At 43.6% G+C, this 144,179-nt stretch overlaps 3 protein-coding genes across 5 annotated transcripts; 2 read left to right on the top strand and 1 right to left on the bottom strand.

Moving 5' to 3' along the window:
* Positions 1-7,174: 7,174 nt before the first annotated feature.
* LOC141272680 (glucose-6-phosphatase catalytic subunit 1-like) lies at positions 7,175-19,330 on the top strand. Its single transcript, XM_073683638.1, has 5 exons — positions 7,175-7,476; positions 12,176-12,285; positions 13,846-13,945; positions 14,947-15,062; positions 15,311-19,330. Exons 1-5 carry the CDS (start codon positions 7,247-7,249, stop codon positions 15,820-15,822), a joined length of 1,068 nt encoding a protein of 355 aa, XP_073539739.1. The 5' UTR covers positions 7,175-7,246; the 3' UTR covers positions 15,823-19,330.
* A 27,124-nt stretch (positions 19,331-46,454) lies between these two features.
* On the top strand, positions 46,455-54,378 carry G6PC1 (glucose-6-phosphatase catalytic subunit 1). Its single transcript, XM_073683637.1, has 5 exons — positions 46,455-46,816; positions 47,793-47,902; positions 49,981-50,089; positions 50,215-50,330; positions 50,573-54,378. Exons 1-5 carry the CDS (start codon positions 46,587-46,589, stop codon positions 51,079-51,081), a joined length of 1,074 nt encoding a protein of 357 aa, XP_073539738.1. The 5' UTR covers positions 46,455-46,586; the 3' UTR covers positions 51,082-54,378.
* Positions 54,379-64,313: 9,935 nt separating this feature from the next.
* LOC141272677 (alanyl-tRNA editing protein Aarsd1-B-like) lies at positions 64,314-129,496 on the bottom strand. 3 transcript variants are annotated; one of them, XM_073683636.1, is made up of 17 exons: positions 129,395-129,496; positions 126,594-126,707; positions 124,049-124,115; positions 123,134-123,232; positions 122,779-122,868; positions 122,441-122,507; positions 85,221-85,336; positions 84,370-84,529; positions 83,160-83,217; positions 81,431-81,587; positions 81,179-81,295; positions 78,855-78,985; positions 77,593-77,659; positions 76,696-76,787; positions 73,484-73,538; positions 68,576-68,670; positions 64,314-65,382 (listed from the first exon to the last, which is right to left on the bottom strand). In XM_073683636.1, the coding sequence occupies exons 1-17, from the start codon at positions 129,397-129,399 to the stop codon at positions 65,244-65,246; spliced, it is 1,629 nt and encodes a 542-aa protein (XP_073539737.1). In that variant the 5' UTR covers positions 129,400-129,496; the 3' UTR covers positions 64,314-65,243. The 3 variants fall into 3 exon arrangements, with proteins under 3 accessions (XP_073539737.1, XP_073539735.1, XP_073539736.1); XM_073683634.1 differs by lacking the exons at positions 122,441-122,507; positions 122,779-122,868; positions 123,134-123,232; ... (1 more) ...; positions 126,594-126,707; positions 129,395-129,496 and adding exons at positions 88,344-88,446; positions 90,678-90,904 and having other exon boundaries at positions 85,221-85,349; XM_073683635.1 differs by lacking the exons at positions 64,314-65,382; positions 68,576-68,670; positions 73,484-73,538; ... (6 more) ...; positions 84,370-84,529; positions 85,221-85,336 and adding exons at positions 113,309-113,398; positions 114,898-114,939 and having other exon boundaries at positions 122,445-122,507.
* Between the last annotated feature and the right edge of the window lie 14,683 nt (positions 129,497-144,179).

Raw genomic sequence — 144,179 nt, 5'->3', positions numbered from 1 at the left:
GTTGCATTTCGTTGGTTAAACTCACAACATATTTGCATATTATTGTCATTGTGTTTCTTGCTGCCGATTTCCAGCTGCAAAAAGCAGCAGACAATAACTATAACTCCTGCGTACGTACCCTTAGTGTCTTACAAAAGCAGCAAGATACCCTTCCTGCACAATACTCCATGTTTGAGATTGCTAACCACACAAGCTCAGGCCAGCAGTAGGAAACAGCAATGTTTTTATTACTTTAGCATATTGTCTAGGATAGCAACTACTCACAGCAGATTTTGGTAACCTTTCCTGACACATTATACAGGGCGGACTTCCTTATGTATTATATATGACACTGGACCTTTTAGATATGCATGCTACACATGTGCCCCAGTAATTTAAAGGATGAAGGTCAATCATGGACACATAAAGCAATATCGTTTACAAATCGCCAATGACAGCAGATCACGCAGCTGCTATGCGGCCCATAAGATGAAGGCCCCAGTGACAAGCATCCACACCGCCTGCCTGATGTCTGCCCACTTCTCCCGACACACGCCGTATAGGTATGACAGGAGTTGTCTGCAACAGACTCACACACTGAGGCTGATCTATATCCTGTGGATGCCGGTTATTTTACATAACAAACCCTCACCGGTAACTGCGATTGGAGCTAGCTCTGATCACATCATCTAAGTGGTTACAGTGGTGTGAAAAAGAGTTTGCCCCCTTCCTGATTTCTTATTCTTTTGCATTTTTGTCACACATGTTTCAGATCACAAAACAAATGTAAATATTAGACAAAGATAACACAAGTAAACACAAGATGCAGTTTTTTAAATTAAGGTCTTCATTATTAAGGGAAAAAGAAATCCAAACCTACAGAGCCCTGTGTGAAAAAGTGATTGCCCCCTAAACCAAATAACTGGTTGGGCCATCTTTAGCAGCAACAACAGCAATCAAGTATTTGCGATAATCGGCAATGAGTATTTTACAACCCTCTGGAAAAATTTTGGCCCACACCTCTTTGCAAAATTGTTGTAATTCAGCCACACTGGAGGGTTTCCGAGCATGAACCGCCTTTTTAAGGTCGTGCCACTGCATCTCAATCGGATTAAGGTCAGGATTTGACTAGGCCACTCCAAAGTCTAAATTTTTCACACCACTGTATATGGCAAGAGTCTTCAGTTATCTCAATTAGGCCTCACGATGCAATTTTGGGAACCAGGAGTCTATGGGTGGCCCATTTCTGGCCTTAGCTATGAGGCCCTAGGACTTCAAGATATGCCCCTGAGCAACTGCATTGTAACACAGAGTTAACTGGAGAATGACATTTGTTAGTAGCTATAACCTAATATATTTCACCAAAATAGTTTTTCCAAAATGAGCACTCTTCAACCAGCCTCTTATCTATAGCAGCACAGTGACAACATACTCTAGTACATTAAGTACATGGGACACTGTGTTCTACAACCCGTACAAACAACTAACAACTAATCTAAACCTTAGTTTTAAGAACTACACCCAGCATTAAAATTAAAGATTTTGTCAATGAGATATACATTTTAATATATTATAATTAAATACAATTATTTGACTATTATTTGGCATGTTAGTACTATTTAGCCATTGTAACGGTAGTTTTAAGCAGCACTATAAATGTTTTATATAGCCAGTGTATCATAACATTATCCAGTTATAGTACGGAGGTATTATTTAGTCATTGTATAGTGTGTTACGGATCCGGGTGGTGGAACCTCTGTGCTGCGGTGCAAGGAGGGACCAGAGGGGCGTGACTAAGTAACTACTCGGCCTGACCAAGGTCGCACGGCGGCTCAGTCGACTCCGTGAACCAGGGAGGGACCGAGCAGAGGGACCAGGTGCCACTCTGGGACTGACGTTGTATGAGAGCAGGTGACTCCCACGGGTCAGAAGGCAGGAACTGACCGGTATAGCGGAAGAGCACGGCAGGCAGGCTGACGGGTGGTCCGGGTAGACAGGCAGGTTGATTCGGCTGATAGCCAGACAGGTGCTCCAGGTAGGCAAGCTGGAGGGCACAACAGGTAACAGGCAGGTGCTTCCAGGTAAACAGATAAGCGGGCACGGCAGGTAAAAGGCAGGTGCTTCCAGGTAAGCAGGCAAGCAGGCACGGCAGGTAACAGGCAGGTGCTTCCAGGTAAGCAGGAGGGCGGGCACGGCAGGTGACAGGCAGGTGCTTCCAGGTAAGCAGGCTGGCGGGCACGGCAGATAACAGGCAGGTGCTTCCAGGTAAGCAGGCGGGCAGAGCCCATAGACAGACTGGGGGACAGGACTGTAGGCAGACTGTCGAGCTGGAAAGTAGTCAGACTGGCGGACTGGACTGAAGAACAGACTGGAGGACAGGACTGACTTGCAGAGGACCTGAGGGCTGAAGCAAAGTAAGTATAACAGAGCAACAACCTTGCACGGGCACCTCATATTGGAAGAGGTGCCTTTTATAGAGAAAGTCCTCCGGCCATTGGCCGGGGACTTTTTAGGACGGCGCGCACGGCCCTTCTAAGAGGGAGAGACGCCGATGCTACATAGTGGTAATATTAGGTGCTACAGGGAGTGCTATTCGGTCACAGTATGGTGGTATTATTTGGTTACTGTATGACAGCATTTGTCTGTGATTCAGGTTTCTTTGACATAGGTAAAATCATTTTTAGTTGAGCTCAAGATAAGGTCTCATTCACTAGTACATTTTTCTCGTACGTGTGCTATCTGGACACATTACAGCTAATAGCTGTTTTTACATTCATAGATCAAACATTTTAATGAAATGGGTAAATGATGTGAATGGACAGTATACAGATGCCATCTATGTTGCATCCGTGTGCTGTCCGTTTTGAACACGGATATATGAATTTACCTGTGTAAAGTCTGTCTGAGGCCGTCAGCTCAGAAAAGGATAAAATTGACAGACTTGGTGCTAGCCATTCCTTCTAGAAGATCATAAAGAAATCCTGGCCTTCACCCTTTAATCTCTGTACAGGGATTTGGACTTAAATTGGGGTCTCCTAGGTTGCACCCACAATGTAGTTGCTGGATGTATGAGCGAATTTGACGCAAGGATAGGCAAACTCGTCGGGTCAGTAACCAAAGCGATAGAACCAGGGACAGAATCAGAAAGCAATACCATAGTCATAGGAATAGCCATAGTCATATCAGGAGGTCAGTGAAAAGTAGTCAGACAAGAAAGGTCATATCAGGAGAAAATAGAGCATAGGGAGTACCCAACCCAATAACTGGCATCTCCCAGCAGTGTGCTGGGAATTTAAGTAGGGTGTGGTACTGCCCCACAGACTAAAGCAGGCAGCTGATTAGTTCTGCTGAGCCATTGAACAGCAGACACATCCATTTTGACTGTCAGTAAGGCATCACAGGTCCAAGAAACCCAGCAACATTGGCCCAATGATGTCTTCTCCATTAATAGCTTCACCCACACAGTGAATTTAATTGTTCTTGGTGACAGAATCAGACGTTAACAGAGAACATTCATGTAGGGATGTAACAGATCTAAGCATGATACTTAAAGGGAATCTGTCACCACATTTGACCTATCTAAACTATTAATATGGGCATACAGGTTATAGACAGCAGAGGAGAGTCCTTATTATATGCCTTATACCAGATGCCTTGTTGTTGAGGCGGGCCGGCACTAGGTTTTTCTGGGCCCTGGATGAAAGAGTCTCAGTGGGCCCCTTTAACACACACCACGATTCATGATGCACAGATACGGCAGAGAAATATAGGTATAGTACAATGCCAAAGATTTCACTTAGTTCTTCCATTACATGAGTGATATCTATTGTAAATTCTACAATAGCTCAGAAACCGGCGAATCCTAGCTGCGCACAGTGCGTGCCCTGACGGATTCAAAATATTTAATTTTAGACCTGACAGTATAGTCCTGCTGTCAGGATTTCTGTTGCCCTTCTACAGTTTGACCACTAGTGGCCGCTATTGTTCATTTTAATGATTGTGCTGCAGTTTCCCTCCTTACCACTGGAGGCTGCTGTTGTGTTCTGCAATTGCCCTTTACTAAGATAATGGATTCTAAATCTATGGAATCCATCTTGTTTCCTGTTTGGGCCTATTTAAAGCCACATGGAACTCTCACTCATTGCTTGAATATTGTGTCTAGCTATTAGCCTAGTTTCAGTCTCCAGCTCCTGAACATTCTTACCCAGTCTGTTCTAAGTCATTTGCGGATTGTTTCCTACAACTTCTTGCTAACTTCAAGAACTTCTACTACCGCTTGCTGTTCCTGCTTGTGCAGTACTACGCCAGTATTGCAACATACTCCATGCAGTATTATGGGCACTACATGGTCCTCCATACAGTATTATGGGCAACACATAGTCCTCCCTACAGTATTATGGGCACCACATAGTCCTCCATATAGTATTATGGACACCACATAGTCCTCCATGCAGAATACTGGGCACTACATAATGCTCCATACAGAATACTGAACCCCATATAATGCTCCATACAGAATACTGGACCCTATATAATGCTCCATACAGAATAATGGGCCTCATATAATGCTCCATACAGAATACTGGACTCCATATAATGCTCCATACAGAATAATGGGTCTCATATAATGCTCCATACAGAATACTGGACCCCATATAATGCTCCATACAGAATACTGGACCCCATATAATGCTCCATACAGAATACTGGACCCCATATAATGATCCATACAGAATACTGGATCCCATATACTGCTCCATACAGAATACTGGACCCCATATACTGCTCCATACAGAATACTGGGCCCCATATAATGCTTCATACAGTATAATAGGCCCCATATAATGCTCCATACAGAATACTGGGCCCCATATAATGCTCTCTACAGAATACTGGGCCCCATATAATGCTCCATACAGAATACTGGGCCCCATATAATGCTCCATACAAAATACTGGGCCCCATATAATGTTCCATACAGAATACTGGGCCCCATATAATGCTCCATGAAGTATGGGCCCCACATAATGCTCCATGCAGTATGGGCCCCATATAATGCTCCATGCAGTATATGCCCCATATAATGCTCCATGCAGTATAGGCCCCATATAATGCTCCATGCAGTATAGGCCCCATATAATGCTCCATGCAGTATGGGCCCCATATAATGCTCCATACATAAAAAAATAAAAATATTGAATATTCACCTCTCCTCGTTGGCTGCTGCTCTGGACTCCTCAGCATCACAGTCTTCCGGCTCTCTGCACTGTGACGCTCAGAGCAGAGGGCGCGTTGTAATGATGTCATTGCGCCCTCTGGCCTGTGATGTCAGAGTGTCAGAAGACGCCACAGCTGCAGAGGAACAGGGAGAGGTACGTATTGCAATATGTAGTAGGTGTAATAATAATAATAATATTAGCAAATACCTCCATTTAGAAATGTAACATAGTATTTTTGATTCGCTATCTCTTACCTCATGTGCAGGCATCGCAGGACCTTAGGTATCCACGGTTACGACCACTAGCAACTAGCTAACTAACTGTGACTTGATCAGTGGATGTAACCTTGGATACCTAAGGTCCTGCGATGCTGGCACATGAGGAAAGAGAAATAACGAATCAAAAATACTATAGTACATTTTTAATTGGAGGGATTTGCTAATATTATTATTATTACACCTACTACATATTGGGATAGGATCTTGGAGATGGGAATACCCCTTTAAACAACCTGATCCTTTTAAACTCCAGCTAGATAAGTGCTGCCACAGATGTCTGGCAGTGGATTTCTCCACTCTTCCCATAGTGAACACATGAACACGTAACAGAACTGAGCAATAACGTATGTGGGGGGAGTAAGGAATACAGTGACATGTAAAAGTTTGGGCACCCCTGGTCAAAATTACTGTTATTGTGAACAGTTAGGCTGTGTGCCCACTATGCATTTTTTAAGCGTTTCCGCAGCGGCAATTTGGCTGCAGAAACGCTTAAAAAACGCTTGGTAGAAGGCCTGCCATGTTCCCCAATGATAATCTGCATGTGCTGTGCAAATGCTGCGGAAATTTCCGCTGCGGATTATCATTGCAGAAAAAAACGCAGCACTACCAATTATTTTGCGGAAGCGCGGCATTTTGCTGCCATTGACTTGCATTGGAACGCATGAAATCCGCATCACTGGATCTGCAGATGCGGATACCATGCGGTTCAATGTGCGGATGGTACCCGGGTTTGGAGAAGAGGAGACTCTCCTCCGGACACGGGTACCATAGTACCTGTAAAAAAAAGAATAAAATAAATGACGTTATGGCAGGTCTTTTTAGTCCACTACGAGCTGCCGGCAAGCCAAGACGGATTGCTAAGGACACCGGGGGCCATCAGAAGGTAAGTATAATATTTATTTTTTACCATTCTTTTACCGTCACACTATATAAATCCATGCCGGTTGCATGGATTTATATAGTGTGACCAAGTTGTCAAGCACTTTCCAAATGATGCTAAAGTCGCTTGGAAAGCGCTTGACAACCCGCATGCGGAAATGCATGTGAAGAACGCTTCACTTCTGCTTGTCCCTGGCAGGAAAAACGCATGTACAATCCGCATGTACAATCCGCATGTACAATCCGCATGCGTTTTTTCTGCCAGGGAGATGCAGAAACGCTCAGGAAAAAATCCGGAGCATTTCTGCATCGTGGGCACATAGCCTTAAAGCAAGTTGAAGATGAAATGATCTCGAAAGGGCCTAATCTCATCGATATGGACTATATAGCAAAACACAAGAGGTGATCCACCAGACACCCTCTTTTACATAGAGCCAGCAAAAGTGAATATGCTTTGAAATCTAAGGACATAGTATAATAGCAATAGCAGTATCAGAAATTTAGGTGTCAGCAAACAAGTGGGAAGATTACAGGTAGTAATTTCCTTCGAGAAGCAATTGTTTGCTATATAATCTCAAAGTCTCATCCTCTGAATGCTTCACCTCATAAAGACTAAGGATGCCCTAGCACATAAGCAGGTTTAGAACAACAGGGCCATATCTAAGCAGAGAGGAACAGCATGCTAATCATTGATTAGGAAAAAGGCAGTGAATGGCCAAAATGAGAAGATATGTTGGAAAATGGAGTGATGAAATATTTGTTTGAGGTCTCTTGTTTGAAGAGTTGGTTGGGAGGGAGGCATTGGGAACAGGCTATATAAGCCTGGTGACAAAGATGTACTTTGGTTTGTCCCAGATGAAAAACTCTGTCTGCTAGGGAGAAGTTTGGAGGATGGAGGTGAGCATGGACTTAGTTCATGCTACAGGAATCTCCATAGTTAGGTATCTGCAGAAGAATTTCATGACTTTCCAAGAGTGGTTTGTATTTGTCTCACATGCAGCTGATCTTAGAAATACCTTCCATATCTTCTTTCCTATATGGTTCCATCTGTGTGAGTCTGTGGGTATCAAACTTGTATGGGTGGCTGTAGTTGGCGACTGGCTCAACCTTGTCTTCAAATGGTGAGTACTCAACTGCAACAACACTTGCATTCTAGAATATCCCCAGCATACAATAAACTATATTTGTTATTAGTTTGTTAGCTTTATCTTAGCACTGTCATTATGGGTTAGATCAATAGCTTTATATGTGATAGATATTGTGCATAATAAAGGGGGTCTGCGGGGCCACTAATGACACACCTCTGGTGCTCCACATCCTCTTCATAAATTACTTTGAAATCCTGCTTAACCTTATGACATCTGCCATTGACAATGAACTTGATCATATTTGGACCTGTCCAGGTGTTCCCTGCAGAGAACATGTGGTGACTTCCCACGTTCGTGTGCTTAGGGAATACGCTAAGCACGCTCCCAGAGACTGCTGATGAAGGGGATCCATAAATAGTTACTAAACAGAATTAATGGGGCAAACATAATATTGTTATTAAGTCCCAAGAATAGAAATGAACACCCTCACTTTCCACATCATCATCAAAATCTCTTGGTGCAAGCAAACAGTATTTCACATATACTGTAAATAAATATATATACACTAGATGGTGGCCCGATTCTAACGCATTGGGTATTCTAGAATAGGTATGCGGCCGACCGGGCGCAATCAGCAGAGCGGTATTTAAATTTGGTGCCAAAATCGCTGATTGGTCGAGGCCGGCAACCGCGACCAATTAGCAAAGCAGTGTTAAAATTTGGCGCCTATATCGCAGATTGGTCACGGCCGGCAGTCGCGACTAATCAGCAGAGCGGGGTTTAAATTTGGCGCCAATAATGCTGATTGGTCGCGGCCAGCGAACGCGACCAATCAGCAGAGCGGGGTTTAAATTTGGCGGCAATAATGCTGATTGTTTGCGGCCGGCGGTCGCGACCAATCAGCAGAGCGTTATTTAAATTTGGCACCAATAATGGTGATAGGTCACGGCCGCGACTAATCAGCAGAGCGGTGTTTAAATTTGTCGCCAATAATGCTGGTTATTCGTGACCGGTAACCGCGACCAATGAGCAGAGCGGTGTTTAAATATGGTGCCAATATCGCTGATTGGTCGCGGCCGGCCACCACGACCAATCAGCGAAGCAGTGTTTAAATTTGGCACCAATATCGCTGATTGGTCACGGCCGGTGGTTGCGACTAATCAGCAGAGCGAGGTTTAAATTTGGCGCCAATACTGCTGATTGGTTGCGGCCGGCGACCGCGACCAATCAGCAGAGCGGTGTTTAAATTTGGCGCCAATACTGCTGATTGGTTGCGACCGGCGACCGCGAGCAATCAGCAGAGCGTTGTTTAAATTTGTCACCAAAATTGCTGATTGGTCGCGGCCGGCCACCGCGACCAATCAGCAGAGCGTTGTTTAAATTTGGCACCAAAATCGCTGATTGGTCGCGGCCGGTGGTCGCGACCAATCAGCAGAGCGGGGGTTAAAATTTGGCGCCAATACTGCTCATTGGTCGCGGCCGGCGACCGCAACCAATCAGCAGAGCGTTGTTTAAATTTGGCGCCAATCTCGATGATTGGCCGTGGCTGGCGGCCGCGACCAATCAGCAGAGCGGTGTTTAAATTTGGCGCCAATCTCGCTGATTGGTAGCGGTCGCCGGCGGCCGCGACCAATCAGCACAGCGGTGTTTAAATTTAGCGCCAATCTCGCTGATTGGTCGCGGCCGGCCACCGCGACCAATGAGCAGAGCGGCGTTTAAATTTGCAGGCTATATCGCTGATTGGTCGCGGCCGGCGACCGCGACCAATCAGCAGAGCGCCGTTTAAATTTTCCGCCGATATCGCTGATTGGTCGCGGTGGCCGGCCGAGACCAATCAGCAGAGCGGCGTTTAAATTTGCCGCCCATCTCGCCGATTGGTCGCGGCCGGCCACCGCGACCAATCAGCAGAACGGCATTTAAATTTGCCGCCCATCTCGCTCATTGGTCGCGGCCGGCCACCGCGACCAATCAGCAGAGCGGCGTTTAAATTTGCCGCCCATCTCGCTGATTGGTAGCGGCCAGCCACCGCGACCAATCAGCACAGCGGCGTTTAAATTTGCCGCCCATCTCGCTGATTGGTCGCGGCCGGCCACCGCGACCAATCAGCAGAGCGGCGTTTAAATTTGCCGCCCATCTCGCTGATTGGTCGCGGCCGGCCACCGCGACCAATCAGCGTCGCATTAGTGTGGGCCCGGGAGCGGCGCTGCTTGTGCGTCTCCATATTAGCGAGGACCGGGGAGCGGCGCTGCCTGTGCGGCTCCTTCTGCTGCGAGAAGCCGGGAGATGAGCGGCTACTCGCAGCAGAAGCATCCCGACCGGCGGCGCCGCTCCCCGGTCCTCCGTTCACACTTGCTGTTGGGAGATCAGCGGGCCAAGCCGCTGATCTTCCAACGTTAGCCGCATGGAGGTCAGCGGCGCCGGTCGGGGTAGTTGTGCAGCTAGCGCCGCTCATCTCCCCGCTGCATCGCCACTGACCTCCGTCCGGCAGATGAGCCGCTAACGGCCGCCATCTTTTTTCAGAAATCGCGCGGCGCTGATTGGCCGCTGCCGGACCAATGAGCGACGCGGGATTTCCTGGACAAACATACAGACAGACAGAAAGACAGACAGAAAGACAGACAGACAGATAGACAGACAGACAGACAGACGGGATAAGACAATTATATATATAGATATATATGTATATTTATACAGTACAGACCAAAAGTTTGGACACACCTTCACATTTAAAGATTGTTCTGTATTTTCATGATTATGAAAATTGTACATTCACACTGAAGGCATCAAAACTATGAATTAACACATGTGAAATTATATACTTAACCAAAAAGTGTGAAACAACTGAAAATATGTCTTATATTCTAGGTTCTTCAAAGTAGCCACCTTTTGCTTTGATGACTGCTTTGCACACTCTTGGCATTCTCTTGATGAGCTTCAAGAGGTAGTCACCGGAAATGGTTTTCACTTCACAGGTGTGCCCTGTTAGGTTTAATAAGTGGGATTTCTTGCCTTATAAATGGGGTTGGGACCATCAGTTGTGTTGTGCAGAAGTCAGGTGGATACACAGCTGATAGTCCTACTGAATAGACTGTTAGAATTTGTATTATGGCAAGAAAAAAACAGCTATGTAAAGAAAAACGAGTGGCCATCATTACTTTAAGAAATGAAGGTCAGTCAGTCTGAAAAATTGGGCAAACTTTGAAAGTGTCCCCAAGTGCAGTTGCAAAAACCATCAACCATCAAGCGCTACAAAGAAGCTGGCTCACATGAGGACCGCCCCAGGAAAGGAAGACCAAGAGTCACCTCTGCTTCTGAGGATAAGTTTATCCGAGTCACCAGCCTCAGAAATCGCAGGTTAACAGCAGCTCAGATTAGAGACCAGGTCAATGCCACACAGAGTTCTAGCAGCAAACACATCTCTACAACAACTGTTAAGAGGAGACTTTGTGCAGCAGGCCTTCATGGTAAAATAGCTGCTAGGAAACCACTGCTAAGGACAGGCAACAAGCAGAAGAGACCTGTTTGGGCTAAAGAACACAAGGAATGGACATTAGACCAGTGGAAATCTGTGCTTTGGTCTGATGAGTCCAAATTTGAGATCTTTGGTTCCAACCACCGTGTCTTTGTGCGACTCAGAAAAGGTGAACGGATGGACTCTACATGCCTGGTTCCCATCGTGAAGCATGGAGGAGGAGGTGTGATGGTGTGGGGGTGCTTTGCTGGTGACACTGTTGGGGATTTATTCAAAATTGAAGGCATACTGAACCAACATGGCTACCACAGAATCTTGCAGCGGCATGCTATTTCATCCGGTTTGCTTTAGTTGGACCATCATTTATTTTTCAACAGGACAATGACCCCAAACACACCTCCAGGCTGTGTAAGGGCTATTTGACCCAGAAGGAGAGTGATGGGGTGCTACGCCAGATGACCTGGCCTCCACAGTCACCAGACCTGAACCCAATCGAGATGGTTTGGGGTGAGCTGGACCGCAGAGTGAAGGCAAAAGGGCCAACAAGTGCTAAGCATCTCTGGGAACTCCTTCAAGATTGTTGGAGGACCATTTCCGGTGACTACCTCTTGAAGCTCATCAAGAGAATGTCAGGAGTGTGCAAAGCAGTCATCAAAGCAAAAGGTGGCTACTTTGAAGAACCTAGAATATAAGACCTATTTTCAGTTGTTTAACACTTTTTTGTTAACTATATAATTCCACATATGTTAATTCATAGTTTTGATGCCTTCAGTGTGAATGTACAATTTTTATCTTCATGAAAATACAGAAAAATCTTTAAATGAGAAGGTGTGTCCAAACTTTTGGTCTGTACTGTATATATATATTCATACATATATCATTCTAAATGTATTTCTATATAACTATATTAGATCAAAATTTTACTAGAATGTACCTGGAGTGTAAACTTTAGATTTACAGATTAAGATTTTCACTAATCTTTTCTGAGACTTATTTTCTCTTCCTTTCAGTATGTTCAATGCCTGGTAATGATGAATCCCTTACAGGTTCATAATTAGAAATACTAGCTATCAAGTGTCCAGAGTAGAATAGAAATAAGTTGCAATACTAGAAACAGCTAAAAAAATAATTTTTTTTACTATATCTATTAAGAAAAAAATGTAGCCATAGTCAATGCTGGCACACACTGGCATAATGTCCATCAGCTATAACTGAGGAAAGTAAAGTGATTAATAAAATATCCAAAATATTTCACTACAGGATCCTTTTCGGACAAAGGCCTTACTGGTGGGTACATGAGACATCCTATTATGGCAATGTCTCGTCTCCAGAAATTATGCAGTTCCCTGTAACCTGCGAAACTGGACCAGGTAAGAACTGTGTCTTGAAGTGATAGAAGCATTCCAGTTTTTATTGTGCCAGGTTTGCCCAGATGTATCCTAAGTCGGCATATGGATGGCTTGTCAACACTAGATATAGTCTGTTTAACAATTAAACCCTAATTCAGATCTTCCTCAAACAAGTGCCCTGAGCTCCTACTACTTAAAAATACTGGAACAATAGGCATCAAACTCAACGGTAGTAAAGACCCCCATACACTAGACTAATGTCGGCAGAACCCTGTGATATTGATGGCCAGTGGTCTAATGTGTATGTTGACGCCAGTGGACTAATGATTGGGAGAGATATCAATCGTGCATGTCTGATTTCGGACTGCTGATTGCATTGTTCTGTCAGATATAAGCTATCAGCCGAGATCTCAGCGGCTTTCTCATAGAGAACACAAGAGTACTCGGCCAAAAAAGCGCTCATGTGTATGCGAGAGTCGACTGAGATGGCAGCCAGGGGCCCAGGAGCTAAGGGGGCTAATACCACCTCCAAAGCAGGTGGAATTGTGAATTAGCCTGAGCTAGGTCTTCAAAGGGCCCATATATTGTTCTTGCACAGGGGCCCTATGTCCATCACTGGGCCAAACTATAGGCCAAAGTACTGTTCAGCCAACAGCCATCTTAGGTGTATGGCCGGCTTAACACTGTTATAGCAAATGCAAATTATCTCTCTTGTAGAATATAAAAAACTCACAAGTACCACCTAGGAGATAAAACAAGTCAAAGGCTTGTTAAAGTGAATCTGTAGAGTCAGGGGCCCTGATTCCAGTGATATATCACTTACTGGGCAGCTTACTATAGTTTTGATAAAATCACTGTTTTATTAGCAGGAGATTATCACTAGAGGACTAGTAAACCTGCTGCCATGTAGTCCTCCATATTTATAAGCTCTGTATAATACTTTCTCCACCACTGATTAGCTGCTTTCTGACTATATACAGTACATACACAGACTGCTGACAATTAGAGGTGTGGGCGGAGTTATACAGAGCTCAGCATTTAGAGAACTGCTAGATCTGCAGCACATAAAACAGTGATTTTGTCAAAACTGCAGCAAGCAGCCCAGTAAGTAACATATCACTGGAATCAAGGTCTCTGCCCTTTCATCATGCTGCTCTGAGATGGAGCAGCAAAACTTGATGAAATATTACCTTTAAAGAGTCTGACATTGAATTGTGCTTCCTCTCCCCCTAGGTGTTAATTAGTAAGATAGTTCCTTTGTTCTGTGAGAAAGCTAATTTGCATAAATTTATCCCATGGATTATTGACAATATGACTCCATACTCGTCTGGTCTTTTCAAGGAGAACCAGTGCTTCCACCAAGTATGTTATACCAAAGAAACTAACGCAAAATAATTGCAATATTTATCGACATTTGAAAACTTTTTGTTTCCTGTTTGCACACATCACCCTGTCCATAATGATGGTTCAGTATAGCTGACCACTGAAAAACTAGTAGAACCTCTACACAAAACATTCTTTGGGTTAGAATGGCATAAACCCTCCCATCCTAAGGATTTCCTGCTTTCTTTCTAATCTCAGGAAGTCCATCAGGGCACGCCATGGGCTCCTCATCAGTGTACTATGTAATGACATGTGCTGCGATCTCTCTTCTGCAAAGCCACACCACCTTCAAAAAACGGTGAGTGATGAGAAAACTTTGGCTGAACTTATCGCTTGTGAGATATAAACAGTCCTTCTACTCACCTAATAAATGTCTTCCTCACATTGGAAGTTTACAACATAAGTCTTACTTCAAACACTGTGGCAGGAAAGAACTTTGCAGAAGTAATATTAACATCATCATTAAATTATCACTGGTAAACAAAGCTATTTCATCAGAGCCAAACTTTAGGTTTGGTTTAGACCCACAATTATAAATATGGATCATTATGTTGATCGCAGAGTATCCTGCTGCGGGACCCTCAATGCTTAGCTTATCTTTGGGCAAGTGTTCTTTACTACAGGTGAATTGAAGTATTACTCAATTGGTGTGAATCGATTTGCACGACCCAGTCCATTGGCCACAACAGTAATCTCTGACCTCTAGACAGGAGCCATGACATGAGAACCACCTCTTACCTACCGACATAGTTCTTCTTTTGATTAGCCGGCATGGCACGACAGCGTGAAGAATACATGTGATGTCGGGCAATACTGGATAATCAAAAGAAGAGCTGCAGATGTTGTCAAGTAAGAGGTAGTACTCCTGGCTCCCATCCAACAGGCAGAGTTTGCTGTTGTGGCCGATGGACCAGACTGTGCAAATTGATTCGGAAAAACTCTACTCAACAAACACTCTTTGTAACTACCATCTACCCTGGCTAGTAGAGTCTAAAGACAGAAAGACCCTCTTACTCTTCACTATTTTAAAATAGTTTTCCTAAGTGAGATAACTTGTTAAATGGGTTGGACCATATTCTGAGTAGCAGATTGCGATATGCTTAAATTTTGGTCTGCTTTACCATTTACACTCAGAGGTATCTAGTTGCTTCCATGTTAAACAAGATAATGAATCTACTCTTTAGCCTCAACAATGTTGGCCAGATTTTGTGGTGGATCCAACATATGTCTAGTACTTTCAGATGTAATTGGTTTTGTGGTCTATAGGCATATACACTAATAATCTTGCTTGAACTCTAGGTGTCAACGTTGGGCCTTGTGGGCTTTCTTTTGGATAGTCCAAATCAATGTTTGCCTATCTAGAGTGTTTGTGGCTGCACATTTTCCCCATCAGGTCATTGCTGGTGTTATTTCAGGTATGTAAAGAATTTTATATTGGAAAACATGTTTTAAATTTATGCTTGAAAAAGATTACATTTTGGACCCTACATAAGGTATGTATGACTTAAATCAATGCGATGTATAACATTTACAATTCGATGATGGCGCAAGAGTATTTTTTCAATGTTTACTCACATACCAAGCATTTTTTGGATCATGTTAATGGTATTAAAGCTATTGACCCTATCCAATAATGATTATTACTTGTTGGTTTTGTTTCCAGGAATTGTGGTGGCCAAAGTGTTTAATCACCTACAAATTATATACAACATCAACTTGAAAAAGTACTGGTATACCACTCTTTTCCTCTTCTCCTTTGCACTGGGCTTCTACTTGTTGCTCAAGCTTTTTGATGTTGACCTTTTGTGGACCCTTGACAAAGCATCACATTGGTGTTCCAAGCCAGAGTGGATTCATATGGACTCTACACCATTTGCTGGCCTGATAAGGAATCTAGGTATTTTCCTCGGCTTGGGACTAGCCTTAGACTCTCAGATGTACAAGTACAGTTGCAAGGAGAAACAAGGAACTGACTTTATGTTCCGTCTCAGCTCCATCATGACTTCTCTAGTTGTTCTTCACGTCTTTGACTCCATTGAACTTCCATCTGATGTGGAGATGGTCTTCTATGTTCTTTCATTCTTCAAGAGCATAGCTGTTCCTTTAACCACTGTAGGAATTGTTCCTTACTGTGTCTCACTTGTAATAAGGGGACAAGATAAGAAGGTCTTGTGAAACAAAGTTTTAAGAACCTACTGGATAAAACATTTATTTTAAAATATGCCATCGCTTCACAATATTGCAATATTGAACAATGGATGATTTCATTATGTGTAAATGTTTTAGTATGTTTTTGACGTGTTTCCCAGGTTTTGAAGTTCTGTGTATCAATCACTCACTGTATGGAATGCATGATATGGATGAGGTCTGGCCGCAGCCTTCCAGCTCTTCATCTCTCTTCCTTAATGTTTAGACAATGCTGTTATACAAAAGTGTGATTCGTGTTTGGTTGATGAAAAGCATACGGACCTCCTCATCTTAATATCAACTGTTAAAGAGACATTATCTATTAGAATTGATGGATATAGCCAAGTACAACATACAACTCTCAGGTATCCTGGGCAGCATAGAGAGCAAATAGAGTGGCAGTGACCACAACTTTCGAGAACATCCTGTCCTTTTCATCTCTAGTGTTTTGACGCAATAGGAGCGCTTCATAGTGTAATAACAAATAGCAAGGTAAATAGAGAAGTGCTCATCAAAGGTGGTTGTGAATAATCCAGGCGCTACACTTTACAGAGCTTATTATTGTGGTTCCAGGTTTCACTGCAGACACAACCCTCGGGCCTTTTCAACTCCCAGACAAACTCCAAGATATGTGAATAAATAGCACAAGGACAAAAAACAGGTTTTAAAAAAAATAGGTGTTGCCATGTACCATAAAAAGTGTTAAAGTAAAAGTACATAAAAAATAACACTTTTTTATGGTGTATGAATGTGCCTATTACACTCCTCAATATTGAAAGTGCAAGAAAAAGTCATTATATTGAAATCAAAATATTGATAGATATGCTAATGATGAAAAAAGAAACAACATTTTCTAAACATTTTGATTTATTCAGCATTGAGTTTGAGCATGGTGTGCAGAAATATATGTGTTTACACGTTTTGTCATGCGATCAATGAGATTATTATTGGTTGTCTCAGGAACGTTCCATCACGCTGAATGCACTTGGGCAAGCAAATCATCAAGATCCGCTGCTGGCAGCATCCTTTGCAATTGCCAATTAATGACATCCCAGATGTGCTCGACGTGAGACAAGTCTGGAAGGCTGCAGGCCATGGTAGCATGTTTAGGCCATGCAGGCTGCTTACTGATTCTACTGGTTCCACAACAAAATCAATGTAACGTCGAGTTGTTAATGTACCTTGAAGGCATCTTCAAGGAGTTGCACATGTGATCTCACCAGATTTGAAGACTGTACCAATGATTCCATGACTGATTCATTCTGTACTGCAAGTGAAATTGGACATCACAAAGCAAGTCTAAAGCATCAGTGTCTACAGAAACCATCAGAAGGCATTTTTATGACTTTGGACTATGAGCCAGATGTCCAGTTACAGTTGTTCCATTGACCTTAAGTCACCGCTTTTAAAGGCTATAATGGTGAAGAGCAACATGGCAATAGAGGCGGGTATGCAGGTTTATTATCTTCAGTGATGAGTTTCGCTTTCGTTTTGAGGGAAATGATACTCAGGGATTGATCTGCACACATCATGGGTAATACCATGAAAGGGCCTTCCTGAGGGAACTTGACACTCGTCTTACTCCTGGAATTATGATGTAGGTCACATAATGTACAGTAGCCAGACCCCTCTAGTCTTCATTCCAGATATAATAACATCTCGAGTTACATTGATTTGGTTGTGGGACATTTTTCAATATGCCACTGCTAGGTTGCATGTTGCTGCTCATACCACTTTGCTATCATGGCCAACAGTGTCTCTGGACTTGTGATCTATCATGCACATCTGGGGTGTTGTTGGTCGGCAATTGCAAAGGAAGCTGCCAGCAGCAGGTCTTGATGATTTTCTTGCCCAAGTCTATTCAATGTGGAAGAACATTCCCCAACCATTGATAACCTCATTGATAGCAGCCAAGTTGTGTAAGAGCAGAGATTTCCACATGTGGCGCTCATACTCTATACTGAATATATTGTGATGTTTTGAAAATATTTTTTCCATTTTTTCATCATTTGCAAATTATTAACAATTGTCTATCAATCCTGTCATTTCTATAACTCCACTGTTTTTTCTTTTCGGTGATGCAATATCAATGTTGAGGAGTGAATTTTAGAACCTGCTTTTTATCTTTGTGCTATTTATTCACATAGGTGAGAGTTACTCTGGTGTTTGAATTTCTGAAAAAAATATTTTTATTGTATATCAATCAAGCTAGCAGGTTTTTGTTATGTAATCTAAGAGCAGCATGATGTAGGGTAAGAGAGCCTGATTCCAGCGATGTATTACTTACTGGACTAATTTTAGTAGTTTTGATAGAATCCCTGTTTTCTCTGTGGTAGATATAGCAGTGGTCAGAACACTGAGCTGTGTATAACCCCGCCCACGCCACTGATTGGAAGATTCCTGTGTACACTGTACATTATCCAGTGCTGCCAATCAGAGGTGGTGTCAGGGTTACACATTAGCTAGACTGGCTTGCACATGACACCTAGTCCTCTAGTGATAATCTCCTGTTGATAAAACACTGATGGTATTGAAACTACAGAGCACAGACTAGTAATGGCACATCCCTAGAATCAGGCTCTCTGCCACTACATTTTGCTGATCTCAGATTAAATAGCAAAAATTTGGCAACAGATTCCCTTTAATGCTGGTCTATTTAATTGGAAAGAGTCTTTAAATACACAACCACATCGCCACCAAAAAGAAGGAATAAGTCTCAAGATTTCAGGATATCCCAGCAATTTTACCTTCAATAGGCTGGTTTACATGTTATAAAAGTCATCAGAATATACCGTTATAGCCCATGCACGCTATCATATTATATATGTGTATTCCATAGATCAATAATGTAGCATCCATATTGTCCATATTATAGCTTGATTGCACCTAGATTCTCTCTAAGGTTCGCATTATTTAATGCCATAATAAGGTAGGTATTCCATCCTAAAAGGATCATTTCCATATGGTGGTACGTAGAATGCCTGTGGGTCCATAACACACAAGTATAGGGAGGAATATAGGGCCCTAGGTACATCCACCCAAAAGAACATGATGTCTCTTGACTTAACAACCTTCTCAGCGCTTATCCCATGCTCTGAAGAATCCCATTACACAAAATATTAGACATTTAAGACTAAAATTAGGCAAGGATTGGCCCATTCGTTCCAGAACTTCATAATTGTCCTGTTGCTAAACTTTTGGGTCAGTTGGTGGATTTAGCTCATGTATTAATAGCTACAAATAAAACATCCCTCTAATGATGAATGACCAGAGAATGATGTAATTACTGTATAATAAATGACTAGTGTGATATAATAGATTAACTGACATGTGATGTAACATGATGCTGATGTTACCGGTCATACCTAATGTTTACAGTTATTAGATAAGCAATGCTTACATTTTCCATAGCCATGAATCAGTCATGTATTACTCTTTTTTTTGTATGTTTTGTATATTTTCACCTGAAAACCACTAAATAAAAAGTGTTTGATAATTGATGTTTGTTGATTGGCAGTACAAGCAAGCCCATACAATTCCATACTACAGGGTATGATGACTTAAAGGGTTATTGTCATTCCCTTTGTTTAGGAGTGCACCTAGGGCCACCATCAGGGCATTACTGCCCTTACTGGTAAGTAAACATAAGAGCTTCTGCTCACTGGGCCCCAGCGTATAATAAAGTAGCATGCGCCGGCACGCTGCCATCGGCGGAGCACATCTCAGCGCTGTTGGCCTTCTTGGAGCTCCATGGTCATCAAAACTGAACGGCTGTGCAGCTTCAAGGGAGTCACTCCGCCTCTTCTGTGACGCGCTGGTGATGGCATGTACGTGATGACGTCATTGTGTACGCGCCGGCATGTACACGCGCTACTCGCCGGGATACCAGTCCAGAAGTGGAGCTGCAGGGGATCGTATGAGAGGTAAGTATGCAAAACTATTTTGTTTTCATAAAATGAATTGAATGGCCTTTGGGTGGAGCAAATGATGATGAATTGAGGGTGTGGGACGGGGGACAGTGAATGATGATGTATTGAGGTGGGGGAGCACAAATAATGATGAGTTGGGGGTGGGAGACAGCAAATGATGAATTGAGGGTGGGAGGTGGAGGACAGCAAATGATGAATTGAGGAGCGGGGGACTGCAAATGATGAATTGAGGAGCGGGGGACTGCAAATGATGAATTGAGGGTGAGGGGTGGGGAGAGCAAATGATGACTTGAGGGTGGGGGGTAGGGAGAGCAAATAATGATGAATTGAAGGTGGGGGTGGGGAGAGCAAATGATGAATTTAGACTGGGGAATGGAAGACAGCAAATGATAATGAATTGAGGGAGGGGGACAACAAATGATGATGAACTGGGGTGGGGGAGAGTAAATGATTAATTGAATGTGGGGGAGAGCAAATGATGAATTGAGGGTGAAGGTGGGAGAGAGAGAGGACATGACATAATGAATTGGGGTGGAGAGGTGCATGTAAATATAATGAATCGGTGGAGCGGGAGGTACAGAGTGGGGGGCGTTGAGGATGCAGGAGTGTGACTGATAATGAATTGGGGGAAAGTGTACAGGTGTTAATTAATTTATATATTTATTGGGTTTGGAAAGTGGCTATTTATAGTTAGTGGGGGGCACAGTGGTGGAATACAATTTATATTTGGAATGGTGGGTTGCATAATAACTACTTATATTAATGGTGGGTGCACTTCTGTATTCAGCTGCGTAGTGTAGAAGTTTGGGAATGTGCTCTGGAAGCGGTGCACTAGATAACTAGTGTGTTATTTTATGTAGAGACGAGTCCTGGCTGGAAGAAGTGATGGCGGTATGCACTGGATGAAGAAGAAAAGAGAAGACGAATGACTTCAGCTAGAGACGTCACCGTTGAGTCATTGTGTTACCTGTACATTTACACTATACACTGTAAATATATACACTATATACTATATATACACTATATACAGACCTTCTGTGTATAATGTCACTGGTGATCCCTGTGTTACCTGTACACTATACACTATATACAGAGCTACTATGTATAATTTCACTGGTGATTTCTGTATTACCTGTACACTGACACTATATACAGACCTACAGTGCTCTTATGTATAATGTCACCAGTGATAACTGTATTATATGTACACTTACACTATACACTGTATACTATGTACAGAGCTCCTGTGTATAACAGCACTTATGGTAATATTAGTATTGTGGTTTTTTTTATAAATGATCAGTATTGTAGTATTTGGTCACTATGTGGTCTGGTCATGGTGTGGTGGTATTTGCTCCTTGTATGTGGTATTATTTGGTCACTATGTGGTGGTAATATGAGGTCTGGTCCCAGTGTCGCAGTATTTCTTCCTTGTATATGGTATTATTCCGTCACTATGTGGTGGTAATATGTGGTCCGGCCATGGTGTTACTCTATTTGTCCCTTGTATGTGATATTATTGGTAATTTTAAAAAATGTATGTGACACATTCCCTTAAAGAAAAATATACCTAAAAATAGTATTGGATATTTTAAGAAATGTTTAATAGCTTAGAGTAGAGTAGGGCCCGGACAAAAGAGTCTACTTTGTTGTGGCAGGCTTAAAAAATCTTTTGGCCAAAACAAAAGCTGATGACTATGCATGTGATATGGTGTTTGATGGTAACTGTTAATGTATGACTGGTGAGGACATGGTGCAAAAGTGGAGTTATTCCAAGAGTGGCAGCGGGACTGTGGAAGGTTCGAGGGGTTGAAGCAGAGCTGGGGTGGAGCCTGGACAGAGTCTCAAGGGTCCCAAAAATGTTGCCAGTATGGTGCACTGAAACTCCTGGTGGCAGCCTTGAGTGCACCACTAGCCAGCCTCCCAACTTCCAGTATGCTATAGGGGGTTCAGCTCAGGGGGAGGTGGGGATGAAACTTCTGGATGACTCCCTAACCAGGTAACCATGTTTACAACTATGGTGGCACCCCCTCATTGTGGGTATAGGGGAACTTCAGCAGATGACCATGCTGTTACTGAGAATAAATCACTATACAGAGCCCAAAACCGATATTACCGTCATATGGTGACCATATAGAGGTAGATACTATCAATGAGCGAGCATGCTCGGATAAGGGGTTTTCCGAGCATGCTCAAGTGCTAAGCGAGTATCTTCAGTGTGATTGAAAAATAGGTTTGAGTCGCCTCAGCGGCATGTTGCGCATCTGTTCGACAGCCGCAACACATGCATAGATTGCCTGTTTGTCAGGCAATCTCTGCATGTATTGCGGCTGTCGAACAGATAATTGGCTGTCCTGTCAATAATCCATTGATGCCCATGTCTCCTGTGAAAGACAAAAAATAATAAATCACCATATTCCTCACCTGTCCGACAAGAAGATAATCCATACCTGTCCCACAACAATCTGGATGATTGGCAAAGCCACAATAATAAGAATTAAAAATTCCTCCAACATTCAAGAAAAAAACACAGCAAAAAAGGCAAGAGGTTTGCACCTGTGTTGCTGCCATCTTTATTATATGGGTTTGCTGCATCCTGAGTGCATTAGTTCAGAGATCTGGCAGGTAAACACTCTTGCCTTTTTTGCTGTGCTTTTTTCTTGAATCTTGGGGGAATTTTTAATTCTTCTTATTGTGGCTTTGCTTTGAGTTTAGCGTAAGGGACTCACAAGCAATGAGGACCCTAGACATGGACTGCGAGCTTGTGTATTTTGGCCAAAATATCAACAAATGGCTCATATATTATACATATATATATATAAATATAGGTATTTTTCCACTTTTTTATTCCAGGGTGCAGCCAGGCCCATTAGTGAAGGCATTGTAAACAAGGGTGTCTGTTCTCATTGGGTGCACTTAGATAGTACCGGGCAGCCCGCCTAATCTAATAGTATTAGCGTAACTAGTATGGGGTGCAATTTTAATACTAAGCAATCACCCCCTCCATGAAATGGTAGGTTGTGGGTGATTGTCTCATCAGTATTTTGCACCTGTGTTGCTGCCATGTTTATTATATGGGTTTGCTGCATTCTGAGTTCATTAGTTCTGAGATCTGGCAATTAAACACTCTTGCCTTTTTTGCTGTGTTTTTTTTTTTTTTTAGTGTGTAGAGCTGCAGTGCGAAAGGTCACCGGAGTTCATAGCTGATGAACCCCAGTCACCTCACTTATGGCACCGCTCGCTTCGTGAGAAAGTTCTCACGCAGCGAGCGGTGCTGTAAGTGAGGTGACCAGGGTTCATCAGCTATGAACTCCAGTGACCTTTCTCATGGCAGCTCAGCGCTACACACTGCAGGAGCATAATTACGCTCCTGTTTCAGTGTGAGCCGGCTGGCGTGGATAGCGGTCGCATCACTGATGTGATCTCTATCCAAATCATCCAGATTGTCATGGGACAGATACAGTGGTGGCCAAAAGTATTGGCACCCCTGCAATTCTGACAGATAATAGTTAGTTTCTTCCTGAAAATGATTGCAATCACAAATTCTTTGGTATTATTATCTTCATTTAATTTGTCTTCAATGAAAAAACACAAAAAGAATTGTCCTAAAGCCAAGTTGGATATAATTCCACACCAAACCTAAAAAAGGGGGTGGACAAAAGTATTGGCACTGTTTGAAAAATCATGTGATGCTTCTCTAATTCGTGTAATTAACAGCACCTGTAACTTACCTGTGGCACCTAACAGGTGTTGGCAATAACTAAATCACACTTGCAGCCAGTTAACATGGATTAAAGTTGATTCAACCTCTGTCCTGTGTCCTTGTGTGTACCACATTGAGCATGGAGAAAAGAAAGAAGACCAAAGAACTGTCTGAGGACTTGAGAAACCAAATTGTGAGGAAGCATGAGCAATCTCAAGGCTACAAGTCCATCTCCAAAGACCTGAATGTTCCTGTGTCTTCCGTGCGCAGTGTCATCAAGAAATTTAAAGCCCATGGCACTGTGGCTAACCTCCCTAGATGTGGACGGAAAAGAAAAATTGACGAGAGATTTCAACGCAAGATTGTGCGGATGGTGGATAAAGAACCTCGACTAACATCCAAACAAGTTCAAGCTGTCCTGCAGTCCGAGGGTACAACAGTGTCAACCCGTACTATCTGTCGGCGTCTGAATGAAAAGGGACTGTATGGTAGGATACCCAGGAAGACCCCACTTCTTACCCCGAGACATAAAAAAGCCAGGCTGGAGTTTGCCAAAACTTACCTGAGAAAGCCTAAAACGTTTTGGAAGAATGTTCTCTGGTCAGATGAGACAAAAGTAGACCTTTTTGGGAAAAAGCATCAACATAGAGTGTACAGGAAACAAAAGAGGCATTCAAAGAAAAGAACACGGTCCCTACAGTCAAACATGGCGGAGGTTCCCTGATGTTTTGGGGCTGCTTTGCTGCCTCTGGCACTGGACTGCTTGACCGTGTGCATGGCATTATCAAGTCTGAAGACTACCAATAAATTTTGCAGCATAATGTAGGGCCCAGTGTGAGAAAGCTGGGTCTCCCTCAGAGGTCATGGGTCTTCCAGTAGGACAATGACCCAAAACACACTTTCAAAAGCACTATAAAATGGTTTGAGAGAAAGCACTGGAGACTTCTAAGGTGGCCAGCAATTAGTCAAGACCAGAATCCCATAGAACACCTGTGGAGAGATCTCAAAATGGCAGTTTGGAGAAGGCACCCTTCAAATATCAGGGACCTGGAGCAGTTTGCCAAAGAAGAATGGTTCACAATTCCAGCAGAGCATTGTAAGAAACTCATTGATGGTTACCGGAAGCGGTTGTTCGCAGTTATTTTGGCTAAAGGTTGTGCAACCAAGTATTAGGCTGAGGGTGCCAATACTTTTGTCTGGCCCATTTTTGGAGTTTTGTGTGAAATGATCAATGATTTGATTTTTGCTTCATTCTCTTTTGTGTTTTTTCCTTGCAAGCAAATTAAATGAAGATAATAATACCAAAGAATTTGTGATTGCAATCATTTTCAGGAAGAAACTGAGTATTATCTGACAGAATTGCAGGGGTGCCAATACTTTTGGCCACCACTGTATGGATTTAAAATTGTAAAGTGCTGCGGAATATGTTGGCGCTATAAAAATAAAAAAATATTATTATCTTCTCATCGAACAGGTGAGGAATATGGTGGTTTATTATTTCTTGTCTTTTACAGGGGACATGGACTTCAGTGGATTATCTTCTAATCGGACAGGTGAACATCAGTTTGCTTTTATATTTTTATTTTTTGTGATTAAATGGGTAAAAGAGGGTGGGGAGTTTTATTTCTAATAAAGGTGTCAGTGTCTTTCTTTCAATTAAAGAACTTTATTCTTACTGTGTCTTTATTACAGTCTGACTATGGGGTTAGTAATGGGGGCGTCTTACAGATGCCTCTCCATTACTAACCAATGGGCTTTATTTGAGCTGACATTACAAGGTTGATATCAACCCCACAACTATTACCCCACTTGCCACCATACCAGGGCAAGTGGGAGGAGCAAGGCTAAGTGTCAGAATTGGAGCATCTAATGGATGCGCCATTTTTGGGGCTGCTCAGAGATTATATTTTTAGTCTGGGAGGTTGCCAATATTCATGGTCCTTTCTTAGGCTATTAATATCAGCCCACAGCTGTCTGTTTAGCCTTTGCTGGTTACTGATTATAGCGGCACCCCTGATATTAATATCCTGGGAACCTTTATGGCTATTGGCTCCTTCCCAGAATAGCAACATCAGCCCCCAGCCATCGGCTTTCTCTCTGCTGATTATGAAAATTACAGGGGACCCGACACATTTTTTTAAAATTATTTTTTTTATTTAATAACAAGAACAGTAGGGTTATCTGCGTTCATAGCAGTTTTTTTTCTGGCTTTGCAAGTGCCAGTGCCAGACTGATGAACGACACTCGCCACTCCAGCATTCAACAATCCAGCACTGGAGCTACCGTGAGACCCGGTGGCTTGACCTCAGGTAACCTTTCTCCACCGAGTCTCCCAGAAGCTGCAAGGCCCGGAAACCTCATGGGAAACTTTGAGGGCCATTTTTAGGTTACTGGAGTTTCCAGCTGCTGGAACACCTGGAGGCTGTGAACTAAGGCTACATTGGGTGTGTAGTTTACTGGACTGGACTGAAAGCAGCTAGCCTCAATCTCTGTGAGGGCACTGATAAAGTTTTTATGTTATTCATTTACTTACTATTTTACCATGATTGCTATGGTGACAGAACCCCTTTAAGTCATTTCCCTATTCACATTTTTTTTGTCCTGCTCTCACCACCATTTAGCTTCCTTTTGCAGCCCCCTAGCCCTGACTATGACCATTTTACAGCAATTTTAAACCACCGAACTTCGGGTCACCATTGACTTGTATTGGGTTTGCGTCCAGGGTCAAGTTTGAGGTCAAGTTCGGACACAAACCAAACTTTTTACTGTCCAACCCGACGAACCTGAACATCGCTCATCTCTACTCGTGGTAAAGGAACAACTAAAAAGTAAGGCGGTTGTTTGGAGCCGAATAATCTCTCCAGAACAAATATCCTGAATTCCCCTATTACAATAAGTGCCCACTTAACATTTAATAATGTCCCCTGAGTCCCTCTATGTACATCTCCCTATACACAGTATGATGGGCCCATAGCTTCCTTATGCACAGTATGAAGTCCCCACAGCACTCCTCTACACATTCTGATGGGCCCACAGCTCCCCCTTACACGATATGAAATTGCCACAGTTCCATTATACACAGTTTGATGTCCCCACAGCTCCCCTCTACACAGTATGATGTCCTCATAGCTCCTCTATACACAGTATAATGCCCATACAGCTCTCTATACACAGTATAATGGACCTCAGCTACCCTATAGACAATATGATGTCCCCACAGCTCCACTATATACAGTGTGATATCCCCACACCTCCATACTAAACACTACATATCATGTCCCAGCAGCACGGTGGCTCATTGCAGTGCTGGGGTCCTGGATTCAAATCCCACCAAGGACAACATCTGCAAGGAGTTTGTATGTTCTGCCCGTGTTTGCGTGGGTTTCCTCCAGGTTCTCCGGTTTCCTCCCACACTCCAAAGACATACTGATAGGGAATTTAGACTGTGAGCCCCACTGGGGACAGTGCCGATAATGTCTGTAAAGTGCTGTGGAATTACTGGCGCTATATAACTGAGCAAAATAAATAAATAAAATGACCCATATCTCCCCTATACTCAATATAATGCCCACAGAGCTTTTTATACACAGTATAATGGACTCACAGCTCCCTTACACACAACATAATGTCCCTAGAGCTCCCCTATATTCAGTATTTAGGCCCACAACTCCCCTCTATATGGTATGTTGTTCCCACAGCTCTGCTACACACAGTATGATGCCCCCACAGCTCCACACTACATAGTATAATTTACCCACAGATCACTATACACAGTATGATGTCCCAACAGCTCCCCTCTACAGAGTATGATGCCCCCACAGCTCTCTTATACACAGTAAAATGCCCCCCAAAACTGTATGATGTCCCCAAAGTAGTCCAACACTGTATGATGATTAACCCCCACACTGTATGATGGCCCCACAGTAGCCCCCACACTGTATAATCGCCCCTCAGTAACCACCACATTGGATAATGGCTCCCATTCTGTATAATGGCTCCTTAGTAGCCCCCACACTTTTTGATGGCCTCCACACTGTTTGATGAACCCCACACTGTACAATTGCCCCACTGTAGCCCCCACACTGTATGATGGCCTCCACAATAGTCCCCAAACTATATGATGGGCTCCACAATAGCCCCCACACTGTATCATGGCCCCTTTAGTAGCCCACACTCTGTATGATGGCTCCCTTAGTAGCCCCCACTCTGTATGAGAGCCCCCTTAGTAGCCCAAATGCACAAAGGCCACTTGAAGGAAGCATGATTTTTAATTTTTTTATAGTTTTATCTGTAGAGAAAAGGCTTCCTCTGTGCTGCCATGCTGTGGTATGTGAGCAGACCGGACTCAGTGGTCATGGAGGTGGGACTGGATGCCAAGGCTAATGTAGAAGACTGCCATGTTTCCCTGCTCCCCTTGGACCACACATCCAAAAACCATACGGCAATCTAATGCCACAAGGCAAAAATTTACTAAACTGAACATGAGATCCTTTCATTTAGCATTGATGCTGTGTTGCGGCCATTGTTGCACTGCAGACCATCTGGGATTTGGGCTTTTTTTACACAACCAAATTGGCACTCGAAAATAGGTCACATAAATGTTTTTGGTTGTGCAACTTCCTGAGACTTGCCGACACGCGATCAAAGTTCTAGTGTGACGTTGCATGATAAAAACTCAATTAAAAGAGTTGAAGCTCACAATCACTGGCGTGCTGCCATTTTTCTTTTTTTTTTTCGGAGTGTGACCTTTGATCTGTGTCTACATTCTTGAGTTACGTTGCTAATAAGGTTATGCTATTAGAAATGCTGCCATACGATCAATATGGTTGCCCTCTTAGCTTGCACAGGATTTTGCTAAAGATTTGAGTAATTTCCCTAATTATGCAAGAATCCACTTCTGCTACGATAACTGCATAGCAACATGAATAGTATCATTTTTCCATCCAGGAAAACTGGGTGATTGTGGTTCTATGGTGGCCATAATGGTTGGCAAATAATTTCAAAACTTCAATAATACAAAACTTTGCGGGTAACAGCTCACCAGCAGCGGATAACTCAAGGACTTACCATACATACTATATTTTCAGGAAGTTTGCTTTATAAAATAGTAAATTTGTTTTCTCATTGTCTACACCCGGACCCCCAATCTGAGACCTTTAGCAGTATAATAGTGTATCAGCCTTGTGCACAAGAAAGTATAAATCTAAATTTTGACATTGCCAAAAAAAAAACAGTTTGTAATTTTTATACGTTTTGGAGCCCATCTCTGAAATGTTCACATGAAATGCTAAAGCAATATTGGCCATACCATTAAAGTAGAGCACATGTTGATGGGATGCCTAGCACCAAAACACCCCATCTCCATGCACTTAATCTGGATTCTTTTGACTTTAGAGGCAAGAATTAAATGAATTACTTTGCTATTTAAGCTACAGACTATATAATGCCTCAGAATGCATCTCCTATGCACCTCATTATTGGAACTGCAATTAACACATTTTTATGTAGCCCGAGACCAAGCTCTGCGTATGCAAAATAAAATTATCAATCTGGCTTAAGACAAAGGCCTATATATATTTAAAATCTGAAGAAAAAAAAAATAAAGATGCAAATGGTTCCACAACAAAATCACCTTAATTTATTGCCCATTTACTAATAGCAAGAACATATTAGGAAGTACATAAGTATCATTTTAAAAGGAATCTGTCAGCTGGTTTTTGCCACCTAATTTGACTGCAGCATAATGTAGAGACAAAGACCCTGATTCCAGTGATGTGTTACTTACTCAGCTTGCTGTAGTTTTGATAAAATTACTGTTTTATAAGCAGGAGATTACCATTAGAGGACTGTCAAACCTGCTGCCATGTGCTCATCCATATTTATGATGTATATGTAGCACCCTGAGGATTCGGCTGCTACAGGGGTATTGCACCTCAACCCAGAGGTGTGATATTCCACTCCCGGGTAAGGAAGGAGTGTGGAACTGAGCTCAGATAGACTGCATGCACTACATACATCCCATTCCAGAGGAGCAGGCCGACGGTACTCCCACTTAGAAATGTGCAGGTACAACCGAGCCTGTTCCTGGCTGGAGTGGGAGGGGGGTGGTACATCCCATGTAGTGTAGGGGCAGATAGGGGGAGCAGTCTGGGTAGTGATAGGAGCTCATTGGGTGCTGGTCACCTGAGCTCACACATAGAGGGATATATAAGGAGGGCACCAACTTAGATCAGGGTCAGACGCTGAGAACAAGTCAGTTGGAGAGGAGAGAGAAGGAAACAGCAGCCCTGGAGAGAGAGAGAGTGGAGCAGAGAAAGACCCAGAGGGGGAAGACTGAAGGGACCCAAGAACCCAAATTAGAGCACCGGGTGAGGAGTCAGCAAGAGGGTACCGGAACCCAAGCTGGTGGGGGCAAAGACATTCCCCAGCCAGAGACCGGAGACCGTGGGCAGTGTCTGTCACGGTCACCCACCACATTCACCCCGAAGGCACACCACATGAAGGGTCAGGGAACCCAGGGCCAAGGGTGTCCCAAAAGAAGGCCCGAGGGAGCTGGACCTAGGTGAATCACTGGTGGGGACGGCTGAAGAAAGGACAGAGGGAGAGCTCAGGGCCACGCTCCGGACTTGTTTGGGGGTTGGCTGGATCCAGGACCTGGTGGACGCAGCACGGCTCGGGTGGTCACTAGCAGCTGGAGTGACCGAAACATCAGCAGTAAGTAAACTCCCTTAACTGCACAACCCGAGTCTGTCTTCATTGCCGGCTGCACCACACCACCACAACCCCCATCCTCTGCGCCTGTCCCCTCTGAGGCTATACCCCTCCCGTTGGGGGTTATCCCACCAAGCTGCACATCCACCATCAGCCTCAGCGGACCCTGCTGCAGCGGCGGCCACAGTGACCGCATCACAACGGGTGGCGTAGTCGACACAAAAGAACTTTAATAACATCTGTAGGACTGCCACATAACACTGAGCTTGACGCCCTGGGCACGGGACCGGGTCACAGCCGCTCGGAGACTACAAACCCCCATCTGATCCGGTGCCGGGTATTCCCCTCAAAAAGGAATATGTCCCAGGGGGCGCGTCATATAACCCTGCCCCCTGCACTGATTAGCATCTTTCTGCCTATGCACAGTTTACACAGAGAGCTGCCAATCAGTATTGTGGGCGGGGTTATACAGAGCTCAGCACTCAAAGTACTAGTGGATCTGCAGCAAAAGCAAATAAAACAGTGATTTTATCAAAACTGCAGCAAGCAGCCCAGTAAGTGATACATCACTGGTATCGTGGTCTTCACTCCTACATCATGCTGCTCTCAGATGCGGGTAGCAAAAAACAGGTAACAGATTCACTTTAAAGTGTTTTTCTAATACAGTATATACCTTTATGGGTAATACATTACCCTTGAGATCTGCTCAGACCAAGTTCCTAGATGATAGTAATTCTTGACCTTTGCCCCTTCCAAGACAATTGTTTCTTATAGCCTGAGGACCTTATTCAATATGACAACTTCACTAGTTCAAATGGCAAACAGGCATTGTGAATAATATTATGCACAGGTAAACATATTTTAATTTTGCTAATTTTTCTTGCTAGGCATGTTACATGATATGTTGTACAGCACAGTGTAACTTAGGACATATTTGTTGATATTTAGAAGGATCAGCCCTGTAGTCATATACTTTCAGAAAAAGGTGGGCTAGGACTACATGGGATATTGGAGTGTATCCAGTAACGTAGCTACCGGGGGGGCAGAGGGGGGCGGTTACCCTGGGCCACTGACCTGGAGGGGCTCACCCGGAGCTTCCGCTGCAGTTAAACGCTGAGGCAGAGCACTCAGAAATGGTCTCCCTACACTGCCGCTCTTCGTTCTGTCGGTCGCAAGTCGCATTAGTCCTGAGACCTACAGAACGGACATCATCGCGCCTTGCCACGTACCAGAGTCCCGACGCAATGACGTTACCACGTCAGAATGCCCTGGACCTGCCACTAAAGGGTGCCATAATAGTGTAGAGGCTACTATTAAGAGGGCCATAATAGTGTGGGGGCTACTACTAAGGGTGCCATAATAGTGTGAGGGGCTACTATATCATAAAGCGTGAGGGTTACTAAGAAAGCCATTATACAGTATAGGGGCTACTAAGGGGGATGTCACACATAGTGGGGGCTACTAAGGGGGCCATCATATAGCATGAGAACTACTAAGAAGACCCACACAGATAGTGGGAGCTACTAAGCGGTCCCACATACATAGGGTGGGTTAATAAGTGGGCCATGATACAGTGTGTGGGCTACTAAGGGGGACCATCATACAGCGTGGGGGCTACTAAAGGGACCATGGTAAAGTGTTGAGGGTACTAAGTGGTCCCACATATGGGGTGGGAGCTAATAAGGGGGCCTTCTACAGAGTGGTGACTACTAAATGGACTGTGATACAGTGTGCGGGCTACTAAGGGGGTCCTCTTTCAGAGCTGGGCCTTTTAGTGGGGCCATCAGATTGAGGGCTATTAATAGGGGGTCATCTTATAGAGTGGTGGCTACTAAGGGAACCAATATACTCTGTTGACTACTGTGAAGGCCATTATACAGTTTAGGGACTACAGTCATGGCCAAAAGTATTGAGAATGAGACAAATAGTAATTTTTCCAAAGTTTACTGCTTCATTTTTTGTAATGGCAATTTGCATATACTCCTGAATGTCAAAGAGTGATCAGCTTAACAGCAATTACTGTACTTGCAAAGTCAATATTTGCCCAGAAAATGAACTTTAACCCCCAAAACACATTTCAACATCATTGCAGTCCTGCCTTAAAAGGAGCAGCTAACATCGTTTTAGTGATTGATCCATTAACACAGGTGTGGGTGTTGATGAGGACAGGGCTGGCGATCAATCAGTCATGATTAAGTAAGAATGACATCACTGGACACTTTAAAATGAGGCTGGTTCTTGGTATCATTGTTTCTCTTCAGTTAACCATGGTTATCTCTAAAGAAACACGTGCAGCCATCATTGCACTGCACAAAAATGGCCTAACAGGGAAGAGTATCGCAGCTACAAAGATTGCACCTCAGTCAACAATCTATCGCATCATCAAGAACTTCAAGGAGAGAGCTTCCATTGTTGTCAAAAAGGCTCCAGGGCGCCCAAGAAAGACCAGCAAGCGCCAGGACTGTATCTTAAAACTGTTTCAGCTGCGGGATCGGACTACCAGCAGTGCCGAGCTTGCTCAGGAATGGCAGCAGGCTGGTGTGAGTGCTTCTGCACGCACTGTGAGGCGGAGACTCTTTGAGCAAGGGCTGGTTTCAAGGAGGGCAGCAAAGAAGCCACTTCTCTCCAGAAAACACATCAGGGACCGACTGATATTCTGCAAAAGGTACAGGGAGTGGACTGCTGAGGACTGGGGCAAAGTTATTTTCTCTGATGAATCCCCTTTTCGATTGTTTGGGACATCTGGAAAACAGCTTATTCGGAGAAGAAGAGGTGAGCGCTACCACCAGTCTTGTCTCATGCCAACTGTAAAGCATCCTGAAACCATTCATGTGTGGGGTTGCTTCTCAGCCAAGGGAATCAGCTCACTCACAGTCTTGCCTAAAAACACAGCCATGAATAAAGAATGGTACCAGAATGTCCTCCAAGAGCAACTTCTCCCAACTGTCCAAGAGCAGTTTGGCGCCCAACAATGCCTTTTCCAGCATGATGGAGCACCTTGCCATAAAGCAAAGGTGATAACTAAATGGCTGATGGAACAAAACATAGAGATTTTGGGTCCATGGCCTGGAAACTCCCCAGATCTTAATCCCATTGAGAACTTGTGGTCAATCATCAAGAGACGGATGGACAAACAAAAACCAACAAATTCTGGCAAAATGCAAGCATTGATTATGCAAGAATGGACTGCTATCAGTCAGGATTTGGTCCAAAAGTTGATTGAGAGCATGCCAGGGAGAATTACAGAGGTCTTGAAGAAGAAGGGGCAACACTGCCAATATTGACTTGCTGCATTAACTCATTCTAACTGTCAATATAACCTATTGGTACTCATAATATGATTGCAATTATATTTCTGTATGTGATATAAACATCAGACAAACACTAATAAAAACCAGAGGCCAGCAGATCATGTGAAAATATAATTTTGGTGTCATTCTCAAAACTTTTGGCCATGACTGTACTGTGGGGACCGTCATACAGTGAGGAAGCGATCATATAAGTTTGGGGGCTATAGTGGGGACATTCTACATTGTGGAAGCCATCAAACAGTGTGGGGGCTATTAAGGGGCCATTATACAGTGTTAAAGTTAATGTGGGGCCACAATACAGTGTGAGTACTACTGTGGAGGCATCATATAGTTTTGGGGCATTATACTTTCTATAGTGGAGCTGTAGGGACATCATACTATATAGTGGGAGCAGTGGGGACATCTCATCCTACTGTGTATAAGGGAGTTGTGGTGACATATTGTGCAGAGGGGAGCTGTCCAGGAGAAATCGCAGAGAACATTATTAATGTTAAGTGGACACTTATTGTTATCGGGGCACTTAGGGTATTGTGACTGTCAAAGTGGCACACAGGGGACATTATTACTTTCTAGGGGGAAAAATGTAGGCACTGTTTTCTAGGACACTGGTACAGAGCATTAATATATTCTAGAGGTCTGTTTTGCTATTTAGAGCTGGCCCACAGCATGAGTATATTTGGCCCGCGACGCCGAGCGGGACCTCCGAGTATATTTGGCCCACAACGCATCCGGCATTGCACTTTCAACTATATCAGCATCCTCAGCATCAGCTTACACACCTTCTCCCATCAGCCCCCCTCTGCGTCTGAGGTGTCAGCGCAGCGGGCGTGATGATGCAATTACAATGTGCCCGCTGTACCGAGATGTATGGAGCACTATGTCGGCCCATTATATAGTATGGAGCACTATGTAGGGACATTATACTGTATGGTGCACTATGTGGGACCATTATACTTTATGGAGCACTATATGGAGCCCATTATACTGTAGTATACCACAGAGTGCTCCATACAGTATAATAGCCCCAAAAAATGCTCCATATAGTATAATGGCCACAAAAAGTACTCCATACAGTATAAAGGCCCCACATAGCCCTCCATACAGTATAATAGGCTTTACATTAATAAAAAATAAAAAAAACTCACCCCTCTCAGTTCCCCCGTTGCTCCGGTCTCTTCTGATCCTCTGCACATCTTGGCACAGTGGGCGCGTTGTAATTGACATCATCATGCCCGCTGCGCTGAAATGCCAGATGCAGATGGGGAATGTATCCAGTATGCAGATACAGTTGAAAGTGCAATGCCGGGGACCCAACCGGCGTCGCGGGCCAAATATACTCACCTTGGGCCAGATTTGGTCCGCGGGCCAGAGTTTGACATAGGTGCCCTATGCCTATTATTAGGGGGCATCACCGTAGTTGTAATCAGGGTTACCTGATTAGGAGTCCACGCAGATGTTTCGCCTACCCCCAGCTGAACTCTTAGCTACGCTTCTGGGCATGATAAATTATTTCCTTGGCTATAGACAATATATTTTTTGGATAACTTGGTAGCAACTGAACTAATGTAAGAGATTATACATGGCCACTTTCTGAACTGTGAAGTTTATAATTTTGGAAGACAATGCTTAGTTTGCTTTGGGAAGAAGTGGCTCTTTTTTCTATGTCTCTCTATGAGATATGGCCTCTTATTCCTTGAATGTAAATATAATCAAGTTAGCCAACTGGGCGTGGTACTTAATATTCTCTTTGTGCATCTTAATGAGGACCACACCCAGTTGGCAAACAAAGCTTATATACAGGGAAGAGAAGACCATATCTCAGGAACATAGAGGTGCGGGAAGTAGCCGACCTTAAGTCATAATTGTACTTAGCTCTTGGAAAATGTTTAGGAACATAAATCAAGCTCAAAACCATTTACAGACAGATGTTTCAAGGTACTTGCACCTCAACATTGTATAGTAGGGTTTGTCTTGTGCAATAAAACACCATTGAGGCAGTTTTACGTGGTGAGGAGTGTCTGTCTTTAAGAAGACTATCTGCCGGGGTCATAACTAGAATTCATAGGGCTCCATAGCAAAATGCGATGGGATCCCCCAACATCTAAGAATAGGAACCTGAAACAGTAGTATAAACAGCTATAATCAGATATATAGATAATACTACCATATATCAGATAAACCACATGTAGTGCCAGATAAAAGAAAGCCATCATTATGTTGTTCTCTACAAAAAGAGAACCTGGTACCTGAGTGGGACCCCTCAACCCCTTGGCCTCATAGTAGCTGCTATAGCTGTTACAGCTATAGCTATGTCGATGCCAGCTGTGTATGGCGTTTAATTGCCAATGCTCCACAGGACAAATGATATAAATTAGCTGTTGCCTAGAAAGAAAGAAAACTATTTCACTATTGCCACATATTGAAGGTATCTACCCAAAGTCCAAATTTGCATACCTTTTTCTATGGAGAATTGACAGTAATTCCAGGAACAGAACAGAGACTAGACCCCTGCTATGTGAATTTAGTGCTAAAGCTATAGCCCCCTCAGAGGTTATAGCAAACATTAGTCATTGATTGCAATAGTAAAGGAGACTATTTGCAATATAGTGCAATAATCCGTCTGGATAGAAGGAAGATTAGATTAACAGTTCAGACCAGTGGCATGGTCCTGCTTCAGGTCTGTGCACTCTTCCAGGTTGCTAGCACAGGAAGTTTTTCCTCTGCAGCTATGGAGAAGTACGATTCGGTCAACTTCAGAGTGTCACAAGTTGTTTCTAAAGCTTTAAAGAGTTGTCCACTACTTTTATTATTGATCGCCTAGCCTTAGGATAGGTCATCAATGTATGATCGGCCGAGGTCCGACACCTGGCACCCCCGCCGATCAGCTGTTGCTTTGAATAGGAGGCAGATGTGCAGTACCAAGCCCCGGCCACTACAAGTAGACGGCCAAGCTCCGCAAATAAGTACTTCCAGCCGGTGGCCGCCGCCATCGTTAACAGTTGATTGGTGAGGGTGTCGGATCACGGCCGATCAGATATTGATGACCTATCCTAAGGATAGGGCATCAATGTAAAAGTAGTGGACAACCTCTTTAATGCTGCTCCTTTCCTAGGTAACGACCACTGTGACACCGCAGGTTGGTCAGTAAGCAGGACAACAAGCTGTAAACTATAACAAAAATTCCATACATTCTTGAGAATGGAGAGGATTTTTAATATCAGGGTAAATTGTTTTTAGAAGCACTTTGCAATTTTACCCATGTAAGAACTTGAGAAAACCCCTCTATATCATCATTTCAGGAGTTGTATTTGCCGCTGAGCAGAATAGATGCCCTGTATTGTTGTGTAACATGCTGCACACTGTGTTACCTGATAGAGTACTTTGCTAGTCAGAATCACCTGTTCTGTGAATGGGGACAGCTTGGTACTACAGGGAATAAAGTGCACGCAGAGCAAGCGTGATCTGTGCATCCTCTCCGCATGCTTCCTTCACACCTAGGGAATGTGACAATAGCTGGTGGCAGGCATGCTGTTGTTCTATCACTCCACCTTGACCTGATGTTTATCCTGCTCTACTAGGGAAGACGTCTATGAGGAAATGCTGACTGCGGACTGTAGCAGCCACTCTAGTATGTTATGTAGATTTATTCTTTACAAGATGGGTGCTTTTATTTATTTAGCACCCACTTATTCTTTAGGGCAAAATGTAATAGAAAATCCCACTAATATGCTTCTGGAATGAGGGAAAAAACGTAAGAAAAACTTTCCAATCATATGGCTAGATTACGTTCTTTGGCAAAAAAATAACTAATGTAAATTAGATAGATTGTCTCCCCACTCAGAACTGCCCTCTACGAGCCAGTGTCATGATTCCTCCACTAGTGTTTCTTGGACGCAGTGAGTGACCGGACAGCTCAGTCTTCCAATCTAATGTAGGGGCATGCTGAGCTGTCGGTATTTTGAAAGACAGTTCAGCCGTCCAATCTGAGACTGGAAGGTGCTGAGCTTCCTTCAATTGCTCCCTGTTCTAAGTGATTACGCAGCTACTTAGCTAAGCTGTCAGTCCCAGATCTCTCCCTGCCAGTCGCAGCATTTGCTCGGTGGTACATGCTTGCCTTGCATTCCCAGGGCCGCCATCAGGGCATTATTGCCCTTACTGGCGTATGGGGCCCAGTGAACAGATGGGCCCGGATCGGGCCCCCCCTCTTCTGCTTACCAGACCCCAGTGGTGGTATGCTGCCAGTTCAGTTACTGAACGTGTGTCATCGGATGCATGTTCAGTTGAAATCTATTGCTGTGCGGGAAGCACCGTTTGCCTAGCCCCTTTGCTCTTATATGCTATCTTCCTGGAATTCTGACCGCTGACCATGATCTGGCTTCGCCTTTGTCTTTCCCCTTTAATTTACGTGTTCTCTTAATATCTGACCCCAGAACGTTTGACTACACTACCTTATGGATTGTTTGTGAGAAGTGAACAGAGAGCAGCTCCCATTTTGGTGTATCTGGTGTAACCCTCTGTGTAATAAATGTAGTACATGTTTTGTTATGTCTTTTGAATGGCCAGCAAGTAATACCATGGTTCCCCCCATAGCAGTCACTCAAATATATATTATTAACACACTAAATATCCTACCTATATGGTATTCTAAGCCACACTACCCCACAAATACAACAACATAGCAACAAGGTACCAACAACAACTACATTTATTTTAAAAATTGTCTTTTCCATATGGTCTCAAGTAACAAGCTGAGAACAAATAGTCGGGCCCCTTTTTGCAGTCACTTGCCAATTTATAAACACCTACACCGTGTTCCAAATTATTATGCAAATAATATTTTCTCAGATTTTCCCAAATTACCTATATGAATTGCAGTTATTGTAATTTTCCAGTCAAATAACTATTAGAGTACAATTGAAAGGTTTTTGTACAAACTGCCTATGATAACAGTATATTTTAAAAAAAATAAAAAACTCAAACTGCACTCAAAATGCATGTTCCAAATTATTATGCACAGCAGAGTTTTCAACCTTTTCATTTTAATAAAGATCAAAAAAATGGTCATTTTTGAAATTATAAGCATTAGCAGGTTATTACAAACAGAAATCAAACAGTTTTCAACTGAAAACTTTATTCTAGGTGATGTTACATTTGCACATAGGACCCCTTGTTCGAAAGGAGCTTCTGAACTCTCTCGTCCATTGAATTTGTCAGGTTTTGGATGGTTTCTGCTTTAATTGTTTTGCATGAGGACAGAATACCCTCCCAGAGCTTTTGCTTAGATGTGAACTGCCTCCCGCCATCATAGACACTGCTTTTGATGATGCTCCAGAGGTTCTCAATGGGGTTGAGGTCAGGGGAGCATGGGTGCCACACCATAAATTTGTCCCCTTTTATGCCTATAGCAGCCAGAGATGCAGATGTGTTATGTGCAGCATGAGACGGGGCATTATCATGCATGAAAATGATCTTGCTGCGGAATGCACGGTTCTTCTTCTTGAACCATGGAAGGAAGTGCTGTTTGAGAAACTCAACATACATTATGAAGTTCATCTTTACCCCTTCAGGGATCCTTAAAGGGCCGACAATCTCTCTCCCCATGATTCCAGCCCAAAACATTACTCCACCTCCTCCTTGTTAGCGCCGTAGCCATGTTTGCATGGGGTGTCCATCAACCAGCCATCCTCCACTCCATCCATCTGGACCATCGAGATCATTTCATGCATGATAATGCCCCGTCTCATGCTGCACATAACACATCTGCATCTCTGGCTGCTATAGGCATAAAAGGGGACAAATTTATGGTGTGGCACCCATGCTCCCCTGACCTCAACCCCATTGAGAACCTCTGGAGCATCATCAAAAGCAGTGTCTATGATGGCGGGAGGCAGTTCACATCTAAGCAAAAGCTCTGGGAGGGTATTCTGTCCTCATGCAAAACAATTAAAGCAGAAACCATCCAAAACCTGACAAATTCAATGGACGAGAGTGTTCAGAAGCTCCTTACGAACAGGGGGTCCTATGTGCAAATGTAACATCACCTAGAATAAAGTTTTCAGTTGAAAACTGTTTGATTTCAGTTTGTAATAACCTGCTAATGCTTATAATTTCAAAAATGACCATTTTTTTGTTCTTTATTAAAATGAAAAGGTTGAAAACTCTGCTGTGCATAATAATTTGGAACATGCATTTTGAGTGCAGTTTGAGTTTTTTATTTTTTTAAAAATATACTGTTATCATAGGCAGTTTGTACAAAAACCTTTCAATTGTACTCTAATAGTTATTTGACGGGAAAATTACAATGATTGCAATTCATATAGGTCATTTGGGAAAATCTGAGTAGATATTATTTGCATAATAATTTGGAACACAGTGTAGTCCACATGGGTAAAATGCTGGCAACCAGACATAAAAAAAAATTACAAACTATTTAACTACATCATGAAAAAAAGTGGACACCACATCCAAATGTTGTACATTGATTTACTGCAGCTAAGCAAAATGTTGTAAACTGACCCCGAGGTCCTTAGTTGCTATTTTGATCAAAATGTATAAGTCCATAAGTCATGATGTCCTGTGTAGTGGGTTTCTACTCTATTAGGTGTAGCACTACACAGAAACCACAGCTACCGCAACACAGTACGTACTGGTAGAGGCAGTGACCAAGGTGACCAAGAGCCCCCATACTTCCATTGTTGCTGTTGTTTTGTGTCTCTGGCATGTTGTGACCCAGGCCTCTGGGGGCTTTGCCTTAGAGCATGGGCGCTGTCAGGCATTTGGTTTTTTCCCACTACAGTACAATGAACACACTAAAGAGTCCACCATGGCATGGCAGTGGGCTTATGCATGTTGATCAAAATGTTAACTAAAACCCTCATTTTTGCTTACAAATACTGATGAAACACTGAATAATGCCTTACATGGATCATATTTAGCTATATATGACTCTTTTTAAAGTTTTATCAAAAAACTTTATTAATTAAATCATAATTGTATTTTTATATGAAGTAAGAACTTTTATTACAGTAGATACGAGTTATGGGATAATAAAATAACTCTTCATGAACTGCAAATTATCCCTGTTTGTTAATATAATCATTTAGGGTCGAGGGCAATCAACTATTTTTGCTGCTACTGGACAATTATGAGAACCATGGACTGGATGTTACTTATTATCTTTCCTCTCAGGTGATCTATGTCTGCTGTTGACATCACTTCTCCACGTTCAGTGATCCATGTCCCAGAAAAAAAAACAGCCTTTTGAATCAGGCCATATTGACTTTACATCTGTTTTTCAGCAATACATAAAATAGTTTAAAAAATATTGTCTTTAAATGGTGCTCTCTGCTCTATTGCAGGGTATTGCAGGCTCACAGATAGACAATGGGACTATTAAATATCTCTTTAATAAAACTGGCTAGTTTTATGGGATCTCCATGTGGTGCTGAGTATCTTCTGCTCTCTTGATTGTACTTCCTCTCTGCTCAGCATAGGTTCGGTATTGTTGAAATCTCCATCTTTGTTTCAACCATATAATTTCAATGAGGAAGATGGGGCACCAACAAAAAGGAGAAACAAACAATTAGCCAAGTTGAAATCCAAAATGCCCAATCCTACCTTCCCTAACACCTGCAATTGTATTATCATGAAAATGTGATGCAAGGTGAGGGAAGGAATAAGTGTACAATGATGGGAAGAGGGGGAAGGTAGCCCAACAACTAGGGAAAGGGGGAGTGAAGACTCCTAGGCAGATCTAATATCACCCTGCCTACCCTATCGTCCCTATATTGGTTCTGCACCAATCGCCAAGCAGGAACCTAAGCCCTGAATGTCCATAGAGCTAGGCCCTGGATATGGAAGGGATGGGGTGAGCACTAGTCAGGCCCCACTACAAACTAAAGACAACAAGGTAAACAAACAAAGGGGATACACTTAGCTTGAGCAGACACCAGAGAGATAACACCAACTGTCCTCCAAGGGCATCAAAGACGAGACTAGCTGACTGCCAGTACTCCAAGTCTGCACAGAGGTACATAGAACTATCACCGGCGACTCTCTGGAGAAACTGAGAGTTTTTAACTACCAAGCAAGGGTGTGTCAATCAGCAGCAGAAGGTGGAGGTCGCTGCTGGGTCCTAAATGAAGAAGGATATAACTATACTAAAGAGATGAGAGGATCAAGAAGGCCTCTGCAATGCCAAGCGCTGTGACCTTCTACAGCTGGCTCCAGAGCGACTGTCTGTCACACCTGACACACCCATGACAGAAAAGGTCTACAAACACATCTGATCCTTCTGAAATCCACAGTCTGGAAGGGGTTGTCTGATGTACCATATTTTGATTATACAAAAGGTCCAGCCGATGAGCATCTTATCTCTAGAGGACTACTAGTAGGAAATTTTTACATACCACAAAGGCAGCAATTGTGGCTGGCATGGAACCCATGAAAACTTTAAAGGGATTGTCCACCAATTTAATATTAATATACACATTAGGTCATGCATGAAACAAAGTTGTTTACCCACAATTTTGGAAACATGCCAACAATTTTGTCCTGCCCATTTTTGGTGTTTCATGTGAAATTATGGTCGATTTGCCTTTTTATCTCTGTATTTTTGCATTGTTCCAATACACACAAAGGAAATAAACACGTGTATAACAAAATATGTGTAATTGCAATAATTGTCTGTGAGAAATACTTCATTTTCTGGAATAATTTCAAGGTTGCCAACACTTTCGGCCATGACCAACAGTAAAAATATTTTTTTCATTTGTGATCTAACAGTCAATTAATATTTATTATAGGGTCAACCCCTTTGTTGTGAACTGAAAACCTGGGCAGAAATCTCCTCTCCATGCAGTGTACATTGTTACAATTTGTGGAAAGAGCTTAAAAGGAAGAGACAGAAGACAAGCAAGCATCAATTATTCCATTCTAAGGTGTCTAAAGCCCCGGCTGACAGCTATCACTCCCATACACAGGAACGTTTGGCTCATCTCTACGAGGGAGCTACTATCAGACTCTGACAGCGACTTAACTTCACACTGAATAAAAAGATACGCCAGTGGAAATCCAACTAACCATATAATTCTATCCAACTGACATCATCTGTTGGGGAAGAGGTCCCCATTCATATTAGAGTGTTTAACCGCTTTTAGTCTAATGTGTGTAGTGAATGTCAATAAAGTACCAGTTGGACACCATGTTTTTGGAATTGAATAAAAGCATTGCTCATCCTTCACTTCTTAAGGGAGATAAGAGCAGTAAGACCCCTTCCCGATGATCAACTGCTAGAAAGCATGAACGCAATATGGCACGATCTTATCCAATGGGACAATCACTTTGGAAGCTGCAATCGAGTCTTGGCCTTATTATTGCAGCAATTCCTGGAAAAACTTGTTGCTGCTTTTATATCCCAGATGATCCTTGGTTCTGTTTAGTTTCATTTAGCCATGGAAAATACAATATATTATTATTTTAGTATATCTGCAGATTGTTTATGTGAGATGATTATTGCTTATTTACAAGGAAGACATTGAACTGGCAGCACCGATGTATGTTCAGGACAGGCCCCCAGGCTTTCTGTCTTTCATAAAAAAAAGACCCTGTTAAAATGAAAAAACACACATTTATTTTCCGAGTTTCTTCTAAACCTCAAACACAATGAACAATCCTGTTCAAACTGGAATTTTTCCCTTTTAGCAAAGTGAACATAACAAATCCCAGGTGCCAAAAGAAGACAAATAGCAGAGAATAGTCTCTTAATGTCTGAGCCATGAATAAGAGGGGGGGGGGGGGAAACTTTGGATAGGACATATGGACAATGGAAGATGTAACGCCTAGGAAAATCTTGGAATCTCAGCTGGGGGCTGTTGTGCGAAATGGACACATGATCCTGTCTGACATAAGTCTACCAAAGGACATGGATCCCTGCCTAGAGAGAACACAATGCGTTCGACATTCTAAAAAAATCAAATTCATTTAAAGTTGCAAATTAATAAAAGCTGAGTCCATACTACAGTGTAGACAGGGATCTTGCGCTATAAGACTTTATATATATATATATTATATTTACATTAGAGGGGATTATGCATATATTATGTAAATGAAAGCAAAATGAGATGTCAAGGAGAATGTGAGGAATGGAGATCATGATAAAATTATTATGGGGCCCCTTTTCTGGACAACAACCCTGGCCTTCTATTCTTCTATTTGCCTGGTCCAACCAAAAGAGCATAAAACAGATTCAGAGTCAGAAAATTGGGATTAGGAAAGGGGTGATTTAATAAGACAAACATCCTGTGGGAAGAATAACATTCCCATGCTCTGTAGGTTGCCATTTACTCTTTTTGAGTAGGCATCTACTCTTCTTCAGGATTCTAACAGCACTACAGATGCAGGAACTTATTTTCCCTCACTTCCCGGCATGCATCGCCTGCCATTGTCTAATTGCTTGCCTGTCCTGAACTGAAAGCCCATCTCTCTGTTTTGCATGTTTGTAGATTGTCTCTTTATTCCTGTTCTCCTGTCAATCACAAGCCCCAACCTCCTGTAATCCATTACAGCAACAAGAGACAGATTACACTTGACAACAGGCAGTAAACAGCAAGTTGGACAGCAGGGAAACACCTAGCAGTCAGAACTCTGGAAGAATTTTTTCATGGGTGAGATGATATTTTTTAATAAAGTCATTTGCAGATTTCTTATTTATCACAATACCTATCAAATTGGATTAAATTGGTTGAGCATTCAATGTCTATATGGTAAGTATGCCACATGGGTAGTTTATGTGAATCAATAAGTCATTCATCATAGGCACAAATAAGACATCTTTGAGCCTATAATGTTATCAGTCACCTATATCGCCTGCAGAATTATTGGTGATCTCGGAAACCTGCCTGTTCAGTTGCAGTCAGTTATAACAGCCAACAGTTGTTTGCTGCAAAAGAATGATGAGGTTGTAGTCTACCACTACATTTCACAAAAAAATGACTCTTAAAAGTTATATCTTTAGTTAATTTATATAAAAAATATTTTACCACTGCAAATGTGAAAAAAATGAAAAAATGTGAATTAAAAAAAAGTAGTGTAGCACTAGAAACATTGCGAATGTATGGTGACAGCCCATTGTGTGGCCAAATAAAAGGGTATCCCATGAAAATAAATGTAAAATTAGAAGTCTTTAACCCGTGACTTTCTAACTGTGTTGAGTATTATACAGAGAATGACAGGAGTTGTAGCATTAGAAAAGCTGAGGAGCCATCATTTTTAGATCTCTGCTTTAAAGAATTAGGCCAAAAAAAGTTCAAGCAAACTTATCAGCGTGTAAATGCTCAAGAAGGAACTGAGGGTTTATAAAGCAAAACAACAAGCCCTCTTATCTTTATAGTCTGGCTTTAAAAAGGTGATAAACATTGAAAGAACATACAAACTCCATGAAAACTTGTTTTCCTAGTTGATTAGTACACAGGTCTCTAATCCTGCAAGTGCAATGCTAACCATTAAGTACCCATGACTGTCCAGCCATATAATACATGAACTGTCGGAGTCTGCAAGAGTTAGAGCCGCACCTTTTAGATCACCGATTCTCTGTACACAGTATATTACAAGAAGATTCTGCTAGAAAGTATGGGATCCACAAAATAGAGTTCCATGTGAGGCGTTTGGTAATTTTGGTTGCCATGAATGGCTGAGATGAGAATGCTTCTTTCATGGCTGTACTTAATATATCTAATATAGATGCCAGAGTGTTACCGACACATACCAGAATGTGGATTCCCTTACCTGAAATCCATTTGGCTCCACATAAACGGGGATATTAAATCTAATGGATCTCTTGGTAGTTGAATAAGCTGCAGGATAAATCTCAACTTCAGGAATACTCACAGGTCAGTGAATATAGCACCATGACATGCATGGTCAGGAACAAAGTCAAAGGTAATCACCAAGAAGTAAATTAAAATAAAATATCAGTCTAGTGGCTAAGACAGAGAAGTATTCATGAAACAACTTGATGTTAGACTCAGGACTAGAACCACAAACACCAGAGAACAGAAGTGTATACCAAGAATAAGGCCTAGGTTAGGTTCAGAGTGAGAAACAGGAGCCAGTGGCAAAAAGCAACCATACAATAACAAAAGCCAGGAAAGGATTGTGTATAAATTACCTGGCCCTGTACTGAAGCTTTATTGGTCAACTGGAGACGGAGATAGCCAAGAGAACAACTGCAGCCATGAACCAAAAATCTATGGTCAACACTAGAATAGAGGAGAGGTTGAGGAGAGCTTTATAATTGGACCCAACAGACGGCACAACCAGTGGAGACCTGGCCCTGGTGAACACAATGAAGACCTGGGGCCAACAGAATAGGGAGGCTCTAAATAGAAAGAAAAAGGGGAAAGTATGGGCTAGGTTTGCTCTTTCTTTGGGTGACTCAAAGCCAGGTTTGCTACAAAACCTGAAAAATATACACAGAGCAATATTAGCAAAAAACTACTGCTGGACCGAGTCTTAAGTCAAGCTTTATCACAGAGGTTAATAAAATGCTCAATGTACAAGGATAAGCAACATATGCAATGCAATCTACAAATTAATACATACAAAAGAAGTAGTATTTTTGACAGTTAGAGACACAGTCAATGACTTAGGTTTTAGTTGAATATTTAATTCAATTAATTCCACTCCATTTGTAACACATATCTATTATTGAAAGGTACACAACCTTCTAACTTTACGAACAAACAGACCAGAACACCGGCATAACCTAGAGACCTTAGCTAAGCATATTTAGTAGTATCTGCATTCTGACGACCATACATAGGACTCTGCCCTGTGCATTGTCAACAAGGATATTTTCACCATTTCTTCATCATTTCGCTGTAATAGGACACTGGTTAACAGTTTTTTTTCCCTCTACCCCTACCTGCGTCAACCATGTAATTTTGTCAACAATGTGTTGCTACAGGGATGTTCATGGGGGTCAAAGATCACAGTGACTCGCTTGAGCTGAAGACCATATAATAGGCAGCTGCAGGGAGCCAGACATCAGATCAAGAGACTCAAAGCAAGTAAACAAGCTTCCAAGAGCTCGAAATAGAGATGGAGAATGGAATGGATGCTCTCCACCACTCTGGAGTCCAAATGGTCCAATACCTCCAGATGAACTACAAGAGTTCTCAAGACTGGTTCATGTTTGTCTCCTTTGCTGCTGATCTAAGAAATACTTTCTTCATTTTCTTCCCCATCTGGTTTCATCTTTGTGAGTCAGTTGGCATCAAACTCATCTGGGTGGCAGTGATCGGGGACTGGCTCAACCTTGTCTTTAAGTGGTGAGTATATCGCAGAAGTCTTGTATGTTATTAAGTTCTTGGTCATTCAGTAATGTTAGGCTTGACTTATTGAGAATTAAATTGTGGTTCATATTATTGGTCACTGGTTTACACTTACATGTGTCATGTGTAGCTCGTAATGTCTCCCAGCATGCCACTGCCTTAAGGTCTACCTTTATTTTAGATGTTCTTTTACTAAAATATCACATTAATATCAATATGAGCAATTTCCTAATGCATTAGAATTAGTCAAATATGTCTCTCTGTAAGTTTGTGGTAGACCTTAAGGTGCATGCAGGAAAGTGAAAATCACTATGGCTTTGTCTATAGAATGTGGAATGTAGTAAACAATCCAACCTTTTGATGGGCTGCAGGAAAGGGAATAGGAAATGGGAATTTTATGTCTTCCTTGAAACTTGCTTGATTCGCAATTCCTTAATTGTTTAGTGAAAATAGAAAAATCAAGCATTCTAATCTAATCTATCTAAAAGAAAAAAAAGCAGCACTAGCTATGTATTAAAAAAAGAAAATGAGGTGCAAAGATTCCCAGGTATTAGCCCAATCTGAATAATAAATGCAAAAAAATGAAGCAGCACTCCAAAAATAGTGCAAATTATAGGACTTTAATGGCCCATTGGCTAAAAGTTCACACCATGAGCCAAAATGTCGCCACATGGGCCATTAAAGTGCTATAATTTGCAGTATTTTTGGGTGATCCATACATTTTGCTGCAAAATATTTTGGTGCTGTAATTATGTAGATTTAGCCTCTATCCATTCATCTATCTAATAGCATTTTAATATCCTTTCAACAATTAATCAGTTTATACTGGGAAAACACATCTAACAATCAGTGGATTTCATGTTTTAAAGTCTAGGAGTTACAGCTTCCTATTCTGTGCATTGTTTTAACAGTCCCTTGTAGGATTCTGTTGTTTATTCCCCATGGTTCATGAGCTATTTTTCTTCACTTTCAGGATTCTGTTTGGTCAGAGGCCATACTGGTGGGTACATGACACCAATTATTACACCAATATGACTGCCCCCATTATCCAGCAGTTTCCTGTTACCTGTGAGACGGGTCCAGGTGAGAAAATCTCCTACCTTAGATGCAATGTCTTATGTTCAGTGTCACATTGTTTCCTTTAGCAAATAGATAATACATGGATCATTTAACAACAATTCCAGAGGCCCATCACTATACATTTACTACAGCGGGTACGGAAAGTATTCAGACCCCTTTAAATTTTTCACTCTTTGTTTCATTGCAGCCATTCGGTCAATTCTAAAAAGTTCATTTTTTTTCTCATTAAAGTACACTCTGCACCCCATCTTGACTGAAAAAAACAGAAATGTAGAAATTTTTGCAAATTTATTAAAAAAGAAAAACTGAAATATCACATGGTCATAAGTATTCAGACCCTTTGCTCAGTATTGAGTAGAAGCACCCTTTTGAGCTACTACAGCCATGAGTCTTCTTGGGAATGATGCAACAAGTTTTTCACACCTGGATTTGGGGATCCTCTGCCATCCTTCCTTGCAGATCCTCTCCAGTTCCGTCAGGCTAGATGGTGAACGTTGGTGGACAGCCATTTTCAGGTCTCTCCAGAGATGCTCAATTGGATTTAGGTCAGGGCTCTGGCTGGGCCAGTCAAGAATGGTCACAGAGTTGTTCTGAAGCCACTCCTTTGCTATTTAAGCTGTGTGCTTAGGGTCACTGTCTTGTTGGAATTTGAACCTTCGGCCAAGTCTGAGGTCCAGAGCACTCTGGAAGAGGTTTTCATCCAGGATATCTGTGTACTTGGCCGTATTCATGTTTCCTTCAATTGCAACCAGTCGTCCTGTCCCTGCAGCTGAAAAACACCCCCATAGCATGATGCTGCCACCACCATGTTTCACTGTTGGGATTGTATTGGGCAGGTGATGAGCAGTGCCTGGTTTTCTTCACACAAACTACTTATAATTATCACCAAAAAGTTTTATCTTTGTCTCATCAGACCAGAGAATTTTATTTCTCATAGTCTGGGAGTCCTTCATGTGTTTTTGAGCAAACTCTATGTGGACTTTCATGTGTTGCATTGAGGAGAGGTTTCCGTCGGGCCACTCTGCCATAAAGGAACGACTGGTGGAGGGCTGCAGTGATAGTTGACTTTGTGGAACTTTCTCCCATCTTCCTACTGCATCTCTGGAGCTCAGCCACAGTGATCTTGGGGTTCTTCTGTACCTCTCTCATCAAGGCTCGTCTCCCACGATTGCTCAGTGTGGCTGGATGGCCAGGTCTAGGAAGACTTCTGGTGGTCCCAAATTTCTTCCATTCAAGAATTATGGAGGCCACTGTGCTCTTAGGAACCTTGAGTAATGCAGAAATTCTTGTGTAACCTTGGCCAGATCTGTGCCTTGCCACAATTCTGTCTCTGAGCTCCTTGGACAGTTCCTTTGAGCTCGTGATTCTCATTTGGTCTGACATGCACTGTGAGTTGTGAGGTCTTCTATAGACAGGTGTGTGTCTTTCCAAACCAAGTCCTATCAGTTTAATTAAACACAGCTGGACTCCAATGAAGGAGTAAAACCATATCAAGGAGGATCACAAGGAAATGGAAAGCATGTGACTTAAATAGGAGTGCCTGAGCAAAGGGTCTGAATACTTATGACCATGTGATATTTCAGTTTTTCTTTTTTAATAAATTTGCAAAAATTTCTACATTTCTGGGGTTTTTTTCAGTCAAGATGGGGTGCAGAGTGTACTTTAATGAGAAAAAAAAAATGAACTTTTTAGAATTGACCAAATGGCTGCAATGAAACAAAGAGTGAAAAATTGAAAGGGGTCTGAATACTTTCCGTACCCACTGTATGTCCATTTACATCACTCTATACAAAAAGTGTACTATACAGTCGTTTTTAAATAGATATTATGGGCCCCTAAGCAAATTCTCTATCAGGACCGCCAACTATCACAGGTTCAACAATAGTATTGGTTTTCTCATATGGGCCAAAGGGGCTGAGGCTAGAAGGCCGGGTGAGACTGCGAGTTCTGCACCACCTATAATTGCGCATCTCTGTTACTACATTTACTACAAGTCATACAAGTAAACTTAGTCATTATCTGAATGTTGCAAAATGAAAGATTTTCTTTAAAATAGTATTCCAAAAATTGTGTTCTCACAGGGAGTCCCTCAGGTCATGCGATGGGTTCAGCGGGAGTCTACTATGTCATGGTGACTTCACTACTTACTATCATGCTGAATAGGAGGCATTCAACCTCTTTTAAAAGCAGGTAAATAATATAATAATCTTCATCTTGATGATAATATGGAATAGATATGAGATCGAGAGAATCATGTTTCCATGATCGACTTCATTGTTATTTTAGTTCATTGGCACCATCTCTTTCTTTTCTAGATGTCTTCAGGCTGCCCTGTGGGCTGGATTCTGGGTCGTCCAAATTTGTGTCTGCCTATCACGAATTTTCCTTGCTGCTCACTTTCCACATCAAGTTGTGTGTGGTGTCATATCAGGTCAGTGCACAATGCTTCCAATACCAACGTAGGAAAGCTCAAACTATTAGAATCACTGGATATACAGTGGCTTTTCCTATCTGACCATATTTCCCGAAGTGGTGCCAAACGTCTGGTAGCTCCTCCATCTTCACCCTCAAAGATCTAACATACATGTTAAAGAGGGCATTGACCATCTTGATTGGCAGCCAAAAGTTACCTGAGAAGTTGACCACTTATTGTACTGTTTATTGTTATTATAGGAATGCTGGTAGCTGAAGTTTTTGGGAATGTTCGATCCATCTACAAGGCCAGTTTAAAGAGATATCTGTATACTACTATGTTCCTGTTCTCCTTTGCTTTGGGCTTTTACTTGATCTTGAAAGCCGTGGGAGTGGATCTTCTTTGGACTCTGGAAAAGGCTAAAAGATGGTGCGACCGACCTGAATGGATCCACATTGACACCAATCCTTTTGCTGGACTCTTGAGGAACCTTGGAATCCTCTTTGGATTAGGCCTAGCGCTCAACTCCCAGATGTATAAGGAAAGCTGCCAAGGAAAGCTTTCGAACCAGTTCACATTCCGTCTCTGCTGTATAGCAACATCCCTGTTTGTTCTTCATATTTTTGACAGTTTCAAACCACCTACAAAAGTTGAGATGACCTTTTACCTCCTTTCATTTTGCAAAAGTGCTGCCGTTCCTCTAGCTTGTGTAGGTATTGTTCCGTACTGTATATCCCAAATTATGAACAAGAAAGAGAAGGTTCTATAAAAGTTGGTTGCCAATGGTCAACTATTGGTTTAAAACATTTGCAGGACATTATTCCAAGATGGTTGACATCTAGCATACATGTCTGATAAGAAGACTACAGTGAAAAACCATTCCACTGACTTTGAGTCATGAAGTCACAGAAATTCAGGGAAGGAGAATGGTCACACCAAGGAGATGACAAAGAAACACAGTAAACGAGATTCAAATAAGATTTGACACATGGGTCAAAGCTTTTATATGTGATAAAGTGGACGGCAAGCAGAAAAATACTGCTTTTGTACAGCTCAGGTTCAGTGTTGGGATCAGCCAAGGTGGTGGCATGTTACGTACATGTTGTATTAAAACAATGGAGGCACAAAGGTTTGTTCAGGGTTAAAGATATATAATTGTTTTCTTCCAAAACTTCTGCCACACTTGTCCACTGAAGCTCATCCCTTTTGACTTCAACCAGCCACAACCAATGAACAGGTGCGGTGCTGTTTCTGGAAGAAGTCATAAATGTTTCTCTAATCCTATGTAGAAATTTAAGGCCATGTTCAAATGTGCAGTAATGCTGTTTTTGTTTCTGCTACATTTTTTTTTCTGCTGGTGTCCACACCAAAATGCACAATAGCAATTGGCTCTGATTATTGTGATTTTGTTTGTATTTTTCAATGCATTTTTGCAGTGTTTTTAAGGCTATGTGCCCACGTTGCATTTATGAAGCAGAAAATTTCTGCTGCATAAATGCAAGTCCTCTCCCGGAAAAACGCATGCGGAATTCCGCACGCGTTTATCGCGCATTTTTCGCGCGTTTATCACGCGTTTTCCACATGCGGAATTGCCTTGCGCTTTTTATGCATTGGACAAAGGCAATTCCGCTTGCGGAAACGCAAAATTAAATGACATGCTGCGGATTTTTGAACGCGGCATAAACGCTGCGGAAAAATCCGCAGCATGTGCATAGAACTTGCGGAATCCCATTGGGGACCATGGGGTGCGGATATACATGCGTTTTTCAAGCGTTTACGCTGCGGAAATTCCGCAGCATATACGCTTGAAAAATGCTACGTGGGCACACAGCCTAACACATTTTTTATTTAGTTCAGAAATGCTGGGATTCTGCACTTAAAACTTCAACTGCATTTTTCATATGAATTTTTCATGCTCCCCATAGAAGCCTACAGGAAAAAAAAATAAACCATAGAGAGCATAGTTCCACAGCAAAACACAGTGGGCATGAGTTCACATCCACTTTGCTTGAACTGTTTAACACAGCAGATTTTCTGCGCAGAGAAAGCAGCATAAAAAACAGTCTACTCTACGTGGAAACATGGCATTAAACTTTTTGTACATCAAGAATGCTTAAAGAAGATGTCCAGTATTTTTTATTATCCCCCCAATGTATTCCCCCAGGGCCCATAAGGGTTTTTGTAAATACCTTGCGTTGCAATTACTGCCTGTGAGCGGCGCTACCACGGGCCGCTCACAGGCATCACGTGACCCGCCATTGATGTCACATCAAGTGAGGCATGACATCAGTGATGCAGTCCCCGCGGTGGATGCTGGGCTGTGGGCGGGGTTACCCCATGCGTCACACCCAGCATCCACCGTGTGCTTTCTCAATGAATGAGGAGAGGGAGAGTGCACGGTGGATGCTGGGTGTGACGCACGGGGTAACCCAGCCCACAACCCATCACTCACCGTGGAACGCAGCGAGTCACCCCCGGCTGCAGCCGAAACTTGAGATGACATCAGCGGATGTCAGAGCCGGCTGTAGCCGGGGGTCACATGGTGCCTCTGAGCGGCCAGTGATAGCGCCGCTCACAGACAGTAACTGCAACGCAAGGGATTTACAAAAACCCTTATGGGCCCCGGGGGAATACATTAGCGGGATAATAAAAAGTAATGGACAACTCCTTTAATTTAGTTGTCACAACACAAATGGCTAAGAGAAGCTACTGCCTCCTAAAAAAGGTGCTAAATACCCATCCAGTATTAACGGGCCATGCCTATTCCATGTAGTTTCTTGTTTGTTAGCCAGTCCAATTCTTCTTGTCTCATTAAAGGGGTTGTCCACTACTAGGACAACCCCTCCTCATTCTGAATGCTTGCCCCCGTTAAAATAAAAACACTTATACTCACCTCCTGTGCCGGCGCCATTCCAGAGGTGCTGGCACTCGCGTCACATGGGCTCACGTGAGGCTGTTATCTCACATGTCATAATAACCGCATGAGAGCCCCGGGACAACGAGTGCCTCCACCGCTGGAATGGCGCCCGGCACAGGAGGTAAATAGAAGTGTTTTTATTTTAACGGGGGAAAACATTCAGATTGAGAAGGGGTTGTCCTAGTAGTGGACAACTCTTTAAGTTTGCGCCTTAATATTTCTATAGACATTAAAGCTGTTCAGTCACCAGATTTCACAATACAAACTGTATACATCACTTAGACTCTGATAAAAGCAGGCGTACTTACTTTGAAAACTGATGTCAGAACGGTTGTATGATGCTTTTTTTTTTAAGGTTTCCACCCAATATTAAAATAAGCATTTTATTATTGGGCATGAACACTTTCATGTAAGGATTATATAGCCATTCTGAGATGAGTTTGCAATTGGCCACCAAGTCAAAAGTAGACAGTTTTTACCTTGTATTATTCCTAATGCTCCAAAGTAATCCATTTTTTATTTATTTTTTTATATTCTCCATATGCTTCCAGAGATAAGGGTCTAGTGCTAATTTTTATGGTGTTTAGTAAGGGGACATTGCTCACAAAATCTTTTGGGGCGTGTCTTTAGGTTGCTCTGCATAACACCCTATGAACAATGCCCACTTGGTAAAGATCATAAAAATTTATTCCAAAATTAAAAAAGGCCCACATCTCTGGTGCCATATGGCAGATTTAAGAAAAAACAAAATAAATAAATTAAAAACTGAATACTCAGAGGAGCTGCGGAAATCAAATTAGAGCTTTAATAATGTATGCAGTTTGTATTGTAAAATCTGAATACAGATCCACGGACATTGGTGGACACAGACAGAAAGGGTCCCTATACAAGAACAGTATATGGGCCCTTGGTAATCAAAGAGTTCTGCCTATGACAGAAGGTGCTTTGGAGGTGGAAGTGGCCCCGTTACCTCTTGGGCCTTTCTGCAACTGCACAGGTTGCAAAAATGATATGTCCGCCCTTGCACATTGAAGATAATTATCACTTTCTTGTTGTCATATTCAAAAGATCAAAAGTAGTAACATCTCATTTTTATTGTGTTACATATTGTGAAACTTATAATAAATATTGTTGGTTTTGTAAAAAAAATCTATATATTTATTTTATTACTTTGTTTTAGATGAATTGAATCAACTTTATGATTGCAGTATAAGAATGATAATCTTCAAAACTATTGTTCTTACATGGACACAATTGTAACTATAAGCAGTTGATATGAGTGGGTTCGGTCAATGACAGCAATTTAGGGAAGTCAATTATTAAATTATAAGCACTCCTAATGGAGTATCTCTTAAGAGGTCCATGCAAATTCGATATGATTAAACCAAACCCACTGGTCTTGGCAGGATCCTACATTTCTCCCTTGATAGTAGATCTAAGGAGAAAAACAATCAGGGAATGTTAGATTTAATAATATCTTCTTCCAAGAGATCTGGCAGCAGCTAGCTCCACTCCTCCGATTGAAAAACTAAGTTTTAGTGTATGTTTATTGTGAAGTCAGGAAAGATCATTTCCAGCTGAGCAAGATTCTATGATACTGAAAAATTATGTTGTGTATTACACTACACTCCATATTACAAAGGCATTCTCACCTTAAAGCATTGTTTGTGAACATATGGTGCCACGCTGAACAACCATAGGGTGGCTTATGGAGTGTTTCAGTCTGTCATATATAACCGTCTCGCTCTGTGTGCTGCCACATGGTAATGCTAGTGCAGTATGTAGACCTTAACACAAGTTGATTGACAAGGATTTCCAATGAGAGCAGTGAGATATGGTACAGGTGTAGGAATGTTGATCCTTTTTTGAGGGATAAAACAAGATGGTGTTTGTTTTTCTGGCGCTATTGACCAAGAGTGGGTGACCAAAAGAGACTACTCCAAGAGCAAGGAGTATAATAGTTTGGAAGGTCACAAACTACTCAAGAGAACTTCTAAGCAACTAAAGGCCATGCTCACATTAGCTAATATTACTGTTCATGAACAATAATGGTGTGCATGGCAATATTCCATGGAGAAAGCCCTTGTGCTCTGAAAAAAAAACCATTCCTACCCAGTTGCAGAAATTTGTTACAGCTGCAGTTTGTTAAAGGTCACCTGGACAAGCTAGAAGACTGTTGGAACAATGTTTAGTGGAGAGATGAGAGTAAAATAGAGATTTTTTGTTTAAATGAGATGCATAATGTTTGGAGAAAGAAAAAATCTGCATTACAGTATAGAAACTTCATACCATCTGTGAAACACGGTGGTGGTAGTATTATGGTTTGGGCCTGTATAGTGGCATCTGAGCGAGGATCACTTGTCTTCATTGATGGAACAATGAATTCTGAATTTTACCAGCAAATTCAAAAGGAAATTGCGAGAACATCTGTCAACAAGCAGAATTTTTCAGAAACCTAGCAACAAGATTACGACCTAAAGCAGGGTTCCCCAACTCCAGTCCTCAAGAGCCACTAACAGGTCATGTTTTCAGGATATCCTTAGTATTGCCCAGGCAATAATTCTATCACCTGTGCAATAGTAAGGAAATCCTGAAAACACGGTGTGTTGGTGGATCTTGAGGACTGGAGTTGGGGAACTCTGACCTAAAGAATAAAAGTCATTCTACAATACAAAGGTTAGAGATGAATAAAGTTAAGATTTTCGAATGGCAAAGTAAAAGTTCTGACTTTAACCTATACAAATTTTGTGGAAGGATGATGCGAGCATTTCATGGGAGAAAACCCACCAATACAAGGCCAAGTTCACACACTCAGTATTTGATCAGTATTTTACATAAGTGGTGCATGTGTTTCTATTATACTTTTCCTCTGACTGTTCCACTCCTGATTTTGGCTTACAAATATGGATATAAAATACTGAACGTGGCCTAACAGAGTTCAAGCTGTTTTGTAGGGAGGAATGGTCTAAAATTCCTCCAAGTCAATGTTCAGGACTAATTAACAATTACCAGAAACAGACTGCAGTTATTACTGCACAAGGAGGTCACACCAGATACTGAAAGCAAAGGTTCACATACTTTTAATACCCACAGACAAGTGATATTGGGTCATTTTGTTTAAGAAAAAAGTAACAAAGTTTAATGTTTTTGACTCTTCTGTTTGATTTGGTTCTCTTTATCTACTTTTAGGACTTATGTAAAATTCTGTAGTTTTTGACCAAATTTATGCAGAAATATGGAAAATTCTGAAGGGCTCACAAACTTTCAAGCACCACAGTAGACTCAACAATCTTAAAGTTAGACAGATTTAGCACTGTAGCCTTGCAGCGCTGGGGTCCTGGGTTCAAATCCCACCAAGGACAACATCTGCAAGGAGTTTGCATGTTCTCCCCGTGTTTGCGTGGGTTTCCTCCGGGTTCTCCGGTTTCCTCCCACACTCCAAAGACATACTGATAGGGAATGTAGATTGTGAGCCCCAATGGGGACAGTGATGATAATGTCTGTGAAGCGCAGTGGAATTAATGACGCTATATATGTGAGCAAAATAAATTAAAAAATACAATAATTTATCAAGCAGCATGAGCCACTTTGATAAATTTGGTGCATTTTAAGACTGTCTAGTCTAAAGCTCCCCATACATATTAGACTCATGCCAGTCAAACCCACCAATATCGATGAGCTCGGACGACAGTCTAATGTCTATGGAAGCCCTGGATAATTTATTGTCGGGGGGAAATATCGATCTGATTTTGGACTCCTGATCGTATTTTCTCCCGAATATAAGCGGCTACCAGATGTGTGGTGCTGGCTCTCTTATAGAGAACACAGGAGCGCTCAGGCGAATGAGATCTCCTCTGTATGGGGGAGCAGCCCAACGATGTGTATGGCGGGCGTAAGTTTTGGACTGTCTAAAAATTAGCCCATTTTGATAAATATGCCCTTATTTATTTCTATGAATGGCGCATAAGAAAACTCCCTTCTCCCTATGCCAGGCATATTGTCAAGATTATTCTTCTGAGACTATATAAAAAATAGACTCATTTTATGTAGCAATCATGGATTCATCAAACCATACATAGAGGTTACCGGCTGCGTCCTAGTGTGCATTTGTCTTGAACCCTTGGCTGGTGAGTACCATTGCCTTTTTGCTGTTTTGTTTTCTAATTTGACTTTGGAATTTTTTAAAAATTCTGTTTATTGCTCTGTTTATGCTGTTTGTTTTTAATGATAGAGTAGGGACTCGCAAAATCGTGAGGACCCTTGACGTTTGGGTTGCGAGCTTACGTATTTTGGCCAAAATATCAACTAATACCTCATATGATATTTTTGCAGTTTTTTATCTGCCAGGGCGCAGCCAGGCCCACTAATGGTGACCTTGTGAATGGGGGCTTTGCACCTCCGCGATGCACGGATAGGGTGCCGGGCATCCCGCCTAATCGAATAGGAAGGGCGTTTAATAGGATGTTAGCCAGGCACGGTTGCCGCGAGTGTGTGAATTGCGCCCTATTTGCAAGTTTCATCTTGCGCAGTTTCAGTGCTGAGCGGTCGCTCCTCCAGTGAGAGTGGTTGAGGGTGATTGCTCGCAGCATTCTGCACCTGTGTCATGTCCTTCTTACAAAAGGCTGCCGGCTGTGTCCTGGTGCGCATTTGTCTTGAACCCTTGGCTGGTGAGTACCATTGCCTTTTTGCTGTTCTCTCTTACAGAGAACACAGGAGCGCTCGGGCGAATGAGATCTCCTGTGTATGGGGGAGCAGCCCAACGATGTGTATGGCGGGCAAAGTTTGGTCTGTCTAAAAATTAGCCCATTTTGATAAATATGCCCTTATCTATTTCTATGAATGGCGCATAAGAAAACTACCTTCTCCCTATGCCAGGCATATTGTCAAGATTATTCTTCTGAGACTATATAAAAATAGACTCAATTTATGTAGCAATCATGGATTCATCAAACTATACATAGAGGTTACTGTAGAGGTTAGAACAGCCAGATGCACACATACATTGAACAGATTTTTTTTCTTTTCTTTGTTTTGTACAGGGCGATTCTCCAGCTCTTCCCAGAAGAAGTCCTCAATACTAGTCAATGATTTCTTTATTAACTAAACAGCTGGGACACGTTTTGTTTGAATGTACTGTCCTCCAGTTTCTTGGAGCTAGCATTTGGCAGTTTTACACCGGTGGTGAAAGTTACTGGAGTGAAAACATGTTTATACTTAGAAGCACAAGAAATAGATTTCTGCCTTGTGTCATGTACATTTTGTTTTCTTTGAATTTTCCCGAAAACATCCTCACCTAGCGTGCACTCCGAGATATTTCACCTGTCACCTACTTTCTTACAACGTAGATAAGTCATTCACTGTCGTTAAAAAACAATTGTCCTGGCACGTATGCAACAGAAAAACAACTGGACATGCACAAAATTCTTGTACAAAGGGAACCACACTTAACAGCTTACACCTCGCAGAAAGGTTTCAGTACATTGTCGTGATATTTGTGACCACATTACAACAGAAGATGGACAAATTACTAGCAATCAGCTGTAATCAGCACATGGCGCTAAAAGGCCGATTCATTAAGACTGATGAAGGACACGCTCCAAAAGCCTCGATAAAGTACAAGGCGCCAAATTAATTAAGAGGCGCACTCCTCTTAATGAATTCGGCATAGTTTATAAGTGATGTGCGCCACACCAGAAACACTACTGCAGTCAGGGACAGGAATAGCATTTTTGGGGTACAAAACGCCATCACTTTTAATGAATTGGACTGGCGGGTGGGGCCATGCCCCGTCCCAGCACCTCCTTAGCTTTGCTCAACTGGCAGAAAAAAGGCAATAATTGCAAAATTGTTGCGCAACTCTCTGTTGAACAATTTCTTTGCAACTTTTCAAAGCTTTTACTCTGCTTTTCTGGCATAAAAGCTTTGATGAATCAGCACCTACAGTGGGTACGGAAAGTATTCAGATCCCTTTAAATGGTTCACTCTTTGTTTCATTGCAGCCATTTGGTCAATTCTAAAAAGTTCATTTTTTTCTCATTAAAGTACATTCTGCAGTGTCAACACCCATCTTGACTGAAAAAAACAGAAATGTAGAAATTTTTGCAAATGTATTAAAAAAGAAAAACTGAAATATCACATGGTCATAAGTATTCAGACCCTTTGCTCAGTATTGAGTAGAAGCACCCTTTTGAGCTAGTACAGCCATGAGTCTTCTTGGGAATGATGCAACAAGTTTTTCACACCTAGATTTGGGGATCCTCTGCCATTCTTCCTTGCATATCCTCTCCAGTTCCGTCAGGTTGGATGGTGAACGTTGGTGGACAGCCATTTTCAGGTCTCTCCAGAGATGCTCAATTGGGTTTAGGACAGAGCTCTGGATGGGCCAGTCAAGAATAGTCACAGAGTTGTTCTGAAGCCACTCCTTTGTTATTTTAGCTGTGTGCTTAGGGTCATTGTCTTGTTGGAAGGTGAACCTTCGGCCAAGTCTGAGGTCCAGAGCACTCTGGAAGAGGTTTTCATCCAGGATATCTCTGTACTTGGCCGCATTCATGTTTCCTTCAATTGCAACCAGTCGACCTGTCCCTGCAGCTGAAAAACACCCCCATGATGCTGCCACCACCATGTTGCACTGTTGGGATTGTATTGGGCAGGCGATGAGCAGTGCCAGGTTTTCTCCACACATACCGCTTAGAATTATCACCAAAAAGTTCTATCTTCGTCTCATCAGACCAGAGAAGGCTATTTCTCATAGTCTGGGAGTCCTTCATTTGTTTTTGAGCAAACTCTAAGCGGGCTTTCATATGTCTTGCACTGAAGAGAAGCTTCTGTCGGGCCACTCTGCCATAAAGGCACGACTGGTGGAGGGCTGTAGTGATAGTTGACTTTGTGGAACTTTCTCCCATATCCCTACTGCATCTCTGGAGCTCAGCCACAGTGATCTTGGGGTTCTTCTTTACCTCTCTTACCAAGGCTCTTCTCCCACAATTGCTCAGTTTGGCTGGACGGCCAGGTCTAGGAAGACTTCTGGTGGTCCCAAACTTCTTCCATTTAAGGATTATGGAGGCCACTGTGCTCTTAGGAACCTTGAGTAATGCAGAAATTCTTTTGTAACCTTGGCCAGATCTGTGCCTTGCACCAATTCTGTGTCTGAGCTCCTTGGGCTGTTCCTTTGACCTCATGATTCTCATTTGGTCTGACATGCACTGTGAGCTGTGAGGTCTTATATAGACAGGTGTGTGCCTTTCCAAATCAAGTCCTATCAGTTTAATTAAACACAGCTGGACTCCAATGAAGGAGTAGAACCATCTCAAGGAGGATAACAAGGAAATGGACAGCATGTGACTTAAATATGAGTGTCTGAGCAAAGGGTCTGAATACTTATGACCATGTGATATTTCAGTTTTTCTTTTTTAATACATTTGCAAAAATTTCTACATTTCTGTTTTTTTTCAGTCAAATTGGGGTGCAGAGTGTACTTTAATGAGGAAAAAAAATGAACTTTTTAGAATTTACCTAATGACTGCAATGAAACAAAGAGTGAAAAATTTAAAAGGGTCAGAATACTTTCCGTACCCACTCTAAGTGCAAATTAAGCATTACAAGATAACCATTAAAATTGAAGGGTTGCTTGTATAGTGAATGAACAAGCTGGTTCCTCCCGAGCCAGAGAGATTCTCTGTAGACATTCTCCTCTCTAGCAGATTTTTAGAAATTTCCAAAATAAAGATCCCCTCTATTAAACCAGAGTAGAGAATGATGATTGCAACAGAGGGATTGATTTATCCATGGAAATTTGACTAGTCATACAGGTGCATCTCACTAAATTAAGTAAGCCATAATCATCAACATTAACAGAAATAAACACTTGAAATAGATCACTCAGTAATGACTCTATATAATATATGAGTTTCACTTTTTGGATTGAAGAACTGAAATAAATTAACTTTTTGATGATATTCAAATTTTGTGAGATGCACCTGTAGTTCAGTCCTATCACACATGTTGAACTGTGACACCAACTGTAGACCTGGCCTGTACCCACACTTGATCCAAAGTCTTCCAGAACAGTAGATGCCATTATAGCATAAAAGAAGAGACGAAATCCATATACATTGCCATCATTCTATCCTCGTATTGTTGGTCATTTAGTGCATGTCACTGATTGCAGAAATTCGTACCTCATTTTTTGTCTAAAATAAAATTCCTTTAATGGGACACTAGTCATCCTATTGTTCCATGGTAGCAAGCGCTTCAAGCTTGAGCGATAACGGCAACGTTTTTTTTTTTTTTTATAGGATCACTGACCGGAAATCGCTAAAAAATTCTGCCCCCATGATAACAATTTTATTTTTGATTTGGGCTATTTCTAAAATCTTTCTGAGACAATAAGGCAAACTTGTCATTTCAGCTGTCAAGTGTGTGTACACCAATCTTATCCTCAGGAAGCTCTAATTTTCAGTTCTCTCAGCTAGTGTCTAGCAGCTGTTATATCTCTCGTACAAAGTACACAGACGTGAGGACATCCTGCCCCCCTTACTATGTAGCACATGTTCAGAAGCAGCAGAGCTATGAATGCAGCAGTACTGAGCAGTGTATCTATGAATCCAGCTCTGGGGAGAAGAGACCCTTTCTATAACGCTGCAGCACTGACTCTCTTACGCTGTTCCTCCTCCCTTTCTCCTGTCCGTAGACCTTAATAGACAGCTGTATTTTAATTCCTCAGTGAGTGGATAGTCTGTCTTGTTTTGACAACAACGGGATTTTAGCTGCTTTTCAATGAACAAAGTTTAAAAGACAGGATGAGGAGAATAAGTGGCTCATAAGTGGAGAGAGAAGCAGATATCTCTGAAAAAATATGTTTCAGTTTCTTATATTTATTTGTACTACTGATTGATTAAGTTTGGTGAAATCACAGTGGCAATATCTGCTGGTCCTGATGCTTTCTTTTGGAAGTCGAATAACAAGGACCTATTCAAGGAGAGGTCATAGTTGAAGAAGTGGGCAGTATTTGGTTACTTAATTTTAGATTTCCATTTTTATTTTTCTTGGCTTTACAAGAACTTTAATGATTGTTGCTTCATGCCAAGAACTAAGTCAGAAATATTTTTCCAGTAAACGTATCATTTTGAAAGCCAAAACATAAATGTCTTGTACGTGTACTTCTAGACCTGGCTTTAACAGATACTGTGACTAATGCAAAATCAGCATCTAGTGTTGTTTTTGCCAATAATTGAAGTTTGACCACTGATACATTTGGCTGCTTTGCTGTGACCCTGCAGGGGATGGCTGGATTCACTTAGTATCATTTTTGCATCATAATGAAGAATATTTAAAGGGGGCCAAGTAATTTTCTTACATGATTATGGAACAGGTCAGAGGGTACCACTTCAAGTTCTACATCACACCCCTAATTCAGAAATGCTGTTCATCTCAATAGTGACTTGCTAACTATTTAAATGAAACACCCTCTTTGAAAACTCGGGCAGGGTTTCTCTTCATGAGATAAGCTCGTTCATTAAATGGGGCTGAACATAAATGCCATCAGCTCATGGACAAGAGTTGAGGTGTATCTGGAAATAACAGATCCTTTTAAGAATTTTGAACAACCCCTTATGCAAATTGTCTGTCTCTTCAGAGAGAAAGAGGACTAAAACTCCAGTGCCATCTATATTTCCCAGAGGAGCATTGCGGCTTAAAAGTCTCCTCACCTCGGCATGTCAGTCTAAACAAGGAGAAACGTTACCCCTTGGATCCGGTCAGACGCCTCTCACCCAGCGAAACCAGATCTCACACTCTGCACTGACGAGGGGCAGTACCCTGAAACAGTGTGTGCAAATTGAGATTTTGGCTTTAATCCTATGTCATGAGACAAGGCTCATTAGTAAGTAGATATTGACTTTTAGGATTGCTACATCCAATAGGTGGCACTAGAGTTCTAGTCCTCTTCCTCTCTGAAGAGACAATTTGCATATTTTCCAGATGAGCATTGCAGCTTAAAAGTCTCCTCACCTCGGCATGTCAGGCATGACATGTCACTCTCCGCAAGGAGAAACGTTAGCACTTTAACGACCCCTTAGAAAGTTCTGCAAAAAGTTTATAGACAGATGGCTGAAAGCTAGTAGAGACCTTTCCACAAAAATTGGAAGTACTGCTAAAGACATCTCTGCAAAATACTGACTTGGAGAGGTTGAATAATTAAGCAGAAACTGGTTTTGTGTTTGGAATATAGATCGCTATGTTGAAATGTGTTTGCACTTTCAACAAGTATTTTTTCTGTGGATCAGTCAAACTCCAGGCCCTTCACTTACTAGTGAAAAATAATTCTAATTCTTTCTATAATGGAAAGTGTATATTATTAACAGATTTACCCAGCTAGTGACTGTCCACAGCAGCCAAGCCTTAATAATTTCAGGAGCCCAATTAAAGTAATACAGCATATGCTACCCTCCTGCATTGGTGCCGTTCCAGCAACGTTGGCACCGCTGTTTAAAAGGCAATGCTGCAGTGTAAAGAATAGGCGTAAGATAAAAACAAAATGAGCAAATACCTTGTAGCAAGTAAATAGTAATAGTACATGTAAATAACATAGGGTACTTAGTTAACATTGTTTTGATCAAAAAAATGTAAAAGCCATCCCACCACAACTAGGGGTATACTCAGGACGGTACCCAACTCTTGTAGTTCTCCTCACTATGTGTCAGCAGATGTCCGAATATATAAGGGAAGAACTGGACCAGGTCCCGACTGCTCAGACGCCGGCTTGTGGAAGGCTATATAAACAGCCCAAAAATAACAGCCCGCTTTCTTTTTTTGGCTTGTAGTTTTTTGCACTTTGTACAAATAGAGGTGTGGATCTCCTTGGGGTACACCTTGTCCTGGTGGGATGGCTTTTTCGTTTTGCACCGACTCAATTTTTTGGGGGGGTTTAGTGTAAAGAATGGGCAAGAACAGAGCAGTAGCCCAAATGTCTGATATTGCTGTATGACTTCAGACCACCCCAGGCTTTCTATAGGGCCAATGTTTAATATACATTGAAATCTGCAGATATGCCACACATTCTGTAAGAAACCAAAGACACTAATAAATTCAACTACGAACATTTTATTAAACCATTCATGTATCGCTGTTTTAGTTGTAGGTAGACACAAAACATTAAATCTATCTTTCCCTCAACACATAAAATATGGTTGGCTGTAAATAAGGTCATATCTTATAGATCGGTGGGGATATGTGACCACTGGGATCTGCACCAATCAGCAGAATGGGGCATTTTTATTTCATGGGAATGAAATTAATTTTATTTTTTCCAGCAGCCCCATGGAGTACCAATCAAGAATGCACACTGACGCTCCATTCTAAAAAATGTCCCCTTCTGTCAATCTATGGGGCTCCCAGCAGTCAGACCCCCACCAAATCGATAAGTAATTCAGCATCTTTTTCCCATACGCAGCGCCACTCTCGACCACAGGCTGTGTCTGGCATTGCAGTTCAGCTCCATTTCCAAATACAAGGCTGAGCTGCGTTACAAAAAACACAGCCCATGGTCATAAGGGCTGTTCTGAAAAAAAACTATATTAGATCCTTTTTTCTCTAACGCTTTACTACCCCTTTAGATAAATAACATACACCACCACACACCTCCGTTCCTATAGTGCAACACCAACCTAAATGATAGATCTTTGCTCAAGTGCTTTTTTACCGATATATACTGATATACATATCAATATACACAACAGTGAATTTACCTGCTGGTGGGATGTTGTAAGCGGCTTGATTCCTTCTGGTCCTTGAATCACCAGCAGGGTGGACTAGAAGTCTGTTCCTTGAAAGCAACTTGAAAACATGCATTAGGGGGGAGGGTTAAATAACCATTTATTTTCATGTGTTCTTATATGATAGAGTGCAATTAATGAGTCTTCCTGGGGAGTTCAGCTTAGTTAGAAGGTTTACACTCGATGAGTAGCGCCCCCTAGTGGTGAACAGTTTCTCTTTGTAGAACGGCACCAACAGCTTCTTCATTCCTCTTTAGGTGCAGACCCATTAATGGCTTCCTGAAGCAGACCCTCCACCTCTCCTCTCTGGCTCATCTTGTTGGCTTTGCCTTGAAAACGACCCTTCTTTCCTGCTCCTTTCCCGTCTAGAATGCTAGCAGCTCTGCAATGATAAAAAGTATCAAGAAGCGCTCCATACGCCTACGCGTTTTGAGAAAGCTGTTCATGGTCATTGTTTAGTCAATGTTGTAATTTGGACCTCATCTATATCGCTACATATTTTAATGGATTTGCAAAAAAAGGGTTTTAATTAAGGTTGTTTATGACAATTGAAGGTCCGAAATTAGGTTTAATATCAACGACTGCCCGGACTGATGACAATGTGTCAAAAATTCATCAAGTCTTTGTCACTGATGAACTCATGGACAGAAAGCAGCCATGTAATACTGCTCTCCGAAACAAAGGTGGACCTTTTCTTAAAGATGATTGAGTAAAAGGACAATACTCCAATTTGGCCACATGTAATGGCCATAAAAATTAACGCCATGGGCTTATCTACAGCCTATTTGGCCAGAAATTACTATAAGAACAGGCCCAGTTACATAACACGTCAGCGATATCAAGGGCAAAGGGGTAATAAAGAGATAAAAAGACTGAGATTTAATTGCAGTACATGTGAGTAGTAAAACAATCCATGCTCTATATCACAGAACAGAAGTTATCATGGCTACCCATAAAATCTCACAACTTTCTGAGTAATACCAGCCTGCACCTGGCTCCAGATAAAAGACATCAAAACCTGCAGTGCTCACGCCAATCTTGATGAAGAGGGTCCTCTTTATGAATCAGGCGAATCTTAAAAGGTATGATGTAAGGTATGCCACAACTTTTCATGAATTAGAGCAGGGATGTGAAACTCAAAACACCCAGAGGGACAAAATTAAAAACTTGGACAAAATAGCGGGCCAACCAGTATACAGTATAATGAGCCCCACACAGTCCTCCATACAGAATAATGGGCCCCACACAGTCCTATATACAAATTAATGGGCCCCACACAGTCCTCCATACAGAATAATGGGCCCCACACAGTCCTATATACAAAATAATGGGCCCCACATAGTCCTCCATACAGAATAATGGGCCCCACACAGTCCTCCATACAGAATAATGGGCCCCACACAGTCCTCCATACAGAATAATGGGCCCCACATAGTCCTCCATACAGAATAATGAGCCCTACATAGTCCTCCATACAGAATAATGGGCCCCACATAGTCCTCCATACAGAATAATGGGCCCCACATAGTCCTCCATACAGAATAATGGGTCCCACACAGTCCTCCATACAGAATAATGGGCCCCACACAGTCCTCCATACAGAATAATGGGCCCCACACAGTCCTCCATACAGAATAATGGGCCCCACACAGTCCTCCATACAGAATAATGGGCCCCACACAGTCCTCCATACAGAATAATGGGCCCCACACAGTCCTCCATACAGAATAATGGGCCCCACATAGTCCTCCATACAGAATAATGGGCCCCACATAGTCCTCCATACAGAATAATGGGCCCCACATAGTCCTCCATACAGAATAATGGGCCCCACATAGTCCTCCATACAGAATAATGGGCCCCACATAGTCCTCCATACAGAATAATGGGCCCCACATAGTCCTCCATACAGAATAATAGCCCCACATAGTCCTCTATACAGTATGATGGGCCTCACATAGTCCTCCATACAATATTATGGGCACCACATAGTCCTCCATACAGTATAATGGGCCCTACATAGTCCTCCATACAGTATTATGGGCACCACATAGTCCTCCATGCAGTATAATGGGCCCCACATAGTGCTCCATACAGCATAATGGCCCCGCATAGTCCTCCATACAGAATAATGGGCCCCACACAGTCCTATATACAAAATAATGGGCCCCACATAGTCCTACATACAGAATAATGGGCCCCACATAGTCCTCCATACAGAATAATGGGCCCCACACAGTCCTCCATACAGAATAATGGGCCCCACACAGTCCTCCATACAGAATAATGGGCCCCACATAGTCCTCCATACAGAATAATGGGCCCCACATAGTCCTCCATACAGAATAATGGGCCCCACATAGTCCTCCATACAGAATAATGGGCCCCACATAGTCCTCCATACAGAATAATGGGCCCCACATAGTCCTCCATACAGAATAATGGGCCCCACACAGTCCTCCATACAGAATAATGGGTCCCACACAGTCCTCCATACAGAATAATGGGCCCCACACAGTCCTCCATACAGAATAATGGGCCCCACACAGTCCTCCATACAGAATAATGGGCCCCACACAGTCCTCCATACAGAATAATGGGCCCCACACAGTCCTCCATTCAGAATAATGGGCCCCACACAGTCCTCCATACAGAATAATGGGCCCCACACAGTCCTCCATACAGAATAATGGGCCCCACATAGTCCTCCATACAGAATAATGGGCCCCACATAGTCCTCTATACAGTATGATGGGCCTCACATAGTCCTCCATACAATATTATGGGCACCACATAGTCCTCCATACAGTATAATGGGCCCTACATAGTCCTCCATACAGTATTATGGGCACCACATAGTCCTCCATACAGTATAATGGGCCCCACATAGTGCTCCATACAGCATAATGGCCCTGCATAGTCCTCCATATAGAATAATGGCCCCGCATAGCTCTCCATACAGTATAATGGGCCTTACATAGTCCTCCATACAGTATAATGGCACTGCATAGCTCTCCATACAGTATAATGGGCCCCACATAGTCCTCCATACAGTATAATGGGCCTCACATAGTTCTCCATACAGTATAATGGGCCTCAAATAGTCCTCCATACAGAATAATGTCCCCACATAGGGGTGGTGGTTCTGGTGTCGCGGGCCAAATATAATCACCCTGTAGGCCAGATTAGGCACACAGGCCAGAGTTTGACACGTATGAATTAGACAGAGAGGGTGTTGCCACGCTCCGCCCCAGTTGCCACGCTCCGCCCCAGCTCTGACAATTTTGGTGGAGCTTGCTGAAACTGGCGTGAAAACGCCAAAAGTCATAATTTGCATACTTTTATTCCCATAGAGCATAGCCTGTATGTAATTCTCCATACAACAACAACTGGGACACTTCAAGGAGAATCAGTACTCCATCTCCTGCCATCCAGAGCATGGTCAAAGGCACCTCATCCAAAGGTTACCCTGGTTTATAGATGGGTGTCTGATTGGGCTGATATGAAATGGTTTTCTTTCTTCTGGAGAAAAGCGCATTTCCATACATCCCAAGGACAACACCATGAAGACCTACCTTGGTGCCACTTGGTCAATGATTTCAGGGGGACCGGCAAGTAAGAATAACCCTGATGTCTTTTCGTCTCCGACAGTTAAGAAGACTACGGTGTCCTGTAATATACAAATAAAAGATCGCCACAATTACATTTCCTAACAGTAAGTTCAAGGCCAAAACACCAAAAGGAGAAAAGATACTCCCCCACAGTAAAATCAGTATAAAGGTTTGGTCACTTGAAAAGATAAAATAATCCAAAAAATATTCTAACACTGTCTACTCTTATACAGATAGTCTTCCTGAAAGGTTGGCCTCGCTGATTTCCCATCCAAGGGTTATATAATAGGGGACCCAATTTAGATCACTGAAGGTCTTTTCTCCCATAGGTACCTCTATAACCCATGCTCCTCTATGACCCATGTTCTCGGTAAAAGCAAGCAGACGAGAACCGGGAGATCAGACATCGTTCTGCAAACTGTCCAGTTAGCCTCCACCTTGACCAGCAGTTCGAGAAATAGAATACCCTAAAGTATTACATTTATACGGAGCGCGGTGGTCTCCATGTGCCCCTTGTTTTCATAGGTGGCAGTAGAAAATGAGAAAAGACGTTAGACACCAGTGCCAAATTTCTAGGTGCCCTGATCACCCAGCTCCTCGCGTGTGCTCAGACCCCATGTAGAAATGCATCTGATGATGGCTGCAGCTTATAAGATAAGGACAAGCCTCAAGGTTAGGTCAGATCTGCAGGGAGTATGAGGGCGAGTCTGGGACACACTTGGAATAATATTTTCAATGAAGGAAATATGTGGATTGAGCATAAGGAGTGGCAACTGGCACCACAATACACGAGACATACGGGACCTTTCCTGACTCTTTATAGTAAAGTAACATCAACATCTCCTGATATTGTTAAAGAGGTATTCTGTTTGGAAGACGCTATCCGCTATTCACAGTATAGTTGATAGTTGTTAGATTAGCGGGAGTCCGACCTCTGAGACCCCTGCTGATCATCACAACGGGGCTGGCAGAGAGAATGCTTGTCTGATCCATTCATTCTCTATGGAAGTGCTGGAGAAAGCTGGGTATGAAGCTGTGGCAGCCCCATAGGGAATGAATGGAACGGTGGTCGGGAATGTGCACTGCCAATGTCAACAGAAGATCATTCTTCTTGAGTAAATGTATGTATATACTTCAGCTAATCATTACAATATTATGAAGAGATTGTCCAGGATTAGAAGAAAAAAAAAGGTTTAGTTTCCATAAACAGGACTGCCCCTGTCTATAGGTGTCGTCTGCTATTGTGGATCAACTGCGTTCAAGTGAATGTGGCTGACCTGCAGTGCCATACACAGCCCATACCATAGTCTGGAGTGGTGCTGATAAAAAAAAAAGACCCCATTTTGTAATCTCAATACCATCAATAAAAGTATTTTCTTAAAAATAAAGAAGCCAGTGCTCGAGTTGAGAGCAGTCTGCGGCATAACCAGGTAGTTTGGACATTTTGGCAAGCGGAGTGACAATACATATGGGGGCTGTAAAACCATATGGGTTGTCCCAGAACTTTCACAGAAACAGATATGAGTAAGTACAAACCACCAGAGGCAATTAAAATAGTGTAAAAAAAATAAAATAAAATTCCAGGACGTTGAGTATTTTCAATGCCTTTACACACCCACTATATCCCCCCTCATCTCCCTATACATAAGACCTAACTTTTTCCTCTGTCTTATCTACAGATAAATCTGTAACTTACAGCATCTGGTGTACATTAAAATGAATTCCGGCTTACGAGAGACAAAGGGCGTACGGTCAGGGGAAAGAGCGGCCTGCATAGAAATCACTGCAGGTGACTTATTAGACCCGGCTGCGTGCACACAAGGCTTATGTATAGACTGCCGCTAATGGCGGGTGTTTAGTTTACGCATCGGCTGTTTCATGAAATGTGCAGGGAAAAGACCCGTATCTTCCCAATGGACTCCATATTCCAGCAGGAAACAAGCTGTTCCTTATAACTGGAAACACTCAGACTGGATGGCTCTGCTGCCTATGGGGAAATATACAGAGCGTGCTCGACAGTATAGGAGGCAATGGTGAGTGTCAGGTGTATATAAGCCCTGGGACTACCAGGCTGTGGATTTTGGGTTGTACTTATCTAGGTAAAAGATGAGCAATTCATTCATAAAACAGTTCGCATTTTGCAGCCACAGAAAACGAGAGAAATGATTGGTTTAGCTATATTGGAAATTCGATTTTTAAGCAAATCTGTAAAATAGTTTTAATATTGGGATTACTGGAAATATTCCTCCCCTCTATCTGGACTTTTCCCACATCTGGACATTTCTATTCTTTTACCTTTCTACATCGTGTAATTCCTGGCATTCCCATCCTGGACTAAGTAGACAGTGCCCCCTAGGGGTCAGTTTGGATTATAACAGACACTATGTTACTAATCAACACACATGGTGCAAAAAGAAAAATCAATCAGGACAACCCTTCTTAAAAGTGAATACATGTGGCAATCGCATTGTTAGTAGCGATGAGCAAAAAGATTTGAACTACCCTGGTCCTTTGTTACTCAGTGGCAGCCATACCTGTGCAGGACGAACTTCCTGGGTGCCTCTTTTATTATTATAACCCCATTTATTTCATGGCACTGTGAAAAGGGGGTATGCATGATAAAAAACAATTACAGTAATCATGAACAATACAAGTCAGTGACTGATACAGGCGAAGCGAGGACCCAGCCCGTGAGGGCTCACAGTCTACAAGGGATGGGTGAGGATACAGTAGGTGAGGGTAGAGCTGGTCGTGCTGAGGTATGATGGAGCGAGGGTTACTGCAGGTTGTAGGCTTGTCGGAAGAGGTGAGTATTCAGGTTTCTTTTAGGAGAGAGTCTGATATGTTGGGGTAGAGAGTTTCAGAGTAAGGGGGATACACGGGAGAAATCTTGTATGTAATTGTGGGAAGAGGAGATAAGAGGGGAGTAGAGCAGGAGATCTTGTGAGGATTGGAGGCTGCGTGCAGGTAAGTACCGGGAGACTGGGTCACAGATGTATGGATGAGACAGGTAATGGATGGCTTTGTATGCCATGGTTAATGTTTTGAACTGGAGTCTCTGGGCAATGGGGAACCAGTGAAGGGATTGACAGAGGAGAGGCCGGGGAATAGCGGGGGGGGCAGGTGGATTAGTCGGGCAGCAGAATTTTGAATAAATTGGAGGGGTGCGAGAGTGTTAAAGGGGAGACCACAGAGCAGGAGGTTGCAGTAGCCGAGGCATGAGATGAGGGCATGGACTAGGGTTTTTGCAGATTCTTGATTAAGGAATGTATGGATCCGGGAAATATTTTTGAGTTGGAGTCGGCAGGAAGTAGAAAGGGCTTGGATATGTGGTTTGAAGGAGAGATGAGAGTCCAGGGTTACCTGTGATTACTTGGCCTCTGCGACATCACATTGTGACGCACATCATGACACTATGTGGGGCCTACTGACTAAGCCTAATGCAATAACGTTGTGGAGTCTAGTAATTGGCAGAGGCACCCAGGGTGCCGGCAACTGTTCAGTGGCCAAGGACGTTCACACTACCCTGGTCCAGCTGCTTCCAAATATCGAAGATTAGTGTGAATTGTTATGCTTATCTTTAATGGTTAGACCAGGCCGGTCCATACATCACCCACAGTGATCAGCTGATAGCAAGGTCAGCATCTATGTATAATAGGGTGGCTTTGATCCCTTTAACAGAAAATTGCCAATGTGCCCTCAAGGAGGAAGGAAAATTCCTTATTAACAACTTAAAGGGGACTTTTAATATCTTTGCAAATGATGTTAAGACTAACTACCTGACTGTTCTGCCCGAGGATGATTTCTGTCAGCTCAGAGCGGTCATGGACCTCTACTGCAGGTGATTCTGTGGCTTTTGCTGACACGTCGACACAGCAGCAGTTTCTCTTCTGCTCTGTTGACAGGGTGTGACTGCTGATGTCATGCAGATTGTCAGTCAGCTCCCCGCTGCCTAACTGAAGGGAGCCGGCTAACAATCAGCATGACGTCAGCAGAGATGACCCACAGACAGAGCTGACCAGAAGAGGAAGAGCTGCTCTGTTGTTGAGGAGTGAAGTTAAACAGCATAATTGCTGACTGAGTTGACAGAGATCACCCCTGGGCAGAACAGGCAGGTAGTTAGCAACCACCTGCCTGTTAATTTTAGCCCCATGTGCAAAAATATTAAAAGTCCTGGAAAACCCCTTTAAGAGACAACAGCCTGAATTTTGAAATGAAATCAACACAAATGACTCATTATAACAGGAAAAGCATACAAATACTAACAAAGAATGATACAATCCTTCCCAACATCCAGAGGAGATGTGGGCAGTATGGAGTGGTTGTCACTTTTTTCATTAAGTTGTGATTGTGGTTATTTTATGGCTTCATGCAAGTGAGGAACAATGTTGTGGAATTGCTCCAGACACAAGCAACGCCAAGAAAAAGCAAAATACTGGTGGCGATGGATACTTAAACTTGATTTTTTAAGTGGACACTCATTAAAAAGGCCAATAATTTTATTTTCTAATGATAAAATTGCTGCGCATGCAGTGAGAAACACAGATTACTCTGCCCACGCAAGAGCAAATATGTGCTGGCACAGCGTTGAATCACCAGGACACCTAGACAGTTCAGAATGAGGCGATGCAACTGTCGTGTGTGTATATATATATGTGTGTGTATATAGGTCATTATATATGTGTGTATATAGGTCATTAATAATGTGTGTGTGTGTATATATGTCATTATGTGTGTGCGTTTGTATATATGTCATTATGTTTGTGCGAGTGTGTGTCATTACTAATACCTTTTTAGGTTACAAGCAGTGGTGGGAGCAGTTTATTGGTATAAATCCTGTCGACAGGTTTCCTTTAAGGGAATTTTACTCACCTCTGTGCCAATTTCATTTGCGATAATATTCATAAACTCGTTATCTCCCTCTTTTCTGTTCAAAAAATGAAATAAATTCAATATTATCAAGCCAGTGTTACAAGTTAAAAAACACAAAACTTAAAGGGGCGGTCCCCTTTCAGTTAACGTTCATCCCTGGGCACGGTTTGGTATATATTAAAACTGTGCTGTACTTAATTTCCCCGGGTCCTACTGGCTAGTGTCCACCACTTCTCCCAGTCTTTTCCATTGGCTGACGTCACATCAACAGCCAATTAGTGAGCTCAATGATAGGCTGCTGTGCTGTTAAGGTGACATTGGAACCACAACCAATGCCAGAAACCGGGAACAGCGGCAGAGACTTGCCAGTGGACCTGGGGATAGGTGAGTAGAGCACATTTTACTTTAATTTGTACCAAACTGCGCCTAGGCACAAACATTAACTGAAAGGGGACAACCCCTTTAAGAATAGGAATACATATTAATGAATTGCCTACCTACATTATGTCGTAGCAGTAGCCTGGTAACAGTGATAGATATTTTTACTATCTACAGATGGCAATGCAGATGCTTGTGACTGTATTTTCACAAGACCCCTGGATGAAGCAGTAAATGCGAAACACGCGTCACACGAAGGTGGGGCAGCCTGCATAGTAGGGATTCTTGTGATAATCTAGTTTTCTTGATGTATGTTATATTTGCACTATGTACTATATAAGAGATACTTGTCAAAAGGTCCATTACTGTTCTGTCAAAGTTCTTTACGGGTCTGTACATTTCCCCTCACTATACGGGTAGTCTACATCACCTTTTTTTTTCTTCAATATTTTTTATAATATCACTTGTTGTGTACCTGATATATTTAAAAAAAATTAAATTAGCTAATAAATTGATGATTTATTACAAGTCTTGCAGTCCTCAGATTCAGATTCTGCGCAGGCATCGTCATTCCCTGGGGTTGTCTGGTCAGAGGGGGCGCAGGTCGATAGTCCAGCTTTCTCAACGTCATCAGATTACTGCACAGAATCTCGGGCAGGGAAGGTAGGTCACAGAGTAGAGTAACATCTTTATCCGAGACCGGAGGCCGGGGGTGAAATCATGAGAGAGGCAGGAAAAATGGAAGTGCAGTGTCCGCCCCCTGCACTTACGATCTCAGACAGTATAGAAGAAGCTGTTCTCAGAGGGCCAGCTATCACTAGACGCCAGGAGGAGGCCACGCACCTGATCTGTGACGCAACGTCACCAAAGACTGGAGCAGCAGCGAGGAGGAGATCCGGAATCACACTAATTAACAGAAACTATGATGATTGGAAACAGCGCCATGGACGCCAGCTTTATTGTTTTTATGTGAAACCTTTTTTATCTTCCTGGAGTTCCCCTTTATTAACCTGTGACTAGTACAGGGACAGGTGCTTTCCAAAAGCTTACAAATATACAACAGGTAAAGAGTAACTGAACTTTCTTTTTTTTTTACATTATCGCATCTAGCATGGAAAGTTATAAAAGTTTGTAATTGGTATCACTAGGCGTTTTGACGTCTTTCCTGCTCAAGAATATGATCAGGGTGATGAACTTTCATCCTGGACACAATAATGACAAATCAATGTTAGTTACTTTTCAAAAATATCCATCAATTCCTCCCTTATCCCCTCCTCTTCATTTCTCCAATTTTGTCTCATATTACAATTAATATTTCTTTGTGGGTCTCAGGAGCCATGCCCATCTCCTCCTCACTGGTCTGTGCGTGACTGTAAAACTACTGTCTGCAGGAGGAGCCTCCCCCCTTTGCCCAGACTGTGACAGGACAAGGATTGTAAAGACCCACACATTTACTAAACACCACACCTCTTAGCTGTTCCCCAGCCCAAATCACCAGATTAACGCCTGTGTACTCTAGACTGCTACATGTCTGACAGCTTCAGGAGCATGCAGCAAATCCTACAGTCCAGCCAAGCCAATGTAAATAAAGAGGGGGGCGCAATAAAGAGGGAGGAGAGGCGCAATAAAGAGGGAGGAGAGGCAATAAAGAAGGGGGAGAGGCACAATAAAGAAGGGGGAGAATAAAGAGGGGGGGCAGAATAAAGAGGGAGGAGAGGCGCAATAAAGAGGGAGGAGAGGCACAATAAAGAAGGGGAGAGGCACAATAAAGAGGGAGGAGAGGCGCAATAAAGAAGGGGGAGAGGCGCAATAAAGAAGGGGGAGAATAAAGAGGGGGGGCACAATAAAGAGGGAGGAGAGGCGCAATAAAGAGGGAGGAGAGGCACAATAAAAAAGGGGCAGAATAAAGAGGGGGGCAGAATAAAGAGGGAGGAGAGGCGCAATAAAGAAGGGGGAGAGGCAGAATAAAGAGGGGGGGCAGATTAAAGAGGGGGGGCAGAATAAAGAGGGAGGGGAAGGCACAATAAAGAGAGGGGGAAAGCACAATAAAGAAAAGGGAGGCAGGATAAAAAAAGGGCAGAATAAAGAGGGAGGGGAAGGCACAATAAAGAGGGAGGGGAAGGCACAATTAAGAGGGAGGGAAAGCACAATAAAGAGGGAGGGAAAGCACAATAAAGAGGGAGGGAAAGCACAATAAAGAGGGAGGGAAAGCACAATAAAGAGGGAGGGGGATGCACAATAAAGAGGGGGGAGAGGCACAATAAAAAAGGGGCAGAATAAAGAGGGGGGGCAGAATAAAGAGGGAGGAGAGGCACAATAAAAAAGGGGGAGAGGCAGAATAAAGAGGGGGGGCAGATTAAAAAGGGGGGCAGAATAAAGAGGGAGGGGAAGGCACAATAAAGAGAGGGGGAAAGCACAATAAAGAAAAGGGAGGCAGAATAAAAAAAGGGCAGAATAAAGAGGGAGGGGAAGGCACAATAAAGAGAGAGGGGAAGGCACAATAAAGAGGGAGGGGAAGGCACAATAAAGAGGGAGGGGCACAATAAAGAGGGAGGGGGACGCACAATAAAGAGGGGGGAGAGGCACAATAAAGAGGGGGGAGAGGCACAATAAAGAGGGGGGAGAGGCACAATAAAGAGGGGGGAGAGGCACAATAAAGAGGGGGGAGGCAGAATAAAAAAAGGGGCAGAATAAAGAGGGGGAGGGGGGCAGAATAAAGAGGGGGAGGAAGGCAGAATAAAGAGGGGGAGGAAGGCAGAATAAAGAGGGAGAGGAAGGCAGAATAAAGAGGGGGAGGCAGAATAAAAAAGGGGCACAGTTAAGACTTCACTCACCTGTGTAAAGAAAAGAGTTTGCCTCGGTCTGGGCAGTTTTTAAAGCTCTGGGCTGTAAGGACAGCAAGATCTCTCAGTAAAGTTAGATTATTCTGTAAGACAAAATAAACTTCATATGAATATCTAATGTCCACACAGTCATAACCAAAGTCATTACAGAAAATCTCCATGCCCCATTCCTATGCGATTCCTCCTGGAAATGTAGGAATAAATTGGGTGTTAGCACTCCCCTCTTCAATAGGGTGTGCTCCACACTGACACTGCCAGCTCTGTTTGGGCAGTGTGAAACTTAGAAGACAGAGAAAATGGTAGTGCCCAGTTGTCAAGAAATTCATACATTTCCAGGAGGAATAACAGAGTAGGGCACAAGTAAAGAGTTCCAATAAAAGACGGTTCAGTACTGTTTTTTCACAGGGAATAGAAGTATTTACTGGAAGAGCCATCTTTTCACATCCGATTTTTTGCAGTAATTTTTGCGTCTCCCCGCTTATTGGAATAGGGCTTGCAAAAATGTACGCACCTGCTCCAGACACAGCCCCACTGAAATAAATTAACCCAAGTTCTCAAATTTCTGCAACATATCTCCCACATGGGACTGGACCCTAAACAGGGTTTGCTGAAATCTATAAGAATTTGGTTTCACAGAAACCCTTGGAGGTTTTAATTAAATAAGTAAGCAACCTTCTATTATCAATGATGTAGAACTGGTGCTGCCACCAAATGCTCACACCCTGGGCACAGCAAAGTATCACCCATACTGCCATCATATATATTTATCATGTGTCACATCTTACCATGGATCATTTCATTTTCTTCTACCATGGGTGTAAAGGAACGTTAGTGATCAGAACTTAATATATTGTAATATAGTTTGGCAAAAGCCCACCATGTCTGTACCTTCTGGAGAGCTTTCACAGATTTCTGCAGTTTCTCCACAGCTTCAATGTGCTCCTCAGGACCATTCCTGACAACAGCAATGTAGTGTGTGAAGACGTGCAAACCATCAAGATAATAAAAAATAAGACTGTCAGATTTACACAGACGATCATTAACATCATATGTATTGTAGTACGAGACGGTGAGGGCAATACGGGCACAGACAATATGGAAAATGAGGCAGACTGAAAAAGTGATGAACTGTATCTGAGCTGTAAAGCGAGACACAAAAAAAAACAATCCCTTAGGCTATGTTCAGATTGCGTTTTAGCCTAGGGGCAGTGGCTCTGTTGGGGCTTATGTCTGAAGCCCTGGAAAAAGGGATTTGACCATTTACGCTGACCAGACGATTGAATGTAATGACGCAGACTGAGTCACTGTGTGCTCTGCTGGACATCATTTTTGGCCGTATCCAACCTACTTGATGAGAGCTCCAAGAGGTGTCTGACTGCGTCTTGCAACCGGCCTCCCATAAGGTCACATGGCTGAAAATTATGACCAACAGAAAGACCAGTGACTCCATCTGCATCCTTACATTCAATGACCCAGTCAGAGCAAACACCCGAATCCCATTTTCCAGGGGCTTCAGATGCAAATCCCAACAGAGCCACTGACCCAAGGCTAAAACGCAACATGAACATAGCCTTAGAGTGAAGTTTTCTCTAATGACAGGTACTTTCACTATTTAGTAATTGTTTGGGAAAGATATCGAAGGTCAGATCACCGAGCCCCTCACCAATAGGGATAAAAATTCCCCATTCTGCCTATTAGAATACAGTGCACATGCTTGAAAGCTGCTCCATTCATTCCCTCTAGGCCTGCCAGTAAAAGCCACAACCAGCACTTGGCAGCCCTATAGGGAATGAATGGAGCAGCAGCAGAGCATGCACACCACCACTTTCTTCTATTGAGGATAAAAGTGACCTACTCAGCCAATCGGCATGGATCCCAGAAGTCGGACCCCCTGATCAATAAGGCATCACATATCCTGTGGATAGATGATATCTGGTTTTCCCCGGACAACCCCTTTAATGGTGGGTGACCATGATGATGATGACCTTGCCCATACATTCCATGTCCCTGGTACTGCAGCTCGGTCCCATGGAATGAATATGTAATCCCCCTCATGCACACACACACACTTTCACACCAGTCCCTATCCCTAGCGGCAGTCAGGATAACCCCTGCACAATACGATATATCAGGCACATCATAGCCCTTACTTTAATAGGGATGTCAGAGACTTCTCCACGCTGTAGCTCCGGCCAGCGTACTTCAGGACCCTCTCTCCTGCAATGAATATTAAATTAGTCTTGTTCTTCTTTCCTTTTTCGGTTCCTAAAATCTTAATGACCTGTGGGAGTTACAAAGGACATATTAACATTTACCAATCTGTCACATATCAGTAGAATATGACTCTTCATGAACGTGATGAGTAGTGAGTGGATTCAGAGAGGATCAGTTCCGTGCATTACAGAATAGGAGAAGACATGAGGAGCACGGAACTGATCCTCTCCTCCTCTCTGAAGCCGCTCTCTATACTTCTGGGTGTATCAGTGTTGTGAGCGGCTGCTACTAACAGGAGGCAATGATAAAAGGGGGCCGTCTTTTCAAAGCCGAGCTTTAAAAAAGGAAGCTTATACTGCGTTCAAAACGCGTTGCACCACCTGCCGCCCCTTTCTCCTTTGCCTATTTGGGGATACGTCTATTTTAATGGTATATAAATAAAGTCACATTTTTTAATGGAGCTTCTATACCCCCTTTTCTTCTTCTTGAATGTTTCACGTCTGGTCAGGGACGAACTTCCGTGCTCCGAACCTCTAAACCGCTACAGGTGAGCTGGCAATTTTCTTTCTAACTGGGGAACCAACTGTCAGACTGACATCGGAAGTCACGCCCCGTCGACAGAGCAGGGCAGAAAAGAAGCTGCCGCTCTGTCGACGTGACGTCAGCTGAACCCCCAGCAGGAGTGGTCTGAGAGTGTAAAGGACATATTGATATTCATGCTATAGCAACTCCATTTTGTCTGCTTGTTTCAAAATCATGTTATTATCACTCCTTGAATAACATACTTCTTTCCTTCTTTTCTTATGCTTTACATGGTGCTTTCTCACACTAACTTTTTCTCACAAGAACATTTTGTCAGACACCCCGCTCCTGTTATCTAACTAGTCTAGGCCAGGATTGACCTTGTAAATTTCCATCGTGCTTCGAACTAACGATGATAATATGACCATATATGTGTTTCCGTAATAATTGCACTAACATTGGCTCAAGCCTGTAGTACTGTAGTATGGCTGTAAGTGATTGGACATTAATAAACTCAAAACAATATAAAATGCTAAGCAAAATAAACGGGATCAGAGATTCTTTGAATCCTCCCATACAGAGCACTGCCTCCGTTTGGTTTTCTGTGGATTGCAATCAACATAATAATTTGACACTCACTTGGTCAACCGTGAAGGGTTATTGCCCTCCCTCAACAAGAGCTGTGCAGCCACTGCACGGAAAGCCTGGCTTCCAGGAGGAAATTAACTTTATTCAGCCTCCAGCTTTCAGTCAAAGAGGCATGGCTTGTGCAGCTTAAGTCACCGCTCAGTACATAGTGAGCAGCGGCTGTAACCACGCCTCGGAACTGACAGCTGGCTCTGCACTAATGTACTGTAGAGCCGGCTGTCAGTTAGTATCAGGGCATGGTTGCAGCCACCTCTCACTTTATACTGAGCGGTAACAATAGCCGCGCCTCTATGTTCAATTCCTCAGAGACGCCCGGCTTTCAGTGAAGCGGTAACATGGCTTTAGAACACTATTAACCTCCAGATTAACCCAACATCTGCAGGTTATTAGCGTTTGGGGACAAGACATGTTCCCTTTAAGGGGTCTCTCTCATCTTCATTCTCCAGAAGTGCACCGCTTCTATGCTCCCCAGCTTCCTTTTTCAGGGGCGGTGCACTCCTAAACATTGACAGTTCAGACCAGCAACATGGTTACTAACACTGCTGGTCTGAACTGAGTGCTCTCACAGGATCCTAGTAGAGGAAGCTTTTGCAGCATGGAAGTAGTGCACAGGGACCAAGGCTGGTTGGATCTGGCCAACTTCAGAGCAGAGGTTGCAGGCTCTAAACCATAGAACTAGAAAGCGTTCCTTGCCTAGGTAACCGGTCACTCTGGGACATCAGGGTGGTCGGTAACTTAAACAACGAGCTGTAAACTCTAAAATTAAAAATCCTTCTGTTCTTGAGAATAAAGAGGATTTTTAAAAAGTTGTACATTTCAAAGTTGCAGGTTAATACATGCAGTTTGCAATTCTGCCCATTAATGAAGATAAGACACCTTCATTAAAACTAGTAGGGATCATAGTTTTGGGGGTAATTGATTAAAATTTCTTCAACTAAGGGGGACTATGCTTAGATGTGCTAAGAAACATTGTTCTAGAAGATGCATCAAGGATATAATAATAACGGGCACAAAAGATAGCTCATCTATGGAGGGTACATGTTGCACAGCCTTACGGAAGTCCTGTATATTAATTATTAATTTCTCTTACCTGGAGGTCACTCAGATTAGCTACGTGGGTCCCACAGCACATATTAGCATCAACTCCTTCTATGTCGATTATTCTCACCGGCCCAGCATGGTCATCAGGTAAACCTCGACTTCTGACCTAAGAATGGAGCAAGATAGAAGTACAGACACATTTCTATATAACTGAATATGAATCATAAAGTCCCCATCACATGAGCGTGTATTATAGATGAAGTCCCACACATTCAGTATGTTGGTGGATCTGCACGCTTACTTGGTTGAATTCTTCATCGTCGGTAGTAATCACTCTCACAACGACGGGCACACGCTGGCGGATCTTTTGGTTTACCAGCTGTTCTACAGCTTCAATCTGTTGGTTTGTCATGGTTGACGTGTCCAGTTCAATAGAACAGCGCTGTCGTCCCAGCTCCCTGGAATTTGAGGAAATGTTGGTAAATTAACTCTAATTTAAGAAACTTGAATCTTGTGCTCAAAGTTATATTAATGCCATACAGAACGGGTGACTATTCTACTCCCTGTGCCATCACTAAGGCCATTAGCATCAAAGAACTGAACACCGAGAGCCAAAACACAGGTAAGATCCTCACCACAGCTGCAAAAATAGGGGGGACGCTTTAGTTTATAGAACCAGTATTGCCCATCACCTTTGCTTGCCTAGATACATATACTTTAATGTGCATCTATCATTATGGCCAAGGATTGGCCGAGATTTAAAATAGGGTCTGTTTTGTTTTTAAACAGTGTCAGTCTTGCCGATTGGTTGCGTATGGTATGGCAGCTGCTCCTTTACATAAAGGGGTGGTCCAGGTTTATCAAGAAAGTCTGCAGTCACACTACAGTAATGTGACTGCAGACTTGTGTGAATCCTCACATTGCGCACAACGCATGCTGTGAGGATTTTCTGGTGCCTGCGGTGAGAAAGAGTGTATCCATAAGTATGCGATATGCATGCTCCCAGCCATATTCCAACTTAACGTATGCGACCTTGCTCAATTCAATTGTATTGATAAAGCCCGCGCACCTCTAGTCGGAATGTGGCCGGAACAATGCAAATCGAATACTTGCGGTCACATGACCGCTCGGTCTTGGTGCCACCACCGGAGAATCTTGACAATGCACACTGTGCGGATTTCCAAGTCTGCAGTCTCATAAAATGAATGCAGAATTTCGTAATAAACATAGACAACGCCTTTAAGTAAACTGTAATACCAAAATGAGTCCATAAGCAAAAAGAACATTGTTTGTTTAAATTAAGTAAAAACAAAACCAGATATTTTTTTCTTATCTGAGACAACCACTTTAAATACAGATTACTATTCCCCTCTGTTTGCCTCCTTCCGTTTCTCCAACTTTAATGATGGCCGCCACAGTAAGATGGGGAGCACAGTGATAAGTCTAAAGCAGGCCTACCACATAGTGGCCACCACAGGAGCAGGAGCAACGGAGAGTCAATCTGAGCAAAGGAGGCAGGGTGAGATAACTGGGGGGCACCAGGAAAAGTGACTATATAGGAGGACGATATGGTCACTTTTCAGTGCCGGAGTGGAGGGGCGCTTTAATGAATGACTCAGCTAGCTAGATGTATTTTCACACATGGCAGACTTGTTTCAGACATTTCTGTGCCAGTCTCATGAATTGGAATGGAGATTGCAAAAAAACCCTGCACTTGCTGCAGAAACAATTCAATTCCAATGTGCAGAATGGATTTTTAGTCACTGAAATTTCTGCAACAAATCGGCTGCATGTGAACGGAACCCTTGTGGAGGAGCCGCATCCGTCCATACCTCAGCCGATCAGCCCCATCAGCGTGCCTTTTCATTGGAGCCAACTGAGTAGGCTGATGTAGTACATAGCCCTCTGAACTAAGGGCTGCTTAGTGTGTGCACTTAACAGAAGTTGGTAACAATTGCATAGAAGTGAAACATTTAATGTCAGAAATGCAAGAAGTGAAATAAAGATAATTAGAGAAATGTCTTCCTTACCATGAGGTGGTCTTAAATCCATACAGAGAGTCTGCGATGGCTGTGATGAGGTGTTGGCCTGGAGAAACAGACGGTACAAAATATAACAAGGTAAGTGTAAGGTTGTGAAAATCCTTCTCCAAAGGTGACTGTTATTGGCAGATACAAGAAGAGAGGTTGACAACAGCCTGCATCATATATGAAATACAAAGAAAATTGCAATCACCATCCTTTAAAACGTCTTCTCTTTATTTAAAAGAATGAAAACATATCAAGGACCCGTTGAAGCGCTCTTTGTCGAGAAACGCCAGTCGTCTTCTAATCATTCCATTCACCCCTGCAACCCAATGTTTTAATGTTTTCAAATAAAGAGAAGATGTTTTCCCCATGTTATTTCCCATGTGATGCCTTTTATGCCACTATTTAACGCACTCGATGTCTTGCAGAGTCTGGTCTCCTGACTATCCATTTACAAGAGAGAAGTAGCAGATGGTGTCGGCACACACCTTTTTCACATTACAACAGCCTGCAGTCTGATGAGGAGCTTAAGAGTAAGACCACCAGGAAATTAGAAATGCAACTGCACCAAAATCATCAGTGTGTCCAAAAACAATGTGTGCCAAGAATGTAAATTACCACCTATCCATAAGCTAAGGGATAACTTACTGAGCACCGGGGATCAAACCACTGGGCCTGCTAGGCATCCCAAGACACCCAGGAATTGGGCTCTCCAGAGCTCAATCTTGAATGGACGGAGGTGCACACGTTCATGGTTCAATCTAGTTATTGTCCGTGGGAGTGCTGGAGAAAGTAGAGTAAAGCACTCAGCTATTTCCAGCAGTCTCATAGACAATAAATGAATTGGAGATCGAACATGTGCAGGGCCCAGTTCCTGGATTCCAGACCCATGTTCTTTGGAGCCCTTAGCGGTCCCAGCAATTGGTTCTCAAGTGATCAGTAAGTTATCTAATGTCCTGCGGATAGGGTATATCTTATTAATTTGGGGACAATGCAGGAAAATACTTTAGTATCACAAACTCCCCCGATCCGCCCATTGTCCTTTATTAAATAATAAAATGCTGCAGGGGAATGAATGAGTGTATGGAAATATGATTATTCCAGTGAAAACCTCTGGTGTAATACTGAGCCTTTCATACATATGTCTGCTGATCAATGGCTAAAGACCAGGCACAATGCCTGCAGAATACCAATAGAGGAATAAGAAGCATACCTGAGTGCTGCTGCATGTGGTCGAATCTGCGGCTCCAGTCTATCCTCACTAATACTTCTGAACCTGGCTCCAAAGCAGATAATACAAAATGTACAGCTTCTGAGCCTTGTCGGGTGACACGAAGCACTTGGACCTCTCCAATGAATCCTCTGTCATCAGGCTGGTAGAAAAAGGAGACGAATATGAGAAAATAAGTTACACATACAGCAATCACATACCCACAAATCAGCTCAAAGTCCCCCATACACAGACTAAAGTCAGCGGGATGCGCTGATATCAGGATCACCTGAACATCTAATGTGTATGGTGTAGGGGGCCCTAACGACTGACCTGACAGATGATCTCTGGGGAGAGAAGGATCTGACCTGTTGAAGTTCAGTGGCCGATCCTTCGGTTCTCCCTGAAGATCAGCCATCGTCAGAGGAGTCTGGTAGCAGCTATCTCACAAGAACTCAGGAGCGAGCGGAAAAGCCAAGCGTTCTGGTGTATGAAGGAGTCAGGAGAGATAGCTATAAGGGGGCCTTAAAGAGTACCTGTAACCAAGCTGACCGTTTTAATCTACAATGTATAGGATGTATAGCACCCACCAAATGGCCCAATATTGTATTCTCCAATTGCAGGACATTTTTGTTCCCATTCTAGTGCACTCCACACATGTATAACATAATAAGACATTTATTCAAGAGCATGTATGACCAATCAATCTACGAGGCCCCTAACTTCGAGAAGGGGTGGTCTCATCATGGCCAACAATTGCCAGGGTCCTCTAGATTAGGTCATGTTACAGGTCACTAAAACCTTGTGTCTAATGTAGTGATATCCATCCTTTGTGTGTAATAATTTATTTTTACCTGTCCTCCTCCTTCAGGGAACAGAACAGTGTCCTTCAATATAACGTTGTATCCAGACAGTTTCTCCTTCTTCCCTCCATTCTCCGTCTTCAATTGAGCAGGACTGCAGGATATCACTTCTGTCAGCAACTTACCAACAAAAGGAAATGTTTTACAAAACTCTAAACATGTCATAATGGCACAAAAGAAATCCTGTACACGGCACTGCTGGTTATACCCAGGGAGGAGCATGATTCAGGACTACTAACAATGCACTGCCAGGATAATGTCACTGCAATCATAGCTGAAGATAAAACATCATCCATAGCAAAAAGCTGTGAAATATTTTTATAGGTTTCTAACTAGAACCAAAGAAAGCTGGGATAAAACTAGAACAAGCAAATATTAAATGCTGTCGCTAGCTATTCATATAAAGTTCTGGAGAGTTAAAGGGAATCTGTCACCAGGTTTATACTTCCCAATCTGAGCACAGAGTAAAATAGGGACAGAGACCCTGATTTCAGTGCTAAGCCACTTACTGGGCTGATTGCTGCTGTTTGGCTTATATCACTGTATTATCTGCTGCATCTCTGCTACTCTTCTCAATAATGACGACTGTCCCGCCTTTCCCCAATAGATAATCTACAGCTTTCTGCACATACTTTGCATACAAAAAAAGCCATCAATCAGTGATAGGTGGCCAGGTACACCAGAGTTCGTAAATATCAAGGACATCATACTTAATCATTGAGAGGACTAGCAGAGCTATAGCAAATAAAACCATGTTTTTTATAAAAATTACAGCCAAATGCCCATCAAAAGAAGCAACATTATAATCCAGGTCTCTACCCATACTTTAAGTAGCCCTCAGAGGGCAGAATAAAGTTGCTTATGGTCTCCCTTTAAAGGAAACCTTTCAATAGGTTCCCTTGAAAGTGGCAATTCAGCACTTAAAGTGTAACAGTTTTTTCACATATCCAGTTCCCAAGCGTTTGTAACAAATACAGTATTAAAACCCCCAACAATAGTTTATAGCAGGTTTCTCAGTGCATGAGATGCAATGATACAGCTCTGATCTCCAGACCTAGTGCATGAATCAGTGGGGGAGGGGGGAGCAGTGCAGCAGAGTTTAGCTGTGTCACATTACAAACCATTCTGTCAGCTCTCCTCCTTTCATAGCAGAGTCAACTGTGCTGAGCTGCTCCTCCTCCACACTGCTTTGAGATCAGAGCTGTCATTATGTCTCATGCAGGAGTAACCTGCCTGTTCCAGACTATTCCTGTGTGACATAATGAAACCCTACTCTGATCTCCCTGCAGAGCCAATACAAGTTGAGCACAACAGACATAAGTGATACGGACACTGAGCTCTCAACTCCGGACAATGTTTTTTGGAGGGGCAGTTCTATGAAAGGATGAGAGCTGAATGAGGAGTTTGTAATGTGACACAGGTAAACTCAGCTGCACTTTCAGTCCCCTCACCTTGATTCATGCAGGAGATTAGACCAGGAGATCAGGGCATTATATCTCACACACTGAGAAACTTGTTCTAAGATATGGTGGCGGCATGTTCTTCTTTCATTTGAGTGTTGCAGCCTGCCTATGATTGGTCATTACGGATTGGAGTGAAATGGGTTAAATCTGCGCTGATGAAGAAGTGTGACACTTTGAAACGCATTGACTAATAAACTGCATTCCTGGATTCCTGACGCCTTCTCATCACTCATCCATAGGCAGCGCAGATTTAACCTATTTCACTCCAATCCTTGTTGCTCTCATAGCCGTGTGTCTACAGCAGCCTAAGCCTTTTTAGCGGTTGTAATCACACAACTTAATCAGGTGAGCACGATTGCCCACATTTTAATAATTTTTAGCCAGATAAGACCCTATTGCGCTTATTGTCCTTCCAGCATTATATCCTAAGATTAGTCATTATCATACAGGGGGATGAAGTACACACTCCCAGTGAAAACTGTCTGTTAACACCATGTTGTACTTAACAAAAAAATAACTCAATAGGGGCCAAATACTTTGACTGATAATATCTCTGCAACAGAGAGGTGAAGTTATAAAAAAAAAAAGAAAACAAAAAAAACATTTTATTCCGCTCTGCAGCCACTATTACATTCTGTGCCCAATTCAAAATGAAAAATTTGGTGAAAGGTCCTCTTCAAAAACAGATACACATTTTGGTTTCCGTTTTGCAGGGCTGTGGAGTCGGTAAGCCAAACCTCCGACTCCTCAATTTCCATCACACCGACTCAGACTCCACGACTCCGACTCCCTCATACATGGCTCATGTTTAAGTGATAAATTTACTGTAGCACAGATTAATCTCAGCTAAAAGTCTAGACCTTTAGATCAGGAATAGGACAGACATTTATAGGACATTTCAGAACTTTCCCAAATTCTTATGAAAAAATATTCCCCACAAACTGCATTCAACTACTGTACCCAATTTATTATATATTTTAGGAGCTGGAGTCGGTCCATTTTATACCGACTCCACCAAAATGGACACCGACTCCACGACTCAGACTCCAACTCCACAGCCCTGCCGTTTTGCATAGGTTTTTGTTCCATTTGTAACGGATCCATATTTACTGTGGGCCTATAGGTGTGTCTGAACAACTCCACTGTTCTGGGCAGTGCAGAAAACGGATGCATTAACGAATTACATAACAGATGTACATCCGGTATGTTTAATTTCTCATAGACTCCAGATGAATGGCAGCTGGAAAGGAGGGAAACGGAAGACATTTTAGGGCATGCCCATTCCCATTCAAATGAAAGGCTCTTGTACAGGAATATTGTATTTCTGGTTTTATAAACTCAAAATGGATCCAAAATAGGAAATAACTACTGGACATGTGAACAGAGTTCAAGCAATGGACCTTAAAAACTAAGAATACTACAAAGTGACAAGTTTATCTACGACTATGGCCGAGCTGGACTGGATTAGTGGCCCTCAGATACAACAAGGGGCCACATATGGTGGAGTTCGCCCTATTCATTTTACTACATGAGAAGTCTTTATGGATGTCGAATTGTCAGCCGATCCCAATGTATAGGTGATGAAGAGATCTATGACTGTCTAGTAGGGGGAAAGAATCACCACAGAAGCACCTTTCCATCACACACTCACCTCTGTGGCATAGCTGTCCTTCTGACAAAAGAAAGCCATGTTATCTCCACAAGGTGAAGTCTCGGGTACTGGATCAGGAAGACGTCAGGTTCTGCCCGGCTCACTGTGAAGGGAAACACACAAATCATGAAGCTCCATGGACGAGTACAGAAGCAAAGAACAAAAAATGACCAGAGAATGATGTCTCCATTCACATCACCTATTTGTCTTACATTTAGGGAAGGCACCCAACGTACACCCCAACCTATCCACAGGGATGCAATGCCAGATAGAGGCACAGTAAGATGTCCTTCTGGCCAGAATACGGCAAGAAAAATAGTGTAATGACAAAAATGGAAACTGTCAAGATCAAACGGGCTGCGCTTTGGGAATCAAAAGCCTTGGGAATCCACATCGTTTTTTATTCATACCAATGCATTTCTGTGCCGAAAAGGCACCTTTCTCAAGGTATAAAAACCAAGTGTGCAGGGTGCAACAACTGGGGGCTTTAAATGAGATAAAATAGCTCCAAGATGCACAAGAAACGTCCCTAAAGGATTCTTGGAGCCATTTTGCGCTACAATCACTTACCACACGGTATTGCCCTATTTTGTGTGCGCTTCTGACCCTCTCCAGAGAGTCTGGAGAAAAATAGTGTAGCAAACAGCGCCTCTCCATCCCACAGGATCCCACAGAAATTGTATGCAATCCAACAAATACAGATTTACATGGAAGTCTACAGGGGACTGATGCCACTGTTAGGCATCCATCACAGCCTCCATCTAACCTACAGGGAGGCCTAAAACAGCTGATTCACAGTGCCGAAATCACGGGAACCAGGAATCAGAGCCTGCACGACTACAGCAAGGCATGCTATTCTCTAAAACGCTAGAGAGTTTACATAGAAGATCTGGCCGGGAACCATAACCAAAGACGAGACTAGTCCTGTGCCGCCGTCTTGGAGGTTGACAGGTCTCTCTCTGCATGTCTCACGGCTGTCAAACAGCCGTGACAGTTGCAGGCGCAGCGACCACAAATGAGATGCTGAGCACGCCAAAATACTCGGTGAGCACACGAGCGTGCTCGCTGAAATGGTTAATGAGGCATACTCACTCATCACTATATACTTGCCCTCCGGTATCTTTCTCCGTTTCTCAGAGCCATCTTCTGTCTGACCGAAAGTCAGAAGTTACGTCACGAGATTTCAGTACAAGTCTATGAGAGACAGAACGATGCTCCCATAGACTTGCATTGAGTTGTGACCTCCATGAAACATCGGAGCTGCCGGCAGGTCACTTTTCACCGGCGCTGGAAAATGATGAAGGCAGCAGCTGAGTATGAGACAGAGAACAGGGGAAGTACATTAAAAGCTGCACTCCAGTGATAAAATAAGAAAACACTGGAGTGGCGCTTCCAGATTTTTTTTTCACTGCTTCAGGCTTTTCACCTACCCCAAGATCATTATTAGTGGAATGTGCCCAAAAACACAACTTGAACACCCTTTTAAAGGAAATTTGTGGCAAGTCTATTTATTTTACGTTAGGCATTTATGTTAAACTACTGCCATAAAAATTTTTTTAGTCCTTTTTTTTCTGGGTTGCTGGGGGCTGCCATTTTCGTGTGCGTGAGTGTGTCAGAGACAAATATCAAAACATTTCAAATTATTTTTCAAATTTTATACATTTGAAAAAACGTATTAATACATTACATTTTTTCGATTGTAGAAAAAAAAATGATATTTTTTTCACATTCCTTTTAAAGGACTTTTCTATTGATGGCCTATCCACAGGGCAGAGTCAGAGGGGCACGGACTGGCGGGCGGCTCTCCTGACCCGAGGGTGACAGAGCATGGATCTCTATGTAGCCGTCATGCTGCGCATCCGCTCCGTATTCTAACCAATATATACGGCACCTGGCCGCGGCCACTATGCAGAGGACAAGCCCTGTAAGGAGGCGGCGGAGGCCTTGTATGTGCGGGGGGAAGCTCCACAGCCTGCAGGCTATGCAGAGGACAAGCCCTGTAAGGAGGCAGCGGAGGCCTTGTATGTGCTGGGGGAAGCTCCACAGCCTGCAGGCTATGCAGAGGACAAGCCCTGCAAGGAGGCAGCGGAGGCCTTGTATGTGCGGGGGGAAGCTCCACAGCCTGCAGGCTATGCAGAGGACAAGCCCTGCAAGGAGACAGCGGAGGCCTTGTATGTGCGGGGGGAAGCTCCACAGCCTGCAGGCTATTTCACCACACACGGAATAGTAAGCCCAGAGGTGCCAGTAATGTCAAGAACTGGAAATATATTTTATCAATACATTATACATAGATTGCCACCCATTCATACAGAGCTCCAGACTGCGGCTCCTCACCCTAGTATTCCGCCTTATGTCTATAGATACAGGAGCTGCCATGCCACATTGCCGAGGAATTCAGCACAGGATAAAAACTACAACTCCCAGAATACTTTGCGGCTTCCTCTGCACGGAGGCTGTCTTGGGTCATTCTCAGCAGGTGTCGCTGCGGCTGCTTCCTTCTGTAGGAAGGAGACTAAACTGTCCGATAGGAGCGGCAGCAGCCAGGCAGGATGGCAGCACTGCGCATGTCTGTGCAGCGGTCAGGCAGCATGGCAGCACTGCGCATGTCCGTGCAGCTCACGTGCTCAGCTTCCTAAACACCGTCTTTGGTAGCTGCTCCGGGCAGTCAGTACGTCCAGCAGCTCCGCTCACTGCTGACTGACCCATCGCCTCTATATGGGATATGAAGAAGAGTGCAGCTGTCCCCCAATAAAGCCCCGGGGCTGGGTGATGGGTCAGCGGGTGTGCCCATCGGTCTGGCAGAAGTGAGCAGAGGTGCTGGTGTACTGACTGCCCGAAGGCTGATCCCAGCAGAGGTAGTGAGAAGGCAGGAATGGCTGACACCTGGTCAGTAGTGCTGATGGACAGACAGAAGACCACCCGCCTGAGGATGGAACTGCATGGCCGCCAGAGGACAACATGGAAGGAAGTGTACAAGTGTATGAGCAGAAGTGTGTGCACCTGTATGTAAATGTGTATATAGAAAAATATATTTGAGCTTCCTCAGTGGTTGATATAATTTAAGATGGTAACAGATTGCAAGCTTCCAAGACTACTCAGCGTATAAGAAAGTCTGAAGAATCACATATTTATACACCATAGGACACAGAAATAACAGCTATTAAAAGGTATCAACGACTGTGGACTCTGAAATCTTAATATTTTTCTATCTACTGGCTAACACGGTACAAAGATATATACAGATTTTCCCTGTGTATTTATACACACACTATGCACTCAGGCATATACGCTGTGTACCGTACGCTCAGGTCTGTATGGTATATTATATACAAACAAGAGAATAACAATGTAAGCGATAAGATGTATGCAAACCCTGGATGTATGAAATGTGGACTGCATTACTGCTGTATGGAATATACTTCTAAAAAGGAAGGACCGGACCGCCCCCCAGGTCAGTATAATAAAAGCTCTTTTTCTCGTTTTGCAGGTCAGATCGGGGGCTTATATACAGCATTATACTGTAGAATGCTGAATATCAGGCCTGAAAGGTGGTGGCCGTATCTCATATCAGTGAAACCTGGTGACAGGTTCCATTTATAACAAAAAGCAATTCCAAAGCTTCTATACCTCGCAATATTAAACACGGACTGCGCACAGATGCCATCCGTGTGCTGTACATGGTTTACACAGACCCATAGTCTTGTATTGACCCTTGTCATCCGTGCAGCTGGTATAAAAAGCAGATGTCTCCGTGTGATCATACGGACATGTGAAGATCACCATAGGTTTTAATAGGTACTTGTGGATACGTGTCTCCGGTACGTGTGAAAACAGATGCAACTTGTACATGTGAAGGAGACCTAAGGCTATTTTTAATTAATGCTGGATCCTACCTGCCCTTTAAATTTGTAGGCTTATAGCCTGGGAGAGGCATGTGTGATAAATATTAGGTTTAGGGTCCCATCAAAGAAAGGTCGCCCTGTCGTCGCTGGTGGGCTCTCATGAATTGGCCAATTTATGCCCTAAGTACCTTCAGTTTTATAAGTATATTCTATATAGCAGTAATGCAGTTCAAATTGTCGGTTGTCAGACCCTCACTGATCAGACATCAATGAAAAAGTAGTGGACAACCTCTTTAACTAAAATTTAACCTGTTTCTTTTGGAATCTCTCCCTCCTCATTCAATCGCGCCGTTCTAACCCCTTTACTAATAAAAAAAAACATCCCTTGACCAGAACTGCGCTGCTAACCACAGACCTTCATCTCTAAACTCCTGGGACGCTTGATCCACTTGGCTAATTTTCTGCCTTTCAGATATCTCTCTTCTTGACCCTTTACAATCACAATGCAGTTTTCGAATCCAGTTTCCGTTCTATACACTCCACTGAAACTGTACTTATGAAAGTCTAAGAATCTATTAAGGGCACTGTCACATTACATTTAGGAACATGCTCGGTGGCCCCGTCAGGGCATACATCCAAGCCCCCCCAAAACTACGTCTGAGTGTCCACCTCCAGTTAGGTGTACACTCTCTCAAATGATGCACGTAAGAGCACATGTTCGCTCTGTCTGCACCATTACAGTCTATGGTCCCGTTGGCGCATACTTCCGAATCCCGTTTTGCGGGGGTTTGGACGTATGCCCCGACGGGGCCACCGAGCATGTTACTAAATGCAATGTGAAAGCACCCTAACAGATAAATCTAATGGAGACTAATTCCTGCTGAGTCTCCTGGATCTCTCTGCTGCATTTGACACTGTGGATCACCAGCTCCTCCTCACTATGCTCCACTCTATAGGCCTCAAGGAAACCGTTCTCTCCTGGTTCTCTTCCTACCTCTCTGACCGCTCCTTCACTGTATCATATGCCGGTTCTTTTTTTCCTCTCTTCTTCAGCTTACTGTTGGGGTTCCTCAAGGTTCAGTCCTAGGCCCCCTCCTTTTCTCTCTATACACTGCCCTTATTGGGCAAACCATGAGCAGATTTAGTTTCCAGTGTCATCTCTATGCTGATGACATGCAATTATACACCTCTTTTCTGACATCCCTTCCACACCTTAATAAAAAATACCAAGGATTGTCTGTCCACTCTCTAACATCATGTCCTCCCTCTATCTGTAAACTGAATCTCTCCAAAACTGAACTTCTCATGTTTCCTCCTACCTACCTATACCTGATATTTCAATTTCATTGCCATTTCCTTCCACGCAACACGCTCACTGTCTTTGGGTTATATTAGACACAGAACTTTCCTTTATTTCCTATATTCAATCATTCGCTCATGTCATCTGCATCTTAAAAACATTTCCAGAATCTGACTTTTTCTCACCTTTGAAACTGCAAAAACTCTTATTGTTGCTCTCATTCATCTTGTCTGGACTACTGCAACTCTCTACTGATCGGTCTCCCTCAAACCAAACTTTCTCCACTCCAACCTATTCTGAATGTGGAAGTCGGGGTCGTCTTTCTGTCCAGCCACTACACAGATGCCTCTACATTGTGCCAGTCATTGCACTGGTTACCCATTCGCTACAGAGTACAATATAAACTCCTCTCTCACCCAGAAAGCTCTCAACAGTTCTGCACCACCCTATGTCTCCTCCTTCATCTCTGTCTATCACTCTACCCATGCTCTCTGTTCTCCAACTGATTTATTTAAAACTAACATTCTTCATAATCCAGACCTCCCACTTCGATCGCCAAGATTTCTCTGATGCTGTGCGAGTTTTCTGGATTGCACTACCTCAGATGATCCAATTAATACCTAACCCCCACATTTTTAAGCGTACTGCCATGATTCCTCCTATCAGTGTGGTGAGTGGCAGCTCAGCCGTCCAATCTGAGGCTTGGGCGTGCTGAGCTGTCAGTGTGGTGACTGACAGTCCAGTCACCCAATCTGGACCAGGGCGTGCTGGGTTTCCTACAGGTGTCTCCAATTTGGAATAATTCCCAGGCTATTTAGCTGTCTGACTGCCTGTTGTAGCTCTGCTCAGTTTGGTGTTTGTTTGCCCTGTGCTTTGAGTTCTAGTATTTTGATCTTTGTTGACTGACCTTAGATTTGCCTTTGACCATCTGCTTGCCTAGCTCCTTTGTCTTGATCTGTTACCTTCTTGGAATTCTGACCCCAGACTGTGACCTGACTACGCTTTTGCCTCACCCCTCTGTTTATGATGTACCGCCCTGGCTTTTGACCTGGGACTCCCTGACTTCCCCACCTCACAGCTTGTCCATGACTAGTGACTAATGTCAGAGTGCTCTAAAACACATCTCTTTAGACAAACCTTTCACCTCACTTCATTAATCGAACTTTTCCCTCCCCACAACCTTTCAGAATTCTCCTCAGATTATTGTCCCTCCTATTCATCTGTCTCCACATTCACCATGCATCCAACAGCAATTGGTAACTGTACTTAGACACTGGCTGATGACCGGATCATGCAGCTTTATACAGTATCATAACCCCTATTTATTATAATGATGGCTGGACCATATACGACAAGCACTTTTTACCTATTTTATCCCTCCCCCTTCACATTTCCTTTTAGATTGTAAACTTGCGAGCAGGGCCCTCACTTCTCCTGTCACTGTTGAACTAAGTGTTACTCTGTAAAGTCTTTGTACACTTAATTGTAGAGTGCTGCGAAATATGATTTCCTCATACCTAACGGACCGCCGGACATTCAGTGTCTCCCACTCACACACCACCTCCTCATCTCACCCCCTATCTGTCGGTGTCCCCCAAGGTTCAGTTCTAGGACCCCTACTCTTCTCCATCTACACCTTAAGCCTGGGACAGCTCATAGCGTCTCATGGCTTTCATTATCACCTCTATGCCGACGACACACAGATCTACCTCTCTGGACCCGAAATCTCCTCCCTACTAACCAAAATCCTACAATGTCTGTCCGCTATTTCATCCTTCTTTGCTAGATTTCTAAAACTTAATATGGACAAAACAGAATTCATCATCTTTCCGCCACCTCATTCAACCCCCCCAACTGACATATCTATCAACGTCAATGGCTGTCCACTCTCTCCAGTCCCTCAAGCTCACTGCTTTGGGGTAACTCTGGATTCTGAACTCTCCTTCAAACCACATATCCAAACCCTTTCCACTTCCTGCCGACTCCAACTTAAAAATATCTCCCGGATCCGCACATTCCTCAATCATGAATCTGCAAAAACACTAGTGCATACCCTCATCATCTCCTGCCTTGACTACTGCAACCTCCTGCTCTGTGGCCTCCCTTTCAACACTCTCGCACCCCTCCAATCTATCCTAAACTCTGCTGCCCGACTAATCCACCTGTCTCCACGCTATTCCCCGGCCTCTCCTATTTGTCAGTCTCTTCACTGGCTCCCCATTGCTCAGAGACTCCAGTTCAAAACCCTAACCATGTCATACAAAGCCATACACAACCTGTCTCCTCCATATATTTCTGATCTAGTCTCCCGGTACATACCCTCACGCAACCTCTGATTCTCACAAGATCTCCTCTACTCCCCTCTTATCTCCTCCCACAATCGCATACAAGATTTCTCCCGTGCATCCCCCCCGACTCTGGAACTCTACCCCAACATATCAGACTCTCGCCGACCGTGGAAACCTTCAAAAGGAACCTGAAGACCTACCTCTTCCGACAAGCCTACAACCTGCATTAATCATCGCTCCACGACCAGCTCTACCCTCACCTACTGTATCCTCACCCATCCCTTGTAGATTGTGAGCCCTCACGGGCAGGGTCCTCGCTCCTCCTGTACCAGTCGCCGTCACGTTTTGTTCAAGATTGTTATACTTGTTTTCGCTATGTATACCCCTTTTTCACAGGTAAAGCGCCATGGAATAAATGGCGCTATAATAATAATAGATGTCGCTATATTAATAAAATGATTATTATATATAGACATTGCACAGAACCACTTCTCCTGTCCTGTATGCTGGTTGTAATTCTCAGTATCTGTATTATTCTATATAGAGTAGAAGAAAATAGAAACAGCACCAGCAATATAGTTTGGGTGCCAAGCCGCCGAAGCAGGCACCAAGATATATATGTGTGTGTGTGTATGTATGTATGTATGTATATATATATATATATATATGTATGTATGTATATATATATATATATATATATATATATATATATATATATATATATATATACACACATACAGTGGTGGCCAAAAGTATTGGCACCCCTGCAATTCTGTCAAATACTCAGTTTCTTCCTGAAAATGATTGCAATCACAAATTCTTTGGTATTATTATCTTCATTTAATTTGTCTTCAATGAAAAAAACACAAAAAGGATTGTCCTAAAGCCAAATTGGATACAATTCCACACCAAACCTAAAAAAGGGGGTGGACAAAAGTATTGGCACTGTTTGAAAAATCATGTGATGCTTCTCTAATTCGTGTAATTAACAGCACCTGTAACTTACCTGTGGCACCTAACAGGTGTTGGCAATAACTAAATCACACTTGCAGCCAGTTAACATGGATTAAAGTTGACTCAACCTCTGTCCTGTGTCCTTGTGTGTACCACATTGAGCATGGAGAAAAGAAAGAAGACCAAAGAACTGTCTGAGGACTTGAGAAACCAAATTGTGAGGAAGCATGAGCAATCTCAAGGCTACAAGTCCATCTCCAAAGACCTGAATGTTCCTGTGCCTTCCGTGCGCAGTGTCATCAAGAAGTTTAAAGCCCATGGCACTGTGGCTAACCTCCCTAGATGTGGACGGAAAAGAAAAATTGAGAGATTTCAACGCAAAATTGTGCGGATGGTGGATAAAGAACCTCTACTAACATCCAAACAAGTTCAAGCTTCCCTGCAGTCCGAGGGTACAACAGTGTCAACCCGTACTATCCGTCGGCGTCTGAATGAAAAGGGACTGTATGGTAGGATACCCAGGAAGACCCCACTTCTTACCCCGAGACGTAAAAAAGCCAGGCTGGAGTTTGCCAAAACTTACCTGAGAAAGCCTAAAACATTTTGGAAGAATGTTCTCTGGTCAGATGAGACAAAAGTAGAGCTTTTTGGGAAAAAGCATCAACATAGAGTGTACAGGAAAAAAAAGAGGCATTCAAAGAAAAGAACACTGTCCCTACAGTCAAACATGGCGGAGGTTCCCTGATGCTTTGGGGTTGCTTTGCTGCCTCTGGCACTGGACTGCTTGACCGTGTGCATGGCATTATGAAGTCTGAAGACTACCAACAAATTTTGCAGCATAATGTAGGGCCCAGTGTGAGAAAGCTGGGTCTCCCTCAGAGGTCATGGGTCTTCCAGCAGGACAATGACCCAAAACACACTTCCAAAAGCACTATAAAATGGTTTGAGAGAAAGCACTGGAGACTTCTAAGGTGGCCAGCAATGAGTCCAGACCTGAATCCCATAGAACACCTGTGGAGAGATCTCAAAATGGCAGTTTGGAGAAGGCACCCTTCAAATATCAGGGACCTGGAGCAGTTTGCCAAAGAAGAATGGTCTACAATTCCAGCAGAGCATTGTAAGAAACTCATTGATGGTTACCGGAAGCGGTTGTTCGCAGTTATTTTGGCTAAAGGTTGTGCAACCAAGTATTAGGCTGAGGGTGCCAATACTTTTGTCTGGCCCATTTTTGGAGTTTTGTGTGAAATGATCAATGATTTGATTTTTGCTTCATTCTCTTTTGTGTTTTTTCCTTGCAAGCATATTAAATGAAGATAATAATACCACAGCATTTGTGATTGCAATCATTTTCAGGAAGAAACTGAGTATTATCTGACAGAATTGCAGGGGTGCCAATACTTTTGGCCACCACTGTGTGTGTATATATATATATATATATATATATATATATATATACACACACACACACACACCTATATCAGCACACCACACTGTGAATTACACCCATTATACAGGACAGAAGTGGTACTTTGCAGTATATATCTATAGAATAATACATACAAAAAAATGGAGGCAGCACACTATTTTCAAAAAGTGAAAAAATTACTTTTTAATGGCCCATGTTGGCGACATTTCGGCTCTAGATGTGAGCCTCACACCTAGAGCCGAATCTTTGCTATTATGGGCCATTAAAAAGTAATTTTTTCACTTTTTTTAAATAGTGTGCTGCCTCCATTTTTTATGTATTATTCTATAGATATATACTGCACAGTACCACTTCTCCAGTCCTATATACTGGATGTAATTCTCAGTATCTGTATTATTCTGTATATACATTACACTGTACCACTTCTCCTGTCCTGTATACTGGATGTAATTCTCAGTATCTGTATTATTCTGTATATACTGTAATGCAGCGGCTTGCTTGGCATTACTGTATGGTCCAGGATGTGTTTTGGGCTGACCATGTACCCTCCCCCTCAGATGACTGGTCACATGACTGTGACATAGTGCAGGTCCTATGCACACAGAAGGTCTGATCACATGACTGTGACATCAGCAAGGTCCTGTCTGTGTGCACTGGATGGATATATAAACCCTGGTGCTTTTGAGACAAGGTGTGTAAGGCGTGAGGCCTGTACCTGTGCGGGACACCGTTAGAGTGAAGCCTGGTGAAGTCTGGCAGCCTGAAAGGTGGAGGCTGGATCCTGTGTGTAGATGCCAGTGGCTTTGGAGGGAAAGCCGGCTTGGAAGGCAAGAGTCCTGGAAGGCTAAGGCTGGATGTGTGTGTGAAACATTCCAGTAGCCTTTGAGGGAACAAGGGCTAGAGATCCCCATCTGGGAAGCCGCAAAGCCACAGTGGTGGCAAACTAAACGGACTGAAGCAGCTGTAACCTGGCAAAGGTAAAAACACTGCTTAATGTGGACATTTATGCTATTACCTTGCTGAAGGTTGTAACTGGAGCCAAGTGGGCATAGCTGCCACTGGAAAGGCTCGTGGACGTTATATGTGTGATAAGCGGTTTATGAAAAATAATAAACTGCTGCATTGTGAAATACCGGAAAGACATTGCATGTGTGCTTTAATTGACCCGGTGCAGCGATTATCCCCCAGTGTGATAACTAGCGCTGCCTTACATGTGGTTTGAGAATGTGGGCAACTGCAGCCCGGTTGCTAGCGGCAACTGCAGTCCGGTTGCTAGGGGCAACGGCACAGGTCGACGAGTGTGGATACATGCATCTTGCTGTGACTCGGCGGGGTCACGAAGATTAAAGCATCTGGCTGCAACACGGTGGGGTTGCGAAGATTAAAGCATCTGGCTGCAACTCGGTGGGGTTGCGAAGATTGTCGTCACACTCAAACCTGGTTTGCTGTGGCTCGGTGGGGCCACGAAAATTTTTCCGGGGAAAGCGGTGGAGTGTCCTGAAGAAATGCAGGAGCAGATAAAGATGGCTGTGAAGGGAGCAGCAAATGAGTCTGAAGCTATTGAGCGATTAAAGTGCCTGTTAAAAACCGCAGCAGGAATTTGAGAAACGTCTACTGGACATGGTGCTGGAACCGCAGGAGCTGTGGGCACCATATAGAATGGCGGCAGTGGACCATTCTGTGAACTCTCCGGGGGTGCCATTGTTGTTCCAGAGTGCCCAGGGAGGTGGTAAGAGCGGTTGTGAACTGAGTCCTAAGACTATTGTTGATTTTTCTTGTAAAAATTCCCCTACCGGTGTGGTTGTTAAAAGGGGGCGGAGTCTAAAAAAGGGGCGGTTGTTCAAAACAGCGTGGAGTATAGAAAATCAAAAAAATTTACTGGTGGTGGGTTGGTACCACCTAAAAATGACAATGTGACCGTTGATAATGGAGTAGCTCCAGTAGAAGGCGGTGACGTCAAGGTGGGAGGTGACTTGTTGGTCCACGACACCATAGGGAGTGACGCAGACCCCACAACTGACGGTGACACTACAAAAGTACAAAGAGAGTTCAGTCAGGAGGGGCTAGATGAGGGGAGAGAGTCCCCCTCTCGTCGTAGACGGCGCAAGGGCCACAAAAAGGTTGCTCCTGTAGTCTTTGCTGCAAGTGGAAATAAAGAAAATGTAGTACTGTGTGCCTTTGTTTCAAGTGTGGATCCTCCTTTAGAAGCAGAAGAGGAGGTGACGTTGCCAGTAGCAAACTCCGGTACAGTACTGAGACAGAAGGATCAGGATCTGACAGCCCTGAAAGAGAAGGTGGCCAGTCATGACCAAGAGCTGGAGCCTGTGAGGCAGCAGTGTCAGAGTGACATGCAGCAACTATGGGAAAACCTGGAGGACGTGTCCTCAGACCAGCGGAGCCTGGAGTCTGAATGGAAGAAAATGTACCAGGTTGTGAGGAACTTACAGCGAGACCTGGAGGGAAGCAACGAGGAAATTAATCATTGGAAGGAAATGTTCCAGGAAATTAAGGAGGACCGCCGTAAAAACCAAGGAGGAGGTTTTTCAATTGGAGATTGACAAAGCGGAGTGTGAAGATGAGTTGTGCGAGGTGAAAGGTCGCTTCTCTCTGGTACAGTTAGAGCTGTCTGCCCTCAAGGAGGCGCTGCAGGATGAAGTTTCTGGGCGTGAACAAAACCTAGAACGACTGCGCGAACAGTTCAACTGGGAGCTGTGTGACTCCAAGAAGGAATATGGTGAACTCATGAGGGAGCTGCAGCAATTCCAGGACCAAGTAAAGCCTCTAATGCAGGAGAAGGAGCGGCTGGTCGACTCTCTGTACCAGCGAGACCGGGAGCTATCCGCCCTGAAAGAGGCAATAAAAGATGAAGTGTCTGGCCACGATCGTGAGGCAGAAAAGAGGCATGAAAGGTTCAATTGGGAACTGCAACAAATCAAGAGAGACTGTGAGGATCTCCTCAAGGTTAAGGAAAAACTAGAGGATGATAAAACTGAGGCAGAGCACATGCGCCAAGTGGTTGAGACCACTCTGCAGGACACCCGTGATGAAAATGGTGATCTGCGCAGAAAAACCCGAGGTCTGGAAGCTCAGGTGAGGGAGCTGCAGACGTTTTATGTTAATTTCCAGAGGGCCGAGACGTGCCTTAAGGAAAGAATCAGCAAGATGGAAGCTGAGTGGAAAAAGTTGGAGTCTATCAGAGAAGCCACAGACCAGGGCCAGGAGTTGGCCACTGGAGATGGGAGATATGAAACAGATACCTCCTCGAATAATGCGAGCTCGGATGATTCGGTGGATGTAGGAGCCGAGATCAAGGAGTCGCTACATGCCCATATGATGCAAGAGAAGCTTGAGAGACTGGCTGTTGAGAGCCGAGTGGGTGCATTGGAAACAGAGAGGTCTGAGAGAACTCTACTGTTAAAGGAGCAGTTGAAGCAGGAAGAGCTTCAGAGATGGGCTGCTGAGAGGCGAGTAGCTGAGCTAGAGGAAGAAGTTTTCAAGCTCAAAAGTTGCCTGGCAAAGTATCACTCAGTGAACGAGGCCTCCTTGGAGAAGGAAAAGGAAAAAAAAGTTACACTCACTCCCTTATACCATGAGAAGGTGGACCTGAGGAGAGCTAAGCGTGTGTCAACAGAAGATAAAAATGAGATGGAAGTGGTCAAGACGAAAATTTGTGAATTTGTAGCTGTGAGTCAGCTCAGGGGAAGCATACAGGGTGAAGAAGCTGAAAGTCAGTTGCCCCTGAAACCTGAGCTAGATGACCTTTTGAAGACCACTGGTGAGACAGAAACCTTTCGGTACAAGTGCCTCATAGATGTACCCGAGGATTTGAAAGAAGAATGCACCAGTGAGTCCGTGCATGACGAGTTTAAGAAGGCCGTGGGAGCCTGTAAGGTGTACGCGACCTCAGAAGCTAAACAGCTGCTGGTCCTGTCCACGACCGAAGTCACAGTGAAGAGGATGGCGATCCTAAGTGACATGCACTGGGATGTATTCGCACGAAGCGGTTTCTCCGGTTGAAGACGGAACAATCCGTTAGACAACTGGAGCTTATGAGAAAAGCTCACAGTCTGCGGGAAGAGGTCATCCGGGTGCCTCATGTTCTGGTGAGAAAGCTCATTGGGAGGAATGGCCGAGCCATGCAGATGATGGTAAAGAAGTCTGGTGTGATGAAAGTAAGCAGTCCACGTGATCATCAGGACTGGATACCAGATGAAGACGGCATGGTGTCATTCTCCGCTGTAGGAACGGAAGAAAATCTTGCATATATGAGCATGTTGATGGAGTACCGAGTGATCTACCTGCGAGAGGTAGAACAGTTGAATCTCGCTAGACTGCGAGTGGATAGACAGCATCATCTGAGCAGCAGAAGATGGCAGCCGTCTAGAAATTGTGAGACCAGACAGAGAAAGGGCCCCCTAAGTAACAGAACAGCTACTGCTGAAGTTAGGGACCTTTCAAGATGTCCTGAGAGTAGTGGGCGTGGGTTTAGAGGTAGTGAGACCTCCAGTAGCTCAGGTTTGAGTGGCCCATACAAACGACCCAATAGAGGATGGGACAGTACGGAGTCGAACCGGACCTTAGATACCAGGGCATGTGAGTCACACTGCTATATTGACCGCTGGGAGCAGGGGAGGTCTGACAAGGTTACGACTGACCGCTGGGAGCGGGGGAGGTCTGACAAGGTTACGACCTGGAAATGTGACTTGACGAGGTCAGTGACAATGACGAATGGTAGGTCCCTAAGGAATGGGCTAATGTCGATGACTAATGTTTCAGGCGCTGAACAGCGCAATTGTCAAGTACATGGTCTCGGTGTGAACTGTGGGTTATGAGGTAATTGTATATACTATGTGTTCAACCCCACAAGTTTGAACAGAGGGGGGGGGATATGTAATGCAGTGGCTTGCTTGGCATTACTGTATGGTCCAGGATGTGTTTTGGGCTGACCATGTACCCTCCCCCTCAGGTGACTGGTCACATGACTGTGACATAGTGCAGGTCCTATGCACACAGAAGGTCTGATCACATGACTGTGACATCAGCAAGGTCCTGTCTGTGTGCACTGGATGGATATATAAACCCTCGTGCTTTTGAGACAGGGTGTGTAAGGCGTGAGGCCTGTACCTGTGAGGGACACCGTTAAAGTGAAGTCTGGCAGCCTGAAAGGTGGAGGCTGGATCCTGTGTGTAGATGCCAGTGGCCTTGGAGGGAAAGCCGGCTTGGAAGGCAAGAGTCCTGGAAGGCGAAGACTGGATGTGTGTGTGAAACATTCCAGTAGCCTTTGAGGGAACAAGGGCTAGAGACCCCCATCTGGGAAGCCGCAAAGCCACAGTGGTGGCAAACCAAACGGACTGAAGCAGCTGTAACCCGGCAAAGGTAAAAACACTGCTTAATGTGGACATTTATGCTATTACCTTGCTGAAGGCAGTAACTGGAGCCAAGTGGGCATAGCTGCCACTGGAAAGGCTCGTGGACGTTACATGTGTGATAAGCGGTTTATGAAAAATAATAAACTGCTGCATTGTGAAATACCAGAAAGACATTGCATGTGTGCTTTAATTGACCCGGTGCAGCGAGTATCCCCCAGTATGATGACTAGCGCTGCCTTACAATACATTACACTGTACCACTTCTCCTGTCCTGTATACTGGATGTAATTCTCAGTAACTGTATTATTCTGTATATACATTACACGGTACCACTTCTCCTGTCCTGTATACTGGATGTAATTCTCAGTATCTGCATTATTCTGTATATACGTTACACTGTACCACTTCTCCTGTCCTGTATACTGGATGTAATTCTCAGTATCTGTATTATTCTGTATATACGTTACACTGTACCACTTCTCCTGTCCTGTATATTGGATGTAATTCTCAGTATCTGTATTATTCTGTATATACATTACACTGTACCACTTCTCCTGTCCTGTATACTGGATGTAATTCTCAGTATCTGTATTATTCTGTATATACGTTATACTGGATGTAATTCTCAGCATCTGTATTATGCAGGGGCGTACATAGAAGTCATGGGGCCCCATAGCAGAAGCTCTAATTGGGCCCCTCCCCCCCCCTACAAAAAAATAAATATTTGTCTGTGTCACAGAAGAGCAGATCTCATAACCTTCCAGCCTTTACATAGTAATTTTCCTCCTTCTGAAGTCGTAGATTCCTCCTTCATTGCCTCCATAAAGTGTGATGCCAACAAAAGTGCCCCCCAAACAGTATGATACCCCATGGTGCATTCCTCCACATGCACAGTATAATGACACTATTGTACCCCACTTCAACTCCCACGGCAAAGTATGGTGACCCTAACACAGTATAATCCCCCAACTGTGTACCCCACAGAGCCCTCCATACACTCTCATGGCCCCACACAGCCCTCCAAACAGTATAATGGCCCCCACACAGCCCTCCAAACAGTATAATGACCCCACACAAACATTCACACTGTATAATTGCTTTCATACAGTATAATGGCCCCCCACATAGCCCTCAAAATATTATAATGGCCCCACATAGCTTTCCATATAGTATAATGCACCACCAATAATCTTCCATATAGTATAATGCTCCCCCATAATCCTCCATATAGTATAATGCTCCCCCCATAAACCTCCATATAGTATAATGCGCCCCCCATAATCCTCCATATAGTATAATGAACTTCCCATGGTCCTCCATAGAATATAATGCACTCCCCATAGTCCTCCATACAGTATATTACACACCCCATAGGGTAAAATGCAGCCCCCATATAGTATAATGCACGCCACAGTCCTGCAGTATTATGGGCACCACGTACTCACTGATTTTAAAATACCGTATATTTTAAATAAGCCGACCCGAATATAAGCCGAGGCCCCTAATTTTACCACATAAAAATGGGAAAACATATTGACTTGAGTATAAGCCTAGGGTGGGAAATGCAGCAGCTACTGTTAAATTTCCCCATCCTCGTATGTGTGGCCCCCTCAATCCCACAATCCCTGGTATGTGTGGCCCCCACAATCCCTGGTATGTGTGGCCCCCACAATTCCTGGTACGTGTGGCCCCCACAATCCCTGGTATGTGTGGCCCCCACAATCCCTGGTATGTGTAGCCTCCTAAATCCCTGGTATGTGTAGCCTCCTAAATCCCTGGTATGTGTAGCCTCCTAAATCCCTGGTATGTGTAGCCTCCTCAATCCCTGGTATGTGTAGCCTCCTAAATCCTCAAATCCTGGTATGTGTGGCCTCCTCAATCCCCCAATTATGGTATGTGTGGCCTCCTCAATTCCCCAATCCTGGTATGTGTGGCCTCCTCAATTCCCCAATCCTGGTATGTGTGGCCTCCTCAATCCCCCATTCCTGGTATGTGTGGCCTCCTCAATCCAAGTATCCTGGTACAGTACAGACCAAAAGTTTGGACACACCTTCTCATTTAAAGATTTTTCAGTTTTTTCATGACTATGAAAATTGTACATTCACACTGAAGGCATCAAAACTATGAATTAACACATGTGGAATTATATACTTAACAAAAAAGTGTGAAACAACGGAAAATATGTCTTACATTCTAGGTTCTTCAAAGTAGCCACCTTTTGCTTTGATGACTGCTTTGCACACTCTTGGCATTCTCTTGATGAACTTCAAGAGGTAGTCACCGGAAATGGTCTTCCAACAATCTTGAAGGAGTTCCCAGAGATGCTTAGCACTTGTTGGCCCTTTTGCCTTCACTCTGCAGTCCAGCTCACCCCAAACCATCTCGATTGGGTTCAGGTCTGGTGACTGTGGAAGCCAGGTAATCTGGCGTAGCACCCCTTCACTCTCTTTCTTGGTCAAATAGCCCTTACACAGCCTGGAGGTGTGCTTGAGGAGATTGTCCTGTTAAAAAATAAATGATGGTCCAACTAAACGCAAACCGGATGGAATAGCATGCCGCTGCAAGATGCTGTGGTAGCCATGCTGGTTCAGTATGCCTTCAATTTGGAATAAATCCCCAACAGTGTCACCAGCAAAGCACCCCCACACCATCACACCTCCTTCTCCATGCTTCACGGTGGGAACCAGGCATGTAGAGTCCATCTGTTCACTTTTTCTGCGTCGCACAAAGACACGGTGGTTGGAACCAAAGATCTCAAATTTGGACTCATCAGACCAAAGCACAGATTTCCACTGGTCTAATGTCCATTCCTTGTGTTCTTTAGCCCAAACAAGTCTCTTCTGCTTGTTGCCTGTCCTTAGCAGTGGTTTCCTAGCAGCTATTTTACCATGAAGGCCTGCTGCACAAAGTCTCCTCTTAACAGTTGTTGAAGAGATGTGTCTGCTGCTAGATCTCTGTGTGGCATTGACCTGGTCTCTAATCTGAGCTGCTGTTAACCTGCGATTTCTGAGGCTAGTGACTCGGATAAATTTATCCTCAGAAGCAGAGGTGACTCTTGGTCTTCCTTTCCTAGGGCGGTCCTCATGTGAGCCAGTTTCTTTGTAGCGCTTGATGGTTTTTGCAACTGCACTTGGGGACACTTTCAAAGTTTTCCCAATTTTTCGCACTGACTGACCTTCATTTCTTAAAGTAATTATGGCCACTCGTTTTTCTTTAGTTAGCTGCTTTTTTCTTGCCATAATACAAATTCTAACAGTCTATTCAGTAGGACTATCAGCTGTGTATCCACCAGACTTCTGCACAACACAACTGATGGTCCCAACCCCATTTATAAGGCAAGAAATCCCACTTATTAAACCTGACAGGGCACACCTGTTAAGTGAAAACCATTTCCGGTGACTACCTCTTGAAGCTCATCAAGAGAATGCCAAGAGTGTGCAAAGCAGTCATCAAAGCAAAAGGTGGCTACTTTGAAGAACCTAGAATATAAGACATATTTTCAGTTGTTTCACACTTTTTTGCTAAGTATATAATTCCACATGTGTCAATTCATAGTTTTGATGCCTTCAGTGTGAATGTACAATTTTCATAGTCATGAAAATACAGAAAAATCTTTAAATGAGAAGGTGTATCCAAACTTTTGGTCTGTACTGTATGTGTGGCCTCCTCAACCCCCCCATTCCTGGTATGTGTGGCCTCCTCAATCCAAGTATCCTGGTATGTGTGGACTCCTCAATCCAAGTATCCTGGTATGTGTGGCCTCCTCAATCCAAGTATCCTGGTATGTGTGGCCTCCTCAACCCCCCAATCACTGCACACATAAAACAATAAACACTTATACTCACCTTCCTTCCTCACCTCTGCTCCAGCGCTGAGTCCTGTCCGCAGCAGCTCATGTCGGCATCTGAGCTGCGCGCGTTCTCAGAAGCCGAGGTGAGCGGCTGCCGGCACATTCACTCCTCTGCACTGACAGCAGGAGATGCGGCTCAGCGCTCCTCCGTGCCCGCTACTAAAGAGAATGAATATTCCGTCTTTTCCACGCCCATGGGAGTGGAGAAGAGGGAATATTCATGTCCCTTTAGCAGCGGGGACACATGGTGGTTGCAGCAGCCGGCTACAGCGTGTGCTCCGCTCCTCCACTGCGCAACCCGCTCCTCTGCCGCCGCAACCTCCTACTCACCTATCCTCCTCGTTCCCACGCTGCTTGGGGCCCTCACGGGCCCCCTCCGGCCACGGGCCCCATAGCAGTGGCGTGGTCTGCCGCCATTGGCGGTACGCCACTGGTATTATGGCATTACGCAATATATAGATATATCTTACCTATACAGCGAGCAAATAAATAATACTGACACGTTGACTTGGGTGGATACCTTTTTGGCCACATCCTTTAATTATAATTTTATAATTATACAAACGCAACCTTTATTCAAAAACAACTTTGCTCAACTTTTATTAACCAAAAACTTTACCAACAATAACCGCAGCTTAGTAAAAACTCAAGCCCGTTAACCAAAAACAATTCTGTCCATTCAGATACCTGAACGACTAACCCCAAGGTTGTGACAATTAATAAGGAAGGGAGGGTGGGGCAGCTCCTCCAGGTATGATGACACCGGTTATCAGACTAGATCCTCCGGCGGCACCACCCTTTTATCCCATAGAGGCTCCATCTTATTTTTGACCTGACACCAATCACAGGCCGTCGCTGGGGCAGATAAACTAACTTGCCCCTGCGATAGCCACCTGACTGTCCAGCACTGTCCACCAATCCAGATGCTAAACATCTGGTGGACGTGCATGAACCAAAACGGCGGTAAAAACTTTTCCCGCTGTTTAACCCCTTCAGGATGAGAAACAGGCATAATGGTAATGCCATGAGTTCCCCTCCTGAGGGTCCGGAGTACACCATTCTGTATACATACACTGCACAGTACCACTTGTCCTGTATACTGGGTGTAATATTCAGCTTGTGGATTATGCTGTATATATACACTGCACAGTACCACTTCTCCTGTATACTGGGTGTAATATTCAGCTTGTAGATTATTCTGTATACATACACTGCACAGTACCACTTGTCCTGTATACTAGGTGTAATTAATATCCAGCTTGTGGATTATGCTGTATATATACACTGCACAGTATACTGGATGTAATATTCAGTTTATGGAGTATGCTGTATATATTACACTGCACAGTACCACTTCTCCTGTATACTGGATGTAATATTCAGCTTGTGGATTATGCTGTGTATGTACACTGCACAGTACCACTTCTCCTGTATACTGGGTGTAATATTCAGCTTGTAGATTATTCTGTATACATACACTGCACAGTACCACTTTTCCTGTATACTAGGTGTAATTAATATCCAGCTTGTGGATTATGCTGTATATATACACTGCACAGTATACTGGATGTAATATTCAGTTTATGGATTATGCTGTATATATTACACTGCACAGTACCACTTCTCCTGTATACTGGATGTACTATTCAGTTTGTGGATTATGCTGTATATGTACACTGCACAGTACCACTTCTCCTGTATACTGGATGTAATATTCAGTTTATGGATTGTGCTGTGTATATATACACTGCACAGTACCACTTCTCCTGTATACTGGGTGTAATAGTCAGCTTGTGGATTATTCTATATACATACACTGCACAGTACCACTTGTCCTGTATACTGGGTGTAATATTCAGCTTGTGGATTATTCTGTATATATACAGTACACTGCACAGTACCACTTCTCCTGTATACTAAGTGTAATATTCAGTTTGTGGATTATGCTATATATATATATACACTGCACAGTACCACTTCTCCTGTATACTGGGTGTAATATTCAGCTTGTGGATTATGCTGTATATGTATACTGCACAGTATACTGGATGTAATATTCAGTTTATGGATTATGCTGTATATATACACTGCACAGTACCACTTCTCCTGTATACTGGATGTAATATTCAGTTTATGGATTATGCTGTATATATACACTGCACAGTACCACTTCTCCTGTATACTGGATGTAATATTCAGTTTATGGATTATGCTGTATATATACACTGCACAGTACCACTTCTCCTGTGTACTGGGTATAATATTCAGCTTGTGGATTATGCTGTATATGTATACTGCACAGTATACTGGATGTAATATTCAGTTTATGGATTATGCTGTATATATACACTGCACCGTACCACTTCTCCTGTATACTGGATGTAATATTCAGTTTATGGATTATGCTGTATATATACACTGCACCGTACCACTTCTCCTGTATACTGGATGTAATATTCAGTTTATGGATTATGCTGTATATATACACTGCACAGTACCACTTCTCCTGTATACTGGATGTAATATTCAGTTTATGGATTATGCTGTATATATACACTGCACAGTACCACTTCTCCTGTGTACTGGGTATAATATTCAGCTTGTGGATTATGCTGTATATGTATACTGCACAGTATACTGGATGTAATATTCAGTTTATGGATTATGCTGTATATATACACTGCACTGTACCACTTCTCCTGTATACTGGGTGTAATATTCAGCTTGTGGATTATGCTGTGTATAATTGCCGCTGTGTATACGCTTAAAAAACGCATAGTGGGCACACAGCCTAAAGAGGATTGATATAAATGCCAGATAAACTCCATGGACCCAAAATATGCATCAAAGATTCAAAATAAAAAGCACCACAAGAAATGCCCAGTTTTATAGTATGTTTAATATTTCCCTATTGACTTACAGCTTACATCTGGCAGCAGAGGGTTTTTTGGTGGAAGTACAAAATATGTTCCAAAAACTGATTGTTCAAGGAAATATAAAGTGTACATTTTACCTTGTTTTTTTTGCTCATTTTCCCCATAGTTAACTAGTACCAGTACATGTGACTGGATGTGTTATTTCCAGCCATTCCCTTATTTCCGATCTCTAGGCTGCTTATCTGGCCTTAAAATAAAGGAGTAACCAGGGAACAAGATAACACAATGGGGTTTTACCTGGATACCAGTGACCGTCATAAAATGGTTATGCTCACCTGGTGCGGTTGTGTAATACACATCATTAAGAGGCACGGAATAGAGAAATCACAGCTGCTGCAGCACCATGGGATACAGAAACCAACATCATTGTGGTTTTTCCTTTTGAAGAAGTTGCGTGGCTTTGAAACGCGTTGAATATAAAATGCGTTATTATGCTTGTCTCATTGAGTCTCCATTTGGATCCTCACCAGCAGCGCAGAACACCCGTTTTCCTTTTCATACCTGATATTTGGCTTTAAGGACATTGTTTTGCAATGGGACAGTGCTGACAGAATCTGCGTGAAAAAAAATGAAGCATGCTGAGATTTCACTATGAAATCAGATGGGTGACCGAAAAAAAATCGGATGCCATGCAGAGCCACAGTATGGCATCCGATTTTTACGGATACAATGCAATTCCTTAATATGGGAAACTGTAAAGAATCCTGTAAATGATTAATAGCTGCTGAGTAATAAAACGGACAGCGCACGGATAACAAGTGAGGAAAAAATCGCCCCGTTTTCTGGATGAAAAGGAGACCGATTTTTTAAAAAAAAAAAAAAATGCTTGTGTGACCCTAACCCAATGGACCGTGTTTGTCAGGGTAAGGGAGGGTGGAGAGGGGGACTGTAAACATAGGAGGCATTAGATGGGGGGATGCAAGAGTGAAGAACACACGTGTGGCCGTTAAACACCGATTAATCTGAATGCAAGTTTATGGCCATTTGTTTAATGGTTATTTTTTAACAGGCCAACCGCACTACCATGTACACAGAGTGATCAGTAATGGATACTTCTGTGCAACAGAATATCATTGTTCTCAGCAGCACATGTACACAGGGCGATTTTCTGCCGAGAACAATGATTTTTAAGCAAGCTTTAAAATTATTTCACCCTACGATCGAGCATTTTGCTCTTTTGTCTGGTGATTGGCCATTTACATTGGCTGATTATCGGGAAATGCGCATACTTGGGGAATGCACCCTGTGTTGCATCTCGTGTTTGAAGTAATTTAGGACTTGCTAGATATTTTACTGACTTTTATATAGCGCCATTAATTTTACTGTGCTTTATAGACATTGTGATCCCCAATGGGACAGTAATGTAAATTCCCTATGAGATTGTCTTTGTAGTTTTAGAGGAAACCCACGCAAAGTCACTGGGGTGAGGAAGACTAAAGGAGGGAGTTCCAGAGGGAATTGACCCAGAGAGCAGTACTTACTGTGGAGCTGGGAGGGAGACTACAAGAGATGCAGGACTTATGGACACACTTTGGAGCCAGGAGAGGAGTGCCAGACATTGATATTGTGAGTGAACGTGTGAGTGAACACCTATAAAACTAAGAAAAAAGAGCTGCTATAATATGCAAACATTGAATATATAAAATTGGAAAAGCATTACTGCTATAGAAAAGACGTTAAAAATGAAGGTACTTAGCGCACAAATTGGCCTGTTCATGTGAGCCCAACAACAAGGTGTACCCCTTTGTTGGGACCCTAACCTAATATGAAGCTTCTCCCGGGCTAAAAGACTATAATTTAAAGGACAGGTAGGATCCAGCTCTAATTAAAACGCGTTAGGGTATGTGCACATGATCCGTGCTGTCAGCGCTTTGAACGCAGTATACTTTATGCTGCGTCCAAAGCGCTGCACACAGGTGAATCCGCATGTGTTCATTGAACCATGCGGATTCACCGCAATCAATACATTGCACTGATATAATTTCTCTTGCGGAGACCATCGACTCCGCAAGAGAAGTTGACATGCTGCGGTCTGGAAAGACGCGCCGCATGTTCGTGTCTGCAGCTGAGCCGTAAGAACACGGAGATGCATAGTGGGCATGGGATTTCTTGTAATGTAAAACTCTGCGGTTTGCACCAATCCACAGCGTTTACTGATCGTGGGCACATACCCTTAGGCTGATGGGAGGAGTGCTGAGTTAGAGGGAGTGTACTACAAATATCAAAAAGACTGACCAGCATCTTGTTCTGTTTGGAGGAGCTGGTCAGTCTTTTGATATTTGTAATACACTCCCTCTGAAAGATTGTAAGCTTTTAGGTTAGGGTTCCAACAAAGGGGTACACCTTGTTGCTGACTGTTGGGCTGACATGAATTGGCCAATTTGTGTGCTAAGTACCTTCATTTTTAACACATTTTTTATAGCAGTAATGCAGTTATAATTTTATTTATTCAATGTTTGCATATTATAGCATTTCAGAGTGCAGCTGTTTTTTCTTAGCTTTATTGACTTGGTCATCTCAGCTTGCACCTGTTCACACTTGAGTGAATACCTATAACAGAGAACGTGCAGGCAACTGCAACTGTCATTGTACACTATTCATAGAAAGTCGTGTGTCAGTGGGTCTTCCATTACTACCACCAAGACTCAATATTATACTCTGATTAGAAGACGACCTGGATAGTGATGAGCAAACGTGCTGAGATAACGTGTTATCCGAGTATCTTGGGCTTGCTCAGATAATATGTTCGAGTCCCTGCAACTGCATGCGGGGATTGCCTGTTTGTTAGCCAATCCCGGCATATTATCTGAGCACTACAAGATACTCGGATAACACCCGAGCATGCTCAGATAAAACGTTAACCGGGGCAAGTTCGCTCATCACTAGACCTGAATCATTTTCTCGCAAGGCGCCAGTTCTGCTTTCTCCATTCTTTTTATAACCCTAACTTTATGTAACTAGAAGTTCTAGTCTCAAAATAAAACACAATTGAAAAAAAACTGTTTTATTACAAACACAAAGTTTCAAAAAGAAAGAGTTGCATTGTAACTTCTCTCTTCATCATCATGTACTTAGGTCAGGATTTGGACTCTGAAAATACAAAGGTGCAGAAATATTTTCCGTTAAGTGGTGTGTGCATGATCCCCTCAGCGAAATAACAATTTATTTTTTGAGCACCATTGATTCTTTGGTGCTATACATGTGTAGAGAGTTTACAAAATACATATATAAATTATAATGAACAAACAGTGACCGACTGGTACAGAGGGCAGAAGACCCTACCCTCATGGGATTACAATCTGCAGTGTAATGGGGAAGTAGACAGTGGGTCGGGAGTTGCAGCAACTCTGGAGGTAGTGAAGTGGCAGATGGGTTATTGGAGGCAGTAGGCTTTACTGATGAGATGAGTTTTCAGACTGCGTCTGAAGGTTCCCAGTGTGAGAGACACATGTTCAGGCAGTGAATTCCAGAGGATGGAGAACGTTCAGGAGAAGTCTTGGAGGTGATTGGGTGAGGAACATATGAGAGCAGAAGAGAGAAGTAGGTCTTGTGAGGATTACATGTGGGAATATCTGGAGACTAGTTTGGGGATGTATGGGGGACCAGATTATGGACGCCTTTGTAGGTCATTATTCATAGTTTAAACTGGATGCATTAGGGAATTGGAAGCCAGAGAAGGGATTGGCAGAGGGGAGTGGCAGAAGAGTAGCAAGGAGAAAGATGAATTAATCATGCAGAAGAGTTAAGGACGGACTGCAGAGGTGCGACAGTGTTAGTAGGGAGGCCACAGGGGAGGATATTACAGTAGTCGAGGCGGAAGATGATGACAGTATGAATTAACATTTTAGTAGATTCAGGTTGAAGAAAGGAAGAATTCTGAAAATACTTTTAAGCAGCAGAAGGTGGTAAGAGCTTAGATGTGTGGTTTGAAGGACAGGGCAGAGTCGAGGGTTACTCCGAGGCAGTTGCCGAGGATTGAATCGCATTGCTACTAAGGTGATAACTATTTAAAAGTTTATTAGCTTCCTACACATTTTGGAGCTGTTCTAGCCCCTTATTTAGGCAAAATGTACAAACACAATGCTTTCAGATCATTATATACACCCACAAGGGGGTCATTTAACAGATCAGGTATTCTGAAAGCATTGTGTTTGAACATTAAGCCTGAAGAAGGGGCTAGAACAGCTACGAAACGCATAGCAAGCTAATAAGCTTTTAAATAGTTATCACTTTAGTAGCATTGCGGTTGATTCCTCGGCAGCGCTATTTCCAACCCCCTATATCACCCATTTCTTGAGCTTTAGTGGTTAGTAATTTTGGTTAAGGTAGTTTTATTGGAGTGGTGAGGACAGAAACTATGAGCTCATTGGGCTGTTGTTGGAACTCCAAATGAAGTTTCGTATGTGTGTAGTGCCTCTCTGTTTATATGGTGCCCTTTTCTGGAGATAAGTGCAGTTCCCAAAGGTGGGATTCACATTTGTCACACGTTTACTGTATATTCTGTGAATATACCATAAATGTCCAAGATGGAAATATCCCTTTAAAATCAAAATAAACAATGTATGTTGAAATATAAATGAGCACCTTACCTGTTATGGGGATGGGATCACAAACACATCTTATATATCATCCTGGTGAAAGAAATGTACTATCGGTATTTAATGTAATATTATATTTGGTTATTTTCAAGTTCTTTTAACCCATTAAGAATGCAATTTTAGCTTCTACGCTTTTGTTTTTTCCTCCCCTTTCAAGATCCGTAATGTTTTTAATTCTCTATTGATAGTTGTATGAGGACTTGTGTTTTTGCAGGACGAGTTGTAGTTTTGATTTTACATTCATTTTATTATATACTGTACAAGGAAATGGGGGAAAAAATCCAAGTGCAGTGAAACTGGGGGGGGGGGGCAATTCCGCAATCATTTATTGGATTTTGTGTTTATAGCGTTCATTGTGCTGTAAAAATGACATGATTCCTCAGGTCAGTGCAATTACGACAATACTAAAGATACTGACCTTGTATGGTTTTTGTTTTTGATTTTTGGGGGGGGTGAAATGTAAAATTTGTTTAAAAAAATTTGCTTGTGTCACTATTTTTCAAGACCCATAATGTCTTAATTTTTTTGTCAATGTAGCTGTACAATTTTTTGCATGTTGAGCTGACATTTTTATTGATACCATTTTGGGGTAGATGCGACACTTTGATTGCTTCTTATTGCATTTTTTTCTAGTGTTGCAGTGATTGAAAAATGCAATTTTGGCTATTTGCCTTTTCTTTACTTTTCACAGCGTTTGCCGATCAGGATAACTAATTTTATTCTTTGATAGACTGGACTTTTACAGACACAATGATATCACATATGTTTAGTTTTTAATTTAATTTTTAATGGGGGGAAGGTGGTTGATCATATATGTGACTATGGGGGTTATCACGTCTGGAGAGGGCTCTGAAGCTGAACTCCCTCCGCATGCTGCGGATACCCGCTATATTAAATAACCAGCATGTTCACACGTTCAGTATTTTACATCAGTATTTGTAAGGCTAAACCAGGAGTGGAACAATTAGAGGAATAGTATAATAGAAACACGTCACCTTGTTTCGGCTTACAAATACTGATATAAAATACTGAATAAATACTGAATGTGTGAATGTGGCCTAACAGACACAGTCATAGATGAGCTCTGGCTGCTAACCACTTACACATCGCTGTCAATTTCTGACAGCGGCATTTAAAAGGAACGTGCACTGCTGCTCCCGCTTACCGGCTCCCGGCTGGGCACCAATGGATTACTACGGCAGCCAGGCTGAAGGCCTCCATTGCTGCCATCTTAGTACGCCTCTCAAGCTCAACTATATGTTGAGCTTCAAAGGAGACCTAGAGTAATACTATATATTAAAGTAATGTGATATAGCAATATATAGTAGAAGCAATCTGGCAAACACAGGTTCAAATCCCACTAAAGGGGCTAATAATTAAAAAAACTATAAATGATAACGCCATAACAAGAAAAAAAAAAAAAAGTGTTTTATATATATATATATATATATATATATATATATATATATATATATATATATATATTTTTTATTTTTTTTTTTTTTTTGGGGCTATATACAACATTTTATCTATTTCTATTGCATCAATACAATTGTCAACTCATCACACAAAAAACACGCCCTCATACAGCTCAATCGATGAAAAACAAAAAAAATTATGGGTCTCGGAATATGGTGACACAAACCCACAACATTTTTTTCTCTTTTAGCTCAGATTTTTTTTTTCTTCACTTTAAATTTAAAAAAAAAATTAATATCTATACAAGTTGGCATCGTCGTAATCGTACTGACCTGGAGAATTATGATTCAGAGTAACTTTTACCACAGGAACTTCGTCATAAAAACAAGACAAACCATAGCAGAATTTTTTCCCAATTTCACCGCACTTGGAATTTTTGAAAACTGCAACTCACCATGCAAAAAAAAAACAAGCCAACATACAATTGCGTGGACAGAAAAATAAAAAATTATGGGGGTAAAAAAAGTGCAAAAAATAAAAATTGGCTCAGGAAGGAAGGTGGTTAACGGCAGCGAACAAACGTCTGACTTGTGTGGAGTGAGCTCAGCTCCTGAACCCGATCCATACACCCGCACCCACTGTATGTTGTAATAATACATCATGGGGCAGGAAGGCGTTAATGTGTAAAATTGTAAAAATAAGAAACATTGCTATTTACCTCTTATTAAAGAAGCACTCCCTAAAAGATTAGTGTCTAAAAGAAATCTGTGTGTTAATATACTCGCCTACAGCCACCTTTTCCATTATCCAGCGACGTCCCGCTTCTCTTCTCAGTGATGTCACCGCTCTTCACACTATCTGGCTCGCTCTATGCATGAGTCGGAATTCTATCGTACAGTGTAAGCCTATGTAGCCTCGCTCTGATGCTCCATAGGCCTACACTGTAGAGGCGAAGCAGAGCGCAGTGTGATCCCAAGAATCTGAAGACTGGTGACTAGTGAGGAGCGAGTATGTTTTGTTAACCCTTTCGCCGAGTGTAACATTGGCGTCTCTGCCTCCTGCCAGGCAGAGACACCGTCCCCCTTACCGCCGCGGTCCTGCTCCGGCGTCTTCCGGCCTCCCTGCAGCTGCTGCTGGTGCACGCAGCTTCCCTCCCTCTTAAAGGGGCCGCATGCGCCGTCCTAAAAAGTCCCCGGCCAATGGGGAAGCACAATACCTGGAAGCACCGGCTTACCTGGAAGCACCTGCCTGTTACCTGCCGTGCCTGCCAGCCTGCTTTACCTGGAAGCACCTGCCTGTTACCTGCCGTGCCCGCCAGCCTGCTTACCTGGAAGCACCTGCCAGCTATCTATTGTGCCCGTCTGCCCGCTTACCTGGAAGCATCTGCCAGCTACCTGTTGTGCCCGCCAGCTTGCCTACCCGGAACACTCGCCTGACTATCAGGCTAATCAGCCTGCTTGTCTACCCGGAACACCCGTCAGCCTGCCTGCCAAGTTCATCCGCAGTACCGGTCAGTTCCTGCCTTCTGACCCGTGGGATTCACCTGCTTTCACACAAGGTCTGTCCCAGAGTGGCACCTGGTCCCTCTGCTCGGTTCCTCCCTGGTTCACGGAGTCGACTGACCCGCCGTGCGACCTTGGTCAGGCCGAGTAGATACTTAGTCACGCCCCTCTGGCCCCTCCTTGCACCGCAGCACAGAGGTTCCACCACCCGGATCCGTAACACCGAGAATGCTCGGCCGAGCACCGAGTATTTACAGCGTGCTCGGTGTTATGTTTTAATCAGTCCCGTGTGCATGATTTGCGACAGTTTGACAGCTTTAATACATGTGAGGAATGTGTAGGAAGCTGACATTCCTCAAATGTGTCTAAAAGTCGCAAATCATGCACACGGGACTGATTCAAACATATCACCGAGCAGCTGTAAATACTCGGAGCTCGCCCGACTATACTCGGCAAAAGGGTTAACAAAACATACTCACTCATCACCAGTGGTGACATCACTGAGAAACGAAGCAGAACGTCGCTGGTCCCAGAGAAATCTGCAGTAGGTGAGTATATTAATACACTGCATTACATACAGTACACATATACACAATTTATTTAAAAAAATCTTAATGGGAGGGCTCCTTTAAAAAGCCTCTCCGTTCTTAAGAAGTCTCAGAGGTCTCCTAGGCAAGGAGTGCAGCGCTTACAAACTTTTTGTTATGGAACTTTTAGACGCTGCTCTGAAGCTGGCCATATCACTGGAGCCGGTCAGTTTCAGTGCACCTACGCTCCTCCGATGCTGTAGAGGCAAAGCTATCTATGCTGGTGGCAACAGAGAGTGCACAGTTTCGACTTGCAGCATGGCTGTGCCGCTGACCCAACTGTCAATCTATCAGGAGCGCATCACACAACAGCAAGGGGAAAGCAATCATTAGAAAACCCATGTAACATTTTCTCATCAGGTCTACTTTGGTAGCAGTGTTGCACTGTGATTAGTCATTGGTCAATCTTTTCTTATCATAGTAAAGCAGGAACATGTGATCACTGTTTACTCATTCACTTTCATCTCTACTTGGAACCTTCTTTTCTACTCCCCATAGGAAGACGATTTAGTGGGTGCAGATTCCCCCTGCAGAAGGGCTTAATAATCTTCTAGATCAAGGATGGGGAAACTCAGGCTTCCAGCAGATTCCTGGGGAACGAAGTACTTTGGCCGCCAGACCCATTTTGCCAGCCTCCGTCCCTTTTAATTCCATGCTAGACTGCGAGCAGGCACAGGCAGCATTCACAACAAAGTATTACATCTTGATGCTGGCCAGTGTAAGGACGCTCTTAGTCGGCGGAGTTAGTGCGCTGTGCGCTCCGGTCCCGTTCATGAAGGCAGCAGTTACAGTGACTCCTATGTCCTGTATATACAGCAGCCTCAGTGTCTCCTATGTGACGTGTACAACAGTCTCATTGTCTCCTACGTGATATATACGTCAGACCTCTGACTGCTTGAGTTCTTTAAACATTGTGGGAGCGGTCATGAATTTCCCACTTTGAGTAGACATTAGTGACGAGCGAGCATGCTCTGATATCGTGTTATTATCCGAGTATCTTGGGCATACTCGACTAATAGGTTCGAGTCCCCGCGGATGCATGTTTCGCAGATGTTAGATCAGGGGTCTCAAACATGCGGCCCCTCCGGCTGCTTCTTGTGGCCCGCAGGCACATAGACCCCGTAACGATCGCGGTTCTCTCCAGCAGCCGCCGACATCAGTGCAGTAGTGCAGTGTATTGCCACGTAGAGACCAGCTCTCTGCACAGCAATACCAGTGTCAGCCGCGGGCCTATCAGAGGCTAGCAGCTGGCCTCTGCGTCCCAGCGCAGCGGCATATGACATCACTGCCATGCACCAATACACTGGACTACAGCACTGATGTCGGCGGCTGCTGGAAAGAGCCACGATCGTTATGGAGTCTGTGCCTGCGGGCCACAGGTGCAGAAAGGACGCCGAGGGAACGGAGGACAGGTGAGAATCTTTTTTTTTTTTTTTCTCTGTCATGTGAAATACAGCGCTCAGTATGGGGGGGGGGACGGGGACCCTGAGTGCAGTATGGGGGGACGGGGGCCCTGAGCGCAGTATGGGGGGATGGGGACCCTGAGCGCAGTATGGGGGGACGGGGACCCTGAGCGCAGTATGTGGGGGGAACGGGGACCCTGAGCGCAGTATGTGGGGGGAACGGGGACCCTGAGCGCAGTATGGGGGGACGGGGACCCTGTGCGCAGTATGGGGGGACGGAGACCCTGTGCGCAGTATGGGGGGACAGGGACCCTGTGCGCAGTATGGGGGGACGGGGACCCTGTGCGCAGTATGGGGGGACGGGGACCCTGTGCGCAGTATGGGGGGACGGGGACCCTGTGCGCAGTATGGGGGGGACCTGGATGGGGGACATGTCTGCAACATGGGGACCTGGATGGGGGACATGTCTGCAAGATAAGGACCAGGATGGGGGACCATGTCTGCAATATGGGGACCATGTCTGCAATATGGGTGACCATGTCTGCAATATGGGGGACCATGTCTGCAATATGGGGGAACTGGATGGGGGACCATGTCTGCAATATGGGGTACCTGGATGGGAGACCATGTCTGCAATATGGGGGACCTGGATGGGAGACCATGTCTGCAATATGGGGAATATGTCTGCAATATGGGGACCATATCTGCAATATGGGGACCATGTCTGCAATATGGGGGACCTGGATGGGGGACCATGTCTGCAATATGGGGACCTGGATGGGGGACATGTCTGCAATATGAAGGACCTGGATGGGAGACCATGTCTGCAATATGGGGAATATGTCTGCAATATGGGGACCATATCTGCAATATGGGGACCATGTCTGCAATATGGGGGACCTGGATGGGAGACCATGTCTGCAATATGGGGACCTGGATGGGGGACCATGTCTGCAATATGAAGGACCTGGATGGGAGACCATGTCTGCAATATGGCGAATCTGGATGGGAGACCATGTCTGCAAGATGAGGACCAGTTCAAAAGGTGTATAGAAAATAAAATGGTATCACTAAAAATGTCACTTTGTCATGCAAATAATGCGCCCCCCCCCCCAAATTAAATGTTTTTCTGTGTGCGGTCCATATGCCCAGCTGAGTTTGAGACTCCTGTGTTAGATAGTCACAACACATGCAGGGATTGCCGAACAAGCAGGCAATCCCCATATGTGTTGCGGCTGTATAACAGCTGCGAATCATGAAGCCACGGGGATTCAAACATATTATTCGAGCACTTCAAGATACTCAAATAACACCCGAGTGTGTTCGCTCATCACTAGTAGTCATGCAGTAAAATATTCATCTGTGTTTGGAACAAGTTAGAGTCAACTGTGGTCCAGACCAATGCAAACCTGTAAAAGCAGTTGCAAGTAGCAACATCACATGCCGCACCAAAGAGAAGCAGTTCTAGCCTTCACATTAGGGGTGAGTTAATTGTTTGACCAAATAAAGCTCGATAAATTTTAATTTTGTATGGCCCGTGAATGAGGTTATAAATACTCAAATGGACCTTGGCAGAAAAAAGGTTCCACATCCCAGTTCTAGATTAATACAGTAAGCTCTGTAAGTTGTGATGCCTTGTAAAGGGAGTTTCACATGATAGCATGTGGCTAGTAGCATATGACTAGGATATGCCATCACTTGCTGATCCATGTATATTTGACTGACTGATGATCGATGGAGGTCTGGCTGATTTCTTCTAATCCATGGAACTCCGGATAACCGCTATGCAGAGATCTACAACGCAGCCCAAATTCGCCTCTCTGGATTATCAGTTGTCCCTAATTGACTCGATCAGTGGGATCAACCCTCCTAAGCCGTCTATATGGGCATGTAGGTCATAGAAAGTTGAATAAAATGATGCCTTGTTATCTGCAATATGATGTCTTATTCTTAATATATAAATGAGCCTTCAAGATCTATAGGCCAGAAATGGATCTCCCCAACAATCTGCCTGCAGAGCTTATTTTAAATATAAGGGGGTATTACCAGTGTGAGATTTGTCCTCTCATAGCTCTTCAGCTTCCCTCCCACAGGCAGCCAGTGCGGAGTTAAGGGCAGTAAAGGAGAGCTGACAGCACTGTGATAAGAGAGCTACAGCTGCAAATGTTTCTAATGAAACAAGTTCAACTTTGCTGTATTGTGTTATAGTCACACACAGCTCTGCAGTAAGATCAGGAGAGCAAACTGTCAGTCATTACATGTAATACCCACTTTCATTTAATATAGGCTCTGGAGGCAGATTCTTAGGGAGATCTATGTCTGGGGCATAGATCTTAACAGCTCATTTACATATTAAGAAAAAAGTCAATTTCTCTGGAATAAAACATCAGATCACAGATATCAAGGTATCATTTTATTCAACTTTCTATGACCTGCGTTGCGTTCCCATATAGACGGCTTAGGAAGGTTAATCCTATTGACAGATTACCTTTAAGGTCAGACCCCTGCCGATCAGAATATCATGGTATATCCTAGCAATATCCCTTTGGGAATACCCCTATAATAACCTCAGTGGCACCACTTTCACTCTGTGAATATGTTATTTCTGTAATCTGTGATCTACTCACATCCAAATCATCCAGGTCGTCCATACTAGGAGGTGCTCCCTTCTCCTTCACGTTGTTGATCAGCTGAAGAACAAAATATTAACCATTAGTTTTTTATACACTGAATGGCTTTCCATTATAAATGTGAACTTCTGATTACATTGACGACAAGGCTTCAGATTCTAAGGCATCCTTGATGATATGATGGATGTGAACAGTAATGGATTCTAACAGATCCCACTGAAGGATTTCGAGATCCAGCAAGAATATTGGAAAGGATGGACCATAAGCCCCAGTGTCACCAGAGCCTCGTGAGATCACGCAATGTAATTTCACAATGTGTTACATGACTTACATCCAGATAATGGTCTGCTAATGCCATCTCTGCTTCCTCTTCTGTATCCCAGTCTCTCCAGTTGTCAAAGTCCACAGACAACCAGGCAGGCTACAAACAAAAGACCAGAAACCAGTCATTAGACAACGATAATGCCTGTGGCATCTTCCATTTATCTATGGCAGCATGTCCAATTGGAAAAATTCTATTTTGGTTAGGGAAGGTGTAATGAGTCTGCACTATGCTGCTGAATGGGAAAGGGTCTCCCAATGCCATGATTGCACTAGGCTCATACTACTAGCCCTGGCCCATTGTGCAGAAGTCTAGGTCTGCCCCGTGCATTACCGAAACATAATTATCAACAGTCGGATACCACCTTGTGAGTGTCCTTGGTTAGTCTTGGCCAAGCCACTTTCTCTTTCCACTTCCTGAGGAAACAAGTAATTGACCGGTCTGAGCGTTTCTCTCTGGAATCCTAAATATAGAAATACTGATCACTACATTGCATAAAACAGAACGAATTAAGGTTAACGGAGTTCTCTGGGCAAGAAAGTTGATAGGACACAGACCTCACTGCACATATGGGAGCTAGCCACACATGGCACTCTACACTGATTGGAATTATAGAAACTCCCTTAAATTGCAAAGAGAGAGTCACACGCATGCACACGTCACCTCTCTGCCTCTTCTCGACTACATCGGATCGCCAAATGGCCATCTTGGAGTCTCCCTAGGTCCCTAATATTGTGAATGCCCCATACCTTTTATCCCACTGAACATAATATATGCAGTTTGTCATGTGACAGATTCAATTTATTAAATAGATCTCTTAGACCTGATAAGTCTGTTGTACTTACTGTTGAAATAATGAAATGCATGTAAGAATAAGTGCATACATAGTTACATACGTTGAAAATAGACATAGGTCCATCAAGTTCAACCTTTCTTCACCAATTATACATTCTTTTTACAATAGTGACACCACTCCAGTGATGAAAAAAAAGCCAGAGGGCGCTTTAAAAAGCAGATCTGTCACCAGATTTCACAATACAAAAGGAAAACAATATGATGTCATCACCTTGAAAGCAAAATGAATGGAAAGCCAAACTACAGATACGGATGGACTCCTAAATTTCACAAAGCGTCATATACTCATTCTTACTTGGATTTTTAAAGTAAGTACATGAGCCTCATCTGGTCTAGGAAACCTTTTTAAATGTATGCAGTTTGTATTTTGAAATCTAGTGACAGATGAAGTTTATTACCCTCATTTGTCATAGCACCTTCTTACCTTTGGTTGTATTCTGTCGTACACCTCAATCTCATTATAGATTTGAATGTTATCTTCATTTAGACAACTGTGCAGCAAAAGGAGAAGAAAATCTGGTTATTCCTATATTTTATGTAGAATTTATTTCTTCACTCTACAATCACTGCTATCATTGCTATAGAGGGTAAGCATTGCCTGAAGTGGAAATTGTGCCCAATTACATGTAAGGCCTCATTCAGACGTCAAATTGTTTTTTGCATCTGTACAAAAACACCAAGTGTTAACAGTTTTGGATCCGAGTTTCATCGGTGTTTGGTCAATGTTTTCACATATGGATAAATTAATAAATTACAAAGCTTCTCCTATCCTTCTCATTGTTAATCATAGACAGCACATGGGCTGACACTGAGGAGACTGAGACTTGTATGGGTGAATCTGATCCATGATGAATATCTATGATTTTTTTCTTTCCAGACACACGGTCTGCAAAATAGACAGCTCAAAGATTACAATGGGTATTCGATCCACCAGTGGAAACTATGGATAGAACACATATGTGAAAAAAGGATGTCTGTATGAGGCCTAATGCCTATTTGGTACCAGTTGACTTTCTAGTTATCCAATAAAGTTTGACACCGTTGACCACCACCTCCTACTCTCTATGCTCCACTCAATCGGCATAAAGGACACTGCTCTCTCCTGGTTCTCCTCCTACCTATCTGACCGCTCTTTCAGTGTATCATTTGCTGGCTCCACTTCTTCCCCCCCTTGCTCTCACTTTTGGGGCTCCTCAAGGTTCAGCCCTTGGCCCTCTTCTCTTCTCTCTCTACACAGCCCCAATTGCACAGACCATCAGCAAATTTGGTTTTCAGTACCATCTTTATGCTGATGACACACAACTTTACACCTCATCCCCTGACCTTACCCCCGCTGTACTACAGAACACCAGTGACTGTCTGGCCGCAGTTTCTAACATCATGTCCGCTCTCTACCTGAAACTCAACCTTTCCAAAACTGAACTTCTTCTGCTCCCGCCGTCTACTCACCTCCCTAAATCTGACATCTCTCTCTCCATGTGTGGCACCACAATAATGCCAAGCCAGCAGGCGCGTTATCTGGGCGTTGTGTTTGACACCAATCTCTCCTTCACCTTCCATATACAATCTCTTGCCCGCTCTTGTCGCTTGCACCTGAAGAACATTTCTAGAATCCGCCCCTTTCTCACCTTGGAAACAACAAAAACCCTCACTGTTGCCCTGATCCACTCCCGCCTTGACTACTGTAACTCTCTATTAATTGCCCCCCCCCCCTCACTCGACTTTCCCCTCTCCAGTCCATCCTTAATGCTGCAGCCAGGGTCATCTATTTGGCTAACCGCTACTCGGACTCCTCCGCTCTGTGCCAGTCATTGCACTGGCTGCCCATGAATTATAGGATCCAATTTAAATTGCTTGTTCTCACCCACAAAGCTCTCCACAGTGTGGCACCCCCCTACATCTCTTCCCTCATTTCTGTTTATCGGCCTACCCGTTCTCTACGCTCCGCAAGTGACTTTCGACTAACATCCGCACTAATCCATACCTCCCACTCCCGGCTTCAAGACTTCTCCCGAGCTGCACCTATTCTTTGGAATACTCTACCCCAAGAAGTTAGGATGAACCACAACTTACACAGTTTTAGGCGCTCCCTAAAAACACACCAGTTTAGGGCGGCCTATCACCTTCCCTAATCGAAGTCCTTTTATCTTTTTATAGCACATCCCTTATTTCTCCAAATATAACTCTCCACCGAACCAAAAAGCACTACAGATACTGGCTGGTGATGAGCTCATGCAGCCTTTATCTATCCCTCATCCCCTCAAGATGGCTGGACCATCCTTGTAAATAAGCCACTGTACTTGGTGTCACCCCCACCTCATTGTAGATTGTAAGCTCTTACGAGCAGGGTCGTCAATATTTTTGCTGTAATTATTGTATTATCTTTAGCTATGTTACTTATGACTGTTGTATATGAACCTCTGAATTGTCAAGTGTTGCGGATTATGTTGGCACTATATAAATGAAGATTATTATTATATTATTATTATTAATAAAGTATCTGGCTGGTGAACCAGATTTTATAACCAACGAGTTGCCAAAGATGGTTCAGAGAAAGGAGTGTTGGCCCTTCTTATGCACCAGTTATAATAATGATGTCTTTCTACATGGCAGAAGGAATTGTAACCCCTTTAGGCCACATTCACACATTGAGTATTTGATGAGTTTTTTACCTCAGTATTTATAAGCCAAAACCAGGAGTGGAACAATCAGAAGAAAATTATAATAGAAACACTTCTGTATTTATCACCCACTCCTGGTTTTGGCTTACAAATACTGATGAAAAAAAAAAGACCAAATACTGAATGTATGAACATGGACTAAGGCACCAGGGCCCAAGTGCAATCGTTACCTCTGTACTCCTCTGTACACTTTTGCTTTTATTTAACCGCGCAGATAAATAAAAACTAATGTCACATTTGTTGCTATTTTTCATTACTAATTGAATATTTTATCCATCTATTACCCACCTGAAAATGACCTTGTGGTCTTCTATGTCCACCTTAACATTCTGGCTGTTCTCAATACAGAATTCCAGGAACACGTACTTTACTCGGTCATACCAAAGGACTTTAGCTGGTTGCCTTGAAAAAAATGTCCATGCAATATATTAGGAGTTTACAATTAAAACACTCATACGTTACTCTGACATTATTGTAGTGGAAAATATCAACACACGAGATCGGTAAAGGTAACCAAGAAGCCAGAAAGAAAGGATAACACAGGTGTAATATGGCATCGCTGCTGTCACATATGAAGCTGACTCGCCTTCACATGTGGACGGACTGCTATATATGACGTGATGTTGTGAAAACCACCTCTGTTTTTAGAAGAACATGGTGCTTTATGGAAAGTGCCCAAAAATTGGACTCAATTGTAGACTTGAAAAGTTGAGCAGAATGTGGAGAGGTGGACATGGCTTATGGAAGAGTACCATCTGGCATTCAGTATGCCCCATCCTTGCTCTCACGTCTGCCGATGGAGAACAATCAGGAGGCCCCCACACATTAGAGCAGGGGCAGGGGAGCGTATTCTCGGTATGAGTGCGATCTTGGACCAATGTTAGTGTATAGGGCCGTGCACATGTCCAATATTTTTCTCGGACGGCGTCTGTTCAAGGAAAAAATTGCTGCATGGCCAAGTTTGATCCAATATTTAGCTCACGCTCATGCAAGTTAATGAATGTGTGGAAAATGTACTACACTTGGATGACATTTGAGTCCAGTCCGATTTCTGCGCATTGACAGAATGGAGAAGACAGAGACATTTTTTTCTTCATCTTCTCCTCATCCGAGAGAATCGGATCGCACTATGCTCACACTGATCAGAGCGTCATTTGTATATCGGTCCGATTATCTTGGATGAAAATCTACGTCCGTCTCCCCCATGACCTTAGATTTATTGTGAATGTGTGGAATGTGCTGATGGTAATCTAATGGGTATGCAGGGTGGCCAAGAATTGAATGGCAAAACTGCACATAGTTTACCCCAAAACTGAATCTGAAGTAAAGGTAAAATACATGACTTATGGGTTGTGTATGTCACCTGTGCTTACCATGACATTATAGTATTTCGCAGTAAATCATGGGTGGTTTTTCCATGCCTTTTTCAGGCCCCATGAGTGAATCCAACCTAAAGCTTGCTAGGGTCACAATGTATTTGGGCATGTCAGGAACATCCCACAAAATGCATCCCCCGGGTGTAGGCATAGAGTTGGGTATCTGAGTGCAACTGACACACAAATCAGGAAAATGTATACCAGAAGGGCACTCCATGTGGATAATAATAGTCTATGATCAGCTCATTGCCCAACATATAAACTGAATGTACATAGTGCCAAATGCATCTATAACCTTATTCAGCCTTTGGCCACGGCCCCACTATCAGTATTTGGTCAGTATTTTTTCTCAGGAGTGGGAGACAAAACCAGGAGTGGGTGATAAATGTAGAATTGGTGACTTGTTTCTATTATACCTTTTCTGTGATTGTTCCTCATCTGGTTTTGGCTCCCACTCCTGAGAAAAAATACTGACCGAATACTGACCGAATACTGATAGTGGGGCCGTGGCCTTACCTATACGGTTGCATGCAGGAAAAACTGCTGAAGACTAGACATCCTGCCAAGTTTTTCTTTAGAGAGGTCTCTAAGATCGGTGGTAGGGGGTTCAATCCCATCGTGTGCATTTATGGCATATCCACAGGCTATGCTATAAATATGTAATGACAGCTGAATCTGTATCTGTTTTGAGCATGGGACCCTGTTGTGCACTGCTTTCAGCGGAGAGATGGTCAGAATTGCCATATAAATGAAAGGTAATTCCACCCACCTCTCTACTGACATTAAGGTCCTGTTCTTGAGATCTTCGTCCAATTAGTAGGATCCACATCTATTATACATTTATGGCACATTCAGTAGATAGGCCATAAATATAATAGATGGAATTCTTCCTATAAAGGGGTCATCCAGGACTTTAATATTGATGGCCATATTGATTTGAATAGGTGACGAATGTGCAGTACCTGGCTGTGCCACTATGCAGTTGATAGAGCTGTGCAGCTCCACAACTGAGCACAGGGAACAGCTGATTGGTGGGGTACCGGGTCTCGTACCTCCACCGATCAGACATTTATGACCTATCCTAAGGATAGACCATCAGTATTAAAGTCCTGGGCAATCCCTGTAAGGTTGTTGGGTCCATGCAGGTAAACCTGCAGCCCCTGAATTTTTGTTAGCAGTATGTCTCAGGCACGAAGCTTTGCCCCAGGTTTTCTTTGGCAGACTGATAAATTGGCTCACTGATAAAAGGGCATTTCTGAATGATTGGTTCCCATAATATGGACAATTTTCTTCATGTCTTTCTATTGCGTTATATGTACTTTTCTTGAAGTACAGTAAAGTCAGCTGTAATTATCACAAACTGTAATAATCCTTAGTATTGTAAAATCCTTTTGATCAGTAACCTGTCTACAGCCAAACCAAGCATAAGTAATCACTGTACCTACATTGTCCAATGCGGATAAGGCGGCCAGGAGCTAAGCCTGTGTAACTGAGTAAGGAGAAGCAGCAAGTCTTTGCTTTCCATCTTTGGATAATATGGGGACTTTTCAGCAAATCTCATTTTATAATATTTTTTGTCTCATCTAATATAGCTTTCATAAACCAGGCACAAAATTATTCCATGGCCAGAATGAGAAAAGTAATCGCCGAGGACATCACAGTGTTCATCGCTGCCCTCATGATGATGATGATGATCACAGGCTTCGTCCTTACCTCATGGTAGTCCTTTGAAATGCTCCTAAAAGATGGTTCAGCTCCTGTCGTAGATGAAGGACTGGCAGCACAGCTCTTGTGACCACAACCAAAAGTCCTACTATTTTTAGGAACAGCTGCTGGGTGTCTTATCTGCTCCCTCCCCCTTAGGAAACATTAGAATGGCCACTGGCTGTATTAGGAGGACTCTACAATCTTCTAGAGAGTTCCAGTAGTAATCTTACAGTCTGGAAATCACCCATGTAGGAAAGGGGCTTCACTACAATGACTAGGGAGCGGTATGTGGATATTGGCTTTATCTGAAATGTTCAAGAGATGACCTCGTTAGCCGGTACTATGTGACAATTAGGGCCCCATTCATCATTTGGCTTTATTTTTATTTTTTTTGTCTTGTGGTATTAATTGATGTTTTATGCTCCAAATTCTTCATTTTCATCTTTTACCTTTTTTACATCAAAAAATTGCATATTCCACTAAAAATGTGTGTAAAATTTACAGATGTATACATAAATCTGTCCAGGGGGTAGGACCGGAGTACATGTGCGCAAAAATTTTGACATTTTTTAAAAAGTCGCAATTGATAAATCAGATGAAAGATCGGGAAAACCCAAAACCCAACCCTGAATATAATAAATAACCCGGGAGAACACATATAAAGTAGACTTTAAAAAGGCACAACTTAAAAGAAGACTTAGGTGCAAATAAAACAGGCGATAAAAACAAATATTGGAAAAAAAAAGGTGCAAATGCAATAATAAATCTGGCCCTATATGTCTTATTTGGGCATTGAATAGGGCTTGTTCACACTCTGCATTTTTGCTGTGTGGTTTTTTTTTTCCATGCGGTTTTGCCACAGAAAAAATGTAGCGTTTTACAGTATCAGCAAAGAGAATGAGATTTCTGAAACCTCAGCCACATACTGCCTGTTTTTTCTTGCATATATGAACCACCAAAGTGCTTTTTTCACACCTGCACAATGTCAATACTTTGTGTTTTTTAATTGTTTTTCACTCATTCAAATGAATATGAAAAAAAAACACAGAAAAAGCACCTATTTTAAGGATCGTTTTTCTTACCAAGAATCAGATTTTTGCCAGAGAAAAATCTGCAGCAAATACTCAACGTGTGCATATCTAAAGGTTCATTTGCTCCTTTTTGTTGAGAAGAGATTTATCAAAAGTCATAGGAAAGCGACAAGAAGTTGTTCATAGCAGCCAGGATGGTCGGTTACAGCTCCTGTTCTTTAAAGAGTTTATGACAAACTTAATAAAGAGCAACAAGTAGCTAATATTCAACACTAGGTGGCAGCATATAAAAGAAGAGAGCTCGTGCATTTCAAAAAGCGTACAAAAAGTTGTATTCCATAACCTTTATTACTTCTTTGGAAATTCTTCTGTTATTTTTTTTAGGTTTTGTTTTTACGGTATTCACTGTGCAGTATGATTGACATTTGAGGTTTTTTATATATATATATATTTGTCTACATTTGAACCTTTTGGAGGAGTGTGAAGGCTTTTTTTTTTTGAGGGGCGACTTGTAATTCTCTTTGGTGATACTTTGGGGAACATAAGATTTGTTGATCACTTTTTATTGTGTTTTTTTTGTTGAATTAGAATTAACAAAAACAGAAATGCTGGCAATTTTTTTCTTTATTGTTATGGAATTCACTGTGTGCCGTAAATATTGTGATCATTTTATTATAAGACTCATTACAAATGTGACGGTAAATATTTTAGTTTTTTTTACATTGTTCATGCTTTCTATGAAAATATAAAACTCACGTTTTTTTTTACTTGGAATTCTTTATTCTAAAGTAGGGACATGCAATTTTATGATCATTTATATAATGCACTGCAATACTTCTGAATTGCAAGATGCAATGTCTGTTACTATAAGGCCATGGCCCCACTATCAGTATTCGGTCAGTATTATTTCTCAGGAGTGGAAGCCAAAACCAGGTGAGGAACAATCAGAGAAAAGGTATAATAGAAACAAGTCCCCAATTCTGCATTTATCACCCACTCCTGGTTTTGGCTCCCACTCCTGAGAAAAAATACTGACTGAATACTGATAGAGGGGCCGTGGCCTAAATCTGGCAACCTTTTGCTCCTAGGCAGGGTATAACAGGCTTCTGTACATGGCAGGCCAGAAAACCACTGTTAGGCTATGTGCCCACGATGCGGAAATGCTCCGGATTTTTCCTGAGCGTTTCCGCATCTACCTGGCAGAAAAAACGCATGCGGATTGTACATGTGGATTGTACATGTGTTTTTCCTGCCAGGGACATGCGGATGTGAAGCGTTCTTCACTTGCATTTCCGCATGCGGGTTGACGAGCGCTTTCCAAGCGATTTTAGCATCACTTGGAAAGTGCTTGACAACTTGGTCACACTATATAAATCCATGCAACCGGCATGTATTTATATCGTGTGACCGTAAAAGAATAGTAAAAAATAAATATTATACTTACCTTCTGATGGCCCCCGGTGTCTTTATTCGATGCATCTCGGCTTGCCGGCAGCTCACGGTACACTAAAGGACCTGCCGACGTCAGCGGTCGCGTGACCCGTCACATGACTAAATGACGTCAGCGCAGGTCCTTGAGTCCACCGCGATCTGCCGGCAAGCGGAAACAAGGACACCGGGGGCTATTAGAAGGTAAGTATAATGTTTTATTTTTTATTTTATTCTTTTTTTTTACAGGTTCTATGGTACCCGGGTCCGGAGGAGGGTCTCCTCTTCTCCAGACCCGAGTACCATCCGCACATTGAAACGCATGTAATCCGCATGTACAGATGCAATGATGCGGATTCCATGCGTTCCAATGCAAGTCAATGGCGGTGAAAACGCCGCGCTTCCGCAAAATAATTGGTTGTGCTGCGGATTTTTCCGCAATGATAATCCGCAGCAGAAATTTCCGCAGCATGTGGACAGCACATGCGGATTATCATTGGGAAACATGACAGACAATTTAACAAGCGATTTTAATGTGTTTTCGCAGCGGAAATGCAGCCGTAAAACACATTAAATCCGCACTGTGGCTTACACATACTGTAGCACTTGGTGTCCGTTTCAGTTGGGTCTGCTAAAATGCCGAGTAAACAATAACCTAAAGAGATGAACTGCAATATAAATTCTAGGCGCATGTTCACACTGGCCACTAAACAGACAAAACCCAAGCTAAAAACATAATAAGCAAATACCCTGCAGTAAATAAATAAATAAATAGCAATAGTTCATTAAAATAATATAGGATACTTAGTTAACATAATTTTGATTAAAAAAAACATAAAAGCCATCACACCACGTCATGAGGACCTTATTCGGGATGGTCCTAACCTCCTGTATTAAAACCTTACCATTTGTCAAGTGACGTACATGTGAATAAGGGCTGAGAAGGACTGAGACCCAGCTAATAGACACCCAGCTATGGGAAACTGCATGAGTTAGAACCCTCCTGTTTGTTTTTTCCATGTTGTGTTTTGCGGTCTTGTGACCACTTCAGTGTTTGACTGTTTCTCTATGTAGGTGCTTCTGTGCCTTTCTCTGTCACGCTTCTACCAAGCATTTTTTAAGCGTTTCTGCAGCGTTTTTGCCGCTGCAGAAACGCTTAAAAAACGCATCGTGGGCACACAGCCTTAGGGTACATGCACTTGGTGCCTGTAAGACGCCGATTTACATTGCTCTTATTATAGACAGATGCTTTAGAACATGCTGACTGTGTGTTCCTTGAAGTCGTCTTTTCTGACGTCTTTCTGGACATCTTTTGCTCCTCCAAAGCTGCCAGAAGAATGGACAGGTCACTTCTTTTAGCCATTTCACAGCTTTCAAAGAATAAAGCGGAGAAGTGACAAAAGACGGAACATATCCACAGCAAGTCGTTTTGGCATGGCTGTGCATATGTTCATTCTTTTTTACATTTTGTTTAACGCTTTTCAGGCAGAATCTGACTGCGAAAGACATCTTGTGCACATACCCTTAGTCCTCCTGCTGCCATATTAACTCATCAGCACAATAGTGGGCAGAAGAAGCCCACTCCAGCTGTTTAATAACTTAAATGCCATGGTCAGCAATGACGGGGGTTACATAATTGAAATCATAGTTATCTCCAATCCTGGCAGCTACATTTGGGTGCACCGCCTTGCAAAAACTACATTGTTCCCTAACAACAAACTATTAGGCCATGGTGCCACATAGCGGAAATGCTGTGGGTTTTTTCTACGGAATTTTTTTTTTTTTTTAAATACAGAAAATCTGATGCATTTAACATTTCAAGTAATGTGGATATGATGTCATGAAAACTTAAGCCCACTATGCAGTTAAAGATACTGTTGAACTGTGTGTTTTTGGTGCATTTTTTTTTCTCTATAGACATCTATGAGGAACCTGAAAAAAGCATGTAAAAAATGCGTTGGATGGTGTAGTTAAAGAGGTTGTCCACTACCCTGAACCAGTTATTAATTTTTACATAAATGTTTAAAGAGTGTTTTAATTTTTATTCCATAAATCAATAGTACACATGAAAGTAAGTAACTTTGTAATATATCTTAGAGAGATCTGCTTCTTTCTCCTCCTGGACTGATCATTCATTCTCAAGATTCTCAATTTTTACAGATAAAATCTGTTTTCAGTGACGACAGAATGTTACATTACTGATCTAAGAGATGGCAGTTGGTACTGATGACATTCTATGATGAGTTGAGATATAAATCCGTGCATGTGCCGCCTCTGGCAGCCATTATCCTGAAGCCTACTACCAGGAAATCAATGTACAGAGCAGAAACGCCACTCACCGCCGACATTTTCTTGAAGCCCAGGGCCCGAAGTATCGCACCACTGGGACACCCCTCCTCTCAGCCCAGAGCCCGCAGCATTGCCCCACTCCTAAAGCCCAGCTCCACCGCCTCCCCACTAATCTTAATTCGCACTATAAGACGGAACCCCATTTTAACATTACAACATTTTTTCCTCTATTTTCCACCCCCAAATTTTAGGTGAGTCTTATGGTCCGGTGCGTCTTATAGTCCAAAAAATACAGTACCTCATAGGAAAATAATGGTTGTATCACAAATCAAATGACAATAATAATGTTGCTAAATAGAACAAAATATAACTAGCGTACTAAGGTGAGAGATAGTAAGTAAATTGCCCTCACCATGTGTGTTATAAAAGTTCAACATGTGTCCATTAAAGCATCACTCCAGCATTTTTTTTTCAGCGTTGGAGTGGCGTTTTAATGTAAGCCCCCTGCCCCCGGACATACACTCACCCTCCGGCGTCTTCACCGTTTTTTGGCACCGCTCCTGTCCCGTGGCGCCTTCTTGTGAGGGCAGCTTCAGACTGGCTGGAAGTCAGAAGCTACGTTGCACGCTCTCAATGCAAGTCTATGAGAGCCAGAACGAGGCCAGAATGAGGCCCTCATAGACACAGGCTTGGACTGGCCCATAGGGGGAACAGAGGAATCCCCTGGTGGGCCCCCAACCTCACTGTATGGGCAGTACTTGGCATAATTCACTCGTTACAGAATAAAACAGCATATCATCATTCAGTTACCAAAATACCCAGTTTATTATTATATTGAGGTATAGGTAAATTTGTGAAGAAGGGTAGTGTAATATTTTCATGCAAGTGAAAAGTCGGGCCCCCAAAATCTGACACTGCACCCTACTGTAAACATACAGATAGGAGTGAGCTGGGTCTGCAGGGAGAGCTGTCAGCATTCACAGATACCTATGATATTTTTTGGCAAAATCGCTCAGCCCTAGACTATGGGGGCCATCATACTGAGTAAGGGAATGTGGGGGGCCATCATACTGATTGGGAAGTGGGCTCATACTGAATGGGAGCATCATACTGTGGGAGAGGGTCACTTTATGGGCATCATGCTGAAGGGGGGTTTATATTGTTGGGGGCACTGTAGAATCATACTGTACGTACGTGGGGGTCTGTGGGGTAAAATTGTTGGGGGGATTCATTATGGGGATATCATACTCTGTGTTTTTTGTTGGGGCAGTTTTGGAAGCATCATGCTTTATAATCGCAATGAAGGGGGTATCATGGGTGAGAATACTAAGGGGCTTCAATAGGGGCATAATTACAGTGTAGGTGTCACAATACACGTCCCCCTGCCTTTTTATAAAAGTTGGGAGATATGACCCGGCCTTGGCTGCCACATATTTTTTTGGGGGGAGGATGGGTGTTCAGGGCCTACAAGAACAGTTGATATCTTCCAAAGGATGATGATTTAACCTGCATCTCAATGCATGTGCGCGAAACATCACCCAGCTTGATGCCCAATGGCCACACGATTTGGTCTGTGCATGAATAGATACTGCAAGATCTTATTTCTTTATACAATGTACAAAGTGGATCAGTGAGATCTTTACATGGTGGTGTAGCACCCTGAGGATTCGGCTGCTACAGGGGTATTACACCTCAAGCCAGAGGTGTGGTATTCCACTCCCGGGTAAGGATGGAGTGTGGAACTGAGCTCAGTAGGCTGCATGCACTACACACATCCCATTTCCGGGGGACAGACCAATGGTACTCCCACTAGAGAAACGTGCAGGTACGACAGTGTCTGTCCCTGGCTGGAGTGGGAGGGGGGTGGAACATCCCAGTAGTGTCGGGGCAGATAGGGGGAGCAGTCTGGGTAAAGCTAGGAGCTCATTGGGTGCTGGTCACCTGAGCTCACACATAGAGGGAGTATATAAGGTGGGAACCATCTTAGATCAGGGTCTTTGTAGAGGTTTGGTCAGTCAGTCAGAGGAAGAGAGCAGAGGAGAAGAGCAGCTCCAAGGCCCAGAGAGAGAGAGGAGAAAGAAGGACCCAGAGGGGGAGAAGAGAGAACTCCAAGAACCCAGGATTAGATCAGCGGGTGAAGAGTTGGCACAAGGGTACCGGATCCCAAGCTGGTGGAGGGCATTAATCCTTAGCCAGAGACCGGAGGTCGTGGGCAGGATCTGCCACGACCACCCACTAAATCCACCCGGAAGGCAGACCAGGAATAGGGTCAGGGAACCCAGAGACAAGGGTTTACCAACAAGAGGCCCGAGGGAGCCGGACTTAGGTGGATCCCTGGTGGGGAAGGCCAGAGAGAAGGAACGTCAGAAAGGGAGCTCAGGATCACGCTCCAGAATTACTTGGGAGTTGGCCGAGTCCAGGACCTGGTGGACGCAGCACGGCTCGGGCGGTCACTCAAGGCCGGAGTGACCAGAACAACAGCAGTAAGTAAAGACCCTGAACTGCACAGCCCGACTCTGAGTCTCATTACCATCCTCCCTGCACCTCCACAACCACCATCCTCTACACCTGACCCCCTGAGGCTATACCCCTCCCGTTGGGGGTTATACTATCTGAGCTGCACACACATCACCAGCCTCAGCGGACCCTGCTGCAGCGGCGGCCGTATTGACCGCAATTCAACGGGTGGCGTAGTCGACATAAAAGAACATCTAGTAACATCTGTAGGACTGCCACACACTGAGCTTGACACCCTGGGCACGGACCGGGTCACCGCCACTCGGAGACTACAACCCCCATCTGATCCGGCTCCGGGTATCCCCCAAACAACACTGGCCCAGGGGGCGCGTCAACTTTGGCGTAGTCGGCAGGATTTCGTGCCCACAACCACCGGGTACTGCGTGCCTGAAGAAAAGTTCATATTTACCGTAAAAAGAAGTCTCCCGCCAATTCCGGAGGGTCCCCGCCATCGGACGCCATCTCGGATCGTTTCCCGCCGGTTGTCCGCCATTTGCAGCTTTTTCCCGCCATCCATGGAGTTTCCCGCCACTGGGAGACGATTCCCGCCATTTCCAAAGATTTCCTGCCTTGGAAGAGCGGACACCATTATGGGCGTGCCAGAGGGTGGCAAGAGGCCACCTCCCATCGTGGGCCAGGTCGAGGAATGGCGCCAAAAGCGGAAACCGCGCCCACCAACAGAGACTGTGATGCTGGAAGTGTCCATCAGCGTGAGAGAACTGCCCCTGGAACTGAAGTTGCCCCGGGACCACCCTCAATGTGGGCGGAGACAGAACAAGAGAACGAAGATGGGTGTCGCCTGGAGCAGTCTGGAGAGAGCGCACCCGGAGACAAGAAGTCTGGAGAGGAGTCCAGAGAAAGCCTACCCGGAGATGGAGGGAGAGTCAGGCAGCACCGACCCAGTGGTCTGGAGCCTGCTACAAGCCACAACCCCACTAGGCCTAGTGGAGGTCCTGGCACAGCTCCCCCGAGACCGGTAGTGTGCACAGACTGCGCTGGAGGGCCTCGCACGGAGGATGGCCCGGGTGCAGCGAGAGACGTTGGCGGAGTGGAGCCGAGAGATGGCCCAGCAGACCGAAACCCGACAGCGGAGCACGCCACCCGAGACGAGGAGACAGACCGCCTCTGAGGATGGTGCAGGAGGACTGAAGGCCGGCGACGGTGCCGAGAAGGGAGCTGAACGGACGGAGGCAGGTAAAGGGGACGTCTCTACCCCGAGCCGGGAAACCGCGTGCCTGCCCCAGCTCCCCGTCACAGAGCCCGAAGTTCCCCCTGCCGTGCCCGTCGCTGCATCGTCACCGCCGCCGACTAGGCCTCAACCGGAAACCGCGGCCGCGACCCCTGTGACGTCACACGCCTCGATCTCGAGCGTGGCCAAGCAGGAAATACCATCAGCCTGGTCGCAAGGCCTAGTACCCCCGGGCGCCGCTATTCCAACAGCGCCCCCTACCTCCGCGGAGCCACCGGCCTGGTCGCAGGGCCGAGTAACCCAGGGCGCCGCCGTTCTTACGGTGCCCTTTGCCTTTAGGGTGCCCCAAGCCTGGTCGCAAGGCCTGGTCAACCCGGGCGCCGCTACCATCAACGCGCCCTCAACATCTCGAGTGCCGCACCTGGGTGAAAATCTATTCGCCCAGCATACGTGCCCGGATGGGCAGCCCTTTGTATGGCCCCAGGAGTACATTCAGCTGGAACTCCAGAGAGCAAGGCCCATGTGCGAGCCCCTGATTCCGGCTCCGAAGCCCGTCAGGAGGACCCAGCTCCCGCTAGAGGAGGCACAGTTTGAGTGGGACCCCACCGGAGGAGACCTCATGGGGTTCACTCAGGAGACTCGGGCGGCCGCAGCGGAGCGTGCAGAGTGCTGCCGCCAGCAGCTCGAGGTCTTCGAGAAGGAGCGGAGAGAGAGGCGGGTCCGGGAACAGCAAGCACAGATAAGGAGCGCGGAGCAGAAGAGCCGGACCAGGAGGAACCCCCGTGCAGCTCATGGTCCCCGTACCACCGGGACTGTGATAAAATTCAACCTGCAGCATGGGTGGGGCTTCATTAGAGACCATCATACCCCCGGCGACGTCTTTGTGACCCGCAGAGACGTAGAAAGCCATCTGCCGGAGGGACACAGAGGTCGTGACCTTTACCTGGGTGATGAGGTCACCTTCACCCGGCACAAGTGTGCCAAAGGACCCTACGCCCTCCATGTGCATCGCCTGACGGAGGAGGAGCTGCGGTGTGAGGAGGAGCAAGAGGACCCGGACGGGTCTGAAACTGAAACCAACCAACAAGAAGGAGCAGGAGGACGCCGTCGTTGAAGTACGGTAGAGAGAGACTGTATAAAGTTGCCCGTCGGGGTACCAAGAACTGTTGCTGATTTAAATATGTCCCCGTTGGGACAAGAGTGAACTGTTAACCCGTGTGTCCCTATTCCCATTACCTGGCCGAGGACTGAGAGCGGCCATACCTCCCCTTGTATATAGTTGCGCTTCCTAAGGCGCCCCTACCGGTTTTATAAGGAAACCGTTTTTCTTCAAGAGACTGTCGCACTTTACCCGGTCACAAGTTGCACCGTGACCGGAGGAATCAGAGACAGGAATGTTTACAAGAATGTTATTTATGAAAACGTTTTATTGCTGATATATATATGATGTTTTATATGTTTATATGTTTATGTTTATGAAAAAAAAAAAATTTGTATGTCTTGGATGTTTTTATATCTAACAGCCCGAGGACGTGCTGTGATTTACCAGGGGGGAATGTAGCACCCTGAGGATTCGGCTGCTACAGGGGTATTACACCTCAAGCCAGAGGTGTGGTATTCCACTCCCGGGTAAGGATGGAGTGTGGAACTGAGCTCAGTAGGCTGCATGCACTACACACATCCCATTTCCGGGGGACAGACCAATGGTACTCCCACTAGAGAAATGTGCAGGTACGACAGTGTCTGTCCCTGGCTGGAGTGGGAGGGGGATGGAACATCCCAGTAGTGTAGGGGCAGATAGGGGGAGCAGTCTGGGTAAAGCTAGGAGCTCATTGGGTGCTGGTCACCTGAGCTCACACATAGAGGGAGTATATAAGGTGGGAACCATCTTAGATCAGGGTCTTTGTAGAGGTTTGGTCAGTCAGTCAGAGGAAGAGAGCAGAGGAGAAGAGCAGCTCCAAGGCCCAGAGAGAGAGAGGAGAAAGAAGGACCCAGAGGGGGAGAAGAGAGAACTCCAAGAACCCAGGATTAGATCAGCGGGTGAAGAGTTGGCACAAGGGTACCGGATCCCAAGCTGGTGGAGGGCATTAATCCTTAGCCAGAGACCGGAGGTCGTGGGCAGGATCTGCCACGACCACCCACTAAATCCACCCGGAAGGCAGACCAGGAATAGGGTCAGGGAACCCAGAGACAAGGGTTTACCAACAAGAGGCCCGAGGGAGCCGGACTTAGGTGGATCCCTGGTGGGGAAGGCCAGAGAGAAGGAACGTCAGAAAGGGAGCTCAGGATCACGCTCCAGAATTACTTGGGAGTTGGCCGAGTCCAGGACCTGGTGGACGCAGCACGGCTCGGGCGGTCACTCAAGGCCGGAGTGACCAGCACAACAGCAGTAAGTAAAGACCCTGAACTGCACAGCCCGACTCTGAGTCTCATTACCATCCTCCCTGCACCTCCACAACCACCATCCTCTACACCTGACCCCCTGAGGCTATACCCCTCCCGTTGGGGGTTATACTATCTGAGCTGCACACACATCACCAGCCTCAGCGGACCCTGCTGCAGCGGCGGCCGTATTGACCGCAATTCAACGGGTGGCGTAGTCGACATAAAAGAACATCTAGTAACATCTGTAGGACTGCCACACACTGAGCTTGACACCCTGGGCACGGACCGGGTCACCGCCACTCGGAGACTACAACCCCCATCTGATCCGGCTCCGGGTATCCCCCAAACAACACTGGCCCAGGGGGCGCGTCAGTGGGGCCTCAGAAAACCTTGTGGATATTTGCTAACACAATATGGTCACTTATTTTTCCGTGCTTCTGGTATTTTTTTAGCGTGAGAAATGATTTTATCGTTGACATGAAATTCTCAGTTTTCCATTCATCACCTGTCTGTTCAATGACAAAAGGATGGAAATCTACTTAGTGCTGATTGACAGAGGCTGCACTGGTGTAATGGAACAGAATAAGAAGCCGGGGGAGGGGTGTGGAAATACAAAGCAATAATCATCCTACAACAGAGCAAATAGAGGCGCAGACTACACCACCCGCTCCAAGGAACATGTAAAAAAAAGCTGTATCTTAATGAAGACCCATCTAGTTCCCTATTATGTTAACTTCTGGATGCTAATTAGTTAAAAAGTGGGGTAACCTTGTAAATTCATCACATTCATTCACAAATCCAATGGCTTCAGAGCTCAAATCTCCCATAATTCTATGCTGGCTCAATATCTGGTGATTTGCATTCTGGAAATTGGAAGAGTTAGGCGGCTCATCCATGGTTCATGGTCCGAGGACGAGTTGTGATGCGTGGACCGGCCCTGGGTCTCCTGATCTGAGTATAAGGCCACGGCCCAACTATCAGTATTTGGTCAGTATTCGGTCAGTATTTGTTCTCAGGAGTGGGAGACAAAACCAGGTGAGGAACAATCAGAGAAAAGGTATAATAAATGCAGAATTGGTGACTTGTTTCTATTATACCTTTTCTCTGATTGGTCTTCACCTGTTTTGGCTCCTGCTCCTGAGAAAAAATACTGACCGAATACTGATAGTGGGGCTGTGGCTTTAGCTGTCGAATTCGGGACAGGAGACCTGCGGCTGGTCCATGCATTGTAGTCCATACACGGATCTGTGATACCAGCCTGAGCTGCCGCCCAGCAGCAATAAGGGTAAGGCTAGACAGCGCAGTTATGATGTGATCATAACATGATCGAAGCGGTCAAAAACCGTGTGCGATTGACTACATGTAGCTTCTGCATAAACATGCTTAGTGCATTTTTTGATCTCATGTTGTTTAGCAGCATTTTAAAGTTCACCCTGCATGTAAATTAATGTGCAGATAATATCCACGGCGTGTAAATCCACAGGTAATGGGCTACTTGTGCATTCAGCCTAAGGTATAATTCAGACAATGATTTTTCACGTACAAGTTTTGTGACGCAACAGCGACCTCAGCAGCGATCTCGATACGTTTGACACGTAGCAGCGTCCAGGCCCCTGCTGTGAGATCGCTGGTCGTGTCGAAATGGCATGGACCATTTTTTGATCATTGAGGCCCCGCTGGGTAGCATGCATCGGTGTGTTTGACACCTTACCAATGACCTCGTTGGCGACGCAGAACTGAGAAGTCGTCCCTCATCGAGGTCTGAATCGTCAGAGTAGCTGCTATGTGGCAGGGACCCAATGACCGCCGACATCGTTATACAGATCGTTACGGGTCGCCGTATCGTTGCTGCGTCGTTGGGAAGATCTGACTGTTTGACATCTCACCAGCGACCACACAGCGATGCAGCAACGATCCCTGACAGGTCGTATCGTTGTTGGGATCGCTGTAGCGTCGCTAAGTGTGACGGTACCTTAAGTGTAAAACGATCATTAGAAAGATCTCTGTACTGTCCCCTGATATACATCTACATTGTAATAAGATCAATGCCCACTATGCGTTTTTTAAGCGTTTCCGCAGCAGCAATTCCGCTGCAGAAACGCTTAAAAAACGCATGGTAGAAGGCCTGCCATGTTCCCCAATGATAATCCGCATGTGCTGTGCACATGCTGCGGAAATTTCCGCTGCGGATTATCATTGCGGAAAAATCGGCAGCACTACCAATTATTTTGCAGAAGCGCTGCGTTTTCGCCGCCATTGACTTGCATTGGAACTCATGGATTACGCATCACTGCATCTGTAAATGCAGAATCCAAGCTTTTCAATGTGCGGATGGTACCTGGGTGTGGAGGACAGGAGACTCTCTTCCGGACCTGGGTACCATAGAATCTGTAAAAAAAAGAATAAAATAAAAAATAAATATTATACTTACCTTCTGATGGCCCCCAGTGTCCTTGTCTCGGCTTGCCGGCAGATCGCGGTGGACTGAAGGACCTGCGCTGATGTCGTAGTCGTGACGGCATGTCCTTCAGTGTACCGCGAGCTGCCGGCAAGCCAGGACGGAGCGAATAAAGACTGCGGGGGCCATCGGAAGGTAAGTATAGATTTTTAAAAAATATTTTTTTACCATTCTTTAAGGTCACAGCATATAAATCCATGCCGGTTGCATAGATTTATATAGTGTGACCAAGTTATCGAGCACTTTCCAAGTGATGCTAAAATCGCTTGGAAAGCGCTTGTCAACCCGCATGCGGAAATGCATGTGGAGAACGCTTCACATCCGCATGTTCCTGGCAGGAAAAATGCATGTACAATCCGCATGTACAATCCGCATGTGCAATCCGCATGTGCAATCCGCATGTGCAATCCGCATGTACAATCCGCATGTGCAATCCGCATGTGCAATCCGCATGTACAATCCGCATGTGCAATCCGCATGTGCAATCCGCATGTGCAATCCGCATGTGCAATCCGCATGTGCAATCCGCATGTGCAATCCGCATGTACAATCCGCATGCGTTTTTTCTGCCAGGGAGATGCAGAAACGCTCAGGAAAAAATCCAGAGCATTTCTGCATCGTGGGCACATAGTCTAAGCCTTTGTTTTTGTAAACTAAATAACACCAAATTTGATAACTTTTCTTGGTATTGTCAGAGTGAAGGATTGAAGAAATAATTAATTGTGACTCCGAAGAAGCCGTTGTGAATATCTCATGTCCTTGCATATCAGTAGTAGTATCAGGAAAAATCTATAATTTGTCAGCAAGTCATTCATTTAATTGTCAACCATTCTTCTCCATTCCAGGCAAAAGCCAACCCTACCTGTTATTTGGACTGGCAATGTTCTGCAGCCATGTTACTTATCTTTAGTTATCTCTTCCCAAAAGAAGGAAGCAGTAAAGAGGGGCCAACCTCATATTAAAGGGCTATTCCCAAAACAACAAGTTAACCCCTATCTATTGGATCAGGGATTCCTTGCTAATTGCAGGGAGTCTGACCACTGGAACCCTCAGTGATACCAAAAACGGTGCTCTGGAACCACAAAAACGAGGCCCTGCAATCCTCCAATGGAGCGGAGATGCGCATGATCATTCAATATGTATAGGACTACCGGAGTAAAGCGCTCGGAATATTCCAGGAGTCCCAAACACAATGAATGGAGCAGAGATGCGCATGCTTGTTTATTCAACATCTATAGAACTAGAGGAGTACAGCATTTGGAATATTCCAGCAGTCCCACAGATAATGAATGGAGCAGAGATGCGCATGCTTGATCATTCAATATCTATAGGACTGCCGGACTAAAGCGCTCGGAATATTCCAGCAGTCCCATAGACAATGACTGGAGCAGAGATGCGCATGCTTGATCATTCAACATCTATAGGACTGGATGAATACAGCGCTCGGAATATTCCAGCAGTCCCATTCACGATGAATGGAGCTGAGATGCTCAT

Source organism: Phyllobates terribilis, unplaced genomic scaffold (assembly GCF_046119375.1).
Source record: "Phyllobates terribilis strain yellow unplaced genomic scaffold, ASM4611937v1 Scaffold_5__5_contigs__length_657084704, whole genome shotgun sequence".
NCBI lineage: Eukaryota > Metazoa > Chordata > Amphibia > Anura > Dendrobatidae > Phyllobates > Phyllobates terribilis.
The sequence above is the reverse complement of the archived record's forward strand: the minus strand, read 5'-3'. Positions and strand labels throughout refer to the sequence as shown.

Excerpts from the sequence above, each read along its gene's own strand:
- LOC141272677 (XM_073683636.1), bottom strand. Across the intron at positions 122,508-122,778 it reads TAGCAGACCATTATCTGGAT|CTGATCAACAACGTGAAGGA; the intron begins GTAAGTCATGTA and ends TTTGTTCTTCAG. Across the intron at positions 83,218-84,369 it reads CCACATGCAGCAGCACTCAG|GCCAACACCTCATCACAGCC; the intron begins GTATGCTTCTTA and ends CTGTTTCTCCAG.
- G6PC1 (XM_073683637.1), top strand. The coding sequence starts at position 46,587 with ATGGAGAATGGAATGGATGCTCTCCACCACTCTGGAGTCCAAATGGTC. Across the intron at positions 47,903-49,980 it reads TACCTGTGAGACGGGTCCAG|GGAGTCCCTCAGGTCATGCG; the intron begins GTGAGAAAATCT and ends GTGTTCTCACAG. Across the intron at positions 50,090-50,214 it reads TCAACCTCTTTTAAAAGCAG|ATGTCTTCAGGCTGCCCTGT; the intron begins GTAAATAATATA and ends TTTCTTTTCTAG.
- LOC141272680 (XM_073683638.1), top strand. The coding sequence starts at position 7,247 with ATGGAGGTGAGCATGGACTTAGTTCATGCTACAGGAATCTCCATAGTT. Across the intron at positions 12,286-13,845 it reads AACCTGCGAAACTGGACCAG|GAAGTCCATCAGGGCACGCC; the intron begins GTAAGAACTGTG and ends TTCTAATCTCAG. Across the intron at positions 15,063-15,310 it reads CATTGCTGGTGTTATTTCAG|GAATTGTGGTGGCCAAAGTG; the intron begins GTATGTAAAGAA and ends TTTTGTTTCCAG.